The 121,896-nt window shown below is 41.6% G+C and overlaps 4 protein-coding genes across 7 annotated transcripts; 2 read left to right on the top strand and 2 right to left on the bottom strand.

Annotated features, from left to right (window-relative positions):
- The first annotated feature begins 1,378 nt into the window (after positions 1-1,378).
- FFAR4 (free fatty acid receptor 4) lies at positions 1,379-20,308 on the top strand. Its single transcript, XM_070432687.1, has 3 exons — positions 1,379-1,970; positions 9,111-9,239; positions 18,708-20,308. Exons 1-3 carry the CDS (start codon positions 1,404-1,406, stop codon positions 19,095-19,097), a joined length of 1,086 nt encoding a protein of 361 aa, XP_070288788.1. The 5' UTR covers positions 1,379-1,403; the 3' UTR covers positions 19,098-20,308.
- Positions 20,309-21,435: 1,127 nt separating this feature from the next.
- RBP4 (retinol binding protein 4) lies at positions 21,436-28,789 on the bottom strand. 2 transcript variants are annotated; one of them, XM_070432689.1, is made up of 6 exons: positions 28,771-28,789; positions 28,295-28,422; positions 28,041-28,177; positions 27,810-27,916; positions 23,077-23,289; positions 21,436-21,736 (listed from the first exon to the last, which is right to left on the bottom strand). In XM_070432689.1, exons 2-6 carry the CDS (start codon positions 28,403-28,405, stop codon positions 21,699-21,701), a joined length of 606 nt encoding a protein of 201 aa, XP_070288790.1. In that variant the 5' UTR covers positions 28,406-28,422; positions 28,771-28,789; the 3' UTR covers positions 21,436-21,698. The 2 variants fall into 2 exon arrangements, with proteins under 2 accessions (XP_070288790.1, XP_070288789.1); XM_070432688.1 differs by lacking the exon at positions 28,771-28,789 and adding an exon at positions 28,540-28,584.
- A 6,547-nt stretch (positions 28,790-35,336) lies between these two features.
- Positions 35,337-80,906, top strand: PDE6C (phosphodiesterase 6C). The gene is made up of 22 exons (XM_070431880.1): positions 35,337-35,816; positions 41,702-41,854; positions 41,961-42,050; positions 42,885-43,025; positions 44,312-44,386; positions 45,323-45,387; positions 45,487-45,553; positions 47,108-47,155; positions 48,483-48,632; positions 49,181-49,324; positions 50,590-50,658; positions 55,628-55,774; positions 56,004-56,111; positions 56,971-57,080; positions 59,594-59,681; positions 66,710-66,810; positions 68,267-68,374; positions 68,464-68,527; positions 69,822-69,896; positions 70,013-70,096; positions 70,464-70,620; positions 80,684-80,906. The coding sequence occupies exons 1-22, from the start codon at positions 35,337-35,339 to the stop codon at positions 80,743-80,745; spliced, it is 2,586 nt and encodes an 861-aa protein (XP_070287981.1). The 3' UTR covers positions 80,746-80,906.
- Positions 80,907-84,107: 3,201 nt separating this feature from the next.
- On the bottom strand, positions 84,108-112,358 carry LOC139021879 (protein FRA10AC1). Of its 3 annotated transcripts, none has more exons than XM_070432684.1 (15): positions 112,169-112,357; positions 112,004-112,073; positions 109,837-109,913; positions 108,647-108,742; positions 108,474-108,519; positions 106,339-106,415; positions 105,188-105,271; positions 104,320-104,404; positions 100,709-100,754; positions 98,148-98,261; positions 97,025-97,067; positions 94,728-94,846; positions 90,323-90,361; positions 86,803-86,881; positions 84,108-84,771 (listed from the first exon to the last, which is right to left on the bottom strand). In XM_070432684.1, exons 3-15 carry the CDS (start codon positions 109,911-109,913, stop codon positions 84,729-84,731), a joined length of 948 nt encoding a protein of 315 aa, XP_070288785.1. In that variant the 5' UTR covers positions 112,004-112,073; positions 112,169-112,357; the 3' UTR covers positions 84,108-84,728. The 3 variants fall into 3 exon arrangements, with proteins under 3 accessions (XP_070288785.1, XP_070288786.1, XP_070288787.1); XM_070432685.1 differs by having other exon boundaries at positions 112,173-112,357; XM_070432686.1 differs by lacking the exons at positions 84,108-84,771; positions 97,025-97,067 and having other exon boundaries at positions 86,798-86,881; positions 112,169-112,358.
- Between the last annotated feature and the right edge of the window lie 9,538 nt (positions 112,359-121,896).

Genomic DNA, 121,896 nt, shown 5'->3' with positions numbered 1-121,896 from the left:
AAACTGGTTATTTTACAACTTGAAGTTAGTCAAGCTTCAAGTGGAACATCTCCCACTGACATGCAAACTGCCCCTCAGGTCAGAGGTCACACTGTCAACTCAGACCCATGTGACACAGTAATAAGCAGACCCACAAACGCACCCCTCCCCTCAGAAAGCACTGAGACTGCCACACTGGACCCTTCGTAAATACACAGAGACACTCACAAGACAGAAGGGCAAGTGGGAGAGGCCTGGCAGTGTGGCAAAGGGGAGAGGGGGTGATGGGGTGGGTGGTGAGGGAGTTGGCACTGTTAGGGCCACAAGTGCACTTTACACTCTCTAACTGCCTGACTTGCTATAACAGAACTAGATGGCATGGGCGTGGTGGGAATGTGTGGGGCAGAGGAGGGGACACGGCTTTTTATTACTAACCAGGGGCCTCCTTGGACAAGGCACCGCTTTCTGTGCCATAGTTTCCTCATCTCTGAGGGGGTTTGATTTCTCCTTGCTTGTCAAACTGGGGTGCCTGCGGCACGTTCACAGCCTGTGTGTGCACCTGAGAGCACTGGGATGTCCTTCTGGGGTGTCAAGTTTATTCAAGGTCACTCTTTTTCCTCGAAGGCATTTTATACCATTGCTCAGAATGCAAAATTTACGTGCATTTTCATTCCAGTAGCTAATAATTGATGACACTTCCCAGGCAATTACTGTGTGGTGAGTGCTGTGTTAATCTCTCTATATGATCCTCATAATTACCCAATCAGATGTCTTATTCTTCCCATTTTGTGGATTAAAAAACTGGGGCACAGAGAGATGAAACACCCCCCTCAGTCACACGTTATTAAGCAATGATAAAACAAACAATTCTCCCCCTATCACTTCCCTCCAAATCTGAATCCATTGCAGGGTGCTTTGGAATTTACCCCCTCAAACCCCTGCGGCTCCTTTGGTGAAGCCTGAACAGCGCAGGCCGAAATGACTTCCAAAGTCCTGCTCCAACCGACCAACCGACACTCCTGGATCAATTTTAGCTAAATCGGTGGATGAAAGGCTTCAGCGCACCAGGTGCCACTGGAGTATGGGAGAGGCTGGAGAGGCCTCGGGGGTTCTGAGGGTTCCCTAGGTGGGGTTTCTCAGCCCGTGGGGCGCTCCCAAACCTGCCGGTGGACGTGAAATCCCTTTCTAGACGACCACCTTCCGGCCCAGCGGGACGTTCCAGCCGCGGTGTGTTCCCAGCCCGGCACTTCCTCGTTCCCGTGCGCCCGGGCTCGGCTGCTACGCCCAGCGCCGCGCTCCTCGGTCGGGAGGGGGTCAGAGGGGAGGTGTCACAACCGCCGCCCTCCCTCTCTCCCAGCCTTGGCGCGCAGTCACCTCCCAGATGAGCGCGCTCGCAGACAGCTGCGGGCCGCCGGCCGCCGGGCATGTCCCTTGATTGCGCGCTGGCGGCGGGCACTGGGCCCCCGCGCATCCTGGAGCCGGACAACCGAACACGCTTCTCCTTCTTCTCCGAAGTCAAGGGCGACCACCGGCTGGTGCTGAGCGCCGTGGAGACCGTCGTGCTGGCGCTCATCTTTGCGGTGTCGCTGCTGGGCAACGTGGGTGCCTTGGTGCTGGTGGCGCGCCGACGGCGCCGAGGCACCACCGCCTGCCTGGTGCTCAACCTCTTCTGCGCCGACCTTCTCTTCACCAGCGCCATCCCGCTCGTGCTGGCCGTGCGCTGGACCGAGGCCTGGATGCTGGGCCCGGTCGCCTGCCATCTGCTCCTCTACGTGATGAGCCTGAGCGGCAGCGTCACCATCCTCACGCTGGCGGCCGTCAGCCTGGAGCGCGTGGTGTGCATCGTGCGCCTGCAGCGCGGGGTGCGGGGCCCCGGCCCGAGGGCTCGGGCGGCGCTGCTCGCGCTCATCTGGGGCTACTCGGCGCTCGCCGCGCTGCCGCTCTGCGTCTTCTTCCACGTCCTCCCACAGCGGCTTCCGGGCTCCGAGCAGGTGAGCCGGGCAGCTGTCGGGGCGGGCGGGCGGGCGGGGATCCGACGGGAACGGTCGCCTGGGACGAAGGTGAACAGCAGCGAGAAGAGGCCTTTGGCTGCGCTGAACCACTGTGTCCGACACCGTGCCCGGCGCCATGGAGTTTATTCCTTAAATTTCACTGCAACCGCGCGATGTGGGTCCCGTAAACGCCCACCAAAATGCTGCAAGTGGGGCCCCCCAAATGCCTGTAACATGCACCGACTGTTCATTGCAAAATTAATGAAATAACGGGGGCTTAACGGCCAGCAGACGGAACGTGGGGGATTCGGAGTGGTTAATCGCATCCTCCTAAATTCTGCTCGCTCGCCGGGCGCGACAGTGCTCATCACACCTCCTCCACGGACGAGCTTGCTGGGGCACCTGCCCTCGGCGCGAGGAGGAGCTGGGGTCGCGCTCCGCAGGTTCCGTGCGAGCCGGGCACGGGCCCTGCTTGGAGGTGGGCAGGTGCGTGTGGATGGGCCGGGGAGAAAGGGACTTAGAGACCTAGAGACCCCAGAACCAATACGGCCTCTAGGGGGCGGGTTGTGGTTTCTCCTCCCGGAGCCTCAGTTTTTCCAATTGCAGGACGGAAGGATGAGACTAGCCCGCGGGAGCTTACCCTGGGAACCCCGGGTGATGGGTGGTTTCAGAATATCGTGGGCGCCCAGAATGTCCCGCAGGTCCCAGAGGCTGGGCCCATGAGCTTTATTGGGGCGCCACGACCCCCAGTTGTCATGGGGATCGTGGGGGTGGGGTGGGTCCACTATCTAAAAACAGTTCTGCGGACCGCTCATTTCATTGGCTCTGTCCGCTCCAGTCCGCGCTCCAGAATCGCGGGCGCGGGTCTGTTTGCGTCGCTAGCCTGCGGGGCCCCGCGGGGTATGCGAGCCGCGATTCACTCTGGGACCCTGGACTTGAGCGCGGGCTGGGGAGGACAGTGGCCGGCGGTTCCGGCTGCCGTCCCCTGTGTGTGAGTCTTCCTGCGCCTTGCGAGGCCGGGCAGGGGAAGGACTCAGGCCTGTGCGCCTTACCAAAAGGCGGCTCAGCCTCCCCAGGCTGCTGCGGCTGGGTTCTTCCCCCTCCTTCTTCCTCCAGAGGTCGCTTCCCACGAAAGCTCAGCCCTGGCCCGAGGAGGGAGGGAGGGCACCCTAGCCAGCCTGACACAAACCACAGCCCCAAAGAGAGGCGCATGCAGTGGCCAGAGGGGTGGGAAGGCAGGGAGGCTGGGTTGGGGAGGGGAGGGTGTGTGAGGAGAAGGCTTTGAGCCTTGGACCAATGCCTCCCTGGGTGTCTCTTCCTGAGCCTGGACACAGTTGGGCTTCTCTGGGGGTTCCCCTGACCTGTCTGTCACCCAGGCCTTTTGCTGGGGTGGGGGAGAAGTCTGCATCCTGTGTAAGCAGTGTCTTTTTAACACAACCCTAAAAGTCCCTTTCCTAATAGTTGATGTCTTGCGTGGAATTCATTGTGGGGGTTTTGCTTGTTTGGTTTGTTTTGTGACCAACAGGAAGGAACTGTCTCAGGCCTGTGGTACTTGATGGAAGAATATGTGAGCCTGTGGCATGTCTCTTTAAGTGGGGCCAGAAAAGCTGGGATTAGCTGAGCTGGTGGGTGCCATTGGCATGGGGAGACCAAGGGCCCTAGCTTCATGGGCAGCTGGTCCTCCTCTGCCCAGATACACTAAGAATCCAGGTGGCCACACAGTTGCTCTCAAGTAAGTGGAAGACCAGGCCTCACCCCAGGCCAATTGGATCAGCTTGGAGCTGGGGTTCCACCATCAGTCTTTTGATATTTTTTTTAAGTAATTCTCTCACTGAGTTAGTGCTTCTGTATTTTTAACAGAACTTGAGGGATTTCTCCCCATTTTTTTTTTTTTTTTTTTTTTTTTTTTTACAGAAACAAATGGCAAATCAGGGAATTAAGGATAGAGCTTAAGGGGATCTTATGTTTCTAGATGTGTATCTTGTGCCTCTCTCTTCACAATTGTTTTAGGTATACGCCTACTTAACTGTCAAATAAAAAAATGAGGCTCTTGTCGCCTCTAGGCCAAAAGCCCAGACTACAACTGCTTGCCGATATGGACACCGCAGTTGTCTTCTGTATCTTTCCACTCTGTATTTTACCCCTGGGTGGGGGGTGGGGGGGGCATCTGGATGTGGTCAAAGCCCTCTGCATTCCGCTTCCAGAATGACTAGAATTCCGTGCAAGGCGCTCCCATGGAGATCTGTGTGGTGGTGGCCTTCCCTCTGTTCCCCTTGGGCAGGGCACACAGACCCCTCTGATTTTAATTCGAAAACACCTCCTTGGTCTTCAGAACCTTAGGAGAGGGATTTGGGCAAAGCCACAGGGAAAGAATGGGTTCTCACAGCACTGCAAGAGATTGGAGGACAGGTGAGTTGGCTACAGGAGCCCTGTTCCCGGAAATTAGTAGAGGTGGGGGGAGGGAGCATGTAATGAGAATTCCACAGTCCTTTCCAGCTCTCCATCCTCTTTGTCTTTTCCCCTTTGTGTTATGCCTCCCTCCCCAACCCCCCATCCTTGCACCTGCCAGTAAGCCAACAAACAGAAAAAACCCTCGTTCCTCCAAGGCTGTGCCCTGAGCATGCAGGAAACATCTCTTTTTATAGGTGAGCAAACAGGCCCAGTGGTTTAAGAAGCAAGTTAAAAAGAATGAGAAATGGGGGGACAAAAGGGAGTGTGGCCATTAAAAAAAGAGAGACAGAGAAGGATCTGGTCTAGACTGAACTAAGTCTCATATTAAAATCAGCAAAGGCTTGTTTTCTCAGTCCCCTACTGCCCATTCCTGGCTGTAGGTTTGGCCTGCCGCCTCCCACTTGGACATGAAATATGGAGGTTGTGGATGGGGAACATTTCCTACCCAAACCACAGGCGCAGAGAATGAACTAACTGACCCTGAGCACAAGCTGGCGCTCTGCCCTCAAGGAGCACTGGCCAGGGGCGCTTTCTGCTTACCTGGACCCCTGACCCCCAGCCCCACCAAATCAGAAACATGATTCCCTTTGTCCATCTGGGCAGTGGGTGCCCAGCAGTCAAGGGTAACCCAGCAGTTCAGGGTGACTTCCCTGAAGGGAGCATGAAATAATGGACATTTCAGAAAATGCTGCACAATTTGGTGTGACAAATGTGGGCTTTGGAGTCAGATGTTGTGAATTTGAATCCTATCTCTGCCATTTAGGAGCTGTGTGACAGGGGCAAGCGAGTGGTCCTGACCTCTATACCTCAGCTTCCTCATTTGCAAAATGGGCCTGATAACAGATTCTCACTTTTTAGGATTGTCATGGGAACTGATATTCAGTAAGTGGGCCAACATCTGGCACAGACACGGTTAAGCGCTCAAAAATTACCAGCTATTCTTAGTTTCCTTATCTGTGGTTAGAAATATTTTAAACAGTCTCTAAACAGTGTAATTCTTCTGATTGCTGTAAAATAATAGACTGCCATTTTAAGAGGGTGGACACATCCTAGTAACTTAGACATTTCAGCCAGGCCAGCTCAGCCTGTACCAACGGCATTCCTGCCCGTGTATGCCGTGGCCCCGGTGGCGCGATGACCCTCACTGGCAGCTGGGGAGGACTGTCCACCCTGGCCAGAATGTGCGGCCCATTTATTCTTCAAACATTTGCTGAGCACCCCTCCCCCTGCCCTCACCCTGGGTTTCATGCCCAAGACACTTTCAGCCCTCTTCAAGGAAGTGCATTTTTTGAGCATGCAGATGGTCCCAGGCCCTGGCAGAATTCAGTCCCATGAGTAGGTGTTCTTGTGTTTATTTCCTGGAGGAAGAAATGCCTAAAGTCATAAAGCAGGTAAGAGATGGAACTGGAATTTAGCCAGGGTCAATCTGTTCCTCCTGGTGTCATTTTCATGAGTTCATACTTCCTTAGCAGCCTTGGTCCCACTGCCCACCCTGCCCGGATTTAGTACGAGGCCAATAATGCCATCGTGTCTCTACTGAGTGTGGGTTTGGCTCAGGAAACAGTTTGCTTGCCTTTGTTAACATTAGAGGATGCTTTTAAGATAAAAGACAGTAAGTCTATCGTTTGCATTGTTATTTTCTGACTTTTCTGTTGGGAAGCTGATAGGAGAGGAGATGTGCAAGTAGGATTTGAAGTTCCTTAAAATGACCTTGAAGTCTTACATTTTCTGTTTGAAGAGGTGGGACAGGAAGGATGATTTAAGAAGTGATCCTCAGGGTGTTCCAGAAGAGTCTTTAGAGCCCTAGCCAAGTAGCTTAGTTGGTTGAAGCATTGTCCTATATGCCATGGTTGCAGGTTCAATCTTCAGTCAGGGCACATACAAAAATCAACCAATGAATGCATAGATAAGCGGAACAACAAATTGATCTCTCTCTCAAAATCAATTTTAAAATACTTAAAAAAAAACTATCAGAAGAATCATTACAGAAGCTGATAGGAAACAGCTGGAATCAGGTGGCATTTGCCTGTAGGTCAACCAGTGTGGGGAGAAGGCAGGGTTTGAGCAGGGCCTGTGGAAAGATGTCCCTATCCACAGGGGCAAGAGTGATACCCAGCGGAGTGTGAAGATGAGAGGCAGGTAGCCAGACAAGGATGGAACATTGCAGGCACAGGAAATAGCCCATAGTCAGCAAGAGATTGTGCCAGGAAGGTTGGCAGGGGCCAGCTGGAGAAGGGCCAGGTACACCCCTTCGGGGAGAGATGGCCTGGTCTGGGAGGGGTGGCCAGTTAGAATGAGATCTGTGGGTGGGTCGGATAGCTGCGAGGTGGAACTCCGAGGTTCCCTCTGAGCAGGGAGGCGGAAGGCAGAAGGCTAGTACTCAGGTTCCTGGCAGCTTGGGGAATGGCAGCTCCATGCGGAGTCAGTGACTCCAGGAGGTGGAAGCTTTTGGGAGTGGGAGGTGGGAGGCTTGACGTGCCTGTGAGGCATCCTGCAGAGATGCCCTCGGGGTAGTGGGGTGAGTCTGGGGTTCAGAAGAAGACTGGCTGAAAGGACTAGATTTCAGCAGCATCTGCAAAAAGAAGCCATGGAAATGAACGAGTGTGTTAGGGAGGGGTGGAGGTTGGGCTGGGGAGGATGCAAGTCACATGTAACCACATGTGCCTAGTCTCCTGCCTTCATCCCTTCTGGTCCTGACACTGAGCTCCAGCTCCTCCATTCTCCGGAAACCCCATCCTTTCAGACACAGCTGACACAAACGTCCAGGATGCAGCTTTGCCCGGTGACTCCACTCTCCTGTCACCTGTAGATTGCTGGGCGCTTCCAGCTCAATGCCCTGCATTGAAGTTTCCGAGGGCCTCTCCCTCCCTGACTGCAGAGATCAAGCCCACGCTCACTGTGGCCTCACCGTGGCTCAGCCACCGTGGCTTGGGTCAATAAGTGGTTGAACAAACGAATTAAAGGACACTTGTTGACTCAGCCAGCTTTACTTCTGTAGCTCAGTAACAACGCAGGCCTAGCACTTTGGGTTTTCAAATTTCCTTTTTAAAATCAGGAACCATTTCAAACACGCAGAGAATATTATAACACTCCTGCCCCCACCTTTGAGATTTGATTCGCTGCCAAACTCCTGTGAGTCACAGCCGGGGAGAGAATACCTAGAATCAAAACGATTTACGTCAAATAGACTTTCCCATAGAAACACAATTATAACATCGAGTTAGAGCTGTGACTGTGGGCCTGGTGCTTGCTGATTTTTTCTTTTTTAATTTTTTAAATGAAATTAAACACCGCATTTAACCAAGGATGCCCTGGGGTGAGGTTCTTGTTTTCCCAGTTTTGCTAATTGTTAGGCACGTGTGGCTTTCTGCCCTGGTGACTTTCTGTGCCTGGCCCATCGTCCTTGTTTTGCTCATGTCTGACTGTCTACCACAGCTGGTCTTAGCTCTTGAGGGGAAATATATGATTCACCAGGACTACAACATTAGTGTTATATTATTTGAGGAGGATGTTTCTAAGCCTTAGTTTCCTCCTCTGTGTAATTCGAAAAATCTTAGTAATACATCTCCGTAAGGTTGTTGTGAACACCCAATGAGATAATGTATGTAAAGTGTTACCTGGTGCGGACTAAGTGCTTTGTTGATACTGACTAGGAGAAGAAGGGACTATTTGACAGTATTTTGAGCTTGACCACCTAATTATGATACATGTTGAGAAATGATAAAAACTTTGCCTTTGCCTAGTATAGCATTTAGTAAATATTGAATGAATGAATGAATGAATGAATGGTGCTATGGATGATACTATTTCTTCTGGACAGTGGTTAAGATGCCTTGTCCATCAGAAATATATACTACGGTCCTTTTACACAAATGTACTCTTCAAAACCTATGTCATGTGTTTGGAAGAGCAACTTGTTTCCTGAACAGTTTTGTTCCTATAGTGAAGCAGGCACAGGATATTTGTGTTTGGGAGGAGGGATGGATAGATGATAGATAGATAGATAGATAGATAGGACTCTTCATTGGCCTACTTATTCATCAGAGGACACTGTTGCAGCATCTCTTAACTATTCAGTAATGTCCCCGCTGTTTGGGGGTCTGTATTAATGCCACATATTTGAATTCAACACAACACAGTGGCAGCAGCACGGTCACACCTGCAGGTTCTTTAGCCACATTCCAGTGGTCACCACTGTGCTTGCGTCTTGCTCTGGGGCTGCCGTCTGCTCCTCTGGGGAGAGGCCCGCCGGGACAGAACTCCCGAGTCTGGGCACCAACATTGCCCTGGTGTCAGCCATGCCCTTCTCTGATGCAGATGACACTTGGAGACATTTGCACAGCCTTTAAATGAACCCTATGCCTTAATGTGGACCCTGTTGCCTTGAGCACTGGGCTTGGAGTCATGCCTGGGAACTAACTCTGGCTCTTACCAGCCTGTGACCCTGAGGCCCGGTTGCCTCCCCTGGAGAACGGGAATAATAATTATAGTTATTGTGAGGTCAGAGGCAAATGATTTGTAAGTGGGGTTGTGTGGGCCGTGGAAGGGATTCTGGGATTTCTTGTCAGTTGTGTGGTAGTGTAACTAACACAACAGTGTTACAGTGCCAGGTAAACCCCCAACTGGAATGAGCTTAAGGCAAATAAGAAGCCAGCATTTAAATGGCCTTCTCTTCCTTCTTGTGACTAGGAAATTCTGATTTGCACACTGGTTTGGCCCAGCATTGCCGGAGAAATCTCCTGGGATGTGTCCTTCGTCACTCTGAACTTCTTGGTGCCAGGACTGCTCATTGTGATCAGCTACTCCAAAATTTTACAGGTACGTGTGCTTCCGGACCGCAGCTGACCTTCACTCAGGTGGCGTCTTAGCATTTCTGGGTTAGAAGTTACCTTAGCCAGAAGTTACCAATTCTGGCTCACTGCTGAGATCTATGCCTCCTGCAAAAAGAAAAGTTATACCTTTATGATGGTTATTATTTGTCACTAATCACTAAATATAAGTTTATTACAAAAAATTAAAGAAATATGGAAATGTGTAACATACAAACTAAAAATCTATGCTACCCCGGTTGTGAATTCATTGTATGTTTTTCCAAGTTATTTACATATAGACATAGTTTTATTCTATGTATGTGATAAACCATATAAGATGATCAAATATCAACTATTTTTCAGATTTGAGATACTACTATCTGTTTCTTAACTTTCTTTTTTCGCTTAACACTCTATCATAACATCTTCCCATATCAGATCCTTTATCTCTGCCTCATTATTTTTAACGGCTTGATGATCTTCTGTCATACAGCTGTGACATAATTTGTTTTATGGGCTTTAGGACTGTGTCCTTGTTTCCCTACCACACACAGCAATGTAGTGAGAGAACACACGCTTTTAAAATGTTTTATTGACGCATAATCTACATACAGAAAAGCACACCCAGCATACACACCCAGCTCGCAAACTGACCCCACTCCCGGAGCAGCTTCCAGAAACAGCACGACAGACAGCACCTTCCCCAGCTCCCACCACTCTCCTTCCACCCGCTGCCCTAGCCCCCAGCCCCGGAAATGTGCCTTTCCAAAGCCGCTGACACAGGCCATGGCCTCTGCCTTTGGAGCAAGCATGTAGGGATGTAAAAAGACCTGCCAGCCTGTTTACATGTATGTGCTGGCCCAGGCCAATTATGTGTATGTGTGTTAGTGCCTGTTTGAGGTTTACTGCAAAGCCTTTGAGTCATCTCAGAGGTTTACAGTTGTCAGATCTTGGTTTTACAGCATATTATGGGTCAACTGGCATACAGGGATATTGAAGTGGGGCCCTGTAGGTCCTGCTTGCTGTCTGGCCACTTTTTAAAAAATATATTTTATTGATTTTTTACAGAGAGGAAGAGAGAGAGATAGAGAGTTAGAAACATCGATGAGAGAGAAACATCGATCAGCTGCCTCCTGCACATCTCCTACTGGGGATGTGCCCGCAACCAGGTACATGCCTTGACCGGAATCGAACCCGGGACCCTTCAGTCCGCAGGCCGACGCTCTATCCACTGAGCCAAACCGGTTTCGGCCTGTCTGGCCACTTTTATGGCTCTTTCTTTGTAGCTGATATCTGTCACCCGTTTAGATGCTCAAAACCCAAAGCCAGCCGCACCTCCATCCGAGTCTGCTAATCCTGGGTCCCGTGGTATCCCCTAGGCTCCCCCGCATCAGTGGACTTCTGACCCTCCTTCAAGTGACCCCTTCTGGGCTTTTCAAGGGCATGAGGTCAGTTCAGGCCTAGAGTTAAGGTCTGTAAGGTGCCTGCTACAGCGCCTAGCATCTGTAAGTGCTATGTGGTAAGTGGTTGCTGTTACTGTTATGTTAAAAGAAGTGAGGGGAAAAGGAAAAGAAATGTAAAATGTATAGAGATGTAGAAATAATTTTAAATTATTTTTAAAAGTTATTTAACAAATATTTATGTAGTGTTTATAGTGTGTTAGGAACTAACTCATTCAATACTGCTAAGAATGACAGATGAGGAAACCAAGGTACAGAGAGGTTAAGTAACTTGCCCGAGGCCACATAGCTCATAAGCAGCTGTATCAAAATGCAAGGTCGCCTGGCTCAAGAGTTCCTTAGAAGCCAAGAGGACTCTGGTCTTCTCCTTTCACTCATGTCTCCTACTTCTCAGCTGCCAAGAGGGAGGACTGACTTATTCTAAGAAAAGGTTTCCTACTCACCCCTTCATTCCTTCATTGTTTTCTCAGGCAAGGGCCCACCTGGAACATTCTAGGAGACCCCAGGAGCCCTGATGAGTTGGGGGATGTGTAAAGAAAGTGAGGGGATCTAATTATATCTTTGCCCCATCACTCAGGGCACCATTTCACAACTGTGAGTCGTGATAGGTATTCTGTTTCATCCAGGAGCTGTCCTGGGGTCTGTGATAGGAAGGACTGAAGGCTGGCCTTGGGTTTATATGCAGAGTCTCTGAAAACTGATGAATTGGATAGGAGACACCTCCTTAAGGTTCTATGTGATCTGGCCCCTGCCTGCCCCTCTCACCTCATCTTCTCCCCTCTGTTGTGTCCATGTTGGCTTTGGGGCTATTCTTCCCATGTGCCAGCACATTGCTGCTTCAGAGCCATTGCATCTGCCATCTTCGCTCCTAGATCTCTCATCCCCAAATTCCTGCGTGGGCCATTCCTCCCCTTCAGTTAGGTCTCCATTCAAAAGGCTGTCTCCCACAGAGACTCCCCATCGTTCTCCAATTCTCTTTATTTACTTCTTCTCAAAGCACTTACAACCAAAGTCATATTCCATTTATATGTCATCTGTCTTTCCCATTGGAATGCAAGCTCCATGAGGGCAGCCTTTTTTTTTTTTTTTTTCGCTTAAAGTATTACAAAGGGTATTACATAAGTGTCCTTCCCCCCCCCCACCCCCCGCCCTTGACAAGCCCCTGCCCTCCCTTACCCCCCAGTGTCTTATGTCCATTAGTTATGGTTATATGGGTGCATACAAGTCCTTCGGTTGATCTCTTACTCCCCTCCCTCCTGTCCCCCAACCCTCCCTGGCCTTCCCACTGCAGTTTGACAATCAGTTTGAGGCAGCTCTGCCACTGTATTTATTATTATTCAAAAGTTTGTAATGGTCTTAATTATCCATGAAAGAGTGAGATCATGTGGTGTTTTTCCTTCATTGACTGGCTTGTTTCACTTAGCATAATGCTCTCCAGTTCCATCCATGCTGTTGCAAATGGTAGGAGTTCCTTCTTTTTAACAGCAGCATAGTATTCCATCGTGTAGATGTACCACAGTTTTCTAATCCATTCATCTACTGATGGGCACTTAGGCTGCTTCCAGATCTTAGCTATGGTGAATTGTGCTGCTATGAACATCTGGGTACATATATCCTTTCTGATTGGTGTTTCTGGTTTCTTGGGATATATTCCTAGAAGTGGGATCACAGGGTCAAATGGGAGTTCCATTTCCAATTTTTTGAGGAACCTCCATACTGCATGAGGGCAGCCTTTGTTTGCTGTTATAGCCCCATGCTTAGAACAGGGGCCTGGCTCATCCATTGTTAGTGCTCGATAAACACTCACTGAGTGAGTTAAGCACTGACAGGGCCAACAGGACCTTCTCCTCCTGGGCAGTGGGAAAATCACTGGTTGCAGAGTCTGAAGACCCGGGTGCTAGTCCAAGCCTTATTTCTGTGTGACCTTAGGCAAGTCACTCCCTTTTCTCTGGAGCTAAATGGGCCCCAGTGGATTGTTTAGCACAACAAAATGAGAGCAGATAATGATAATGTTTTGAAAATCACAATGTTAATGCAAATATAAGACTTTTAAAAAATTACTTCTCGCTTACTAGCAAAACTGTTGCCCATTTTCCGGGAGGACTATAACATGTGTCCTCACTGTGCACCTGTGGGTTTGCCAGGCTGGTAACTTGGAAGCAGGTGGGTTGCCGCCAGTGGATGGAGGGTCTGGGCAGGATACCTCTGAAGACATCCATACGCAGAGACACCGAATCAGCTCTTCTGCTGAGTTTTTCTGTCAAGAGTATAACTCTGTAAAAGCAATTGAATGTCAGTGTTAATTAGCCACATTCATAGAGACACAATTAGCAAATCACGTGAAGCCATGGGACACAAAGCTACACCACGTACCCCTCTCTCGCCAGCCCTACCTTTCACCTGTCACTACTGACTGTAACTCAGGTTCCATCTCTAGGCCTGAGAAGTGCCCCTTACAGATCACCCTGATCTTTTATTCCTCTAAAGCAGGGTTCCCCCTAATGCACTCTCTAGAACTCCATGGGATGTTAGATATTAGGAAGGGTTCCATGATCAAAAGAGTTTGGGAAATGCTACGCTAATCAAAGTTACGTGGATTTCTTGGCTGCAGGACTTCTCAGAGTCTTTACTATGTGAATGTACTTTGGGAACCAACAGCACAGGGTCAGAGTAGGCAGCATGGCTGAACCTGACAGCAGGACTCTATTCCCCACAGAGCATCTCTCTGGGCTGGTGCTCCACGCGTCTCCTTTGGGAAACTGCTCTAAAGGCCCCACCCTCATTGCTGGTTCTGCCCTGGTCAGGATTGAGAGCAGACGTCACCTGGGCTCTTCCCGTCTTATCTGCCCTTCTGCCTGCCCTGCTTCCTTTTCACTCATGACTCAGCCAGGCTATACATCTTCAGTGGCTTTTTCCAGTCAACAGTTTCCCAGGGAAATAGTCTCCCAGCCACTCCCAAGTACGTTCGATCAGGCTGTCCATGTTAGCTGTTGGGGCTTGGTTTATATTGTCACCCAGCAACCATTGCCATGGCAAGGTGAGATGCTTCTACCCTTTGTTTGTATGTTTCTTGTTCCTCCTCCCCATTCCCTACTACACACTAACGTGGAAGTGCAGGGTAGGCAGGGTGCCCTTGCTTTTTGCTATATATCCAGCACCTATAAGAGTGCTTGGCACATAGAAGGGGCTCAATAAATGTTCATTGCGTGGGAGTGAGTCTGTGGCTTAAAGCTGGAAAACGCTTTTCTATCTCAGAGCTTGCCTGAGAAACAAAACGTTTCAGCTGAACGTGAAGGTGCTGGGAAGTGAACACGCATGACCCTCATTCCCCAGCTCTGAGGCCTGTTTGCTATGGAAAGGGAGATGGGCCTTCTGGAAGGATGGAGGCTATTGTCTGATGATTCTAATTAGGAAATTGCTGATTGACCAAGCAGCCCCCAAAGAGACCCAGCGCTCAGGGACCTGAGCCATGTCGGTGGGGAGCAACCTCTCCCTGCACCCACCTGTCAGCAACCATGGTCTGGGGGAGTGGCTAAGGGTCTGAGGTGGAGAGAAGGGTCCCTCACAGCCTTCAGATGAAGGCGGCGAGTCTCAAACAATTTATCAAGTGACTCCTCAAGCCCTGCCGGTGTGGCTCAGTGGTTGAGCATTGACCTATGAACCAGGAGGTCACGGTTCGATTTCTGGTCAGGGCACATGCTCAGGTTTCAGGCTTGATCCCCAACGGGGGTGGTGCAGGAGACAGCCAATCAATGATTTTCTCTCAGCATTGATGTTTCTCTCTCTCTCTTTTCCTCTCTGAAATCAATAAAAATATATATATATATATATATATATATATATATATATATATATATATATATTTTAAAAGTGACTCCTCAAAGGTCTGGGAGAAAGTTCAAGTCTGTTGTCCCAGATCAGTAGTTCTCATGCTTTAGTGGGGAGACTCATCTGGGGAGCTTATGAAAGTGTAGATTTCTAGGCTTTACTCAGACCCACAGAAGCAGAGTGTGTGAAAGCAGCCCAACCAGGTGCGTTTTATCAAGTGCCAGGTGACTGATGCAGGTGGCTGTGGACCACATTCCCGGCGCTGTCCTCTCTCCCTGCAGCAGTGCCCAGTGAAGAACTCCCCCCCATACCCCTCAGGTACACACTCCCACTTGATCTCCAGGCTTTGTGCAAGTCACTTCACTGCTCAGAGCCTCGTCTCTTGTTCCTAAACGGGGTAATGACAGAACGTACCCCATTGGCTTGTTTTAAGATGAAAGTTAATCCTCAGAAGTGAATTGAGCTTTTAGTTTAAAAGCACATCAAGCATTCTGCCCAATGCCAGGGACACTGAAAGCCCTGGGTAGCAGTTGACTAGTCTTGTCATCTAATGTGGGGAAGAGAGAAGAGGAGGAGCCACGTTTCATTATAATGGGCCCATTTTCCTCCTCACTCCCCAGAAGTTGCAGAAACTGCCCAGAAGGAAATAGTAGCAGCAGTCAGTTCTAAAAAAAGAGGCAACCACGTAGCTACTTGCCCATGAGTCAGTCCAATTTGTCTGTCTGTCTGCTCACAGTCATTGTCAGGCACAGAAGCCACAGGGCAGCCCGGCACCCAGGGAGCTGGGGTTCAGAGGCAAGAATGACGCTCCAGCATCTGTCACTCAGTGTATGTGGCAGGTGCCATGTGACTGCCTGAAACAAAGCACCGCTGGTGCCGAGCAGATGAACCGGGAAGCCTTCCTTCTCAGAGCTCCTGGCGTTGGAGCTTGGAGTTACAGGCTGGGCAGAGGCTTTCCACTGATGGAGACAGTAGAGAGCGGGAAGGAACTAGTTTAAGGGCATGGGCTGGGTTTGAAGCCCAGCTCTGCAAGTGCTGGGTGCTGTTGGGTAAGTTGTTTAACCTGTTTAGCCTTAGTTTCCTCATCTGTAAAATGGGGATCCTCAAAGTACATATGTCACAGAACTGCTGGGAGAATTTAAAGAGATAAACCAAGTGATAGGTTCAGGGCCTGGCACATAAGTGCTCAATAAAGATGAACCTTCATCACCACCATTCATTCCAAAAAATGTCTAAGACAAAGTACCAGGGACTTCATCCTTCTTGGCAGGCAATGTGGGCAGCACGAGCAATGAGGCGGCTTTTGAATCATTCCTTATGTGTCCACCAGGCTGCACTTAGGACTAGAGTGACACCCCTACTCAGAGGTGGTGGCATTTCCCCTGCAGCCCTCCCACCTGCCAACCTGCCCAGCGGTTACTCTCCTAGGTCTGTTGGCCCAGGTAGTCTCAGCGTAAGCAGCTTTTACCTGCACACACATTCTAACTTGACTCTACGCAGCAGCTTCCAGACCTGGGTGTGCCAATGTGACCTCAGGCATGCGAGCCTGAGATGGTGGGTTATGTCTCCTGAGCAGCCCCACCCTGCGGAACAGGCAGAGGCGGGGAGGGCTGAAGAGGATGGCAGCCCCTTTGGAGCCTTTTATGATGTGGCTCGTCTTTATCTCAACTAAGCTGGGTTTGCACAGATGGGAACTTTGACCGGGTATCCACAGTGGAGTAACCCTCAACAAGTTACTCGAATTGCCTGGGGTTCATTATCCTCATCTCTGCCGCTGAAATAATGATAGTACCAATCTACAGAGCAGGTGTAAAGATGAAACTCGACAATTTATAAATATAAATGCACAGTACAGTGCCTGGCACACAGGGAGCCCCCCCGAGGCCCAGCGAGCCTGATTCCCACTGTTCTTGAGGTTGGGATGTGGGTGGGGAAGAGAGTGCTCTGTTCACTCAGCATCTGCTGCCCTGGTCTCCGTCACCAAGAGGTGGACCTAAGCTACTGCACAGAAGCCACAAGCAATTGCATTTAATCATAAAATACACAGCTACTCTTTAATGAGCTAGTAACAGGTATTCTAAGGAGACTATTTTAAGCCATTGTGACCTTTTAGTTAAACTTGCCCAAACTGTGAATTACGCTAATTGCTTTCAAATTGCTTCCCCTCTTGAGATTCCAGAATCTTAGTGGAATGGGCCTAGGCAGACCTGCTAATGAGATTTGTGGCCGTTAAGGTCTCCAGTCATGTAAGCACCCACTGTGTGGCTACAGCAGGACACAGGGCCAGACTAAGCAAATGGGAGTTAGCAAGGACCATGCATGTGACCAACACGTTCTAAATTTGATCCCTTCCTTGAGGACAGAGGTCACAGGCTGGAACAAAGCATGTCAAGCTAACATATACAGTGCCCCATCGCATCCTGTGCTAGCTATGCGCCAGTTTGTCCCCTGTTCACCATCACAAACCTTTGTCCCTCTCACCCCCAAAACTCTGGGTACCATTAAAGCTGAGCAAGTGATAGGGGACAGCGGGCCTTCTGCCCTCTGGCTGTGCTTAAAGGACAATTGGAATTAGGCATCAAGGCAGGGTGCTGTATGTATCTCCAGGGCGGCCTGCACCTGAGCACTGTACTCTTCCCAGCCACCAGGGAGGCCAGACTTCTCCGCCCCCAACCCCCCACCCCGAGCCTGCCCACCACCCCGGGCCTGGGAGACACACTTCACTACTCAAAGTGTGGCCCTCGGACCAGCAGCAGCAGCAGCAGCAGCAGCTGCACAGGAGCTCATGAGAAACGCCGAAGCTCAGCCCCACCCCAGACTCCTTCGGCATCGTCCTGTTTAAGTTTGTATCTTCAGCACATGTTGCTTTTGTGCAAACAATACTTAGCTCTTTCAAAAAAAGAGACAATAGGGAAGTTGTGTGTCTCAGTCTCTTTGGACTGTCATCATAAAATACCGCAGACTGCGTGGCTTATAAACAATAGAAATTGATTTCTCACCGCTCTGGAGCCTGGAAGTGGGAAATCAGGGCGCCAGCATGGGGTCCTGGTGAGAGCCTCCCTCAGGCTGCAGACTGCCCACCTCGCACCGTGTCTTCCCACAGCAGCAGTGTCCAGGGAGCGCTCTCGGGCCTCTTTTCTAATGTTTTAATTCAAAATATTTTAAATTACAGTTGATATTATTAATTAATTTTTCAGGTGTGCAGCATAGTGGTTAGATATTTATATGACTTACCTAATGATCCCTCAGATAATCTTCCACCCACCTGGCACCTCCATGGTTATTACAATAACACTGTATTGACTACATCCCCATGACTATTCTATAACTGCCAATGAATGAAGATTAATCCCTTCATATCTCTCTCTCTCTCTCTCTCTCTCTCTCTCTCTCTCTCTCTCTCAGTAGAATATTTCTAAGGAGTGCTCTCAGTTTATCAGAAGAGGAGAATTGATTCTTTATTTTATTTTATTTTTTTATTGATTTCAGAGAGGAAGGGGGAGATAGAAACATCAATGATGAGAATCATTGATCAGCTGCCTCCTGCACGCCCCCTACTGGGGATCGAGCCCACAACTCTGGCATGTGCCCTTGACCAGAATTGAACCTGGGACTCATCAGTCTGCAGGCAGATGCTCTATCCACGGAGCCAAACCGGCTAGGGCCCTTCATCTCTTCCTTAAGGGCACTAATCCCACTCAGCAGGGCTTCCTCCCTATGACCTAATCACCTCGCAAAGGCCCCACCTCCTGGTAGCATCACCTTGGAGGTTAGGTTTTAACAAATACATCTGGGGGAAGGACACACCCAGCCCAAAGCCCTGTGCTTCTGTTCTCACCTCCCTCTTCTACTCCATCCAATGCAGGCCTTTCACTTCCCCTCGTCCACTCTATCTACAAGTGGATGATTTCCTGCCTTTTTTCTCAGGGGGCCACCCAGGCACCCCATTTCTTCAACGCACCTAAGGGTGGACCAACCTCACCTCAGGGTGGACCAACCTCTCCTAAGGGTGGACCAACCTCTCCTAAGGGAGGACCAACCTCTCCTAAGGGTGCGCTCTCCGCACAAAATAGTTCCAGTGCAGCAGGGGCAGCAGATTCCAACTCTGGCGCCCTGTGCTCCTCGTGACCCAGATCTCCCTGCTGTCACCTGCGGTGACTGTGGCTCCGCTGCTTGTGTCCCCGCAGATCACCAAGGCGTCGCGCCGGAGGCTGACGGTGAGCCTGGCGTACTCGGAGAGCCACCAGATCCGCGTGTCGCAGCAGGACTTCCGTCTATTCCGCACCCTCTTCCTGCTCATGATCTCCTTCTTCATCATGTGGAGCCCCATCATCATCACCATCCTGCTCATCCTGATCCAGAACTTCAAGCAGGACCTGGTCATCTGGCCGTCACTCTTCTTCTGGGTGGTGGCCTTCACGTTCGCCAACGCGGCCCTGAACCCCATCCTCTACAACATGTCCCTGTTCAGGAACGAATGGAGGAAAATTTTCCGGGGCATCTTCTTCCCAGACAAGGGAGCCATGTTTACAGACACATCTCTCAGGAGAAATGACCTGTCTATCATTTCCACATAATTAATTTCTCTCTAGAGGCAGAGTAGGTCACTCTGGTGAGCCACTGGTGTGTCTTCAAAGGGAGTGCATCTCCAGGACCCTCACACCAGGGTGCCCTGCTTTAGGAAGATGTAACCTATGCAAATACGTTCAGGGCACCAGTAAATTAAGGGGTGATCCTTCAGCGAAAGCATTGTATCCTTTATAAAAGGATTTGTTATGGGTTTCTTGAAATATGAACTTTTTCAGTGTGTTTGTCGTATGATTGAATGTAATAAATTTTTATTTATACCTGTTCAACAATCACATCTCCTGCATATAAAGCCACACCTTGCTGGCTTCTGAAGTGAATCTTGCCACTGGTCCCGGACTCAGATTTCTCTGAAGGGCCACAGCCGCTCTAGGTCCCTTCCCTGGACTCGGAAGGCCTCGGGATCATTCATTAATGTCGATAATGCTTGAGGAATTTCCCATGAACAACCAAAGGTGATCTTTTAATTTATTTATAAGAAATGTTATGGACCCCTTTAGGAGATTCAGTGTCATGAAATCAGATATAGGATAACACCAATATTTCGAGGCCGGGGAGCGCGGGGGGAGGGGACGGCGCAGAATCATCGTAGGACATACTTTGGGAAGATGGAGCAAGCACGATTTATTGATGGACGGGATGTACAATGTGAGGGAAAGAGAGGATGCAAGGGTGACTTCTAGATTTGTAGCCTGACACTGGTTGGATAGTGGGCCAACCAACATCAAGGGGGGAAGCCTGGGGGTGGGAGAGCCCAGAATTTTATCTAAGGCTTGTGTAAGTGTGAAATCCAGTGAGATCCAAATGGAGAGTAGGTCGTTGGATGCAAGGTTGTGGAGTGTGGGCCTGAAGATGCAATGTGGCGAGTCATCAGATCGTGTTTACAGGCCGAAGGTTTTAGGAATTATCCCTGGGAGAGAAGGGAAAGAAGAAACCAGAGCCAAACAGAACCATGGGACATGCCATCACATGGAAGTTGGGCCTGCGCCTGGAATGCGCAGTAGCTTGGGGCCTGGTACATAGTAGGTGCTCAACACGGCTTTGTTGTCAAGTACATCAGCAGCAGTAGTTCCATTGCTTGTGGAGTTTCTTGAATAGCTTCTTCTGAAGTAGGACTTACGGTGCTCGAGGACAAGAGGACAGGGATTTTCTGTTCATCTTTAGCTAATAGATTTGATGAATTAAAACTATTTTGAAGTGATGTGTGGCTATCTTATGGGTCTCTGGGTTGTCAAACTGAGGCTGAAGGGCCTGGCTCTGACAATCTGCTGCTGTGTGTGATGACAGGTAGGCCTTTCCCATACATGGTCACCTGTTTCCTCCTTCCTTGATGGGAGGACAAGCACACTGGGGTGGGAGACCCACAAGCCTCCCAGGGGCCCTTGATAGACCAGCACCCAGGCAGAGATCTCTGCACACAGGGGCAAGAGGTGTCCTTCCCCACCTGACACATTTCATTGCTGTCAGCCGGGCCTGGCCAGTGTTTGCACAGCTCCCACGTGCTCTAATTGAATCCTCACTGCATCCCATCAGGCAGATACTGTTTCCCCATATTTCACAAGAGAAAAGCGAGGCTCAGAAAAGCCATGTAACCAGCTCAAATCACACAGCGACTATGTCAGAACTGGACTTGGACTTAAAGACTCTGGCACCAAAGCCTCCTGGGAGCTCCTGGGAAACTGGGGCAAATGGCTTTGCAGCAATTGAACAGTGATGTTCACAAGTACTGCTGATGGTGTGGGGTCCTGGTGCTCACCGCCACCCACCATGCCCTTTCCTGCTGCTCCAAGTCCAGGTAGGGAGCACTGGGAGCTTCCCCCAGACCTGGCTTCCGAGGGCCCCATGTTCCAATTCCCTCAGGGAAGCCCAGGGCCTCTTCTCCTCAACATTTTGGCCACATCTGAAATAAGAAGTGAATTAAGTGCTAGAAACAGGGGAGGGCTGGGATGTTTGCCAGAGCTGACCCAGACCCATGCCTCTCACACACACTCAGGTGAGCCGGCCATGCTGCCCCTTCCTTGGCCCTGGGCTGCCCGGGGCTTTGGGCTCATGGGCCTGGCCTGGCCCACACTCACTCACCTGCTGATTTAGCCTCGGTGTCTTGGCCAGGCTGGCAGCTAGGGCCTTCCTAGGTGAATGGAGAACACCCTTTGCAGGAAGTTGGGAGAAGCCACTGTCACTAATGGAGATCAGGCACAAGAATAGGCCAAGATCATAAAGAACCAGGGAGGCAAGAACACCTCCAGGGGTATAGAAGCGCATCCTACCCAACCATCTGCAGGACTTCTCACTTTGACAACACGTGGACACAAATGAACACCCACATCATAGGAAACAGGAGACTACGTTTTAATAATTCAAAGTCTGGAATCCTAAGCCTCAAACGATTCCCTAGAAAACCCCAGAAAAAAACATACACCTGACTGCAAATGGATTCACTTGTTCCCACGTGTATTTTTATGTGTCCTGAAGGTTTTATGTTTCCTGAGGAAGAGGGGAGGAGAGAGGGCCAGACTAAACTACGATAAATAGAGTTGAAGGCTGAGCGAAAGTGGGAAGTTTTCAAACAAAACTTGACCTCCTTGATGTTGCTACAAAAGGTTTCTTTCTGATTTGCCATCACAGTAACCTGAAATATAGAAAACAAAGTCATCAGCCACAGAAAGATGGACCCAGTGCGTAAGGCAGATTACGAATTCTGGACCCATTCTTGTAAGGTTACAGCAGGATGGGCCTGTAATTCATAATCAGCTTCAAGAATTTTTCTGCAACCCTTTGAATTTATCTGGGGCAATGGGATCTGCTGTATGAAATACTGTTCTTTTTATTTGTCTTAAATTTGCCTCACTGCATTTCAAAGGGTTGGGGGGGGGGGTGCATCCTCCTTTTCAGAAAGTGTGCCTGATCGCAGCCACCCCACCAGTAATTTTATAGAAAGTTCCCCATGTCCTGTGCCATGTATCACCAGGTAGTGCCACAAGGGGCTTCAGTGCCAAAACAAAACAAAAACACAACATTTTGGTTTGCATCCAACTCAGCTACTTACTATACAGATCTTGGGCAACTTTTGTAATCTTTCTCAGCCTCTATTTTCTCATCAGATAGATGAGATATAGGCAAAGGGTTTGGCCTGGAGTCTGCCCATGCTGAAATCCTTGCCTGACCACCCCAGGGTGAAACATCAAAATCTTACTGATTTATGTTTTTGGTCTGGGTTCATATTGTTTTGGTGTAGTTTTGCTCAGCTAGTTAGGAGACCAACCGAAAAGTTCAGTTTTGTTCTCTTTTTCCTACATTTTAACATTGCCATAGTTTCCCAGGGGAGTGAGTGTAAAATTCAAGTAGACAGCACTCTTTCCTCTAGAATGTTCCTGGTTTTCAGATCAATATCATATGAGGATAGAATCTATATAAAGACCCAATTGTCATTCCAGGGAATATCCAAAAATAGAAGTGAGGAAGATCAGCTAGTCAATTTGGTTTCATGGTAGAGAAAGCATTTGTTGAAATCATTTTGAACTTGCTGTGATCATGTTTCTAAGTTTTTATACCAATGGCCACATTTGCAGCCCAACTCTTCACTGGGGCCCCTGAGTCCCCAAATAATACTAATTCAGTCAAAATGGGTTTTGGGGGCAGAGCATCCGGGGCAAAATCCTGTGACTACCGACTGGGCTAAACTGGCAGAAAAAAAGGAAGAGTCCCCTGCAGTTTTACTTAAGTGAAAGTGCCAGGTTTTTGAAAAAAGGCGTTTGTCCACTCCTTCCGCATCAGCCCCATGATGAGGCCACTGAAACATCTGATCGAGAAGAGCCAAGACTTGGGCTCCCAGGGGCTCCTAAGGCTCCCTGTTTTCTCGTGCAGGCAGATGAAACACATCCCACCGGCAGGTGGGCACAAACTCCCTGCCCACCGACCCCTCAGGGAGAGCTGGCTGCTGCCCGGGCTCCTGCCCACCAGTCCACTCACCATTGTGCATAATCAGCCTATATTGCCTGCCCAGGCACAGCTCCTCCTGCCTCCGCCTCACGACCTTCTGCACTTCTGGAGGTAGGCCGTAGGGGTTGCGGGCAAACACGAAGGAGTAGCTGTCAGCACAAGTTCCGTCCAAGTTCAGGAGGCGGCAGGAGTACTGCACGGCATAGGTGTCGTAGTCCGTGTCGATGATCCAATGGTCATCGTCTGCAAGCCAGAAACAGAGCCAATGCCTCGTGCTCCACCGGCTCAGCCCGCAAGGAAACTCCCCAAACTGAGAAGCCAGCGACTTCCTGAAACTGGTTTCATTGTGTTAGGAGCAGAAGACCCCAGAGAATCCCAACAGCTTTTGTAAGTCTGGGGATGTTGTTCTTGTTTACAAATAAAAAGTTTGAGTTGGGGGAACCTCATTCACTTCAATGATTATCTCTCACCCTGATGACAAATGTGATAGCATCTTTTTAAAGAACAACTGAGCATGTGGGCCCATCAAAACCATGGAATAGATCCTCCTCCTGTGTCTTCTCCATCAATCCCCCAACAGCTATGCCTTAGGGCTGATGTCTGATGGCCACCAACTTATGTTATCTCAACATCTGGATATCTCTCTTGAGATGGTCTCTATCAGCTAGCTCCCAGTCATTTCAGTAACCACGCTGCCCTCCTGCCTCTCAATCACGGGAGGAGGCCACTCTGATGGCCTGGTTCATGGCTTTTCTGGTTCCATCCTAATTCCTGTCTAGTAACCCTGCCCACTTTCCCTAGCAGGCAAAGGAGTAGTCTTTGCTTTGGGGGTGGGTGGGTGGGGAAGGGGCACATGATACCTACCATCTATCATCAAGTATTCTTTTTAGAGCTTGTACTTGTCAGAACTCCTCTGATAGAGGGAGAGTTAAGTCAATGAAAAATTTAGATATTTATTCCTAAGACTGGGGTATAAGCCATGAATAAGTGTACATGAAGGTGGGGAAAATGCCAATGCCAATGAAAGCAGGATGGGAAATAAGGATGTATGGGAAGGATCTGCCATGGAGAAACAATACTCAGGTTTATCCAAATACCTTATATATGGTTAAAAAAAAAAAAGGTGCCACATCTCTACTTAATTTAACATTCTCATTGACATCTAACCATGAATAGGGCTTTCTGAGCACTTATTCATGTCAGTCATTGTGTAGACACTTTCCCTTTTTCCCTCAGTTACTTTTTACATGAACCAAAAAGTGCACACTATCACCCCCATTTTATAGATGAGGAAAGTGAGGCACGGAGAAACTAAATAATTCACCCAGGATCCCAAAGAGCAGGGCAGAACTGGGTTTCAATCGGATTCTGGGGCCCCCTTGCATAAACTCTACACCACGTTGTCTCCAGGCAACAAGTAAATTAGGGGCAGAGGAAACAAGAAACAAAAAGGCTTTGCATCTCTGTCTCACGTGGGTCATGAAACAAGTGATCATCTCTGCCCGTGTCATGCTCCACACTGGAGGCTGCAGCGGGTCTTGGATTCCCCAGCATTCGAGGCTGTGAGGGAGACGGCTAACACTGCCCTACGTCACCTCCGGCTGTGCCTCTTGGCTCGGAGAATGCCAGCCAGTAGGAGTTCAGCCCCAGCCCAGGCCCTGCAGGAGGCCTGCAGAGCAGGAGGTGGTGGAGGCCCCTCTTCAGCTCACTCCAGGTCCCCCAGGAAGAAAGAGCCACCCCTGCATCTCCCAGGTTTAACCGTGGAGAGAGTGTCAGAGGCCAGGTGGGGGTGCGCAGACACATGACTGCTCAGGGGTGGCCTTGCAGTTATTCAGCAGGTGGGCCAGGAACAGAAGCCAAGGGGCCGCCTGCTGGGCCCCACCCTAACCACCAGCTCCCCTCACAGGCTCTGGGCAGAGTCGGCCTTCTCTCCGAATGAAATCATTTCTTCCCTGGTTATGGGCCTCCCTGTGTCTCTCAGTCACAGGCAGCCCAGCAGCCTACCCCTCAGACACAAAAGTACTGTGTGCTTTGAAATATGACCCGGATTCATGATCCAGGCAACTATTAGCTCAGCAAATCTGCAGCTTAATTTTTCCCCAGAGTTGTTGCCAGAATGGGAATTCTAACATAGGAACTAAGTAACTTTCAGAGCTCAGCTTTAGGAAAATTGGCTACCTTCTTGACTTCTATAAAAGGCCTAAGCTGGCTAGGTGTTATATCCAGGCTCTTTTTTGGCTAATTAGTGCAGAGATGAAGAATTTAAACTCTAACAATCTTTACTCGACTCTCCCTCCTAAAACAAGAGATGAACTGTCTGCGCCATCCTAGAAAGAGTGAGCTCACGTCTCCCACCTCTTCACTGCCAGCTGCTCGGGTGGGTCCCTCTGAAGAGCCAGACGCCCCAGACATTTCTGGATGGCAGCTATCCGCACACAGCGGAGCCAGGGAGAGTAGAGACAGCGGCCATATGGAAGCCTCTGTGTCTACAGATGGGTTCAGAGGTTTTGATTACCAGTCCCAAATCCAAAACAAAAAACCCGCTCAGTTAGAGGGAACCAGCTCTGGCTTCCTGTGGTGGGCCTAGAATGTGTCCCTCCAGCTCCCTACGCCTGTGTCTTGCAATTTCCTAAAGTGATGAGAAGGTCCCTGCAGTTCTCAGGTCTAACTGTGCAGGTGGGCCAGCCGGACGGTGGTGTGATGCTAGTTCTGACTCATCACCTGAAAAACCCAGCAGGCCTTGTCAAAGAGGAGTCTGAGGCCTGGGGACCCGAGTGATTAGCTGTGTGGCCCTAGGCTAGCCACCTCTCTAACGTGGGCTTTCTCTAATTTGTTCATTGGAAAATGAGAGTCTTGAACCCGATGCTCTTTGTGGATCCTATCATCCCGGACCCAGACTATCAAGCTATTATTTCATGACTGGGGAGAGCTAAGCAGTAATAATATACACGGAGAGAGAACGCATGTCTGAGGCACTGTTCTAAGTGCTCTCTGCACAGTTAACTCATGTCCTCCCCATAACACAACTCCATGAGGCAGGTGCTATGATCACTTCCTTGTACAGGTGAGGAAACCGAGGCACAGAGAAGATAAGGAACATATCTAAGGTCCCACAAAGTAGGATTTGAACTCGGGCAATCTAACTTTAACTGCACGCTTAACCACTACACTGCACAGCTTCTTTTCTGAAAAATCCCTGAGAAGGAATTTATCCTTACACCTTCCATAGTTATCTCAATATCATAGCAATCACTTTCAAGATTTCAATACTTTTTCTCTAAATGAAATCATAGATAGAACCGCAATCTACAAGAGGTAAGGGCAGAACTAATCTGGTTAGTTCTTAAGGGGGAGGAGGAGGCAAGAGATAAAACCCTACTCGCTCATGGTGTCTTCTCTACCCTGACCAAATGCAATACCAATAGGATCCTAGTCCTTCAAAGAGTGCATCTCAAAATGCCAGAGAATTATGTGTTTATGCTTTTTAGAAAGTAATCTTGTACCCCTGGTATTGACTTTTGTAATGCATCATCAGAAAAGTATATATTTCATGCTATGTGATTCACTTTTGAAAGTTTTGCTTCATTGTTTGTAATAATTATGATTACTTCTAAGGATAAGAGCTTTTTACCCCTTGTAAGATAACAACGCCATCTGTACAGTGTAAATCAGAGCTGAAGCTACATTAGATAAAACATGCGCTTTCATCTAATATACAACTTTAGAGGAAGTCAAGGTGTATGCACTGTGTGTAGAGTGATGGGCCACGTAAAGAATGCTTCTGCCCTGGACGACCAGCTAAGAGATTCCCCCCGAACAGCCCCCTGTGGCCTATCCCACAGGAGAGACCGATGCTTTGTAAAAGCTGGTCTGTAAATTAGGAGTCCCTGCTGTTCAGGGCCACCTAATCCTGGCCCAGGAGCTGGAACCCCCGGCTCTGACACTGACTCTCACAAACTTGTATGACCGTGAGCAAAGTACTTCATTCTCTTGGCCTTGGTTTATTCATCTGTTTATTGAAACCTTTGTAGGGTTAACTATCTCTAAGATCCCATGACACCCCCCCTTCCCCTCCGGCTTGCACAATTCCCTAAGTACCAAGTAGATTACAGATTTGAAATTTAGAAGAAAAGGGGGGTGAGAGGGGGGAGGTAGATAGAGCCTACAGATGTTGTGTTCTCATGATCCGGCCAAGTTTTAGGATGCTCTTCTGAGAGTCCTCAATACTCTCCCTCCCCCCATCTGAGTTTTGGTGCTTGGGAGAAAGGGAAGAGGGCATTGCCACCAAGAGCACTGTGCCTGGCTCAGAATCTCTGCATCATGAGACAGGGCATAGGGCGGGCAGTGGCCAACCCTATGCACCATGCTCCCTACATCCTTGGATGGGGGTCTACCAGCCTCTGCTATCCCAGGGATTCAACCCAAAGAGATAGAGGAAATGCAACGCCAGGTTGAGCGGTGATGTGGGCTGGGTGGTAAACTTGGAGAAGGCTACACACCCTGGAATAGTGGCTGGACAGGAAAATGGCAGGAGGAGGCCTCACAAGCCCAAAGGTCCTTTGAGCTTGGGCCAGGTTTTATGAGCTGGGGGCATGGGGGGAGGTGGGCCAATCTCATGCCCCTAACCTCAGGCGGTGCCCAGGGTTCCTGCCACTTAGAGACCATGTTTTTCCCAAGGGCGCCACTGGGAAAGAAACCCAGAGATTTGGCCAGGTTGTGGCCTTCCTACCCCCCAAGACAGTCCCACTGAGCTGATTACTCACTTCCTCTCTGGAGAAAGGAAGCTACACCCCAGTACTTCATCTTGAACTTGGCAGGGTCCTCAGTGTCTGTGAAGGTGCCCACCATGTCTGCGCACACGTCCCAGTTGCTGCAAAGGCCAAGGGGATCCTGAGCCAGGCCGGGCAAAAGGCTTCCTCCCTCCATCCTCCATCCCACCACCCCGGGTGCTCCCTTCCCTCCCGGTCAGGGTTTGGCGCCCAGAGCCCACTAACTTCAACAGACGGACTCGGCCCTTGGCGGTGGCGCTCATCTGGCCGTTCTCGTCCACGGAGAACTCGGCGATGATGTTGTCCTGCAGAAAGAGGCCCTCGGGGTCCTTCTTGGCCATGGCATACCAGATCCCGGCGAACTGCAAAGGAGAGGAGAGCGGGCTTGGCGATGAGAGCGGGTTTGGTGATGAGCGCACGGTGAGGCTGGCCGCGGGGCTGGGGGACGCGGGCACCGGGGCCCCCGGGCCGGTACCTACCCGAGCCTTGTCGAAGTTCTCCTTGACTCGGAAGCTGCTCACCCGGCAGTCGCGCTCCGCCCGAGCGCTGCCCAGCGCAGCCAGCAGCACGAGTGCCCACACCCACTCCATCGCGCCCAGGAATCGCCCTGCGGGAGACGCGCGCCGTCGGTGAGCGCTGGCCCGCGGAGCCCCCCGGCCCGCGCCGGCCCCCCGCGCCCTCCCCATCGTGCCGTCCCCGCCGGCCCCGCCCGGGCGCCGCTCACCACCGGGAGACGCGCGCAGACCTGACCGGGAGTCCGGGCGCGCAGGGAGCCAGGGAAGCGAGCGCGCCGCGGGGCCACCGGCAGCTTTATAGCGCCGGGGGGAGGGGGTCGCGCTGTCGCAACCGCGCCGAGGGGGAGGGGGAGGCGCGGGCCGGCGGGCCAGCACTTGCACAACGCGCCCTGACTCACAGGCGCCGCACGCTGGGAGGGTCCCGTTGGCCCGAGCCTCACCTCCAGCGCGGCCCGGGTTTGGCCGAGCCGCCTCGCAGGGTGGCCTCGACGGAGCCCAAACTCTGCAGCGGTGACGAGCCGCGGGAACAAGCCTGGCCTGCTCACCTCGCACTCGTGCCAGCGGCCTCCAGCGGCGGCCTGGGGTGGCCTCGCGGCCCAGTGGCTCTGGCGGGGGCCCAGGTCGGCCTGGCGGGAAAACCGTGGCCTCCCAGCGCGAGAGGCCCTACGATGATGCCGCCTGGTGCGTCAGTGCCCGCGCCTGGCTGTGCCAACTTGGCCCCTCCGCCCTCTTAGGGCCAATTGTGAAGGGGTTGGGGAATATTTCGGCCAAGTCGTTTTTCATTTTATAAAGGATGTATTTTACTCCCTTTCAGGAGAGTTGTGGTGCCCTGTGGGTCAATATTTGTTCTTTAGTTTCAACATCTTTAGAAGCATTAAAACCTCCCCTGTTAAATATTCTCCAGAAACGCAACCCTGGTCAGGACAGGAAATATTTTAGCAACCTCGGTGGTCGCCTACTTTGTGGCATTTTGCTCAAACCACTTTGAAACACACCTACCAATTGTGTATGATATGATTTTATTTCAAAGCTGTAGTAGGACTTCGTTTTGTTTTCAAAACAGCAAAAACAGTTGTCTTGAGTGGTGGACAAGAGGGGGGAGGTAAACTCTATGACAAACATCTAATGGTCAATTAAGTTACACCGGTGTGACACATGATGCTATTTTTGTCTGCGTGATGGCACAATTTACCCACCTTATTTTTCTCTTTCCATTCAGACTTAACCAGTTCCTCTAATATAATCAAAGTAGCCCGAAGATTTGGCTTTTGGCTGAATGAGAATTAGTGATCTGACTAAGAAATACCCTTTTGTAACATTCCCTCCATACAATGCCAGTTGTGTCTCCATGACCCAAATTGGAAAGAACTGAGATGAATTTGTACCATTTTGCTGACACAAACTAAGAGAGGGCTGGGGAAGAGAAGGTTGGCTGCCAGACATAGAAATGAGTTGATGGTCCTGCGGGGGAAAGCATTGAGGTTCCTGTTGAGGCCCCTGAGAAGGCTCCTGGGTTTTTCATCACCTTCCTGTTGAAGGAGACTAAATTTTGCCACCGGAAGTTGCCTTTTGGAATACTGGCCTTTAACTGGTTACTAAGAGACAAAGACTCAGAAAAGAACCTTTGACTCTCCTCCTTTCATGCCCAAGAGACTGAGAGAGAAACACCTGCTTCAGGAAGGGAACCTTAGGACCTCGGATGTCTGTCACCTTAGCCTAATGTGAATTAAGCGTGGCAAGTAGGAGTGCGTCAGGCAGGGGCCTGCTAGCCAGATACTCCCTGTGTCCCACTGTTTCCTAGTTGCTTCGGGGGATTTTCATACCACCTGTGTTCCCTCTTCTTTAACTCCCTATAAATTGCCCATTCTCACTTTTGAAATCTTAGACCCCTAACCCCCCCCCCCCCCCACACACTTAACCCTCAACCTTTTTCCTTTGTCCAAAATGTCATATATACCCAATGTTCCCTCACTGCCTTTGGAATTTTCATGCTTATTTGAATTCCTTGCATGTATTAACATTTTTATTTTCTCTTGTTAATCTGTCTCTGCTAATGTGATTATTAGCTGAACTAGAAGAATTTAGAAGGTGGGAGGGAAACTTTGTGGGTTTTTTAGCCCCCACACTGTAACTCTTTGGACATCTACCCGCCTGTTCTGCTTCTACTTTGCACCTTCCCCTCCACTCCTGTTCCCATTTGAGTCTCTGGTGCCTCTGGAGAGCCAATGATGATGCTTTTACTCCTTACTGCCCCAGAGCTAGGAAAGCCCTGTTTCTGGCCTATGGGCTAACTAGAAGATCTTCTGATTAGGCCGGTTTTATCACAGGATATCACGGTATAATCCCAACAGCTCAGATAACTTCTGCTCCAGAGCCACTCCTGTAGGCCACACAGGTGGTAGTATCTATGCACTGTAGGTGGGAAAGGACTTGAGGGCATCTCTCAATCTCTTGTGCAATGCTTGGATCCCCTCTGCCATTCCAGAGTAGAGATCTTCCAGGTTCTCCTCCAACACCTCTAGTATGGAGAGCTCCCCACTTTGGACAGCTATTATGCTAGAAAAGCTCACCTAATACCTCAGCCCTTTCAATCATTTCTCCTAGATCAGTGGTCGGCAAGCTCATTAGTCAACAGAGCCAAAAATCAACAGTACAACAATTGAAATTTCTTTTGAGAGCCAAATTTTTTAAACTTAAACTATATAGGTAGGTACATTGTTATTAACTTAATTAGGGTACTCCTAAGGCTTAGGAAGAGCCACACTCAAGGGGCCAAAGAGCCGCATGAGGCTCGCGAGCCGCAGTTTGCCGACCATGGTCCTAGATCATATTCTGGTGGTCCTTACACGCACCGTATACTGAATAAATGTAGGGTATTTCAATGCATTTTCATAGTGATTGTTTTTATAGCAACACGTTTTCATTTATTTGTTAGATGCTTAAAGGTCAGTGTGTGTAAATGTTCCTCCTCCTACTCAAGCTCTCTCTTAATGCTAAATCAATGAATCTGTTGTCCCAGACACCAGCAAAGGAAACAGTTTATTTTGGCATCCTCTCTCGAATTTCTTCATGATCACGGTACATGAATACAGGTCAACAGGTCAACTGATGTTTTTAACTTTAGTGCTTTGAAATGTATCTACATAAAATACAATTTCAAATATGCATATATAGATAAAATATCAATGGGAAAAATGTTCACAGCAATTACCTCTGTGTGACAGGATTAGGGGCTGTAAAGGTGGGTTTGTTTGTTTGTTTTTTTATTTGGCTCCAAATTTTCCTCCAGTGAAAATGTTTAATCAGAATGTAAAACAGATGTTCTCTTTGATAAGAGTTTTTTTCTAGATGTAAAATTATGTTGCATATAATATACACAAAGGTTCATTTTCTTTCCTGTCCTGGAGTGACAGACCATGTTTCATTCACCTTGGTATCCACCCCCACCAGCTATTCCATGGGATTCAGCCAAAGACTTGCACATAGCCCTGTCTGGTTTGGCTCAGTGGATAGAGCATTGGCCTGTGGACTGAGGGGTCGCAGGTTCGATTCCTGTCAAGGGCACATGCCCAGGTTGGGGGCTCGATCCCAGTAGGAGGCTTGCAGGAGACAGCCGATCAATGATTCTTATCATTGATGTTTCTCTCTATCTCCCTCTCCCTTCCTCTCTGAAATCAATAAAAATATATTTTAAAAAAAGACTTGCACATAGTAGGTGTTCAATAAATAGATATTGATTTAATTTGTTGTATTGAAATTAGTCACTTTAGGTAAGCTTCAATAAAACATTTATTTAAAAAAACCTGGTCAGCGGTCATTCTTTCTAAAATATAATTTCTCAGGATTTAGTCCTTGTAGCAGAGGGGGCTAACCATCCTTCTATCAAAAAAAATTGTACTCTCCTTCCATGATGTACACTTTTGGGGAAGAGGGATTGGCCAAAAGGAACCTCCCCACTTCCTGCATCTCTATACGGCCATAGGCCTAAGTTTTGGTCAATAGAAGGTGGACTAAAGTGCTGCGTGCTGTGTGCATGCAGACAGGGCTCATGAAAGCTGCCCATCCAATTTTCCTGGCTCTCTCTCCTTCCTCACCTGGCCACTGGTAGAGCCTCCATCAACCTAGGACCCCCAGCAATGATTAATTTTATGTGAATGAGAAATAAACTCTCATTGGATTAAGCTGCTGAAATTTGGGGTTACCTGTAGTAACAGATTTAGTGTTACCTTAATGAATGCATCAGCAAACAAGCCACTAACGCCTAGGAAATATTGAAAAATGTTTTACCATAATTGAAAGAAGATCTGATGCAATAAATGTATGCCCTTACCATTATAAAAATTAAGCATTTCCAACCAGCTCCCTTTTGTACAAACTGACATTTACATCCATATCCTGACAGATAAAGAAAAATAAAAACAGAAAAAATGGGTAGCATTTATCTTCTTACTGCATTCAAAAGATGACAAAATAATTAGTGAGAAAATGAAGATTATTCAGCCAACATGTCCAGGTACAAAAAGTCAAACTAATTTTTTTCAATATGGTTTTTTCAGTGGGGACAAAGCTGTCATTAAATTTAATCAATTTAGTTACTTGATTAATAATCTCTGAGATGCCTGGTCATATCCATCAATTAGGTGCAAAAGGGCAAGGTGAAAGGGCCCTTTGCAGTTAGCTGCCAGGATGTGCCTGACAGGCCTGCTGTTATCAGAGAATAAAGACCATGTGGATGGTCTTTCTCCATTGCTAGTGGGATTTGAAGTATTTACAATATCTTGAGAGACTTTTCTGAGACTCACACGGGAGGGTGAGTGATTTTTATCTACATGGAATTACATCCCTGGGTTTCCAAAGTCCCATTTCCTTTAATCCAGTCCTGGAAAATGTGTAGCTGGGGATTCAGCAGAGCTAAAAGCAAAGCCAGCATCCAAAGTTTCCTTTCTGTGATGGAGTTGGGTCCAGTATAGCATTAGCTAGTTGCAGTCCATCAGTCCATTGTGTGGGGTCCACATGGCTTACAGCAAATACAGGGGAGCCAGGAGGGCACAGCCCTTGCAATAAGAGTCCCACGGACACAAGTGTGCAAGAGAGTGGACCTCTTTGTTTGGGAGATTAAATATCTTAAATTTCCCTGCGTTGGCAGTGGCCATGACTACTCTGGCCAAAGACCTGTTCTCAGGTCTGACAGGCAAATATCTTCCCGATTTCACCCACTTTACTGTAGCTTCCTGGCAAAGGTGCACAAATGGCATGCCCATAATATTCAGCCTTCCCTTTGCTTCTTTCCAGTGATTAAAATAACTAAGTTTATTAAAATTTTGGCTATTCTATAAGCATTACTTCCTATAGAAATAGTTAACCACAGTGGAAAATGTTAGCAGTTTTTGGAATTAAATATTATGTGTGTTTATTAATAAAGTATACTACTGAGAAGCATAATCTTATTAAGCAGAAAGTTTAAGGAAGTTAAGCCATTCTTTGGTATATCTGTAGGCTTTTAAAAAGAGTTTCTGGGATTTTTATTTAACTCTTGTGTTGGTGTTTGACATTTTATGATCTCTGTCTAGATTTTAAATTCCTTAGAGGGAAGGTCTTTGTATATTCCCCTGTAAGCAGCTAGTATGATGTGCTATACAGCTCTTTAATTTAATCCTATTTAAACTGGTAGTTTTGGGGCAGGTCACTATCACTTACTAGCTGTGAGACCTTGAGCAAGTTAATTAATTTCTCTGTGCTTCGGTTTCTCACAAGTAAAAGTTGTATTTCCGTTCAAGAGAATGTGTAATACAAAGATTGTGGCTTTATTGAAATACTTAAAAGATCTTGAGTAAGGTTGAAATCAGCATTTAAATATTTAAGGAAAGTTGGTTCATGAAACGGGTAGTTTGACTTATGAGTTGCATAATAGTGTTTAAATATTTGGGAAAATGTGCTTAATCAATGTAAAAGCTTAATAAATTGAACATTAAACAAAGCTAAGTAGTGGTAAGTGTACTTTCCAGGCCAGAAGTCCCTGAGACATTAAAGATCTTAGCAACAGACAAGACAAATTTTGTCCAGTACATTTAACAGGTTGTACCTTAGAGCAAAAATGTATGAGGTCTGGCTATTACTATTGAAAACAAAATCCAGCTAATACGCTTAGCAGGAAAACCCAGTTAGCAGCTGCATGGGTTGCTTTTTGTGCTTATGTCTCTTGATATGGATTATTTACGTTGTGGCTTGATGCGGCTTGGGTCACAGACTAATGTTTTGCCACATTCACCTCTCTAGTAATAAGCCCAAGATTAGTTCCTTTAAAACACTTCCTAGGTCCAGCTTTCTCAAGTGAGGGCAACTGAGAGGTGAGGGTTTTAGAGAAAAAAATAGGCCATGCAACCTGGATAATCAAAGAATTTTTAGGAAGAGGAAAAATTAATATTCCATTTTATCTTGGGTTGATGTTAAACCCTTCCACCTCCCCCAGTGTTCATTAAAGTTGCTATATAAACAGACACACCCAAGGTTGTTCTCACTTCATATCGCTGTCTTGAAAGAATGATTCAAGTTGTCAATTTATGCTAATGGATATGTTCATGGATATGTTGATGATGCTTCCGAGCTGCATGATGATTCCACTAAATGCAGAATCAGCATGTGTAGCTGTATTTCTGAAATGGTTACTTCAACGTGCTGCTTGCCTGGCTGATCTAAGATGCTCTGAAGATTCTCCGAGGACTTACACGCTAATGATGCTTAGGGATTTGTGTCCTGAAGAACTCTGTAATCCTGTGCTTCCTGAATCCCACTCTAAGCCAGGACCTTCTGTCACACCCCAAGAGTTACAGGCAGTTGGAAAGCTCTGCTAAGCAACCATTTTGCTTGGCCTTTGGGGTTCAGTGAGGTGCCACTTAGGATCTATGCAGGAGCCTTGATCAGGATGTAGTTCCTTCTTGGCCCTCGGCCCCAGGTGGTGCTCTGAGGGTCTTCCTTCCTGAACAGCAGCAGTAAAGCCAGCCTTGCCATGGGTGAGGTCAGCCAAGAGGCTGTGGAGAGCTACCTGGAGGACCACCCTGGGTTTGCCGAGGAGTACTTCCACAAGAAGCTGCGGACAGGGGCGCTGGGAGAAGCCTCCGAGCACAGCGAGGTGCAGGGCCAGGCCAGCGGGTCCTCCCCGGGGCTGTCCACAGAGGAGGAGGCAGCCCTGTGCTTGGAGCTGTTCCAGGCCATGCAGGAGGAAGCCGGCAGCGCCGAACCTGCGGCGCACTTGGTCCTGCAGAGGCTGGCGCGGCTGCTGCGGGCGGACCGCTGCAGCCTGTTCCTGTGCCGGGCCCGCAACGGCTCGCCCGAGGTGGCCTCCAGGCTGCTGGACGTCACCCCCACATCCAAGTTTGAGGACAACCTGGTGGTCCCTGACAGAGAAGTGGTGTTTCCATTGGACATCGGGATAGTGGGTTGGGTTGCTCACTCAAAGAAAGCCCTTAACGTCCCAGATGTAACAAAGGTAGGTAGCCTGAGGGCAGTGGGGTGGAGATGGGGACTTGGCAGGGTCCTGGAGGGACAACGGGAAAGAGAGCTGAGGTGGGGGTCGGGGGGTTGGCCATCCTTGTGCCATGGGTTTGGCTCTAACCTGGGGAGTGGGGGCAGCAGAGGAGTACCCAGCTCCAGGGCTGCCAGATTTAGCAAATAAAAAATTCCAGAGGCCTAGTTCAATCTGAATTGCAGATAAAGAATAAATAATTTCATAGTGTAAATTTGGCATTTTGTCAGGTAACTTACCTGGGCCAGGTACAGTTCACACCTTCGCTAACACCTCCATGCTCTGGGCACATCCTTCTAAAAACACCACACAGCAGGCTGCCCCTGAGGAGCTCAGCCAACAGTCAGATGCCAAGATGCCTGCACCGCTCCCCATGCCTCTCATCCACAACACACACGTCTTTGGGATGGATTGGCTCCCAAATGGATTCTTTCACCTATAGACCAAATGTGCAGAAAGAAAAAAATAATACCATCAGAAAGTTCAGGTTTAGATCATTAAAAATGTGAATGTTGGTGATGATTAAGAGCCATTGGCCATCCCAACCCCCCTGCACCCCCCTGCACCCTCATAACGCAGATCTATCAAGAATGAATTCCAATCTGGTAAATGGAACGTTTGGACCTCCCTGAGACCACTATTGCACAAATGGTTATCTCCTTTTAAAACATAACATTTAACTACTCCTTACCATCGCAATGCTGGTTTCTTTTAGGAAGATTCTAAAATACAAATAAAAAGGAGGAAATGCAAGTCACCCATAATCCCTCCACTCTGCAAGAGCCATAGGCAACAGCCTGGAGTCGGAGAAACTTTTTCTACACGTGTCCCATTATTTTGATTTGCTATTAACGAAAGGGGAGAGGAGGATTATGCTGTCAGGGAGTCCACCGGCCTCCGAAAGGCTTTCCGGGTGGAGGCCTGTGAAGGGGGCAGCTGCAGGCAGGAGGATAAATCTCCCTCCTGCCTCCCAAAGCTGATTACGGGGAGGGGAGGAGGGGCCCACCGATCCAGAAGTCGTGAGTTGTCAAATATTAGCAACACTCAGCAAACAACCACAGGACAGCTCTCAGGTGCAAGGGTTGCTGCAAGCTGGACACATTAGTCCTCAGTCCTTCCCCACCCCTCCCTTCAGGAACTGAGGCTGCTTCAAGAGGCCCACTGCAGCTGCTTTGAGTGACTGAACCGAGCTGTGTCCTATGGCGAAGTTCCCGGGACACCGGTTAGAAGGCTGTCCCCACACACCTGAGTTTTTCTCATGGAAATGTGCTTTTGGCCAGTCTCCAGCTGAGCCCATCTCCTAAATTACTAGGACATCAAACTGAAGAAAGTGACAAGCAAGATTTTTTTTCTTTCTAAGGAGAGATGGATAAGATGACTTCTGCGGTCATGCTTTACTAATGAGTCCAGTTCTCCTTGTTGAGGGGAAAAAGGTAGAATGGAGCTGCTGAAAAGGTCAGTTGGCCTTGGTCTGTTGCTGTCCGTGGTGAGCGCCCTGCGTGGACAGGGCAGGTGATGTGGGGTGGGCTCTCTGTCCTCCCTTTTCCTGAGGACCTCTGGCTGTTACGGGTGGGACAGAGGTGAGTATGTTGAAGACAGACACCCTCCTGAGCTCAGAAGAGAGACAAAGGCCTCATTTCATCTCCATTTTTACTTTTTTTCCCAAGAGTGGTGCTTTTCAGCTTTCGATGCACATTAAATCAAATTGGGAGTTCAAAAATACTGGTGTCTGAGACTCTCGGTAGATCAATTACATAGACTCTGAGGGGTTGGCATACAGGCAGTAGTATTTTTAAAAAGCTCCTCAGATGATTCCACTATACGGCCAATGTTGAAAACCATTCCTCGCTGGGTGTGCAGATGTGAGAGGAGGAAGTGAATTTCAAGTCAACTGTGGGATAGGAGATGGAAAGGGCTCCTGGAGTCCTTAGTCCAACTCTTCCCTGGGGCAGTTGGGAAATTAGGGTCACGGGAGCTGTATCTCTCCCAGAGTGCATGGTCTGGTCAGTGAATGAAAAGGGCTGGAAGAGAATCGAGGCCTCACCCTCACCAAACCCCATATCTCTGCCGTTTCTTTCTAATGTGTTCTTTAATTATTTTTTTAAAATTTTAATTTTTCAATTACAGTTGACATTCACTATTATTCTGTATTAGTTTCAGGTGTACAGCAGAGTGGTTAGACAATTATATACTTTACAGAGCAATTCCCCCAATGTTTCCAGCACCCACCTGGCACTCATGACTGATCTATAACTATCAATCTGTACTTGTAATCCCTTCATTTTTTTCACCTAGTCCCCGACCCCTGGTAGCCAGCAGTCCATGCTCTGCAAGTTCACCACCTTTCCGTCGCTGTGGCAAAATCTGCAAAGAGAAAGGTGAAAGAAACTGATGTTTTAAACGAAATTTCTATTAATTCTTCACCTTTTCCTTGCACTTGGCATGTTATAAAGATTTTCTCATTCTCAATCTCACTTGATTCTGGCAAAGACCCTGTGGGGAAGGCATATCTATTTTTCCATCTTGTCTATATGAGACTCTTCTCAAGGTCAATGAGGCAGGATGTGGTGGGCCTGGGACCGTAACCCAGGCCTTTAGGGGCCTCCATCTTTTACTACACCGCTGACCACACACAACTTCTTTAGGCCAGCAGTGTGTGCACAGGTGAGGGAAGGTCTTCTCACACCCAGACAAAGGCAGACCTGGATGCTCTCAAAACTGGGGGTCCACAAAGGTTGTAACAGGGAAGCCACAAGGTGTAGGGCAGTGGTTGGCAAACTGCGGCTCACAAGCCACATGCGGCTCTTTGGCCCCTTGAGTGTGGCCCTTCCACAAAATACCACATGCGGGCGCGCACATACAGTGCAATTGAAACTTCGTGGCCCATGCGCAGAAGTCGGTATTTTGTGGAAGAGCCACACTCAAGGGGCCAAAGAGCCACATGTGGCTCGCGAGCCGCACTTTGCCGACCACTGGAGGGTGACAGCTTTTATATCAGACAGACCTGGGGTGCACATCCAGGCCTGAGATGAGGAATGGTGTGATGGATTGTTTCTGCACCTGAGAAATGGAGGTAACCAAATATACAGATTAAATGGACATGAAGTGCCTGATTCTTTTTTAAATGTTTTATCTTTATTGTTGAGAGTATTACAGATGCTCCCCATTTTCCCCCAATGCCTCCCACCCACCTGGTTCCCACTCCACCCCAGGCCTTCACTGTACTATTGTTTGTGTCCGTGAGCTATGCATATAAGTGCCTGCTTCTTGGTAGGTGGATAAATGATCGCTTTGACAGTATCATATTTATGCCAAGGAGGTTTGGGGGATGCGTGTGGGTGGACAGAACTGGGTCAAGGGTTATTGCCTGTTTTTAAAATAGGATAAAGGCAGGAAAACTTTGAATAACAGGAAACTGAGAGATATACTTTCAAGTTAATAATTTATTTTTCTACTGGGAAAGCTGTTGATTAATTCTATGGATAGGCGATTCTCATTCTGACTGTGGTTAAAAGAAAGCCATGGAGAAGCCCTAAATTTTCAATGATTAACACGGCGCTTACAATCTCCTTTCCTCCCTCCTCTCTCTTCCTCCTCTTTTCTCTTTCTGACTCCTAATCTCAAGGGATAATGGCATTTAATCAGAATTTAATAATGCTATGATCCAGGTGGGCTGCTGTTCTACACAATGTTCTCTCCAAGGCTTTTAGTGGCTGCTTTGAAGAAGGACCATCGAAGGGAGTTTGTGATTTGGAGAAATACAGAAATTACCCAAACAAACGTCAATAAGGATGGTTTGAGCTGGTGAAAATTAAAAAGGAGAAAGCCCCATTTCTCCTTTCCTGTGTTTGGATGGGTGATTTCATCCAGGACTTTCAGATACAATAATAAGCAAGCATTCTATTTTCAAACGTATAAGCCATTTTCTCAAAACAGCCAATTGAACTTGAGAGCATCTCCTTGTGTATAGAATCTAGAGCGAACTAGCATCAAGCATTGAAGTTGCAGAGTGGAGTGTCTACCAGGAGATGCTGACTGGACTCCATGGTGCATGTTTCTGGCATTTTGGCATGGTCGAATTTCTAGGGATTCTCCACAGGAGTGATTCACCCACTAAAAGTAGATTTCTGGGGAAGACAGTCCCTACTTTAGGAGATTAGGGTTGATGGGTCTGCTGTGAGGTCTGCAAATCTGCGTTTACCTGCAGGGGATTCTGAGGCACAGGCAGGGACTCCTGCTCTGAACTGAGCCTGAGCGCTGTTGACCAAGCAGCCCATGTTCCCTGGTGGAAATTCCAGTCCAGAAGTCACACCAGTGGACTCTCACCTTTTTACTTTGGGAAACTGATCAGAGTCCAGCCTCCAAGGTTTGTGCTGCTCTTAGAAGCACCATCAACATTAGGAAATGGAAACAATACAACTTGTGAGAGCAACACCACGTTAATTTTGGCCAAGGATTCTCAGAGCTAGGCTGTAAGTTCAGTTCTAATCGAAGAAGCCTCAGGTCCAAAGAGAAGCTAGTCAGGACCAGGGAAGGCTGAGTCTATTCCCACGCAGAGTCGTATTCCTCTGACTTGCAGCCAATAAGACAACCACCATCCTTGACCTTCTTCTCAAGCCTTTCGTTTGCACACCTCTCCACACTCACCTCTCTGCTCTTTCCATGGTGAGTGTATTAGAATCATCTCTTGCATCTATCACGTGAGGCTTGTATCTGGGAAGATCTACTTCCTCTCTGCTAAAGAGAGAAAAAAAAAGTATATGAATGTAAGCATTAGCCTGGTAGAACAATAACAACTGATAAGGATCTGGTGCTGATAAAAGGGTGGTCCTCTCACACATGACCATCAGTGGAAGTAAGAATTCCAACCTTTTGTAAAAGTAATCTGTGTAAATAAAAACTGCATACACCTGGTGACCCAAGAGGGATTTCCACTTTGGGAAACCCATCACATAAACATAAAAGCAAGAATGATCAGTGCAGCATTGTTTTGCAGTGGAGAAAACTACAAACAGAATGAACCAGTACAGGCTGGTTGAGTGGATCATGGAGCTTCCACACTGTCAAGTAATGTGCAAGAATATATCACGGGTTCGATTCAAGGTCAAGGGCACATTCCTGGGTTGCAGATTCGATCTGGCCCCCAGTTGTGGCATGTGTGGGAGGCAACCAACCGATGTGTCTCTCTCACATCGATGTTTCTCTCTCTCTCTTCTCTCTCTCTCCCCATTCCACTCTCACTAAAAATCAATGGGGAAAATATCCTCACTCCTTGGGTGAGGATTAAAAACACACAGAAAACAGAATAGAAAAGTCTTTGTCAAAGCATAGAGCAAGGCATAGAAGGAGACATACCAAGCAGTTAACACTGATTTCCTGGCAGGCAAGATTAGAAGTTTGGGGGAATACTAAGTTTTCTTTAGGTTATGGTTTACTGGTTCTCTGGTTTCAACTGCACATTTTACTTTTGTGAGCTCTGTGAAACACACCTGTAACCCCAGCTGTGCTCTCCTTCCCGCCACACGCTTTCTGTTCACTGTAACCCTCAGTCTTTCCCTCCCTTCCTCTTAGCATCTTCTTTCCACTTGGCCGTGACATCACCTCTTTTCTCCTGGCCCAACCTCAGCCTAACCTGGATAGGCCACAGCTCAACTGGAAAATGCTCCCTCTGAAACGGGCAATTTCGTTCAATGCAATCATAGGATGGGGGGGTGTTTGCTCAGGACCACTGTGCTTACCTGTGGTTACCTGTTGATAGAATTTGAACTAGATGGAAGGGCCTGCTGCCATTTCTAGATCCACACTCCATCGTTCTGTGCTGCTTGGCAAACGTGTGTACATTTTTTCAGAACAGCCATTTTTCTGACTTCATGGACAAACAAACCGGGTATGTCACTCGGAACCTGCTGGCAACCCCGATCGTGATGGGCAAGGAGGTTCTGGCTGTGGTCATGGCAGTTAACAAAGTAAATGCATCTGAATTCTCCAAGCAGGATGAAGAGGTAATGCTAACCCTGGGCATCCAGTCGGAGGCTTAGGAAATGTATTTGTTATAGATCCAAGAGAAAGATGTCACACCTAATTTGCTTTTTTCTCTGCTATCTGTAGGTCTTTTCCAAATACCTCACCTTTGTTTCCATCATCCTAAAGCTTCATCATACCCACTACTTGTACAGTGTTGAATCTCGAAGAAGCCAGGTAAAGGGGAGGTGACACTAGTCACTCATGCTAACTTGTTCTGACAAAGGGGCCTGGAGGCAACAAGCCCAGACCCCCTCCTCTCCCCTGTGAGGGTTTAGCCCACATGGAGCAGATCCCCAAACTTCAGTCCCAGATGTCTTCTCAAGGTCTGCCCTGGCTTTCCATTCCCACCTGCCTGCCATTCATCTGTATGTGCACTGGGTTCCTTTTTTCAGACTTCATCCAAGGTAGCCATGATTTCTTCATCTATGAGATGGCAATGATAATTATAGTACCTATCCCGCATGGGTACTGTGATTCTTAAATGGCCATTAGGTAAATTAGTTTACATAAAGCTCTTCGTAGCGCCCGGTACATAAAGCTATTAATTTTAGGAGCAAATCATTCCTCTGAAGTCTGTTTCCTCCTTGAGCCAGCAAAATAAAGAACAACATTGGGCGCTAGCTGGTTTTGCTCAGTGGATAGAGTGTCGGCCCTCGGACTGAAGGGTTCTGATGAGGGTCAACAGGAGCCAGTGGGCCACCAATACTGCACTCTGCCTAGGGACTGTCTCTGCATCCAATTTTAGATGACCTGCCCTTCGAAGCCAAAACACTTGGATATAGGGACCAATCATAGCTCATCCTGTTTCATAAGCCCACAGCCTTGCAAAGGGCTACTCATTCTCCCACACAGAGAATCAGTATTTTGTCGGACGTGGACATGTTCAAAAATGGAATTGCATTGTCTAGTGATATGGATTCATTTTATTTGATGCAGCTCATGGCTAAAGCTCTATATTTTCATAGTGTATGTTGTCCTAACTGTTTTCTTTTTAATATCTACTTTCAGATCCTTATGTGGTCAGCCAATAAAGTATTTGAAGAGCTCACAGACGTTGAGCGACAGTTTCACAAAGTGCTCTACACAGTTCGAACATACCTGAACTGTGAGCGGTACTCCATTGGACTGCTGGACATGACCAAGGAGAAGGTCCTCACTGCTCCACACATTTCTGTCTTGCTTAAAATCACCTGTAAAACACGTATCACACAAAATGTGGTTCATTTAAAAATGGATACGCTATGTGAATAATCAGTCATGATAGTTCACAAGAACCAGAGCCAAGAAAGTAAGGTACAGAGGTAAAAAGTGAGCATTTTGGAGCAAAAAAGATCTGGGCTTGAATCTTGGCCTTTCTATTTTCTAGTTGTCTGTGTCTTCAATGAGTCTTTTATAAAAAATAAATATTAATTAAAAGACTTTCTTTTTAAGAGAAATTTTAGGTTTATAGAAAAAACGAGCAGAAAGTTCAGCTAGTTCCCATATTATCTGTCTCTCCTATTATAACATCTTGCATTCATGTGGTGCGTTTGTTACAGTTGATGAATCAATTTTGATAAGTTATTATTAACTAAAGTCCACAGTTTATATTCAGATTCACTCTTTGTGTTGTATAGTCTATGGATTTGGACAAATGCATAATGTCATATATCTGCCATTACAGTATCATACAGAATAGTGTACCTAAAAATCCTGTGTTCCTCCTATTTATCTCTCCCTCTCCATACCCCAAGTCTCTGGCAACCTCTGATTTTTTTTTTTACTGCCTTTATAGTTTTGCCTTTCCCATAATGCATATAGTTGGAATTATACAGTATGTAGCTTTTCCAGATTGGGTTATTTTCCTTAGTAATAAACATAAGTTTCCTCCATGTCTTTTCAGGGCTCGATAGCTCCTTTTTTTTTAATGCTGAATAATATTCCATTGTCTGGATGCAGTTTATTCATTCACCTACTGAAGGACATCTTGGTTGCTTCCAAATGTTGGCTATTATAAATAAAATACAGATCTTTTTGTAGACATACATTTTCCATTCCTTTGGGTAAATACCAAGGAGGGTTATTGCTAGATCACATGATAAGACTATATTTAGCTTTGTGAGAAACTGCTAGATTTAATATTCTATAAAAGAGTTGCTCTTTATTGAGTACTTTTAACTAGGTATCAGAGTAGGTGCTTTGTATGTATTACTCACTTAATCCTCACAATGACTCTGTAGTATGAATTCTATTATTGTCCCCATTTGCTGATGAAAAAGGTTAAGTGACTTGTTCACACATGTTCCTATAAGCAGTATTGCTGGGAACTACAGACGTTTTTCAGTGCTAAAATTCCAGAATTATAAATTAACATAAAATATGCAAACATGAAATTCATATAAGATATGGTAGGTCATGGAACAGTTTAATAATGTTTAATATATATCTGTCTCCAGGAATTCTACGATGAATGGCCAGTCAAGCTTGGAGAAGTCGAGCCTTATAAAGGTCCAAAGACACCAGATGGCAGAGTAAGTGCCAATTGCCTTGGTGATATCCATACATGGTGCAAGGTGCTAAAACCAGAGGCAGCCACGCATAGAGGAAGGAGCATGAGCCCCAGAAGGCCTGGGTTCTAGTCCTGTAACTTTCTGCGGGACCTTGGAGTAGTAGAAAGAGTACTACACAAGGGTTTGAGATTCCAGTCCCAGCTCTGCCCCAAGCCAGTGGGGTGGCCGGGCCTTAACGCATTGTTTAACTTCTCCTTTTCTGTAAATCCAAGGCTTGGGACCAATGGTTCTCAACAGGGAGGGACACATCAGAGCTACTTGCACAGCTTTTGAAACATACTGTTCCCAGGTCCTTCTTCTGACATTGAATCTCTAGGGAAGGGTTGGGTTAGATTTATTCCCCACCTTCAACTGCAAGCTTCAAAGGGCAGGAATTGTGGTTTGCCACTGTATCCCCAGCACACAGGAAAGGCAAGGTGATGGGACACAACGTTTCCAGGCCTCAGGTTCTTCTCTGTCCAAAGAACTAGTGAGCTAGTTCTCAACATAGCCACCAGATCTTGTTTCCAAGGCACTTGTCCAGATGAGCCAGTGCCCAGCTGGGAAGGGAAAACATTGACTGAGGTTGAGAAATGACAGGATTTGTTCTGATGAAGTTATCAGTCCGATCTTTCTGGACAATAGAAAGGGATTAAAGGAAAAATAAGTTTCCCCTAAAAATTGTTCAGGTGAATTCAACTTTGTAAATTTAATTAAATAGGATTGCTCATGTAGATAAATGGCCAACGATGTTTCTAGTTTTATTACAAGCTTATCATCAGGACACGAGCAGTTTTCTAATTTATATTATGCCAAGAAATGTGGTTGCGAAATAAGGTACTATTCATATAAGTTCATCAGCGAAAAGCGCTTTTTGGGAAATAAGATTTTTCTCATAATCTCTCTCTTTCCTCTTAGGAAATCATCTTTTATAAAATCATTGACTACATTTTGCATGGGAAGGAAGAGATCAAAGTGATTCCGTGAGTATCATAAAGCAGCTGTAGGAGTTGCCATTTATTTTTGTACCTAGTGCACTTCTCAGTGTAGCAGTGATTTTCTTTCTTCTAATCTTCCTCAAGGACACCTCCCGCAGACCACTGGACTCTCGTTAGTGGATTACCAACATATGTTGCTGAAAATGGATTTGTAAGTTATTGAACAAAATTAAATAATATTGAATGGAACTCTTATTAGCTAAGAGTTGCAAACAAATGTGAAAGCCAGAATGTATCAGGGAAAGGTGAGGGGCCACTTCCTTTGGCACAGGACGTCAGTGAGAGCAACCTTGGCAAACTCTACAAGAAAATATTTTGTCAGCAGGAGAAAAATGGATCCATTCTCCAGCCTTTATTTTTTCATTTTTATATATGTTTATTCATATTTACCTTGTCACAAAAAGGATTCAAGTTTCAACAACCAAATAAAGCAATATAACACAAAATAGAAATAGGTGAAAATGCAAAAGAGAAAAAAAATATCAAGGGCAGGATGTAAATTAGAGCCAGAACTAAAGATAACGATGATTTGTTGCATAATGCCCTCCACATTAATAAAATTAGGCTGCACATTTACTCTTAGCTTTCCAGTTAAATAGGAAAGCTGATCAGGTACAGACTTTACAGTATTCCTATGATAGAATCATATTGTTTAGAATAAAACACATTATATTCTGATACAAAGACTAGAAAAACATGTTCCCCTTGCTGTCTCCATGAAGTAAATACCATGTAATACTGTAAATAAGAGCATCACCTATGTAATACACGTAGTGGACCCCAACTTTTTAAACTGTAGCCACACAAATTTCAGAGTCCTTTGGAAGCCCATGACCATAATTCCTGCTGGTTTTAATTTTATCTCAAGTACAGTTCCCTTGGTCAAGACTTTAAAAGCATAGAAGATTACTGACAAAAGAGAAAAATACATAAAGAGAGAATTTTGCCACTGATTGCGATGCAAGATGTAGTGAGCTGGTAAAGGAAGTGAAGATTGTTGCCCTGGTCTGTTGGGTGGGCCCGGTGGACAGTAGGCTAGTTCTGGCTGTGAGAGGTCAGGTGCAGGAAGACAACAAGCAGAAGATCTCTGGTAGGTCCCAGAAGTCTCAAGGCCAGAGGATGGGGCCACCATAGCTTTCCCACTTGGCCTCAAAAACACTCTCCCTCCTTCACAGCTGACTTCTTTCTCCCGAGTTGGGCTTCTCCACCATCTGTGTCTTTTTTTTTTTTTTTTTTTTTTTTGACATCAAAATTCCTCCCTGCAAGAATGTTCGATGCTTTCAACATTTCTTTATGTTGGCATTTTTCTTTCCTCCCCCTTCAGATCCAAGTTCCTGAAATATATGTGCAGCATTTGTTTGCATATTTGTTTTTTCTTCAGTGTTGTCCTTGTATTTTTTGCAGTGTTCATTCATCTAGTTGCTTTGAATTTGGAAGAATCCTTAGAGGCTGGGAGAGTAGGAAGGTGCAGAGATGGTGCTACTAGTAAATGTCATCCAGTGACTTAATTAAAAGAGAAGCTAACTTCAATATGTTGTTAGCAAATTTGGCCTAGCCAAGGTCCAGTGCCAATAATTTGCTTGTGAGCTATCAAGACCTATGGAAGAAATACTCACACCTGGTGTGTTCTTTCTTATTCTGCATTGTGGGTTTAATGGCTTCAGCACATGATGTTTCAGGACTTCTGTCTCCTCTTGCTTTACAGATATGTAATATGCTGAATGCCCCCGCAGATGAATACTTCACATTTCAGGTAACCTTGCCCTCTTCCAGGCCGCACCTCTCAGTGCTGAGGAAGAGGGGAGCAGCACTGCCTCCCTCCCCCCACACCATTTCTCTCCTCTCCAGAGTCGGCTCTAGACTCAGAGACAAAAAAAAAACACACCAACAATTCTGAAGCATTTGGAAAATATCTTTAAATGCTAAATTTATGGTCCAGATTATAACTGCTTTTGGAATTCTGAAAAAGAAAATTTCCATATGAGTGAAAAAAGTTAGAGAAGGCTTCATGCGAGAGGTGAGGTTTACCTGGGGCCTCAAAGGATGACTAAGCTAACACAAGGTTGAAGAATGAATAATGTGGTGTTGAGTGCTTGACTACCTTTGCTTTGCTGCCTACTGTGTAGGTGCCACATCATGGTTCCATGATTCTCAGACTTGATCCATGAGGGCATCAGAAGTACCCAATAATTTACTCAAGATGCATGCCCAGAGGTTATGAAACAAGCTAAAAAAAAACAACACATATTCATATGGCCCTGGGGCCACACTTTGAAAAACATTCCTAAATATCTATGTCTGCATCCCCCATTAGATTGTGGTCATTTTGAGGTTAGGGCCTGTGATGTATTCATTTTTGTATCCAGCAACTAGGTCCTGATACATCATAGGGGCTTGACAGATGTTTACCAGATTGAACTACATCACAGTACAACAGATTACCTTGATAGATCAGTCAGGAAAACAGAAACCACACTAAGTATTTCAACAGAAATAATTTAATATAAAGAATTAACTAAACAGGTGTTGGAGGGCAGACAAAGTGAAACAGGGAACACAGAGATAAGTGCTTCTCATCCCTAGGGCTGGGGAGACAAAGACAGGAGGACAGACACCTGGTTCTAGTACACTTAATTGAATGTACCAGAATACTTTTATGGCCATATAATCCTAGACATGTTCTGACACAACATAGGAATTGTGCATCTAACACCCAAAGATTATTTTTCTTTAAATTAAAAATAACCCCAGTGGGGAGTGATGGGGTGGTAGCTATTATGGTGCTGGGTTAGTTTTGTATCTCTATTCTAGTGCAGGTTACACACATCTGCTCATGTGATGAATTTGCATAAAGCCATACACACATGCGCACACACAAATAAATACATATAAATATGGTGAACTTTGAATAAGCTTCACAGATTAGGTCTATTCCTGGTTTATAAGATGGTCCATTGAGAAAACTGGGTCAACAGTACCTGGGACCTCTCTGTACATTTCTTTTGCAACATTCGGTAAATCTATAATTATTTCAAAATTAAAAATTAAAAAAATAATCTGAGTGCCTTTATTGTTTTTAGAAAGGACCTGTAGATGACACTGGCTGGGTCATTAAAAATGTCTTGTCCCTGCCTATTGTCAATAAGAAAGAAGACATTGTGGGAGTAGCTACATTTTACAACAGGAAAGATGGAAAACCTTTTGATGAATATGATGAACACATTACCGAGGCAAGTGCAATTATAAAATAATGGAGGTAAATGAAATAATAGAGGATGCATAATTATTTGTTATTTTGGAATGATATTTTTGAAGGGCAATTAAACATGAGTCACACAAGATTGTAGCCAATATGTCATTGTGTCATTTCTCTTTCCTGACTTCTGTAAACTGCAACATTTTTTTACTAAAGAATGAACTTTTGGCTTAATCAAAATTCTTTACAATACTAGGAAACTGGGAAAGAAGGTTTCTGTATCCTTTCTCCCCAACCCCCTTCTATTCCCTCTTATTCTTGCTCTTACCCCCAGCCCTCTCTCTGATTTTCAGGTCATTCTTATTCTACTGGATTTTTGTAATTTCTCTCCTTTAATAAAGTATTCAGGAGGCACAGTGCACTTTGGAAATCAGGGCTTAGCCAACTTTATTGTCTGGGGCATTGTTAATATGTTTTGTTCTTAGATTAAAAGGGAGATTGATAGGGAAGCATGTGGTTTGCTGCCTTCAAATCAATTTTCCTTTCATTTTAGAGAATTGAATCATATTTTATGTATTTCAGACTCTCACACAATTTCTTGGATGGTCTCTTTTAAATACTGATACATATGAGAAAATGAATAAGCTAGAAAACAGAAAGGAGATAGCTCAGGAAATGCTCATGAACCAGACCAAAGCCACTACTGATGAAATTGAGTCTATTTTGGTAAGTGGGGAATTCGGTAAGTGTGGATATTAGGTGGTATCTAACCAGGGCTTCTGGAATTCACCTCATTACCCAGAGGTCTGACTAATGAGAATAGGTTTAGTCTTGAGCTAAGGAGGGGAGGTAAAGAAGGAGGGACTAAGGGGGGACCTGGTGGCCCAGTGTATCTGGACCCTGACTGGACTTTCAGGCTGCTTGGTTGGAATAGCACTTTGTTAAAAATAGTGTATGGGCCTATAGGAGCTCAAGTAGTGATACCTGGATTCAAGTATGTTAGTAGGAAAAAAAAATATTTCCAGGAAGAGAAATATACCAGTCAGCTATTGCCATGTAATGCAGTATAACAACCATAACATCTCAGTGCTTTCCAACAATAAACATTTAATTCTCACTCAGGCATTTGTGGGTTGACCAGGCTTTAATTGATCTTAGTTGGGCTTGGCTCCAAGCTGTGCATTTGGTTTGTTCTATGTATTACCCTCATTTTTCTTGATCAGGTGCTCCATAATAGGTGTTCTTCTCATGAACATGACATAGAGCAACAGAGCAAGCCCACTGTGCAAGCACATTTCAAGTCTTTACTCATATCACATTCACTTAAATTCTCACTGGCCAAACATGACCAAGATTAACATCATGGATGGTGGGAGAGAAAGTAGATATTTGCTAGGAGTGCTTTAATTACCACCAAATGAAGGAATATATCACACTATTTTTATTCCTCTGTTCCTTTTATTTATCCAGCTTTTAGAGTGTGTGTATAGGTATAGTTTTGATGGGTGGTTTTTAGTTGTGTGTCTTTTTGTTGTTGTTTGATTGGTTGGTTTTGCTGGGTAATTTGAGAGTTCAGAGAATTTGACTTGAGAATTTGAGATGTTGAAGATGAGAAGGTCTGGGGAGAATAAAGGGAAATTGCTATAAACTAAAAAACCAATAAACAAACAAAATAACAAAAAATGTAAGCCACTTATTTTTCTTTCTTACCTACATACATTCTCTCTCTCTCTCTCTCTCTCTCTCTCTCCTCACTCAGACAGCTTATGCTACCTTTTGGGGGCACAGAGAAATCAATTAGATTATTTCTTGGAGAAAACGCTTCATAATCAGATGCATTAGATTTTTTTTTTTTGTATCCAGAATGTATCTTTGTCATGAAACTCATTACAGCATATTTAAAATATATTTTAACTGATTTTGAGAGCAGAAGAATCAAATAGAAATCTCCTTTATAGGAATTTCACATCTCAATTGCTTTTACATTTTAGAAATTTAAAGAGAAGTTAAGTATAGATGTAATTGAAGATTGTGAAGAAAAACAACTTGTCACAATTTTGGTAAGTGTTTTACTTCTATCCTTAATGCCTTTTTAATAAAATATATTAGGACATGCTTTCTCATTTTTCAAATAAATGTTGAGTTTTTTCTTCCCTGACAACTTTTAAAGCTAAAAAGAAATGATATTTCTTCTAAAGAGTCATCTTCTGGCTTCCTGATTTCCTTTCCTTTGTCCCCTACAGTCCGATCCACACAGATAATTTAGAATCACAGCTAAACTAGACTATGGCATAAGGAACTTGAGGCGCAGATTCTAGAGATGTCCTGGTCTGATTTATTTTAATAGTTTTGGATCTCACCATGGCCACCCCAGAAGACATGATGGGATCACAGAACATATGAACCTTCTAGGAACAATATATCAGGCACAATTATTATCACCATCGCTAGCTTCTCTTTTGGAGCCTGGAGGAACTTAGTTCTTTTTTTTTTAATTATAGATAAACATTGATTTATTTTATATATATATATATATATATTTTATTGATTTTTTTACAGAGAGGAAGGGAGAGGGATAGAGAGTTAGAAACATCGATGAGAGAGAAACATCGATCAGCCGCCTCCTGCACACCTCCTACTGGGGAGGTGCCTGCAACCAAGGTACATGCCCTTGACCGGAATTGAACCCGGGACCCTTCAGTCCACAGGCCAACGCTCTATCCACTGAGCCAAACCAGTCAGGGCTCAGTTCTTTTTTCATTGTCATTAGACCATTTCTATTATTTCTGGTTGAAATTAATTCCTTTTCTAGTTAATTCATCCTGTATTTTGTTGCATCCTATTAAACATACCTAAACTCATTTTCCACAATTTACAGTTGGATTCATCCAATAATTTTTTAATTCCAGAGTTAATCTTTTTCAGTTCTAGAATGTACATTTAATTTTTTTAAAGATTCCAACTCTTCGTTAAAACTTTTCATCATTTTATCTACTTTGTGTATCTTTCCCTCTATTTTCTTAAATTTATTGACCACGTTTATTTTAAAATTTCCATCTCAATACCTGAATCACCTATAGGTCTGATTCTACTGTCTAGTTTTGCTCTTGGGTTTCAGTCATTTGATTATTTTAAAACATGCTTCATAGTTCTTTTTCATTGAAAACTAGACATTGTGAATGAAAACTTGTAGGGCCTCTGGGTGGCATTATATTTCTGTAGCACTAGATTTTCTTCTGACAGGTAAATAAAGTTGATTTTAGATTTTGTTATAGATGATTTATTTCAGTTTTGCCCTTACTATGAGGGTAGAGGCCTTATTTCTAGAGTGAGGCCCTTCTGGGATCCCAACTGAAAGCCAAGCCCCTAGGCCTGGAACTTTAAAAATTTGAATGAAATTGAAATAGTATCATATCTATTTCCTAACTAACTACCTCATCCTGTTTTCCTCTGTCCTTCTGCAATCCATGATGTAAGTGTTCTGCTTTCTAAACTGAGACATACTGACTATCTCACCTTCCCCCTTGCCATCTCTTATAAGGTGTGTCTTCCTGTCCTCTGCCACCACAGAGCCAGTGGCCTTTGACCTCTGTTTGAGGGCTCCATTCCCACCCTGCATAATTTTGTGTCACCTGAGGATCCCACTCTTCTTGGTTTGACTTCTAAACACTTTCTTCTCACACTTGGCCCAGAAGATAACCCTTCCTTCTCTTTGCTTGCCCTCAACAACATGCATCTTCTTGTAAAATAAAATTCTGATGGACATCATGACACTTTAGAAATTCTCTAGTTGTCTATTTAGAGGAGGGAGGAACTTATGTTGGAGAAGCAATAAAATGGATAAAGAACCAGTAGCTTTACCAACACACACCCTGTTTTAATGGAAATCTGCTCTTAGTTTGGCCCAAATCATTGCTGTGTAAAACTTAGGAACTCAAGAAACAAACAAGTATTTCAGAGGAATTCTTCAAAATTATCTTGGCATAATTTCTTAGCTACATAATTATTCATGTATCTGTCCTCACCACGATTCTTTCTCCAGGTGTGCACTTTAATTCTAGGTTCAGGGAAGGCCAGGTCTATTTTATAGGTGTAGCAGCAGGTGCATGTCACTGTGCTGGGAAGGACTGAGGCAGCTGTGCACTGACTCAGACAAAGGAAGTGAGGGAAGTCCTCCTCCCACCTTTGTCTTGCTTCCAGAACATTTCAGATCACCCATAGATACACCATCTGGAGAGAAGGCCCCAGAGAAATACCTCACCCATTCATCTTTTATTCAAATTTTCCCCCATTCATTCAGTAATCATTGAGATGCACTGTAGCACAAAGAACTCTGTAAGGTCCTGAGAGCAGAAAATAGTATGGTCTGGTTCTTATCTGGTTAATAGGGAGACCAAAATATAAGCAATGACACTGACCTTGCCCTGTGTGGACAAGTTCACAGAGTGGAAGTACCAAAGGCCCTCAGAAGCCACGGGCCTGCTTCTACTCACAGAAGGTGGTAGAATAGGAGATGACAGCCATGGCCCTGAGGTGTGAAGAGAAAGCAGTTGTGGGCTGGGCAGCGATTGATGATGGGGGCTTGGAGATGGCTGGCGATGAAAAGGGGAAGCAGGGCATACAGACCAGGGCCTGGAGACACAGGATAGCTTGCTATCTTGAGGGAAACCGAAGAGAGCTGCTGTGGCCAGCGCCTCAGTGAGCAGAGGGGAGGAGCAGCCCAGGAGGCCTGGCAGGACGCACCTCAGCTGTGTGATTCCTGCAAACAGCAGAACATCAGCCTTGGGCGCCAGGCTTCCTACTTCTCAGACCAATCAAAAACCTTTATTTTCATCAACCTCTCGGTATCACAGACTTACAAATGGTTGTTCTTCAAAACCTGTGATTTCTGCATTAAAGTGTTATTTTACTGGTTCTTCTTCAACTGCACCTGGGAATCATAATTCTGAGAACTTACTTTGTTTCCTGCTAAAATACACATTCACATTTAAGTATCACTGACCCTGAAATGCATGAAAAAACAATTTCACATTTTCCCTTTACGTAACACTCTGGGAACTGTATAGGAGCAACGACCTCCAGCAAGAGGCTCTGTGGCACAGGGCGCTCCTACCACTGCCCAGAACTCTCTCCCATAACTCTTCTCTTGCTCTGATTTTTTTTAAATCCTCACTTGAGTATATATTTTTATTGATTTTTAGAGGAAAAGGAAGGGAGAGAAGAGAGAGAGAGAGAGAGAGAAACAGTGATGTGAGAAACATTGATCGGTTCCCTTCTGTATGTGCCCCAACCAGGGTTCCAACCCGCAACCTAGATATGTGCCCTGACTGGGAATCGAACCCGAAACCTTTTGTTGTATGGGATGACACTCCAACCAACCAGATTCATCTGGCTGGGGGTCTCTTACTCTGATTTTTATAAGCTGTGCTAATGTTCTGCTCATGAGAACATGTTTCAGGGGCAATGACAACATTTTTATTCATTGCTTTCTCCATAATGCCTAGAAAACAGAAACCAACAAATGTTTGTTGAATGAATAATAGATGAATAAATGAAAAAGAAGAGCCTCTTTGGGCAAGGAATCTGGGAGCATTTGGAGAGAGAAAGAAAGTGATGAGAATGAGTAACAAAGGGTATCAGAGGGCCCTATGAGAAATGGAGAAAGGAATTTTGTAAAGTGTTACTATGAGTTGTGAATTGAATCCCCTCAAATTTTCTTGGACTCATGCAAATAGAATTGCTTTTTAATCAAAATTACTTTTTAATTAAAAAAACAAAGACAAAAAGATTATTAGTATCCTTCCCATTTTACAGATGAGAACATTGAGGCTAGATCCATTTGGGAGACATGCTAATCCAAACCCAGAAATGAACATTAATCTCCTGGCCCAAGCCATTGCTTTGCAGGAAAAAGTCTCTGCCTAAAGTGATGGTCTGAGAGTGGCATTGGTGAGGAGGGAGCCCCAGGGAGAGGAGAGAAGGGCAAGGGTGTGAGGGACGAGCCCAGATCAGGGACTAGAGGACCAAAACCCATAATTTTACCTAAAATATCTGTGTACCATTATTGAGAGAAGGGACCTCAACACAGTAGTAAGCTCAGTGAACTCAGTAGATGCCCACTGAACTGAATTGCTCCCCTGCATCTATCTGGTAGACCCTAATAGCCTTTTCTAACTCCTGCCTCCTGGCGCTTCCTCTCCTACCAAACCAGCTGAATACTCCTCCAGAATATCTCCTCCTTTAATTCCCTCCCCCTCCCGTCCTCAGGCAATCAATTTCTCCTGCAGTCCCAGGCACTTGAAGCTATGCTCTGTGCGTTTTCTAAGCTCTCACCTTTCCCTGGTCTGCATTCTATAACCATTTCAATAAGTTAAGTTCTTTAAGGGTAAGGTCCTTTTTTAAATTTCCCAAGCCAAGTCAATACTCTTGTGCTTCATTCATAGTCCTATGAATAAGATATCTGCAAGTGTACCAATATACTACAGGGCCCTCATTCATTCACTCAATAAACATTTACCAAACCCCTTCATGGGACAGGCACTGCAGGTCTGAGACACCACACAAACAGAAGGGACATGATCCCACTCTGGTGCAGCTCACAGTCTGATGGGAAAGCGTCACTGAGCATGTAAAGAAAATGTGATAGAATTGAGTTCAACAATCACTTACTGAATATTTCTTGAAAAGGAAAAAAAGAGAAGCTGAGTATTGAAGATGGGTGAAGCTGCTGCAACCCAGCATTTCATTTTGCATCATAGAAAGAAAATAGCCACTGGAACATGATTGGAAGTGAATCCCCCCTCCCCTTAGAAAGTTTCTTGATATCGCTGAGTCTCAGTTTCACCATCTGTAAACTGGGTGAAATTGTGCAGGTTTGTTGTGAGGATAACACATGCAAACTGCATCACCCAGCGCCAGGCACGTAAAGGCTCAGCAAATTGTGGCTGGTGTCTTTTTATTGTAATTTGTTTCACACCCAATGTTGGATGTGTGAATGCAAACTGACACAGTTTGTCCTTATTTCAACAGGAAGAGGACTTGCCAGACCTGAAGGCAGTAGACCTGTGTGAATTCCACTTCAGTGACTTCCCCATTACAGAGCACGGGCTGATTAAGTGTGGACTACGACTATTTTTTGAAATAAATGTGGTGGAGAAATTCAAAGTACCCGTAGAGGTAGATGGTCTTTAATGTAAAATACTGGGCAATTCTGTTGCTGTACTTCACTAATGTTTCCTGTGGTTTAAAAGATTAACTTCAGTTTGAATTTTAAATTATTATTAACTTTGTAAATATATCAGCTTAACCTCTGTAAACAAGACCAATCAATAAGATTGTCACAGACCTTCCAACCTTTAGCATTCTGTTCCAAAGTCTGAATGGTGTTATCTTCTGTGGGTGACAGGTTCTTACCAGATGGATGTACACCGTGAGAAAAGGGTACCGTTCCGTCACTTACCACAACTGGCGGCACGGATTCAATGTGGGGCAGACCATGTTCACTTTGCTGATGGTAGGTCCAGAGCACTGTCAATCATAAACCTGCACATTTCCCTGTTGAGCATGGCGAGCAAGAACCGGAGACAGTCCATCAGTCTAGATCAGTAATTCTGGAATTCATAGGCACAATCCCATAAGCCCCAAACTCCAAACTCCCCTGTAGATGATGCCAGACAATATGGGGATGCCTGGGCACTTGGCTGGATTGTCACTCTTAAGAGAAACCTTAAACTTATTGAGGACAATCACGTACCTCCTCAAAGGAAATTTCAGTTACCTGCTGGCTGGTTGGATTTTTTGTTTTATTTTTTTAAATTTATTGTCTAAAGTTTTACATATGTCTTATTTTTCCCTGCTTGACACCCTCCCACCCCCCACCAGCCATTCCTACCCCGGGCAAGCCACCACTGCCCCAGTGTCTGTGTCCATTGGTTATGCTAATATGCATGCATACAAGTCCTTTGGTTGTGGTTGTTTTTTAAATTTTGTTTTAATTACAGTTAACATATAGTATTATGTTAGTTTTAGGTGCACACATTACACCTGAAACGAATATAGACATGTATGTGCCTCACAGAGTGATTGCAATATTGACTACATTCCCTATGCTGTACCTTACATCCCCGCGACTGGTTTGTATCTGGCAATTTGTACGTCTTCATCCCTTTATCTTTTTCACTCATCGCTCCAACCCCTTCCCATCCTTCTGGGGTTTGTAATTGCCCAGAATTGGCTACAATACTGAGTAAGAAATAAAAACAACTTGCTCTAAAAGTACAGCATATCTCCTTCATTGCAGGCAGGCCTCACAGCACATGCTATAGAGGTGTATTAATCCAAGTAAATATATATATATGTATATATTTTTTTAGACAGGAAGGCTAAAGAAATACTATACAGACCTCGAAGCTTTTGCCATGCTCGCTGCTGCTTTCTGCCATGACATTGACCACAGAGGCACCAATAATCTGTATCAGATGAAGTAAGTGAACACATGTGCAGTGTCGACAGGTACTTGTGACGTTTGAGGTTGTCTAAGGGGAGAAGAAATGAAAATCACCTGATAGCAGGTTTAGTTGTCATATCTTTAATCTCCTTTAATCTGGAGTCATTCCTCAACCTTGCGTGTCTTTCAGGACGTTGATGTTTTTGAAGAGTCTAGGCCAGTTGTTTTGCAGAATATGCCTCTATTTGGCTTTGTCTGATTGTTTCCAGGTTACTAGATTCAGGGGAAACGTTTTGGGTAGGAATTCTACATAGACATTGTGTACTTCTCAGTGCCTTGCACCAAGAGACCTATGATATTAATTTGTCCCATTATCTGTTTATGAATAATGTCTAGCTGATCTCTTTATGCAAAGGTACATTTTCTCCTTTGTATTAATAAATAATCTGAGGTGTTACTTTGAGACTGGGTGAATATTTAGTTCCTCTGTAACCTTTTTTGACTGATGTTTTTAAACCCAAAGGAATTAAAGATAATCACTCTTTCCCACTGGAATTGAGCTTTACTCATCTTTGTAAAATCTCCAGTGCTGACACAGAGTAGGCATTTGAATGTGAGTTAAAATTCTGATCCCTGCCCAGCCAGTGTGGCTCAGTGTTTGAGCATTGACCCATGAATCAAGGGGTCACCGGTTCGATTACCAGTCAAGTCAAATGCCCCGGTTGGGGGCTCAATCCTCAGTGGGGGGCATGCAGGAGACAGCTGGTCAATGTTTCTCTCTCATTGATGTTTCCATCTCTCTCTTCCTCTCTCTTCCTCTCTAAAAATTCAATGAAAATATATTTTAAAAAATTCTGACCCCTAACTAGGATATTTGGTTTACCAAACCTGTTCATGACCCCTCTCCTCCCAAAAGTTCTGTTCTTTCTGAAACAAAATGAAACTTCTCTACAAAGGCTGCCGCCCATATTACTGATGTCTTCCTTTCTTAAAATTATTTATTCCATATTTCCATCACAACATTTCCACATTATCAAGGTACACTTGTGACTTCAGCCTGTCTCCATCTTTTCTTTTTTCATCTTTTTATTTTTGATGTCACTTTCCCTCCCTCCAACAGGAAGAACTGAAGAAAGACAGGGTACCGAAGACTGAGGTCCCCACTTACATAAAGCACGATCCAAGTATCAGCAAATGGGAAATTTGAGTTTAAATTTATCTCACTGTCATGGAGAAGAAGTGTTACTTGATAGTGATTTTCATTTTAGTTCCTATACATTCTTTTTCTTCCTCTTTCTTAAAAAATGTTTAAGCCCTAACCAGTTTGGCTCAGCGGATAGAGCAGTGATGGCAAACCTATGACACGTGTGTCAGAGGTGACACGCGAACTCATTTTTTTGGTTGATTTTTCTTTGTTAAATGGCATTTAAATATATAAAATAAATATCAAAAATATAAGTCTTTGTTTTACTATGGTTGCAAATATCAAAAAATTTCTATATGTGACATGGCACCAGAGTTAAGTTAGGGTTTTTCAAAATGCTGACATGCCGAGCTCAAAAGGTTTGCCATCACTGGGATAGAGCATCAGCCTGCTGACTCAAGGGTCCCAGGTTCGATTCCGGTCAAGGGCATGTACCTTGGTTGCGGCACATCCCCAGTGGGGAGTGTGCAGGAGGCAGCTAATCGATGTTTCTCTCTCATCGATGTTTCTAACGTTCTATCCCTCTCCCTTCCTCTCTGTAAAATATCAATCAAAATATTTTAAAAATGTTTAAATTTTTAAATTTCCAGTTGATGTACAATATTATAATAGCTTCAGGTGTACAACAAAGTGATTAGACATTTATATTACTTGGGAAGTGGTCACCCTGAAAAGTCTAGTACCTATCTGAAACCATACACACTTATCACAACACTAATGGCCTGGTGCACTGATTCGTGCACATTGAAAGGAAATTAATTAGAAGAAATACTTTAATATCACTATTTGCCCTTTCTCTATAATAGAGGTATCAACCAAATTCACAATCAACAATGACAGATCGAAACACATGCGTGCGATTGGCACCAGCAAGAGCTTTATATGTATCGTACATGTATAGATTATTGACCATATTCTCAATGCTGTATTTATAAGAATACTCAATTCCTAATGAACACTTTCTCCATAAATGAGCTACAGGCTTTATCAGATTTGCTACATGCTCTATAAGTCATATTCAACCACCATAAACTCTGGGGACAAAGATTTTAGATGCAGAGGAAGGATCAGACTTCTGAGTTTAAACAGTTCAATCATTTCATGCATTCAATAAATCAGGGTGTTGTTTTTTTTTTTTTAGAGAAATTGTTTTAAAGAGCATATTCTCATCTTCTAAATCTAAAACATCCTTTTCAATATGTAACTTTTGACCATTTCACGGGCATTAGGGGAGAGGAAGAGAGAGGAAATGAAAAAAATCCTCAGATAGTAAAGATTCTATATTGTATGGACATATGCATAATCTTTAAACAGCTAAAATCATGGCATATCCCTCTCCTTCTAGATCCACGTCTCCATTGGCAAAGCTTCATGGATCTTCTATTTTGGAGAGGCACCATCTGGAGTACAGTAAGACTCTCCTGCAGGATGAGGTACCTGAGCCTCTCTCCAGGGCAGCTCACAAGCTCTGGGTCAAAACACTAACCTACAGAAAATGCTTGGAAAGAGGTGGCCTTGAGGGGTGGAGGCTGACAGTGTTTACCTCATAAAAGTCAATGACAGAAATGGCTAAATCGCAACAGTTTTTGAACAACCAAATTCGAAGTAGCTGGAATAGAGGACAAAAGAGCCATGAAACCTCACAGAATCTCTGTGGGTCTGTTGAAAAAGAAGGAAAGGCTTATAGGGGATGTGTAGATCAGGCACTGGCTTTCTTTTTCATTCCTGGGCACTCCCTTTCATTCAAGGGCATGGTCTGTACTTTCAGAAAGTCAAGCTTTCGTAGCGGAGAGAGGCATGAAACTGGGATATAAGGCAGAATCGGACAACTGCCATCAGAGTGGCACTGAGAGTTCCAGAGGGAGATATCACACTCAGGAGTGGGCAGGGCACAGGGGAGGACAGATTGCATCAGGGACAGCTTTGTGCAGGAAGTGTCTTTGAACTTGGTCTTGAATTCACTTTGATTTGCATGTATCACTACTACTAGCATTCCATGGGAGGTAGTCAATCTTCTCTTTATCAATTTTATTTAAGGGTACATAGGCTTGTGGAAAAGTTGTGGATATAGTCTAGTTATACTTCCTTTTTAAAAAATCAGTTGAGAAAGTTCCAAACCAAACAATTAAAAGGAGCCATTGATTAGACAGAGGGGAACACTTGTGTCTCGCCAGAGGACGTGTTTAGAACTGCAGATGGTCATTAGGATGCACCAGCCCTCTCCAGGGTGGAGCTTTTCTGTTTCCATCACAATCATTATTACAGGCTCAGGGGAAGGAAAGCACAGAAATGTGTCCCAAGTTTCGAGATAACACTCCAGTCTTTTAGGTAATGAAAAGCCAAGTGGAAAAACTTATAAGGCAGAGTGACCAGGAAGAAAAGTGTATGTGTAGTGAAGTGCCTTGAGTGTTTTTAGAGCCTATGACTGATACAGCGCCCAGACATGGGGACCCAGAGCAGCTGCGTCAGAATCATTGATTTCACAGGGCGGGGTGGGTGGGCAGGTTGTTAAGGACAGATTCTGGCCCTAGCTGATTTGGCTCAGTGGATAGAGCATCAGCCTGCGGACCAAAGGGTTCCGGGTTTGACTCCGGGCAAAGGCATGTACCTTGGTTGCAAGGTCCTCCCCAGCCAGGGCCCTGGCCAGGGCGCATGCAGGAAAAAACCAATTGATGTGTTTCTCTCACATCGATGGTTCCCTCTCTCTTCCACTCTCCCTAAAAAAATCAATGGAAAAATATCCTCGGGTGAGGATTAACAAAACAAAACACACAAAAAACAGATCCTGGGCTGCTTTTCATACTTACTGACTGGGCTCTCAGGGGTGGGGGCCCAGAAACCTGCACTTCCACCAAGAACTGTAATAGTTCTGATGCATGGCCAGAACTTCTCCCTGCAGTAGCATTTATGCCATAAAAATGATAATATCTGTTCTGGGAGAATTCAAAGGAGAATCGGAAAGTAATTCAGAGAGATAAGACTAAATTGTTAATTATCCAATTTGTTATGAGTCTTTGTTTTACTGGCTGAGACTATCTTATATTTTTTAGTAAGAATTTTCTAATTCCTAGTGATTATGTGATACCAAAGGCAGATCGTGTCAAATATATTTTTAATTTTGTTATTTAATTGTATTTACTAAAGGAAAATATGTTTAAAAACTACAGCCAAATATCTAAATGCTTACCATTGGAAGGCTCCTCATATCTCATAAGTTTTTTCTTTCTGGGACTGGGGAGTTTATAATAAGGTTGTGGTTTTCCATATTAAATTTTTTAATGTTATTTATTCTGCAGCCTGAACTGGGTTTGATGGCTATATAAAGGTTTATTATTCATTCTAAAAAGGAATATTGCATCTCAGTAATCTTTACCATCTTGGCGAGGACCTGCCTACAATGCTATTCAATCTGCTAATTGCAGACTTTTAAGGCCTGTAAATAGAGTCGCTAGGCAATGCAATCACAGAGCTTTTTATAAGCACGCAAATTGAATGCTGGGGGAAAAAAGAAATTTTTAGCCATCCTACGTAGACAATGTGACTCTTTTATTTACTTATTTTTGTATAAAAATGTTTACTTTTAAAATCTTTAATTTTTAAAACAAGGAAGATCCTTAGAATTTATCTAGCAACTTCAGCATTTCATGGGCATGACTCAGACATTTTGTTTTGCATAAGGTTTTGACCTAAAATGGCCTTATATCCCCATAGAGTGGGATTCACTGCTTTGAGAATTAGAACCACTTATATTCTAACCAGACAGAAACCTACCCTTTAACCTGAGTGAATGGCTGGAAATACCTGTTAGTCAGATTTGTGAGAGTATACATTGTAATATTATAATTATAATGTACTATAAAAATGACAAAATAAATTGCTCAGCATAAATAACAGAACCCTTTTGTTACTCAAAAACACTTCGTTACAAAGTGCATAATAATTCTATTCATACCAACCCCATCTCATACAAAGAAGGCATGAGAAACTAAATATCTTTTGTAGGTCACCAGTAAGCCTGAACAGGTGGGCACTCTCCTCCAACATGAAGACTAAAACTGCCTGTACTTTCTGTGGCTTCTCCTCTCCTGGGAGCCCTAATCAGAATGAATTAGAGCCACTTCCACCTATTTTGATGTGCTATGCAGAATTTATATTTTTATTGCCATTTTAATAGTAGAGGGAGAATAAAAATATACTCTTTCTTTGAGTAAGTGGGCCTTTGCTCCAATGAATGCATCTTTGCTTACTTTAAAAAAATTGCATGCATGAATATGTGTTTAATCCTCAATTTTTGTCCAAAATGATTTGGTGGAGCTTCCAAAAATACATATAACATTAGAGAGGGCTAATGGAAAAATAAGACAAAGTATGGTAAAGTCTCAAAATGTTCCCAAAATGTGTACAGTGAGGTATAAACATTTATTAGACATGGGCCACAAATTTGATCAAGAGCTTTCCAGCAACTAATACAAAACAGAAGCAGGATACTTCGTATGAATCTATGTCCACAGCTTAAAAAGAAACCACTTAGAAGCTTTTCTTTTAAAGGCCTTAGCTGTGAAAGGAATAAAAGAGAAAATATGAAAGAATATAGAATTAAGAAATGGTTTTTCAATTAGTAGACTTGCACAGTTTTTTAGATAAAAGTGAAATGAATGAGAAAAAAATGATGAGTGAAATTTAGGTATATTGTGCTATCTATTAAAAAAGCAGTACTGAAAAATTGAATGTACACTCATTTTCCTTAATTATACCAATTTTAAAAGTATGCCATGTTCATCTTTTTAAAAAATCCAAAAATAATTTACTTTGTAATCTGAAAGACCTTTTGATAACCTGTCAGCTTTAATACAGCTGTTTTATTATTTTGGATTGGAAAAAGGTATGACTTAAATGGGGTACAACAGAATTAGTCATATTTATTTTTATATTTCTCTTTATATGTAGCTTTTCCTCTCATACAGATATACTTAGCAAATAGTAACAGGTATCCAGGTTTACAAATATAAACAATATACATTAAAATAATTGGTGCATAAAAATATTGATTTATTTGGTCGATGGCTATAGATTATGCGCCCTGTACAATCTGACACTTGGTAGAGACAGGAAGTTATAGCCTAAGGGATTATTTAAATTCATCAGCTTATTTTGCTTTCCTGCCCCCCTCTCCCATTTTGTTTTAATTTGGCTCTTCTTCCTAAATTTTTGTTCATTTTATTTTTTAAGATTACATATATTACAAGGTGTACAACATGTTTCAATATACATATACATAGTGACATGATTACTACAACCAGCTAATTAACATATCCATCTCCTCACATATTTACCTTTCTGTGAATGTGTGGTGAGAACTCCTGAGACCTATTCTCTTAGCAAATTTTCAGTATACAGTAAAATTAAAATGTCTTCATGTGCTTTTAATATTAATTAGTCTAAAAGTTTAAGGCATTTCTACACATGCCCTCACTTTTCCCCCCCAGTACAGCAATCAAGGATGAATTTAAGTGTCACTGGAGCTACAAAGTATATGTCACATTACATCTGGAACATAAAAATGTGTATCAATGAACAAATAAAGACAGTAAGTGACTCAATGACATAAATATGCCATTGGGTCACCACCAGTCCAAAGGCCACCATGGTGCCAAAATCAAGGGCAGGAAGTGAGATTAAAATTGTAAATGCTCCCTTTGCTCTTCCTTCTTCCTGGCCAATCCAGGCCAGGTTGAAAATGCCCTGTATCCAGATTTGGTTCAGAGTATGGACTGGGATGCCCTAGGGGCTGCTGAGAACTGTGTCAAATAAGAAACTGATTTTGATTTAGACAGGTTTTCTTTTGTTTATTGTACTTCTTGGAGTGTTCAACAGCCATTTTTTCATTCTATCAATTTAAATAGACTATAGTTGCCATTATGAACTCATTATTTTAACAAAAAATATCACAGCTTTCCTTTCTACTACTTATAACTGTTGTGTAAAATACTATTTTTGGTCCTAGAATTTGTTTTATAAAAAGATTACTTAAGTGAAGGCTTATATAACATATGATATAAAAAACTTGAGTTCTTGTTCATTTCTTGCTTTCTAGTATTTCAATCTCCTGGAATGACAGAGAGCCATAGTTGGTCTTGGGTCTGCAAGTCTCTTTTAACCTGAAGCTAGCCTCAAAACTTTACATAACAAGAATAATGATATGGCCTTTGTAGCAATTTGTGGTTTTAAAATGCATTCTCAGTTATCTCATTTGAGTTAACATTCCACAAATATTTATTGAGCATAGACTAAGTGCTAGGCAGTTAGGCAGGGCAGCTGTTATTATCCCCATTTGAGAAAGCAAATACAGATGCTAAATGACGTGTCCGAGATTATACAACTACCAAGTGGTGAATATGGGAACCGAACCTGGGCTCCTTGTTGAGAGCCAGTGTAATGCCATGCTGCACTGGTTTAGATTCCAGCTCTGCCGTGTACTCACTGTTTAACCGTGAGCAAGTTACTTAACCTCTCTGTACTGTGGTTTGTTTTAAGATTAAGAGTATTCCTAAAGCATTTAGAATAGTGCCTGGTAAGCAGTAAGTATTATGTGAGTTGCTGCTATCATTATATGGTGGTTAGCCTAGTAAATTTGTTATAAAAAATGACTTAAGTGAAGGTTTATATAACATATACTAGAGGCCCGGTGCATGAAATTCATGCATAGGTAGGGTCCCTAGGCCTGGCCAGTGATCAGGGCCGATCTGTAGGGTGACCGGTGGGGCGATTGGGGCCCCCACTCACAACCGCTTTGGCCTGGCTCCACCTGCTCACCTGCTCCACCATCCCGCCGAGGTTCCACTCTCGTTGGGGCCCATTGGAGCCAGCAGCGCCTCCATTGCCGCCCGCTGCCAGCGCCACATCGCCAATGCCCGCCATGTTCCACGCCGCCCCCTGGTGGCCAGTGCATGTCTAACTCCCGGTCCATTGAACTCCTGCCTGTGGGGACAATTTGCATATTAACATTTTATTACATAGGACTAGTGGCCCGGTGCACGAAATTCGTGCAGGGGGGTGTGTGTCCCTCAGCCCAGTCTGCACCCTCTCCAATCTGGGACCCGTTGGGGGATGTCTGACTGCCAGTTGAGGCCCGATCCCTATGTCTGATCGGGCCTAAATCGGCAGTTGGACATCCCTCTCACAATCCGGGACCGCTGGCTCCTAACCACTCACCTGCCTGCCTCCTTAATCACCCTTAAACACTCTGCCTGCCAGTCTGCTTGCCCTGAACTGTCCTCCCCTTCCTGGCCTGATAGCTCCTAACTGCCCCCCCCCCCCTCCGCCAGCCAGCTCGCCCCCAACTGTGCCCCCCTGCTGGTCTGCTCACCCCCAACTGCCCCCTCTGCTGGCCTGATCACCCCCAACTGCCCTCCCCTCCTGGCCTGATTGCCCCTGACCGCCTCTGCCTCAGCCCTGCCACCATGGCTTTGTCCAGAAGGACGTCCAGAAGGTCTCCAGGAAGGTCTCCCAGTCTAATTACCATATTACCCTTTTATTTGTATAGATAATATAGAAAACTTGAGTTCTTTGTTCATTTCTTGCTTTCTAGTTTTTCAGTCTCTTGGAATAACAGAGAGCCATAGGTGGTCTTGGGTTTGCAATCTATTTTATGCTGCCTCTATCTCTACATAAGTTGATATACTATTTCCTCTTTTCTTTCCAATGGAACTTTTCCCGTATTTCATAACAGTCAATTCCATTTGGCAAAACCACTATACATCTGTCCTTTAGCCTGTATGCCTATAAAGGTCTATTTGGAATATCAGATCTTTTAAAAACCACTCCCAACTTTATACTCTAGTTTTCTAGAACACTAAGAAAGGAAGCCAATCCATATGTGAAGAGATCATTAGTGGGAAACTCTTTCAAGAAAGGTCTAGTTAAGTCTTTGTAAAATATTATTGTAAGGATACATTTTGAGAACAGCTTGGGAGAATTTCATTATTTTTCATACACACACATGAGTACTAGTGTAATTCACAGTTCCTGAAAATTTTCCTGTGATCACTCTGAAATTACATGGTAGGTAATTCAACATGGATATCTAACAGTTGGACATCTACCAGATATTCTTTATTAAAGCTCTTTGATTAATACAAGCAGATATTTAAACCTATTAGTATTGTTTAAATGGTCCTGGAAGAAAACACTTTTATTTACTTCAAAATCTTATACTGATTACATGAACATTTGCTAATATCTATTTTTATGGGTAAATTACTTACTCAAAGTAGAGAGGTTTTCTTAATCCAAGATGCAAAAATTGAAAGCAAACAGTGAAAGCAAAAATTGAAAGCAAAACAGTGGAAGACCTAGTTTTCTTCTCTCTGTAAATAATCTTTATTTTAGGCATAGTTTGGTTTGTTTGTTGAATCACAGGCAAATTAATGATTGCACTTTATTGTGAATGTTCATCTTACAGAGTTTAAACATCTTCCAGAACCTAAATAAACGCCAGTTTGAAACAGTTATTCATTTGTTTGAAGTTGCAATAATAGCAACTGACCTGGCTTTATACTTCAAGTAAGTACAGAACTTCCTTATACCTGTGTGGTTCTGCCTTCCATAAATGGTCCATTGCAATAAGCTTGAAGGACATTTATTCACACACACATTTATTATTCTCCTTTTGGGTTATCAATAAAACACCTTCAAGATGCATGACAGTGAATTTCTAGACATCTGGAAACTTTTAAAAGCTAAGCCCCTAATATTAAATAGTTTATCTGAAGAAGGTTGAGTTGAGGAATATTCAGCAAGATTGTCCCATTGCCAGAAGGGTGCTACCACACAACCTCATGAGGTGGCTTTTGTCCTAAATTTACCATGGTCCGGAGTCTGGGAGATGAACAATCTTGGTGATACTGATGCAAATTAACCAAACTCCCAGAATTCTGAGTTATATACAGCAGAGTGCCAGCTTATTTATTATAATAATAGTTACCAAGGACCAGATACTTCAAGCTTCTGCACATTTTCTTGTCAGTGAACCATAAAGCTGCTTGGTGAAAATGGATTAGAACAAAGTGAACAAGTTATAGGATCCAAATATTTAATGACTTTGATGGGAAGTATCAAATTGTGCCTCTCTGATCCTTCTTAATTAAAAATTTAATTATTAGATAGTTCAAACATGAAGACAGATACTTAGGATAATATAACTCAGATTCAACAAATGCTAAGATTTTGCCACACCTGTCTTATTTTTTTTTTAAAGGAGAAAAAAAAGTGATAGAAATGAGATATTCCCCCCCCCCCCCCCCACACACACACTCCACCATGAAAGACCCCTCCTCCCTCCCTCAAAGACATGACCATTCAGAGGGTGATGTGTATTTGTGTATTTGTGTATTCCTTTCCATCCATGTTTTTATATGGTATTGTGAAGTAGATTTAAAAATTTCCCATAAATGGTATCATACTGTATATACCTTTCCGCAACTTGCTTTTTACATGCAATATTTTCTTTTAAAGATTTGCCTTCGCGGTAAATGGAGATCCAGTTAATTCGTTTGAACTGTATATTCAACTGTATGCATATACCATAATTATAATTTATTTAGCCATCCTTCTATTCATGGAAATTTAGATTATTTCAAATTTTTCATAATTGCCCACAATACTAAATTGTATGTCCTTGTATATATATGTTTCCTAAAAACTCTCCCTAGAAATGAAATTGCTGTAGGGTTTGCATATCTTCAATTTTACACCTCATTGTGAAAGGTGACCCAACAGAGCTTATGTGCAGTAAGACAATTTAACTGAATAGTACAGTGTGCGTAGAGCTTGTCTCAGATATAGTCATGCAAATATGGCTATACTTTATGCACATATATATTATAAAATGTAACTTCTTACCTTGGGGTCCATACCCACAAGAGTCATTGGATGTGCTTCAGATCTGAAAAGCTCATGTTAAAGATACCTTTTTACCCTCTGGTCTTATATGCTATTGCACAGCTGTATCTCTTTTTAGGAAGAGAACCATGTTTCAAAAAATTGTTGATGCCTGTGAAAAAATGGAAACTGAAGAAGAGGCCATCAAATACATAACCATTGATCCAACCAAAAAAGAGATCATCATGTGAGTAGTCAGAATTTTATTCCTATTTTGGCAAAAATCACTTATTTTGTATTTCTTTCTATATTAACAATTTTTTGTTTCTTCTAAAGGGCAATGATGATGACTGCATGTGACTTGTCAGCTATAACCAAGCCCTGGGAGGTTCAAAGTCAGGTGAATAAAATTATGTTTCCTTTTCTGTCACACTCGTAGGTCCCACGTAAAAGGGAACGTGAGTATATCAGGTAACCTCAGACATTTATTCACACACACATTTATTATTCTCCTTCTGGGTTATCAATAGAGTTATCAAGTGATATTATAGCTATCACTTATTTGAAATAATCTAAATGTCCATGAATAGAAGGATGGCTAATTAATTATGATATATCGCTTATATGAAGCTATTATCTTCCATTACCCTGGACTTGTCCTCTCAAATAATCAGTTTATAATTTAAAAAGATGGAAAGAGGAACTTGAGAAGTTAAGACAAAGATAAAATGTTGCCTGTTGGGTATGAAAAAAGGCAAATTGCTTTCATGAGCTCACAGATGTAAGACAATAGGTCTTTTTGATCAGGCCCCAGAACAAGACAAGTAGAGGGAATATTGAAAGAAAATGCTTTCCTGAAAGTATTCCTTATCACTGAACAGGCAATAAAAAGTTTACGTACAGTTATTCAGGGATTGTGTGATAAATCAGCACGAGGATGAATCATTAGTGCTTTTCTCTTTCCAGCAATCCTTTCTTCAGTGCACAACCTCCCCCCTTTATTAAACTTAAATTTACTCCATTCTCCTTGTTCCATAACATTCGTACTATTACTGTTATAGCACTTACCACACTGTATACTAGCACATGACTGCCTTCACTAGACTGTGAGCATCTTAAAGAAAAATGTCACATCTCATTCCTCTTGGCAAGCCTGGCTCATGCCAATGTAAGGCAGCTAGTAGGTGTTCAATAAATTTGATATTGGGTTTTTAAAAAGGATATAAATAAACCCTCAAGTATCTGCACACTGTAATCAAGTAAAGCTGTGTTCTAGCCTTTGTGTGCATATGTGTGAGTGCGGTGTGCATCACACATGCAGATAGATGCTAGATGCTAATAGAAGCAGGACAGAAGGAGTTGGGAGGTTCCAGAGCTTGAAGCATAATATAATGGAACTAAATATCTTCCCATTTCCCTTTTTTACTGTTGAGAGATGGTGGCAATAGCAACTAGGAGGTAGGCACTCCCAGAATGAGTTTGGAACACTGATAAGAAGAGAAATTCTCCTTTCCCATTTCCATACGATCTGTAAATGTCATCTTTTTAAAATCAAAGAGTATGCGGTATGACAATATGCTCAGAGGTACTTTAACAGTAACTATAAACCCTGTCTTAAATGTCATTCATACTAATACAGTGAAGATTCTCTATTAATAAGTTGCTTTCATGAACCAAGTCTTTCTTATTTGCAGGTAGCACTTCTAGTTGCGAGTGAATTTTGGGAACAAGGAGATCTGGAGAGAACAGTGCTGCAGCAACAACCTATTGTAAAGACCTTGACATAAAAAACACACTATTTATTTAAAAATATTGATACAAATTAGTCTATTTTGTTTGCTGAACCTTAGAAAACTATCTTTAAAGGGTTTATTTTTCTTTCTAGCCTATGATGGACAGAAACAAAAAAGATGAACTGCCTAAACTTCAAGTTGGATTTATTGATTTTGTTTGTACTTTTGTATATAAGGTAAGTAAAGACATTATTTGGGTGAAATACATAATCATCTGGATGAGAATTTTGCTTTCAAACTGTTAACCAAATTCAAAAAGACCCCACATGAAAAGCCATTAGTGGTGTCCTTATTTCTCCAAGGTAGTTTGCGGTATTATCCTAATATCTCATTCAGGAGTGGAAGGAGAAAGAACTCAGATGAGAGCAAGTTGACTTAGGCAGGCAGGAAAGGAAGCCCCTGTCTCCGTTCCCAAGGCACTGAGTTAAATTCGACCTAGCAGCGCTGAACACCGGAACATTTTCTTACAGCTCTTCTGCATATGGAAAGTACTGAATATTAACCACACAATTTAAGTAGTTTTTGACCTGAAATTCTCTATAGGAGTTCTCCCGGTTTCACCAAGAAGTCACCCCCATGCTGAATGGCCTTCAGAATAACAGAATGGAGTGGAAATCTCTGGCTGATGAATATGATGCAAAGGTGAAGGTAATGGAAGAGGAGGTGAAAAAGCAGGAAGAAGGAAACATGACTGAAAAAGGTTAGATGGAATTTGATTTTTCTTCTTGCAAGTAGCCAGAAGTCACATGACAAAAGCATAAAAAGTAAACACAAATATTAAACTTGCTTTACTGTACAGTCTGATAATTTTAAGATGTTAGTGATTTTCAGATTACCTCCCCTCCCTCCAACCCCCCCACTCCCACCCTCCCAACACACACACAGACCTTCCTTAGAATTCCAGATGGAATTGGCTGGTCCCATTGAGCTAGGGGTGGGCCTAGGCTTCCTCATCCACTCTAGAAGTTGGCTCCTGAGGCACCTCTGCAGATACTGAGTTTTTAGAAATAACATGAAAACCATGAAATCAAAGGGATCAACAATTTTAGTCCCAACATTATGCATTCGCTGTGAGACTTTGAGCGACTTGCGGAACCTCTCTGAGCTTAATATTCTTCTCTATATAATGAGAAGGTTTTACAGATCTCCAGGTAGCCCTACATGTAAAGCAAAGCTGGCCAGCTGAGTGAGGTGTCAACAGGTACTCCAAGACTTAGCCTGCCTGCGCCTCAAATGTCTCCACACACGGCTATTTTTCCTAATCAAATCTCTACTCTTAAAATCACTTTGTTAGACTTTCTTCAGAAAACCTCTGTAAGACACTCAGGATCAATTATTAGCTCATCAGATGTCTCAAAATGTCATCTTTAAAGTGGAATGTGAATATGATGACATTTTTTTCTTGAGAGTTCAGCACTCAAAAAGTTTTGTAAGAAATTCTTATTGTTTAACAAAGAATTCATCTCTATCTGGAAAGGCCTTGCAAAACAGAAGATACAACAGTCCTTTTAGAGCGTTCTATTGTGTTTAAGAGTATTTTAAAGACTTCAAAGAGGGAGAAAGTCTTTTGCTGAAGAGGCTAAGGAGATCCTTCAACAGAATAAAAATAGGATTTCTGACTCCTTGATATCCATTCACTTATGTACTTATTCAGTACAAGGCCCTGTGTTAGGCAGGCCCTGGGGAGAGACTGGGCCCTTACCTCACAGATGGGGGAGCTAGATGTTAAAATAAATGAGTGCTTGGTTATCTAACTATCAGAGGAAGCATGAAGAGTGTACCTGAGGAAGGATGCTTATGCTAAACTCTGAACTCTGGCTAAGCAAAGAGAGGTGGGCCCACGTTCAGAAAGGAGAGAAAGAAGAGAACATGTACAAAGGCTGTGAAGTGGCAATAAGCTTGGTGCAACTGGAGAACTTAAGGAGACTAGACAGTAACCAGGGCAAAGTATCAGAGGCTGGTAATGCAGGCAGCTCTGTCAGGTTGTGTTGCCTTGAAGGCCTTACTAAGAATGTGTCCTCCAGAAGAGCTAGGGGAAGTCATTAAAGGGATTTAAATAGGAAAGCCATTAATATCTAATTTGCACTTCAAAAAGATAACAAAAGTGGTAATCTTACTGAGCAAGTGATATTTCTTTTTTTTTTTTTTTTTTTTTTTTATTTTCCTCTTAAAGTATTACAAAGGGTATTACATAAGTATCCTTCCCCCCCCCCCCCCCCGCCCTTGACAAACCACTACCCTCCCTTACCCCCCAGTGTCTTATGTCCATTAGTTATGCTTATATGCATGCATACAAGTCCTTCGGTTGATCTCTTACTCCCCTCCCTCCTGCCCCCCAACTCTCTCTGGCCTTCCCACTGCAGTTTGACAATCAGTTTGAGGCAGCTCTGCCTCTGTATCTATTATTGTTCAAAAGTTTGTAATGGTCTTTATTATCCATGAATGAGTGAGATCATGTGGTATTTTTCCTTCATTGACTGGCTTGTTTCACTTAGCATAATGCTCTCCAGTTCCATCCATGATGTTGCAAATGGTAGGAGTTCCTTCTTTTTAACAGCAGCATAGTATTCCATCGTGTAGATGTACCACAGTTTTCTAATCCATTCATCTACTGATGGGCACTTAGGCTGTTTCCAGATCTTAGCTATGGTGAATTGTGCTGCTATGAACATCTGGGTGCATATATCCTTTCTGATTGGTGTTTCTGGTTTCTTGGGATATATTCCTAGTAGTGGGATCACAGGGTCAAATGGGAGTTCCATTTCCAATTTTTTGAGGAACCTCCATACTGCCTTCCATAGTGGCTGCACCAGTCTGCATTCCCACCAGCAGTGCACAAGTGTTCCTTTTTCTCCACATCCTCTCCAGCACTTGTCATTTGTTGATTTGTTGATGATGGCCATTCTGACAGGTGTGAGATGGTACCTCATTGTTGTTTTGATTTGCATCTCTCGGATGATTAGTGACTTTGAGCATGTTTTCATATGTCTCTTGGCTTTCTGAATGTCCTCTTTTGAAAGGTGTCTATTTAGATCCTTTGCCCATTTTTTGATTGGATTGTTTATCTTCTTTTTGTTAAGTTGTATGAGTTCCCTATAAATTTTGGAGATTAAGCCCTTATCAGATATGACGTTGGCAAATATGTTTTCCCACGAGGTGGGTTTTCTTGTTGTTTTGTTGATGGTTTCTTTTGCTGTGCAGAAGCTTTTTATTTTGATGTAGTCCCATTTGTTCAGTTTCTCTTTAGTTTCAACTGCCCTAGGAGCTGTATCAGTGAAGAAATTGTTTTGGCATATGTCTGAGATTTTGTTGCCTTTGTATTCTTCTAGAATTTTTATGGTTTCCTGTCGTACATTTAAGTCCTTTATCCATTTTGAGTTTATTCTTGTGTATGGTGTAAGTTGGTGGTCTAGTTTCATTTTCTTGCATATGTCTGTCCAATTTTCCCAACACCATTTATTGAAGAGACTATCTTGGCTCCATTGTATGTTCATGCCTCCTTTGTCAAAAATTAATTGAGCATATTGGTTCGGGCTAATTTCTGGACTCTCTATTCTATTCCACTGATCTATATGTCTGTTCTTGTGCCAGTACCAGGCAGTTTTGAGAACAGTGGCTTTGTAATACAGCTTGATATCTGGCATTGAGATCCCACCTACTTTGTTCTTTCTCAGGATCGTTGCAGCTATTCGGGGTCTTTTTTTATTCCAGATGAATTTTTGGAGAGTTCGTTCTAGATCTTTGAAGAAGGCCATTGGTATTTTAATGGGAAGTGCGTTGAATGTATAGATTGCTTTGGGTAGTATGGACATTTTAATGATGTTGATTCTACCAATCCAAGAACATGGTATGTTCTTCCATCTGTTTATGTCTTCCTCTATCTCTTTTTTCAACGTCCTGTAGTTTTCTGAGTAGAGGTCTTTAACCTCTTTAGTTAAGTTTATTCCTAGGTATCTTAATTTTTTTGGTGCGATGGTAAATGGGATTGTTTTTCTGATCTCCCTTTCTGAAAGTTCACTGTTGGTGTATAGAAATGCCTCAGATTTCTTGGGGTTAATTTTGTATCCTGCTACATTGCCAAATTCATGTATTAAGTCTAGTAGCTTTTTGATGGAGTCTCTAGGGTTTTGTATGTATAATATCATGTCATCTGCAAATAAGGACAGTTTTACTTCCTCTTTTCCAATTTGGATGCCTTTTATTCCTTCTTCTTGCCTAATTGCAATGGCTAATACTTCCAGTACTATGTTGAACAGGAGTGGTGAGAGTGGGCATCCCTGTCTTGTTCCTGTTCTTAGGGGAAATGGTGTTAGTTTTTGTCCATTGAGTATGATGTTGGCTGTGGGCCTGTCATATATGGCTTTTATTATGTTGAGGTATGATCCTTCTATTCCCACCTTTCTGAGAGTTTTTATCAAAAATGGGTGTTGGATTTTGTCGAATGCTTTTTCTGCATCAATTGATATGACCATGTGGTTTTTTTCTTTCAATTTGTTTATGTGATGTATCACATTTATTGATTTACGGATGTTGTACCATCCTTGCATCTCTGGGATGAATCCTACTTGGTCATGGTGTATGATCCTTCTGATGTACTGCTGGATCCGATTTGCTAAGATTTTGTTGAGGATTTTGGCATCTATGTTCATGAGGGATATTGGCCTGTAATTCTCTTTCATTGTGATGTCTTTACCTGGTTTTGGTATTAGGGTGATGCTGGCTTCATAGAATGAGCTTGGAAGCGTTCCTTCCTCTTGAATTTTTTGTAGTAGTCTGAGGAGGGTAGGTTTTAGTTCTTCCTTGAATGTTTGGTAGAACTCCCCTGTGAAGCCGTCTGGCCCTGGGCTTTTGTTTGCTGGAAGCTTTCTGATGACTGCTTCAATTTCTTCCATAGTTATTGGCCTATTGAGGTTTTTAGATTCTTCCTGATTGAGTTTTGGAATGTTGTATTTTTCTAGGCATTTGTCCATTTCCTCCAGGTTGTCCAGTTTGTTGGAGTAGAGTTGCTCGTAGTATTGTTTAACAATCATTTGTATTTCTGTGGGGTCTGTTGTTATTTCGCCTCTATCATTTCTGATTTGGTTTATTTGGGACCTCTCTCTTTGCTTCTTGGTGAGCCTGGCTAGGGGTTTGTCAATCTTGTTTATCCTTTCAAAGAACCAGCTCTTGGTTTCATTGATTTTCTGTATTGTTTTTTTGGTCTCTATTTCATTGATTTCTGCTCTAATCTTTATTATCTCCTTCCTTCTGCTCACTCTGGGGTTTTCTTGTTGCTCTCTTTCTAATTCTTTGAGTTGTAGAGTTAGATGATTGACTACCATTTTTTCTTGTTTTTTGAGATAGGCCTGTAGAGCTATAAACTTCCCTCTCAGGACTGCTTTCATTGTGTCCCAGAGGTTTTGGATTGTTGTGTTTTCATTGTCATTAGTGTCCAGGATGTTTTTAATTTCTTCTTTGATGTCATCGGTAACCCAATCAATATTTAATAACATGCTATTCAGCTTCCAAGTGTTTGAGTATTTTGGGTTGTTTTTATTGTAGTTTATTTCTAACATTATGCCATCGTGGTCTGTGAAGAAGCTTTTTATGATTTCAATCTTCTTGAATTTGTGGAGACTTTGCTTGTGACCCAATATGTGGTCTATTTTTGAATATGTCCCATGAGCACCTGAGAGGAATGTATATTCCGCAGCTGTGGGGTGAAGTGTTCTGAAGATGTCAATTAAGTCCATCTGATCTAGTGAGTCATTTAGGATTGCTGTTTCTTTGCTGAGTTTTTGTCTAGCGGATTTATCCAGTGATGTCAGTGGTGTATTAAAGTCCCCTACTATGATTGTATTGTTGTCGATCTCTCCCCTGATTTCTTCCAGAAGTTTTCTTATGTATGTGGGTGCTCCTGCATTGGGTGCATATATGTTTACCAGGGTTATATCTTCTTGTTGTATTGATCCCTTTAGTATTATGAAGTGGCCTTCCTTATCTCTGGTTATGGCCTTCACTTTGAGATGTACTTTGTCAGATATAAGTATTGCTACCCCAGCTTTCTTTTCCTTTCCATTTGCGTGAAAGATATTTTTCCATCCCTTCACTTTCAGTCTGTGTGAGTCCCTTCTAATGAGGTGGGTCTCTTGTAGACAGCAGATGTATGGGTCATGTTTTTTTATCCATTCAGCCACTCGATGTCTTTTGGTTGGAGCATTTAGTCCATTTACATTTAAAGTTATTATTGAAAGGTATTTGTTTGTAGCCATTTCTTTTTGTGTGTGTGTGTGTGGCTGTTTTCTTTCTGAGCTTGATATTTCTTCTTTTTACACCAGTCCCTTTAGCATTTCTTGCATGGCTGGCTTGGTGGTGATAAACTCCCTTAGCCCTTTTTTGTCTGTGAAGCTTCTTATTTCCCCTTCAATTTTGAATGATAGCCTTGCTGGATAGAGTATTCTTGGATTCAGTCCTTTGCTTTGCATCACTTTGTAGATTTCCGTCCATTCTTTTCTGGCCTGATATGTTTCTGTTGAGAAATCATTTGATAATCTAATGGGAGATCCCTTGTATGTTACTTTCCGTCTCTCTCTTGCAGCCTGTAAGATTCTCTCTTTATCCTGAACATTTGCCATGGTAATTATGATGTGTCTTGGTGTGGGTCTTTTCGGGTTCACCTTGTTTGGGACTCTCTGGGCTTGTGTGACTTTTTTCTTCCCCACCTCAGGGAAGTTTTCTGATATTATTTCTTCGAATAGGTTTTCTAATCCATGTTCATCTTTCTGTTGTTCTGGCACCCCTATTATTCGTATGTTGTTTCGTTTCATGTTGTCCCAAAGCTCCCTTAGGCTCTCCTCCTGTCTTTTGATTTTTTTCTCCATTTGCCGTACAGTTTGAGTGTGTTTTGCTTCCTTGTCTTCTAATTCACTAATTCGGTCCTCTGCTTCTCCCAGTCTACTGTTGATACTTTCAATGGAGTTTTTTATTGAAGCTATGTCACTCTTCATTTCTTCTTGGGACTTACTTAAGTTGTTGATTTTTTCATCTGTTTCTTCTAGCTTCTTGCATAAGTAGTTGAGTTTTTCATCTGTTTCTTCTTGCTTCTTGAACATGTGGTGCATGTACTCTAGGAACCTTATTCTGAATTCTTTTTCCGTCATGTTGCATATCTCTGTCTCACTTAGCTGCTTTTCTGGCGAGTCCTCCTTTTCTTTCCTTTGGGGGTTTCTTTGCCTACCCATGTTTGATCTCGCTGACATATGTAGATGTTGAGGTGTTCAGTGGCTGCTCCCTGGGTGGCAGGGGCTCCTTGGGTTGTGGTTGCTGCTCAGACGGTTGCGGTAGCAGCTGCTTTCCAGTTGGCAGCAGCTCCTCTGGTGGGTGTTGTTCACAGCTGTGTTGGCTCTTCTGGCTGGTGGGGGGAGGCTTCACGTACAGTTGCTGTTCCACAGACAGAGGGTGTGGTGATCAGGAGGCTGTGGTGATCAGGAGGCTGCGGTGATCAGGGGGCTGCTGTTGCTTGGATCTGCTGCGTTGATTTAAAGGCACAAAATACAACAGAGCAAGGCACAACGTACCAGGCACTGAACACAAGTATATTCACAATATTAATAACTCCAAATAAAGGTGACCACCCGAATTAAGAGAATTAGGGGATAAGGGAGAAAGAAGAGAAGAAGATAAAAGAGAGAACAGAAAAGAAAAATAAGAAAAAAACAAACAAAAAAGGAGTGCAAAAATAGAATTGGGAAAAAAGAGGGGGGAAAAAAAGAGAGCGAAAAAAGAGAATGAAGTAGAAGTGGGGAAGAGACTCCCCGTATGAGGAGCAAACTCCAATAGAACTGCCACTAATCTCAACAAATTCCAGCAACAGATCCCTGGAGATGAATGCAAACTACAAACCACCAATAATATCCAGAGGGGTAAGGGAAAACAGAAGCACAAAAATAACTGGGGTGGGGTGGGGGAGGGAAGGGAAAAACCAGCAGAAAAAAAAAAGAAAAAGAAAAAGAAAAAGAAAAACAACCTCACAACCAGTCCTAAAAAAGAAGAAAAAACACAAAACAAAACAAACAAACAAATTAAAAAAAAAAAAAAAAAAAAAGCCCAATATATTCGACAATCAAGAAAACAATAGAAAGATAAGAGAGAAAAAAAAATGGTTGGAAAGTGAAGAAGGATAAAGAATAGGTGTATAAGGATTTAGAGCAGTAGATTGGAAGTAGGATATATAAGTAGGGTGGAATTAGACAGGGGGTAAAAAGAGGGAATTGGGAAAGTCTGGACCAAAGTCTTACCCTTAAATAGGGTAAGAGAAACAGGACACCAAAAGGGGAAAAGTAAGGAAGAGGGTTTTAGCAAAGAGGTGGAATTGAGATAGGGAAAATTAATGCTAAAGGAACGATGAAAATAGAATGGAGAACACTAATCCCAAAAGAAAATAAAGAGAAAATAAAATGGCACTTCAAAAAATGGCAAAATGGTAGGAGCAACAATACTGGTCAAAAACAAAAATGTGGTAATTGAAAGGGTAAAATCAGGTGATGGAAAAAGAAGAAAAAGAGAAAAAAAAAATTGGTTTCTTAGTAAAAAGGTGAAAAAATTAAAAAGAAAAAGAAAAAGAAAAAATTTGCAGTAGTGATGGTCCTTCGGCTCTTCCACTCTTCAGCCTGGTTCGCCTTAGTCCTGCCAGGTATTTAGGAGAGTGTTGAATCTGCCTGCATTACACTGTTCCTCCGTGTTGCAAATCACAGTCCCGATTTTAAAGCAGGCCGTATTTGTGATCCAGTCTGCCTTAATTTGTATTCCCCTAAGAGTCAGTTTGTGGCTCAACCTCTGGGTGGCAGTGTTTTTGGGTTGGCCTCTGAGGCTATACAGCTTCTCTATCCTTTTTTAATCCTTACCCTGCTCTGTGTTGTTGGTGGGACTGAAAATCCCTCTATAGGCCAGACCCTGGTAACTCCCAGGGACTAATCAGCTTGTTTTAGTCCTTTATCTCATACAGGGTGGAATCTGGGTGTGGCTGTGCTCCTTGCCTGGGGGGCTGGAGGGAGGAATTCCACCCTCTGGAGGAATGGCTGCCCCAGTCCTGGGCCCAGGGGGGTCTCAGCACTCAATTCGCTGCCACCTCCTCCGGCTCCCCCTCTTTCCTCAGCCTCTCCCCAGATTCCCCTCGTCTGCACCTTCACCCTCTCTTCAGCACAGGTGAGTGTCTGTATCCGAACTGTCCTATGAGCAGGGTTCAGTGAAAACAAAGAAACAGACAAACGCCGGCCGGCCGCGGAAACGCTCCTCTTACCGGTCTGGGAAACGCTCCTCTTACCAGCACTGCATGGTCTGGGAAACGCTCCTCTCTTATGGGCACTGCATGGTCTGATCAGTTCCTCAGGATGCCCCCTTTAGTCTCAGTTCTCCGCAATCACAAAATCCAAATCTCAAATCTCCTGGCGCCAGCAAACCCGCGGAACTCCTTACCCTGGTCAGGGTCTGTGTCTGTCCCAAGAGACGCGGCTGTCTGCCATGCGGTCTCCCTCCGACCCTCTGGGCTCAGGTCTGGCAAACTTTCCTGCCCAGATCCCTGGTTTTTAACCTTTCCAGGGGAGGTCTGCCCTTCCAGGCTGCAAGCCGTCTCACCAGCTGAGTAAATTTGCCAATTCGGGGTGGGTGTTATTAGTTTCAGCTGCTTACTCCGTTTGCTCCGGGACAAGACCTGGGACGCGTCTGCCTATATCGCCGCCATCTTTCCATTCTCAAGTGATATTTCTTAGTACAATGAAATTTAATCTTTCGCTCAATTTTATGATAAACAGGGTAATAGGGTATCAGGTCCTTTAAGTGGCTCGTGGCATTTTTATTTATTTATTTATCTATCTGTATTCAGTATATTGAACTAGAGGCCCGGTACACAAAAATTTGTGCACTGGGGGCGGGGGGGGGGAGGGGGGGAAGGGGGGGAGGAGTCCCTCAGCCCAGCCTCTGCCTTCTCGCAGTCTGGGACCCCTCGGGGGATGACCACCTGCTGGCTTAGGCCCGCTCCTCAGGGAATTGGGCTTAAGCTGGCAGTCAGACATCCCTCAGGCAGCCCAGGAGCACTCGGGGGGGGGGGGGGGGATGTCCACTTGCCAGTGGGGAGCAGGCCTAGCTGCAGTCGGACAGCCTTAGCACTGCGGAGGAGGCAGGAGAAGCTCCCACTACCACCGCTGTACTGGCAGCCATCAGCCTGGCTTGTGGCTGAGCATAGCTCCCCCTGTGGGAGCACACTGACCACCAGGGGGCAGCTCCTGCATTAAGCATCTGTCCCCTGGTGGTCAGTGTGTGTCATAGTGACCAGTCATTCCCAGTCGCTCTGCTGTTAGGGTCAATTTGCATATTACCCTTTTACTATATAGGATGTGGATCTTCTCTACTTTATGTGCCTAAAAATCACTGCTGAACCTTTTTCCTATTACAGTGACAAGTTTCTGTGAACTAGGAACATTATTTTGTATTTCCAGCCAACAAGCTTTGTGCCTAGCCCAAAGCAACAACTCAGATTCCCAGATTGTGTACTTCAGTGGTTCTCTTGAGAAACAGATGTTATAATTGGCTAATTCTTTATTAGATTCTACTTTTAAGTGGACTAATTCTGAATATGTATTTAAGTTTTTAAATAGTCAAGCCTTTAGTATTTGCTATAAGCTAAAACTAATTAAGCCATAAAGTTAATACTAACATCATTCGAGTGTTAGAATAAAAACACTACGTAGCCAGACTCCTAATAATACTGCTTTTCTCCTTTTTACTAGCTACAGAAGATTCAGGAGATGGTGTTGATGACAAAAAGTCCAAAACATGCCTAATGTTGTAGTATGATCCCTTGTTCTACATTTCAAATATTGTTTCTACTCTTGAAGAAAAAGAGAAAACATTCAAAAGAACTTCAGCAAATTTCATTCAGCAAACCATCAAGTAACACAGTAGGAGGGGCTTCAGAAAAGCTCCTCTTGTGACTATCAGGGGAAAACACACTGAGGATAAAATAAAGTTCTACAAAAGTGCAAAATAAGATGAGAATGAGTGCTTTTTAAAAGTTATTAATTGTACGCATCTGCTAAGGCTACCATAACAAAATATCACAGACTAGGTGACTTAAACAATAGGAATTTATTTTCTCACAGTTCTGGAGGCTAGAGGTCCAAGTTCAAGAAGTTGGCAGGGTTGGTTTCTCCTAGGTTTGTAGATGGCCAGCCTCTCCCTGTGTCTTTACGTGGTCTTCCTCCTGTGTATCTGTGTCCTAATCTCTCATAAGCACACAATTGCATTGGATTAGGGCTCACTTATATGACCTCATATTACCTTAATTACCTCTTTACACACCCTATCTCCAAATACAGTACATTGAGGTACTGGGCATTTCTATTTCAACATGCCTTTGTGGTGGGGGGAGGAGGGGAAAGATACAATTCAGCGCATAGCATTAATAATCGTGATTTATACTCAAATCCCTTCCTGAACTAAAAATACCTAATCAACATATCTTATTGTAAGAGTATATGCAGCATAAAATGTATAATGTATATAAATACTATATAGAAAACAAAATGAGTCAAAGGTTATTTAATCTGAGCTGCTTATCATCTCTTTCCTCTACATTTTACCCTTGATAATGGAATGGTAAAGCCCACTCCACTTTTGGCCGCTTATAAACTATGTCTTATCCTATGCCCATCCCTCTCCACAAGTCTGAAATTTTTTATTTTATGTGTAACTAAGAATATTTTATGTTCTAATCTAGTCTTCTCATTGAAAGAATTATCTATTTATAAGACATTACCTGGATAATCCTAATGCAAATCAAACCAGCTGATAAATATTATGCATTATTCAGAAGAATGTAATTTGATTATGTGACACTTTTACTATCAAAGCCATTGGGAAGGACGTCGAGAGAGGTTACTTTTAAAAATGATTATTAGAACTATATATTGATTCTATGTACTTGTCCAGAGATGGTAAGGACAATCCACTACTTCTAGTACATGGTGCATGTCAGGACATTAGAAAAACTTAGCATTTCTTCCTTTACTTATCTATAACCATAGACTGAATTAAAAAACAGACCAAATAATAATAATTACACCATAGATTTTTAATCAAAAGATATCTAAATTATAATGAAATGAATTGATGATCGAGCCTCTAATATTTTGTTAAACAGGAGATATTAGTTTTAAGCAGCCAAGAAATAACTCACCATTTGTTATATTTTTATAAGATAGGTACTTAGAATTCTGACTGCTACTCTCACATAAGAATGTAAGGTTGGCCGAAACCGGTTTGGCTCAGTGGATAGAGCGTCGGCCTGGGGACTGAAGGGTCCCAGGTTCGATTCCGGTCAAGGGCATGTACCTTGGTTGCGGGCACATCCCCAGTAGGAGATGTGCAGGAGGCGGCTGATCGATGTTTCTCTCTCATCGATGTTTCTAACTCTCTATCTCTCTCCCTTCCTCTCTGTAAAAAATCAATAAAATATATTAAAAAAAAAAAAAAAAAAAAAGAATGTAAGGTCCATGAGATGAAAGTTTTGTCCATTTTAGGCTGTTTTGTTCATAATGCTATCCAGGCACCTAGGGAAGTGCCCAGTGTTAAGGTAGGTGTTCAGTAAATACGAGTATTTTTAATAAATCTCATCACTCAGGTTTATAAATGAGGAGTGCCTGTAAGTTAATATTTTGAGGAAGAAAAAACTCAATATCTACAACCAAATAAGTATTTTCTATTTAAGTGGGTAAATGGTACTATACATCTTATTTCTATTGCTTAAAATAATTTTGAAATTTCACTTCTAGGGTTATTTTAGAGGCTGCATTAAAAAAATTATTCTTTAGTTTTATGTAATTTTAGACCCAAAAATATCAGTCAGCTCAAACAACTTCCCTTCCTCATTCACTAGAAAGTGAATTGTGGGGAAGAAATGTGCCACCTCTTAAGGTCTGCAAAAGTAGGAACTTCACTTAAGAGTAAGTATAAGTAAGTACATTTCATATCCCAAACCAATGACTGCACACCACTGACTGCACTATAGTCAAATTTGAAATAGGTCTATGGGAAAATCAGTATTTAAACTCATCATCTTGAGGCCTTTTCAAAGATTTCTTAAAAATATGACTCCCATGATTTACCATCCTATATAATAAAAGCCTAATATGCTAAGTGTCCAGTCGTCCAGTGACACATCAACTGTTCAACCAATCAAAGCATAATATGCTAATGGTATGCTAAGGCCACTCAACCACTTGCTATGATGTGCACTGACCACCAGGAGTAGACGCTCCAACCAGTAGTTAGCTTGCTGCTGGGGTCCGGCCAATCAGGGCTGAGCAAGAAGGGCTGGACACACCCTGGAGCCCTCCCGTGGTCCCTCCCCAGTCCCAATTGTGCACTGGTGGTGTCCCTCAGCCTAGCCTGCTCCATCTCGCAATCCAGGACCCCTTGGGGGATGTCGGAGAGCTGGTTTCAGCCCAGTCCTGCAGGCCACTCCCCTTAGGAGGACACCAGACACAGGGTTCATGGCTGGCAAGTGCTGCTGCGACGGTGCGAGCCTCTCCCAATCGGGACTGACTGGGCAGGAACCCACAGCAGGCACAGTGGGGCTGGCATGAGCGGGAGCGACAGGTAGGAGCTGCTGGCAGCATTGGACTGTGGGTTTTGGCCCGATCCCCGCAGGCCACCCAGAGGGACACCACCCATGCACGAATTCATGCACTGGGCCTCTAGTTATGTATAAATGGATTAGATGTGATTATATATAATGATCTAAATTTACAAATGAAGTTGTCCATTGACCATACTTGCAATACCAAATGTCCTCACTCTTATTAATCAAATCATGCATCTTCTCCTCTCTATCCACCCCTTTGCTCTTTATAAAAGTTGGGTCTTTATTTTTTTTTAATCAATAAATACTTTTGAAAATTTGATGAAAACTATGGAGCCTTCCTTCCAAAAACACATAGACACTGAAGTTTACAGATTCTAGGAGTGCCTAGCTTTCTTGCAACACAACCAATTACTCTTGCAGGTGTGGACCCCCAGTTAAGAAGTTACATTTTAGAATATGTCTGTGCATAAAGTATATCCATACTTGCATGACTATATCTAAGACAAGCCCTATTTTATGCACACTGTATTATTTAGTTAAATTATTTTATTGTGTAAGCTCTGTTGGAGTCAACTTTTGTGAACACATCCTCTGTATCAGACTACTGGGACATTATTTGGTTCTCTATGGTATTTGCTTTATAATAAATTACACACACTGAAAAATCAAATTTGATTATAACTAACTCCCTTCAGTGGTAGAGGTGAGAAGGAAGCAACAGAAAGGTAAGGGGGAAAAAAGAGGCAGCTAGAAATAGGTAGTAATGTTAAACAGGTGCTCAAAAGAGGGATGCCAGTGTATCAAATGAAAGTAAAGAAGATGAAGATATACTTAATCTACTTAATGATTTTTGTGAGATTCTAATAATGAGGCAAGGAAAGATAAACATGAATAAGTAAAAGAAAACCCCCCAAAACCAAGGAACAGTGGAATCTGTACAGTGTACTAGCCCCATCCTCTAGGAGCTTATGATGAAAGAGTTGTAGATAAGCAACTTAAGAGATATTCAAAGGATGGGGAAAGGGTCTCCAATAACACTAACGAACTTCCAAAGCATCTGACGTCTTGAGAGAGGCTGAATTTTTATTTCCAAAGACAAATCACTCAAACTGCAACTTGTAGATAAAACATTTCAGAAAAGTCTCAAAGTATATTTTTACATTAAGGAATGTAGGCTTCTTTCTTCCATTTCACAGAAATAAATCTTGAAAATACTCATCAAATTCTTCTTCCCTATTTTAAAAAAAGGATACAAATTGATTAAAATAAACAAAAAATATTACTAGGTGACATAGATTAATAAAAATATTTTAATTCAACATACTTGCTGATTTTTCTACATGCCAATATATTTCATGATTCACCCATTAAATAATTCTTAGCTTCTAGAACAACCCAAACTATACCCAGATTGACTGAAATTAAAATATTTTATATGTTAGCACCTCTCCTTCAATGTATTTATTGCCTAAGATTTTACTTTGAAATACTTATGTCATTTCTTCTCTTTACTTTTTTGGTTCACTTTATAACTTCTCTGTTCATTCTCATATTAAATTATATTGTGATCAAGAAATGAATGATGTATACATAACCCATGGACACAGACAATAGTGCAGTGAAGGCCTGGGGAAGGAGTGGGTGCAGGGAGGAGGGAGTCAATAGGGGGGAAAAGGGTAATGTCTATAATACTTTCAACAATAAAGATACATTTAAAAAAAATAAATGAATGAAAAATAAACTATTTTAAAGAAATACTTAAGTCTTACTCCTAGCATTAGGGAAAATATATTTAAACTTCAAGTTTTTCTTACTAAAAAAAGAGTAAAATAGTAAATGTAGCAGATTATGTCTAAAACAAAGAATAGAACTCTGAGATATTAATTATATTTTAATGTGTTTAAATACTATAAAAATTATAAAGTACTAAATAAATATTAATGCTAGGAGCCAGAGTAGTACTGTGGAAATTGTACAGGTTTTCAAGTCAGACAGTGTTTAAGCCATAACTCTGTCACTTATTAGCTGCGGGAGCAAGTTAGTTAACTTCTCTGAGCTCAGTTTACTTTTCTGTAAGATAAAGAACATTACATTTCCTCATAGAGTTGCTGTAAGGATTAAATGTATACAAAGTTGCTTTTCTTCCTTCTGGGAATGGGGTATCAAGCTGAATAGTCAAATTTGGTGTACCAGTCTCTTTAGAAAATGTTCTTTTTTAGATCAGAGATTCACAATAAGACTCTATCATTTGGTTTTAAAAAACTGTGACTTCATAAAGCCCTCACAACTATGTCAAAATTGAAAAAAAGTTACAGAATCAGATAAAGTTGATTTAAGAATTATCTGCAACTTGGTATTCCCCATGCTACTGTCCTTTTCCCCTAGCATGGCAGAAAAATGCAGTAGAATTTTAAAAATTATAGTAAGAACTTAAATAAGTAAAATTAGCTAAATCTCTGGGTGTACTCAGATGTTCAGTACTTGATCAATGTCAAGTTTTATAAAGTCACAAAGAGTTCTGGATTATAAAAGCCTTCTTAGGATTTAATCAAGTGTCTTTATTGTCTAAAAAGGTGAGTTAACTCTAAAACCTATTCTGTTATTTTCAGCTGTAAAGCTATTCAAGGGGAAGTTATACAGTTGAAAGTTTAGCCAATAATTTAACATAGCAATATTTTATTTATAGCAACAACTTTTTAATAATGTGATGTATAATGACCACACACGAGACTAAAATTTATTGAGCAGTTACTATATTTGTAGGTATTGTACCAGCTTTACATTCTTTATTTCATCAACCTTTAATAATAAACTCTATGCAATATATATCATTTTATCCTCTTTTAACAGATAAAGTTCAAGTGGTGAACATCCCAGTAGATGAAAAGAATTGATATCATTCTATCCCATATACAGACAGCTCCTGTCTTTGGGGCAAAGGTTGTTGGCAAGTAAACATTACACTTGTATATGTCTTCAAGTACAAGTTTACGATAATCAAAACATCATTGGCAGACTGCTCTAGAAGCTAGAAAACAACCCTTCTCTGAAGGAATCTAAGCAGAAACCAGAAGGTCATCATCTATTAGAGCTGAGGAAAGACTTACCAAGAGGAAGCTGAACAAGTTGGTTCACGGCTGCAAACAACGGCTGGGTATAAACTCTGATCTTACCAGGCTAAGTGGTCCTTGGCATTAAACAGACATTCATGAGCTTCCTAAACTGATGTAAAGGTGTGCATATTCTATTAATATTAGAACTTACTGTGATTTTTCATCGGTCTCTGGTAGTGGGCCCTTCCAAAGTTCAGATTCTGAGGTACTTTCTTCCTCATCAGAGTTTCCTGTTCATTTAAAAGAGATTTTTTAAAAATATAAGTATTATATTTAAAACACATTTTGAAATACCCACCAATGCAATTAAATTAACTTCAGATTTAACTGCAGTTTAGCTTCAATTTTAATGGCTCTCTGGAAATATACTTCACTCTTCCAGACCAATAAATTCTTTCTAAAAATAAATAAATAACCTGAGATATACCAAAGAGTCTTGGCAAAAAGACCAAGGATTTAAAGTCTCATGGAAAACTTTTCTGTTAGACTGAGTTAAAGTAGTAATTACAATATTAACTCTTATAAGGGAACTATCCCTTGCACTATACGTGGTTGTCTTTAATTTAGTTTCATTTTTTTTTTTTTTGGTCATACATAAGACATGTAAATTAAGATTTTTGTAGAAAGTACACTAAGGAGAAGAGGCCTATTTCAGTGAAGAAACAGGAATTCTCATACGTTATTTATTAGGAGTAAAAATTCTGTAAACTTTCTCTTAAGGAAAATCTGGTAATACAGATTAGTTTAGAATATACATAACCTTTTGACCAGCAATGATGCTTTTAGGAATTTATTTACTTAAAATAAGCACCTTAAATATATGTACAAAGATGTTCATGACATGATAACAACAAAAGTGAACAACCTAAATCCCCACCAATTAGGGATTAAAGATTGGTTTAATAAATACTATACAGCTGCTAAAAAGACCTTACCATATCTATATGTATTACCATGGGAAAATGTCTATTATATCAAATTTTTAAATACATTTTTATTGATTTTTTTCTTTCTTTCTTTTTTTTTTTCTTAGAGAGAGAGGAAGGGAAAGGGATAAAGAGATAGAAACATCGGTGAGAGAGGAACATGATCAATCGTCTGCCTCCTGCACATCCCCTACTAGCTATCGAGCCTGATTCAAGTGGGAATCAAACCGGTGACCTCTTGTCTGGTATCAGAAAACTGGTGTAGGAAATCTGGAATCTGGGAAATACTCTTTAGAAGGAATATGAGAGCAAGTGGTTGTTAAGGCCTTTTAAATTACTAGTAGTTGTCCACTTTCAAAGGCATTGTAGAATTTGTTCTCTTACATCATTAACAGGGTTACATCGTAGTAATAACTTGATTCAGCCTAATTAGTTTTCCTGTATTTTTGTGTGTGTTTGGTTGTTGTTTTTTCTTTTTTCCCCCCCATAAAACTAAGACTTGATTCTTCTCGCATATTCAGTTTGGGACACTGGTTGTTACTGAGTGGCAATCTTGCTCCAGAGGCTTTATAATGTTATCACCTTTGTATGTAGATCGTTAGAAATGTACCCACCCCCCTTTTTGATCCATTTTTTGTTAGGATGTGTGCCAGAACAGATTCAGTTAGGAACAAAGTTCAGATACACATGTTGATTCAAGAATCAAAGTTCAACAGGTAAAAGGCTAGAACCACCGTGGCAAATCAGTAGTTTTATTTTTGTGGTGTTTAACTAAAGGACATTCTGTATTTACATTCTATACTGACAGGCCAAATTTGTGTCAATTCTTTTTTTAAACTAATGGTGATATTTAGAGAAGAATTAATTATTACTGTAGTTACTTTGTGGCATATAATTTTATTGCCTTATAATACATTTTTTAATATTTGATCATTTTTAGTTGACTAGTATAGGGTGATTGATTTTGAAAAATGTCTATTTTGTCATAATTTTAAAATAGAATTATATTTATTATTTTTAATTAAACTGATTCCTATGATAACTGCTACAACCTACCAGAGATGGGAAGAGTGTTGCTAAAGAAATAACAATTTTTACAACGGGCAATACAAAATGAAACTCTTTTTAAAAAAATATATATTTTATTGATATTTTACAGAGAGGAAGGGAGAGGGATAGAGAGTTAGAAACATTTATGAGAGAGAAACATCAATCAGCTGCCTCCTGCACACCCCCTACTGGGGATGTGCCCACAACCAAGATACATGCCCTTGACCGGAATTGAACCTGGGACCCTTCAGTCTGTAGGCCCACGCTCTATCCACTGAGCCAAACTGGTTAGGGCCAAAATGAAACTCTTGCATCAGTGTGAAATCGATGCAAAGCTAATGGCAAGTGGAGATCAGAATTTAAGTCATTGACTCTCCGTGTTGGAAGTAGATCATGGAGGTCTTTAATCCAACCCTTACCCATGGAATGAGTCTCTTACTGCAACAGTGGCTGTCCAATTTACACTTGAACACCTCACTACTTCCTGAAGCAGCACAATCCTCCATTCTTGTCTTCAGATGGTTCTAATTGACAATTTCTCCCTTAAATTAAGGCTAAACTCTGTCCTAGGACAATTTTTATCCATGGGCTCTAGTTCTGCCAACCAGTCATCCATTAGCATCCAAGGCAGGCCGCCCCAAGATATCTTACAAGGCCATATTGATTACTTTGAGTTAAAGTTACTTCGGAAACTGCAGTGAAAGAACACTGAGCCGGGAAGAGTAAATGTTGTGGCACATATACACAGTGGAATACTATGCCGTTATAAAAAAGAAGGACCTCCTACCCTTTGAGACAAAATGGATGGACCTGGAGAGTATTATGCTAAGCAAAATAAGCCAGTCAAAGACAAATATCACAGGAACTCCGTTATATGTGGAATCTAATGAACAAAATAAACTGACAAACAAAACAGACCCAGACACATGGAAGCAAGCAACAGAGTGAAGTTTCTCAGAGGGAAGAGAAGCAGGGGGTGAGAAGAGATCAACTTATATACATATATGCATAACCCATGGACACAGACAATAGTGTGGTGAAGGCCTGGGGAGGGGATGAAAGCTGGGGGGAGAGGGTCAATGGGGGAAAAAATGGGAACATCTAACACTTTCAACAATAAAGATAAATTTTTTAAAATCCTATTGTATATATTTTTGTAAGTCATTGTGAATACTTTTTGGAATGTTGCAGGGAAAAAAATAATAAAACTTGTAGCAAATATTCAATAAATTTGGTTTGATCCAATCTTGTGAAAACCATAGGACTTACTAAAAAACTAACAACCATTTGCTTTCCATGCACAAATCACAAACTTCATTTGATCAATCAAAATTACCAAACGACAGAGATAACTCAGTCCCGTGCAACATAAGCAACATTTCGTAAATCTTAATCCACCTCCAACCCCATCCCTCCATTTCTCTTCCTTCATAATTCATAATGTAAAATTGAAATGTGTATCTACTGTATTCATAGAAAATAAATTAATGCTCTCCTAATACTTAAATTAAGAAACTTAAGTGTTCTAAATTGGGGAAGAAATCATACACATATGGTCTTTTCTATGATTTTCTCACATAATACAAAAACAAAAACTAATTTACATTAGAGCAGGTCATAATTCATGGGAAACCCAAATTGCAAATAACTTGAATCTACATATTTTTATTAAATAAATAAATACTTAATACTTACGGTTTACAGAATCTTCTGATTTCTTTGAGGATGAATGTCCTGAAAATGAAACAGCATTGTTTTGTTAAGAATCCTCTTGCAGTAGTGCAACAGTCATAGCTGTAACCAGAATTCTTCCCAACAGTTTTTACATTATAGTCTTACAGAAAAGAGGCTCATGGTCTTCCAATCTTTCATGTTCCTTATTCCTTAGACTTATCTCCCTAATTAAAATGTTAGGTTCTTTGCAGGGACAGTTTATGCCTTCATATGGACTGGAATATCTAGCACAAAGCTTAAAAAATAATGAATACCTATAAAAACAATCTCATGTTACTAAAAAAAACAAACAAAAAAAACACCCCATAGATTCACTACAATAGAACCACTACTTTATACATATGTTGAACATCTGAAAGCTGTTTACAAATAAATACTCATTTTTCAAAATACTTTTCCAAAGATCCTATACAGGTGAGAATTCTCAGTAATTGAAAATCACATGTACAATTATGTCATAAAACTAAAATATTCAGTTCTACAATGGTTATCCAGTGAGTTCTTCCAAAGGAGCGCTACTGAAATGTGTAATAGGGACTTAACCTTACCTGAAGAGTGGGGTGAAGGGTGTCAGGAAAGGCCTTTCAAAGGAACTGAGCTTGGGAATGGGGTGGTGGTGGGAGGGGTAAGGTCCTGAAGTTCCTGTCAACTCAGTCTACCTAAGTTCTGCTCATACCTGCCAAAGCAGACTGGTCCTCAAAGTCAAGCTATTGATCTGTCTTTCTTACACATCCTTTCCATTCACCCAGCCACCTAGCCATCCAATTATCCATCCATCAATTGATCCAAACATCCACTTATGTAACATTTTATGTAACAGTAACCTGAGCTATGGGAATAGATGGGATCGTACAGAAGGAACAGAGAAAGAAGGAAGTTCTATAATAGCCTGAGCAATTCCAACATCTAAGGATAAGAACAAGGAGGAACTGTAGTCAAAAAAGATGAGGAGAGGCCAGGAAGACAGTAAGGAAATCAAAAAAGTAGATTGTTTTGAGAAGGAGTATCAACAGTCTAAATGCAGCTGTGATATTAAGCATTTATTAATTGCTATTCAAGTTTGGGCCATATTAAGGTGGTCTAGCAAGAGAGTATCACATCAAGATCAATCTAGTTCCAGAGCGTTCCAATAAGAAGATAGTAAAGAGTACCACCTGGTTTTCCTATTAAGTTTGTTAAAAAGTCATTTTCTACTTTATATCACCTAAGCTGTAAAAAAAAAGAACTATATCCTATACTCTCTGCTATCAAAGACACTCTGAATAAATAAGAAAAAGATAATTCAATTCCACTCTGTTTGGTTTTCTTTTCCTGAACTTGCTTGAAACAATGTTCAAAGTCTTTCATTTTCTCATTCCTTATGCCAGTGATGGCGAACCTTTTGAGCTCGGCGTGTCAGCATTTTGAAAAACCCTAACTTAACTCTGGTGCCGTGTCACATATAGAAATTTTTTGATATTTGCAACCATAGTAAAACAAAGACTTATATTTTTGATATTTATTTTATATATTTAAATGCCATTTAACAAAGAAAAATTAACCAAAAAAATGAGGAAGTGATATTTAAGCTTAGACCTGAAGGATGAGTTAGGATGGGACTGGGAGTTTTAGGAAGAGAGGAAATAGTGTTTATGTAGTCCCTAAATTTTAAAAAGTTTGGAATTTCCAGAAACGAAATGGCTCTATGGGTAAAGTATGAAAGTGAGGTGGAGAGTGGTGAGAAACAAGCCTTGTATATAAGCCTAGAGGCCCGGCGCATGAATTCGTACACTAGTGGGGTCCCTCAGACTGGCCTGTGGGATCGGGTCGAAATTGGCTCTCCGACATCTCCTGAGGGGTTCTGGATTGTGAGAGGGCACAGGCCAGGCCAAGGGACCCCACCAGTGCACAATCGGGGCTGGGGAGGGACGTGGGAGGTTGGCCAGCCAGGGATGGACAGCAGGAGGGCACCAGGGCATGTCCAGCCCTTCTCACTCAGTCCTGATCGGCCAGGCCCCAGCAACAAGCTAACCTACCAATCGGAGCATCTGTCCCCCGGTGGTCAGTGCACATCATAGCGACTGGTTGACCGGTCAATTGTCTGCCCCCTGGTGGTCAGTGCACATTATAGTGAGCAGTTGAGCGGCCTTAGCATATTACGCTTTGATTGGTTAAACGGATGACCGGACGACTGGACACTTAGCATATTAGGCTTTTATTATATAGGATTATTTAGAGCCTTTGGGCTTTGTCTAGAATTTTGGTTGTTATCCTAAGAACAAGAGGATATCATTGCATTATGGCAAACAGATTGGAGAGAAGGTGGGAAGTCAAGACAGTAAAGAAACCAGTAATGAGAATAGAACAGAAGTCTAGATGAGAAAACATGGTAGTTTAAACGAGGGTAGAGAGAACTTGAGAAATATATACCCAGGTAAAGCTGATAGAATTTGGTGACAAGTTAAACTTAAATAATGAAAGGGGGGGGGGGGGGAAGACGGCATCAAGGATAATGCCTAGGTTTCTGATATTATTAATTGGGTTAACAGAAATGTCTGCCATCTACTGAAATATGGAACACTGAAGAAAAAATATTTATAAGGAAGATCACATGCATGGTGCAACCCATCTTGATCCCAAGTATCCAGTTACCTAATTACCTGTTTTGAAGGTAATGAATAAATTTTTACAAGGGATTAGTTCTTCTTTAATTTGGAATATGCAGTGATTAACATGGTATCATACTATGATATGAATGCAACAATATTATATAATACAGTAACAAATGCAACAAAATTTTCAAATATTTTACTAGCACATAAGAGTATATAAAATTTTTTTAAAGCTCAAATGATATTTTCACATTTATTAATTAAATTTATTTTGGAGTTAATGATTAAGATAGAGACAAAAAGGCATTCTGGTTTAATACCATTTCTCAATAAACAATAGAATAATAGTATTTTCCTTTCAATCTATCAATTTTACCAAGTCTAAAACTGGGTAATACCATATGCTTACATATAGCATAGTATGCAAGCAGAAGAAGAAAAAAATACATGTAAGAATGTAACCTAGCTAAAGATCTTCACAGCTGAAGCAAGGGAGCCCTCTCCTGTTCAAGTATTTATTAACATTAGACTGAATCTAACTCAATCTACCATTATCTACCTAATTTAAGTCTGAATACTCTAAGTTATAGCCAATCTGATTCTATTAGGGACTGAAAAAGCAATTGGCAGTAACCTTCATAATAGCTAATTATGTGGAAAGTACCAAGCAAACTGCTTACGTGTATTATCTCATTTCAACTTCTGAACAATTCTATGAGCTAGGTACTATTATCATGACCATTTTACACATGAAGAAATGAAGGCTTAGAAAGCCTAAGGCAATGATGGCGAACCTATGACACGTGTGTCAGAGGTGACACGCGAACTCATTGTTTTGGTTGATTTTTCTTTGTTAAATGGCATTTAAATATATAAAATAAATATCAAAAATATAAGTCTTTGTTTTACTATGATTGCAAATATCAAAAAATTTCTATATGTGACACGGCACCAGAGTTAAGTTAGGGTTTTTCAAAATGCTGACACACCGAGCTCAAAAGGTTCACCATCAATGGCCTAAGGACTGCAGAGGAAGAAGTGACAGATTGATGAATTTGAATTTAATAATTATTTACTCAGTGTATGTGCACAGCACCATGCTAGATTCTGATGACACATATCAATCTCTATCATTTCAAGGTCATAAGCTAGTGAGAAAATCAGACCATAATTGAAATCATAGTGTTATAATTTTATACTGACTTATAGATTATGTGTTATTTTAAAGCAGCAGTAGCCAACCGGTAGTCCGCGGACCACTGGTGGTCCGTGAGGTCCAAAAGGTTGGCGACCGCTGGTTAAAGGAAACCTTTGGAGCAGCGGTCGCCAACTGGTGGTTCGCAGACCCAAAAGGTTGGCGACTGCTGTTTTAAAGTGTTAAAAGTGCCTTTCAGATTACTTGATTCTCCACAATAAGCTCAAGCTGTACAGAGGCTAGATATTAACAACACCCCTACTTACATAAGGAAAGTAAAACTCAAGAAGTTCAGTAACTTGCTCAAGGTAACAAGCGTTTTAAGTGACAAATCCAGAAATTAGGCTTTTTGCAAAATATTATACCATCTGCCAAAAATGAATCAAAACCAATCTTATTCCTGAAACTCCTGTAAGTTACTATAAATTCATATCTAAATTCTCCAATCAGATTCCTTTCAACAACTATAAAACAGAATTCTAAACATATTCACCAATTACATTCTACATGTGAAACATATGGAAGATCACACTTCATTTTCAGAAATATGAGTAGATATCATATCCTAATTCCCCTTTACCTTTGTCCTTTTTCTTAGAGGTCCCTTCTTCAGAAGATAATCTGGATTTTTTATGTGGTGACTCTTCACAATCTTTTTTGATTCTGTCCTTCCTTTTTTTGGACTTAACTTCTTTTCTCCTTTATGTTGAACAATATAAAATTAAAGTTAACTTTTTCAACTGACCTTTACAAAAATTAAAACCAATGAGAGAAAAAAAATAAGTTAAAGTACTTCCTTAAATGAGAGTGTAAGTATTTTAGGTTAGTATATTATTTAGGACAATTCAGTAAGATAATAATGCCTGAAAATTCTGGAACAAAAATTATTGTTTATAAGTTCTATATACAAACCTAGTAAATATAAATCATAGTTTTACTGATTTCCTTATTTTTATATTCTAGTTAGCTATTTAAAAGAAAATTACAAATCTCATTTCTCTTCAAATAATTCAAATCTACCTACACTTTGAAAAACAAATACAACAAAAAGAATCCACTGGTGATAGTTCTACACCACCAATAAACACAAAATTCTCTTAAAAATTAAAGAATATACAGAGTGGGGCAAAGGTAGGTTTACAGTTGTTTGTATGGAAAACAATGCAACAATAAATATACAAGAATAAACTCTGTTTCATGTACTCACAACTGTAAACCTACTTTTGCCACACCATTTAGTAAAACAATTATAGAATGAGGGTGGAAGGACGTATTGTTAACTCATATGTCTACTTTAGACCATTTATCTTTTTACTGCTGTAGCTTTATTTCTTCGAGACCAGGTTTACAAGGTTATCGGTGCCATGGTTGTCAAGCAATTGATTTTAATTGGTGAAAAAAAGCAGTATTTAATAGGAAAAGGTGAAAATGCTGAAACTTAGAGAAAGGAAGATGAAGAGACAACAGAGATCATTACTTTTAAGAAACTTATTAGACTTTCCAAAAATTAAGGTTCTTATGCCAAACATTATATAATACTATTTAAGACAGTAATAATTTTTTACTTCTCATAAGAATCATTGCAAGTTTAAAACAAAGTTTGAAAGTTAAGGTCAAATAAAAGTCTTTGATATTGTTCAGTATCATTGATACTGAGGGAAAATAATGGTTTAGCCTATTCAAGTAATCTAAAAATTCTGCTAATTTTAAAAATTAAAAAAAAATTAATTATGTAGCCCTTGCCGGTTTGGCTCAGTGAATAGAGCGCTGGTCTATGGACTGAAGGGTCCGGGTTCAATTCTGGTCTAGGGCACATGCCCAGGTTGCGGGCTCAATCCTCAGTAGGGGGCATGCAGGAGGCAGATATTCAGTGATTCTCTCTCATCATTGATGTTTCTATCTCTCTCTCCCTCTCTCCCTTCCTTTCTGAAATCAATAAAAATCTATTTTTAAAAAAATATTAATTATGTAATATTTATTTTTAATATTTAATTGCTAAAATATTAGGTAGGGCACATTTATAATAGAGCTGATTTTAAAATTAATATACTAACTTTGATATTTTATAAAATTGTAGAATATTACTCTTAGACTTTCAATTGTTATTCAGAACATGAGGCCTGACCACCACAATCCTGAGAGGTCACACTGATTTTGTCTGAACATCTTCAATGCCAGGGACTCCACTATGTTTAACTTACCATATGCCAGGCACTGTGTCAAGCACTTTACATGCACTTTCATGTAATCCCCATAATAACCTTAGTATCCTAATTTTTAGAGGTGATAAAATTGAGTCTTGCAGACGTTAAGTAGCGTGCTCGTGAAGATGACTAGAAAGTGGAGTAGCTGAGAGGAATACACAGGGGACTGATTTCAAAGCCCATGATCTTACATCGACTGCACATTGCAGAATACTGATAGCCCTCCCCTACTCAATATGCAGACACATTCTAGTTCATTCGGTAGAAACCTGATTTTAACATAGAGGTTTATAATCCTTTGCTATGAATGACAAACTCCAATTAAAACACAGTTTAAATGAGACATAAGAATCACATTATGAAGATCTGCTTTATAATACAGTTTCTAAGAATATCATGGTATCTGAACATTGAATCCAAACTAAAAATTCTAGGATCTATCTACCATCCTGCACAAGCCTTCACATTTAAAACTGGTTGGCTAGATTAAGGCACCACGAATTTCCATTCCAGTTCTCTCGTTTATGTGGCCATAAAGTGATGCCGACATTCTATGTAATCAACTAATTAAACCATCACCCCTTCAAATCTACATTTAAACATTCAGTGCAGATAAGTGACTATGTCCAAAACTACTAAACCTTAAAAATAGTATTTTAAAAGATCATATTACCTGTGATGAAAATTTAATTTAAAGGAACATTCTTGGCATAATCCTAAAAAAGGGAAAAAAGTCACACTGCTGAATGTGAATAACTGCACTGCTACTCTACCTTGAGTATCATAAATTCTCATTTTCCCTTATATTGTTTACGATGAGAGGAAACAAATAATCTGAAAAAGCAATACAATTCTTTCCATATTATATATATAATAAAAATAATATTAGAATGCTTGAGGAATTGAAATTCTAACATTACTTCAGAAAAATGCACCCTCAATTTATTCTAAAAGCAATAGGCAGCATTAATGTGTATCTCACATCAAAGATATCTGATAACAATAGTGAAATGCTCTAGGAGTTTTCAAATGGAAGAGGGCTGTTCAAAAAGTTCTACAATTGTGGCCTCCTGTTTTGTCTTCACCTCAGTTCAGACTAGTTGACTTTTCCTCATGAGCAAGCACTTTTAGGAGGAACTCAGAAACCAGTCTGTACTGGTGCGCATTCGGTAGCATACGGGGAAATTTATGACTTCTTTCTGGAGTACGCAGAACACTCTGAAGGCACATTATTTAGGTCCTAGAGAAGGCTGCTGATATGATGAAGAGAAGCTGACATAATACCAGCTTAGGGGGGAAAAAAGAATGAATAATAGATTCTAAAACATGCATATTAAGAGAAACTACTATATTCTGGGGGTAACCCTAAGCTTTTAAGACTGATATAAAGAACAATTATGCCTTCCTAAAGCTTTTTCTTTATTGACACAAAGAGTGTATTTATTATTACCCGCACCACAACAATAGCTATCAGCTAATGTGAGATTGTACACTGCCTTTTCTGATACTATGCATGGCACTCTGCATTGGTGACATTCTCAAGTTAATGGGAAGAGGTCTTCACTTTACCAATGGCATTACATTTAACATTAGAACTGTTTCACCCAAATGCCACCAGATTGCTGAGAATACAAAACTGTTTGGCTCAAACACTGACTTTGGGAAGCTCTGAGAAAAAGGGCACTTACAGGAAGAAACATTAAAATTTTGAATTGAGTCTTAAATTAGTCCATATATTTTAAAATCTAAATTATTAGATAAACTTTGAAGAAATGAATCCTCTAGAGTCAACTTACTTAATTTAACAAGTGCATTTCTCTTTTCACCATGCTCGTTATAACCAAAATTAACTTCCCAACTCTTTAAGTTGTCTTTTTTATCACAGTATTTATTTCCACAGAAAAACTGGCCTGCAAAAAAGGAAGGAATTATTAACTATGATAGTTGTGACAATATTCTATCTAATCTGGTATCATTGCTGAAATTTACTCTTAACATACATAAATTCTTAGTTCTACAAAGCAGCATTAATAAGCAACTGACCACAATAATTATAGTATGTTCAACAAATGTGTATACAAGTATAAATTTAAAAAGCTGAAAGAACTGTTTTTAAAAAAATCAGTCCTAGCTGGTTTGGCTCAGTGGATAGAGCACTGGCCTGGGGACTGACGGGTCCCAGGTTCGATTCCAGTCAAAGGCACATGCCCGGGTTGCGGGCTCGATCCCCAGTAGGGGACATGCAGGAGGCAGTAAGTATTCACCAGTTGATATTTAACTTTATAGTTAAACCTTTAACTCTAAACATTTTAACTCTCTCTTCCTCTCCCTTCCTCTCTGAAATCAGTAAAATATATATATTTTTTAAAATTAGTCACAGCCATGGGCAGTGTGGCTCAGCTGGTTGGAGTGTCTTCCCATGCACCAAAAGGTTGTGGGTTTAATTCCCAGTCAGGGCACATACCGAGGTTGTGGGTCCAATCACCAGTTGGGGTGCGTGTGGCAGGCAACAGATCAATATTTCTCTCTCCAAAATCAATTTTTAAAAATTGATTTAAAAAAATCAGTCACAGAATTTTTGCTCAATAGATAGACTGTTTATATTTACAGAGAGAGTTTTAGTGTCCCTGTTAGGGAATCTTATACTTTGGAAAATGGTAATACTGAAAGAGTATATATACTCACTAATACCCTAAAAGAATAAATATATTTTCCAAAGTACATGCACATACATCTGGGTGAATCCTTTTCAATATTTAATAATATCATTACAATTGATATTTTTAAGTATTAACATAATGGCATTTATTTTAGGTATCAGCATAAAATGGCATTAAAAGCATATTTAAAAATCCTAGCACTTTGAAATGAAGTAGACAGAATAAGTAATCAAATCCAATGCTCTAAATTTTAGAATCACTTGACACTAAAATCAATACCACATTATCATATCCATTGTACATTAAAACCTTCTGCAAAAAAGAACTAATACTGATGATCCAAGAGAGGGAAGGCAGAAACTCAAGAAATATTAACTTAGACAGAAAAAAAAAAACCAAGATCAAACTTTTATTTGTACAAACAAATAAAAACTTGTATCTTAATAATTGGCACCAGCAGGAACCTGAACTTTTCATAAAAATTAAATTACCAAAATGAATTTTGAAAATTATCAATCCAAAAGGCTGATAACTTTTCTAAATTGGCATTTTTACTTATTTCAAAAGAATACTTTATTCTGTACATGTTCAGTAATGGTTCTATTGTTAAAACAGCAACAAAAATTGTACCTTTATAAATCATAGCAAAAGCATTCTCTCCCCTTCCCAACTAATCTTTTCTTCAGTTAATTTAATTTCAAGAATGTCCATCAGGTTTTAAAAAGCAGCATTATGTACCATCATCTGAAAATTCTATTCAATGAAAGTACAAACATTTTTAAATGTGATAGACATTTCAATATATCTCATTGTTTTAGGTGAAAACAAACTAAAATGTGGTATCAAGAAAAGCTTAAAAAGCTTTAAACTTAATTCCTACTGCTTAATTGCGTGTCCAATTTCACACCTGTCATAGACATTCAAATTTATAGAAGATGTATATAAACCACTTTGATGGCATAAACGTTTACTCACTTAAAATGTAACCTTTATGTTCAGTTATAAATTTTTTAAGTCATTAACTTAAAATTATTTCCTAAATGCTCCTCTGAAGTTTTCAGAGCATTAACATTAATTTTTATTGGAATTAAAAATGCAATTATCGATAAAGAGAGAATTTTATAGCATGACAGTGTAGCGATATTAAGTATTCAGAAAAATTTTGTGAATAGATTACAACAATGCATGAAAAAAGCATTTACTGACTGTCTACCAAATGTCTGTTCTTTTGTTGTAAGAGTAAATATTTGGGCTCAATCTTAGTGACTCCCCAAAAGAATAACTAGCCTGTCCAAAAATTTTATTAGGCTCAAAGTGATATTTAATTTCTACTTTCAAAATGTTGATTTGATTGGAATACAGTAATACCAACTCATTATTCCAAAAATTGACAAAGAGAAAAAGTCAAGTATTCACCAGTTGATATTTAACTTTAGAGTTAAATCTTTAACTCTAAACATTTTCTACTTATCCTCAATTGAATATTCTAAAAGCAAAAATTCTAAAGGTAAAAATCTAAAGCATTAATTATTTTGACCTCTGCTAGTAATACATGAGTATACCTTCTTTAATTTTATTTTTGTGGGTAATTATTCACTGTATACATTAGGAATAATCTTACCCAATGACTTCAACTCAATAATATAACAAAATAACCTTATCGTATTAAAATATACAATTTTAAAGAAAAGAATTACCTTTTCCTGAAATTACTTCTTTTTCTACTCTCCACCTAAATCCAAACTGACAAGAAAAAACATTACATTTATGCCAGAGTAAATTGAAACATTATTTAAATTGTATATAAATCTAAACCCAGAGCCAACAATTGACATAATGACATTTATTAACCTAAAAATAAAACTAATTCCCATTATCATAGCTTTTTCTCTCCTTATAAGATTCCAGGTACTTAAAAATACATTTGAACAATTACCAATTTATCTATTTAGGAACAATCTTCTTTACTTTTAAAAGTTACAGATGCCAGGCCAAAAGATATCTAAATTAATTATATCTGTGTGTATAGATAGATAGATAGGTATCTCCTATGACCGACAGAAAACAGAAAAAGAGGTTATGGTACAGTAAAGAAGCAGTATACTGCAGTGCAAACGTGTGCAGCTTTTGGAGTCACACTGTTTAGGTTTACTTCTTAGCTCTACCACTTAACAGCTATTTAATCTACTTGTTCCTGTTTCCTCATTTGTAAAGTAGAAGTAATAAAAGTGTCTACCTCTTTGGGTTAAGAGGTTTAAATAATACATATAAAGTAGTTAGAATTGTACCTGGTATATATTATACCACTGGTTAGCTCACTATGGCCCAAAGGCCTGCTGCCTATTGTTATAAAGTTTTACTGAAACACAACCACACCATTCATTCATATGGCTCTTTTCCCACTACAACAGTATAGTCATAAACAGGAAAGAGTAATGGTACCAGTCTGGAGCCCTAAAGCAGAAAGATGTTAAACTTTCCTCCAGGTTCCTAAACACAACTTTGTTTTTTGACTAAAAATGGATTTTTCTCCACTGCCTTTTAAGATCTTTCACATTCATAAGCTAATTTACCATGACCTTGGGAAAGTAACTTAACTTCTCAGCCTCGTCTATTTCCTTATCATAAAAATCCTAATCTCACAGGTTGTTGTATTATTTTTTTAAATCATCTATTATTTGAATTAGGCAATTTTGTTGTTGTTGTTTGTTAATCCTCACCTGAGGATATTTTCTCCATTGATTTCCAGAGAGAGTGGAAGGAAGGGGGAGAGATAGAGAAACATCGATGTGAGAGACACACATCAATTGGTTGCCTGCCCTGACCCAGGGATGCAGCCTGCAACCCAGGTACATGCCCTTGACCAGAATGAAATCCGAGACCCTTCAGTCAGTGGGCCAATGCTCCAACCACTGAGCCAAACCGGCTAAGGCAGGCAATTTTGTATTTCAAGTAAAAATGAGGGCACAACATCTTTCAAAATATTCTGATTAAAACCCAAAGAAAATAGTATCTTCCCAGTCCAAGAAAAGAGAAATAAAAAGTTCGAAATAACTTTATTTTTAAACCCACACATGTATGTGAGGATTGCTTTCCATCCAACATATATTGGGATGTCTACTGAAGCACAAATGTGTAATGTATTAGTTTCCAAACTTTTTCTTTCATTCATTAATCTATTCAACAAGTAATTATTAAGCAACTACTTATTGGGCTTAGCACTCTACTGAGGATAGAGAATGATTATTAAAAGTGTCTATCACCATGAAGGTGACAATTGCAAATTTCCTCATATGAAAGATTTAGAGGTTTTGTCTCGATATGTTTTTACATTCTTTCCTGAAGATATAAATTTTCCTGCTGATACATTGGATTAAACACTGGAGTTACTCAGGGCTTGGTGCTGAGCCTCTTCTTCTCACTCTACCTTCTAGCACAAAGTGCTCACACATGCAAGCAATAAGAGAAAAGGATCCTAACTTCCTGACAACTCAAGGTTCGATGCCATCTGCTTGGACTGAATTTCTAGTTCATTTATGCCAATGTTCTTTGGGAATGCTTGTTGTTCTCAGCTAAATCTAATCCTCACTGATGCAATGATCTAACCAAATTCTCAATGATGAAAGGAAAGAAGCAACAAAGAAGGAAATGGAGGTGTGGGACAAAGGTTGGAATTCACTAAAAATACCCTAACTACTATATATGGTAGGCACTGAGCTAGGAGCTGGTTAATTAAAAAACGAATAAAACACTGTCTTTGGGTAAATAAAACTGTGAGGAAATGCATTCTAGCAAAGAAATCAAAAGTACTACTCTGTCTCCAACACCTCAAACATGGTATGCCAAAACAGTCATTATCCTCCCCCCAAAAAAGATACCTTCCTATGTGTGGGGCAAAGGGTAGATGGGAAATCTCTGTATCTTCCCCTCATTTTGGCTAACTTAAAACTGCTCTAAAAAAAAATAAAGTCTTATTTTTTTAAAAAGATCCCTCTCCCTCCATATTTCCTATTTCTCTAGTATTCACACTCAAAACATGCGAGTCCTATCTGATTTCTTTTTGCACTAACCCTTGTTCTTACTATTCATCATGTTCTAATAGGAAAATATAATTTGTTTTAAGATTATCCTCTCTAAAATATGATTTCCAGTAATATACTGTGGAGAATACAAATATTTAATTATTTACTAAGTATACATTCTTCCCTTAACTGGACTATAGGTTTGGTATTTTATTTTATTTTTTTGAAGGGCAGACACCATGTGTTAATCCACAATACCCAGCCTAGTCCTCAATAATAAATGCTGAAAAACAATCAACAAATGAGTCACGGTCGAAAACGCTGCTTCATTATGTGCTGTTAGAAAGACCTATGTTTCACATTCAACTTGAAGTGTAGAAACTTTCAAGAAACTCCAACTGCTGTGGTGCTTTTGGATTCGATATGGCAATAACTAGTACAGAAATGAGAGTAATTCACATGAAACTGAGGAAGTCTTTGGGACACACCAAGTGCATAGGTTATAAAATAGACACTGCTATTATCTATAAGAATATTGTGAAGCAACCGACATGTTAAAGGCGCTACTGAAAAATTAACCAACCACGGTTCTGAGATCTAACTATTTAAATGAAACCAAAATCCTTATAATAAATTTAAGACAGCTTTTTAAACAGGTTGTCTTTCTTTATATAAATGTATACAATCCAAACATATAGATTTATGCAACATTCCCTCCCCTGCCATTTCAAATTGAGATCATATGTCCTTGGGTCACCTTCTCTAGCTACAAATGTGAAATATGAGATAGGAATAAAAATCCCTTTAATATTAACTAAAATAAGATGTAAAGTGAGAATGAAAATCTGCCATTACTAATTAGCTGATTAATTTTACTGGAATAGACATTTCTGTAACAAAAGATGAGCATCTGCCTCTTTATAAATGCTAATCAATTTGGAAAAAACAGTCAATTTCATCTGTGAAACAAGACATCATTCTGCAGTGTCAAATTATTCATTATAATCACGAGAGGCTCTAGAGTCAATATGAAAACAGGATCCAGTAGCCACACGTGTTTAATTTTAGACTTGTTTGCCTCAGCTCACAAAGAAGCACCCTTGACTAAGAGACCCTTTGTAAGTTCCACAGCTGCAGAGTTAAATGGTCCAAATGATACTTTGTAGGTACAGGGCACTTTAGACTAGAATCTCATCTTTAAAAGAATGAGGGGGTAAGACAGTATAATAAAAAGTAACGCTCTACTTTTATAAGAACCTTCTTATAGAAATATTTGGAAGGCATACCTTATTGTCTTTGTATCTACTGAGATCTGCTATGCAGTATTCCTTGAATAATTTATCATAGTATTTCTTTGCAAGTCTTTTCTCCCTAGATTCATAAAAATATATAAATCTTCTTTTAGAAATTTAACCATAGTGTGCTACTTGGAAGCAATGTCAAATAAATAATGCATATAATATAAATATTAATGTTATAAAAGAGGCCTATTACTTACACGTGCATAGAATTCTGAATATGAACTATTATAACTGCTCTTTCAGGAAGGGAATCTAGAAGACTGACAGTCAGACATGAGAAAGAGCCTTACTTAACTTCACTTTTTAGCCTTTGTAATGTTTGGATTTTTAGGACCATTTTCAGGTATTACTTTTTTTCCAAAATATTTTAAAATTTTAAAAAGAAGCATTTTACAGGGCAACAAAATCATTTCTTAAATGTTTTTCTTTGCCGAACCGGTTTGGCTCAGTGGATAGAGCGTCAGCCTGCGGACTCAAGGGTCCCAGGTTCGATTCCGGTCAAGGGCATGTACCTTGGTTGCAGGCACATCCCAGTACGGAGTGTGCAGGAGGCAGCTGATCGATGTTTCTCTCTCATCGATGTTTCTAACTCTCTATCTCTCTCCCTTCCTCTCTGTAAAAAATCAATAAAATATATTTAAAAAAAAAAAAAAGTTTTTCTTTTTTTTTTTTTTTAAGACAAACTCAAGCAATGAGAAGTCATTTAAAATTGGTAAAAGTTACCAAAAGAACCAAACTAGATTCAGTAACCTGAAGCATGGTTTTATGTCCTCAATTCATATTTGTTCTATGCAGGGTAAGAGAGACAGAACAAAAGCATTTGATGCATTATGTGTGAGATGACTAAAATTACCAATTCATGTCCACTTCGTCCTCCTCATTCCAGAGGAATCTATGATTTTCTCGTATAACATCCATGTCGGTCTTGTCATTTTCCCTGGAAAATAAAACTATTTCAATCTAATATAAACACTGAATTAGTCAAATTTAGGAGATTAAACAGTTTGTGAGGCTTTTGAAGACCTAAATAAAAATAAAACAAAGATAAAGACAGTTTTATGTGTATGCATATATGTACATATATTTGTAAAAATTATTTCAGTACTTTTCAAATGCACTATAAAGGGTGCTACTACAGAAGCAATTTAAATGGATAAGAAACTCATGCATCTCTGGCACTGATTGCAATTATACACATGGTGCTAAATAACCAAAGCTAGAATGAGAAATCTGAGTAAACATTAAGTGGACAAGGGAAAATGTATGAAAAGAACTTTCAGAAAATAAAAAAATGTCAACAACACTACCCTACTGAGATCTAGTTTTAAAATTATATGAAGAGTTTTCCATTCCTCATTTTACTATAGCTTCCTAGGAAGACAGTAAGGAAGAGAGTTGAAGGGTATAATTTTTCCGGATGCTAACAGTATAGGTTTGTAAAACAAGGGATTGTAGGGGAGTACAGGCCAAACTGAGAGGGAGGTAAGTTTGGGATAGATGATATGGTATAAAGTGTTTTAGGGGTCTCCCAATTCAGAAAATTAAGTCAGAGGGAAAAACCCATACAAAACCAAGAGGCTCTCAAGTGAAGAGCCCCAAATATAGGAAGCAATTTCACGTGTGGGAAATATTAGAGTGAGGTTTCTTGTTTTCCCTACCTTTAACAAAGCAATCCTAAACATTGAGGTTTAAAAAGTTCAAAGATCCTCAAAAAAACCAAAAACCTGCATAATCAGGTACATGTGTATTCCTCACAATCTGTTATTGCCAGGGGCAGATCTAGCTCTGCAGGCTACCTGTTACTAGAAAAATGGGGTTCATGAGAAGCTACTTAGCTAGATGCTATGGATGGTCTCTCCACTTTATGATACAACAGAGGAAAGCAGAGGAAAATTATAGAATGGAAACAGAGGAAACCTATAGAACCAGTAGACATAGTAGCTATGGGACTTTAAAAGATCCCCACTCTCCCCTCTAATTCTATGTAAACTTCATGACACTTACCCCAATCGCCTGAAATCTTCTTTTTTGCCACCATAATATAAAATATAGTCATTTACAAACTTTGCATGCCTTTGATACTGAAATGCAAAAAATTAAGGATTTTATTTAAGAGTTGTTTTTTGTCCATGACATATTAGTGAGTAGAAATAAAAAGCATAGTATGCTTTTTTAATATGTAAATATATACTATACAATGCTTATAAACTCAGATAGAAAAAGGTAAATATTAGACTATTACATATGAACATTATAGAAAACAGGGACTTTCACTTTCTACTGAATACTGTTTATATTGTTTTAAACTTTTCTCCAGCACATACTACTCATGATAAAACATATCTCTACTGGTGAGAAAGTTTCCTCTTCTATTGCTAAACTACATATAGCCTCACACCACCACTCATTTTACTCATCACAATATGAAAAATTGTAGTTAAGGAGTACAAAAATTAAAGGTAAGGAGAATTTACCTTTCACTATTATAAAATATAATTTAGCTATTTTAGTAATAATAAAACTTCTAAAAATAGAAGATGCAACTTCTATAATATTAGACCCTAACATTAGGCTTTCGAAAAACAGTAAATATAATAAATAAGATGTTATTTTTTATACCTTTTTTTAAAATATATATTTTTATTGATTTTTTACAGAGAGGAAGGGAGGGGGATAGAGAGTTAGAAACGCCGATGAGAGAGAAACATCGATCAGCTGCCTCCTGCACATCCCCTACTGGGGATGTGCCCGTAACCCAGGGACATGCCCTTGACCAGAATCAAACCCGGGACCCTTCAGTCCGCAGGCCAACGCTCTATCCACTGAGCAAAACCGGTCAGGGCTTTTATACCCTTTTTTAATATTCAAAGAACCCAGAGTTATGTTTATTTTTAGTGCAGTATAACAAGATATATGAGGTTAAAGCTTAATGGTACTCTCTAGAAGTGAACATACACATACAGATCTTACCGCATCTATAATACTATCTGTGACTACATCCTATTATATTAAAGACTAGAGGCCCAGTGCACAAAAATCTTGTGTGTGTGTGTGTGTGTGAATCCCTCTACGCCTGGCCTGCACCCTCTCACAGTTTAGGAGCCCTTGGGGGATGTCCCTGCAGGGAGCGGGCCTAAACTGTCAATTGGACATCCTTAGCATTGCTGCGGAGGGGGTAGAGGCTCCCACCACTGCCTCTGCATTGTGAGCCCAGCTTCTGGCTGAGGAGTACTCCCCCTGTGGACCACCAGGGGGCAGCTCCTGCATTAAGCGTCTCCCTCCTGGTGGTCAGTGCATGTCATAGCGACTGGTTGTTCTGCTGTTCAGTTGATTTGCATATTAGCCTTTTATTATATAGGATAGTGACTTAATTGATCAGAATGTGTTCTAATAGAGTATCAAATCAGAATATACTTCCAAAACTGGAAACAAAACAGTTAACATGTCAGAAAAGAAAAAAGAGAAGAGTAAAATATCTGGAGATATGGGTTCTAGCTCTTGGTCTCTCACTCATGGATCATGTGACCTTAGCAAGTCATTTAAATCTTTTAGAGCTAGGATCAGCAAACATTTTTTGTAAATATGTGGGCCATATGGTCTCTGTTGCAACTGCACAGTTCTGCCATTTTAGTATGAAAGAAGGCACAGATAACATCTAAATGAATGACCATAGCTATGGTTCTAAAAATCTATTTCCAAAACAGGTGGCAGGCAGAGCTTTTCTTCCAGGAAGATGGAGTAGACAAAGATATACTTTTAAATACTATTTTACAAAGACCTTAACTACCCAAGAAGGGGTAAGAACAGAATGAATTAAAATGAGACAGAAGACAAGCATAGTATAAAAATGAGAAATGTTGTGAGCATGGCAAAACAGGTTAGAAAAAATATTTGCAAGTTCATTAACTTTGTAAACATATTTTTGGAACATTGGGAATATGTTTTATTATTTTTGTCTCTCAATCTTTTTTATATACAATATTAGAAAAAAAAAGAACTGTACTCAAAAGGAGAAATGACAAAATTCAATAAGCACTTTAAAAGTAAAATATTTATCTGGCTTTATAAAATTTTATAAAATAAAAAAGATTTTAAAATATTCTATTTGTTCTAAAAACCTAGAAATATAAAAAGGATACGGCATCCATAGCTATGAGATGAAACCTTCTATTTCTTGCTTCTTCCCTGTTAAGACAAATTTTATTTTAAGCAAATTCCAATGTCTATATTCTAATTAATACATTTAAATCTTCAAGTCCCCGAGCTTACAAAAACATCTTAAAACAAAGTAATTTATGTTGAAATACTATACCTATCCAGCAATTCTTCTGCAACCTGTTTATGGACCACCTTCCCATGTTTTTCTTTCTGAAAGGGCTTTTGGAGCAGTAAATCATCTTCAGCGGTCCTGGTTTATTAAGAAAAATTATCAAGAGTTTATTTTTCTCAAAGGGTTTCTTGTTTCTTTTTAACTTCATTTGGAACATGTTTTAAAGAATTTAAGTCTTAACTTAAAAAGACTCACTGATCTTTAATGATACATTTTATGTTTCCTTACATGTCCTAATTAATATCTTAACTTTCTTTTATACCTATAAAATGGAGATGAAACTAACAAATGTATGAGTCCTGGTGTCTGACCCACAAGGTTCCTGGGTTCAAATTCTGGCTCTGTCATTCACTATCTTAATCTTAAATAAAACTAAGTTACTTAAGTTTTTTGTCCCACAATTTCCCTGTTTGTAAAGTAGAGATATCGAAGTTGTGGGGAACGGATAATATGAAAAAAAGGAGAAGATTATCTAACTAGATTTGCTCAAATTCTATTCTTACAAAGTAATATTTTTGAATGAAAAATCTCAAAAATGGAAAGCACCATAAAATGTAATTTGTTATCATTCTTTCTATTTTTTTGGTTATCCATGAAGACTTGAATACCCAACAAAAATATTCAGTCTCAATTAGTATGTCTAATATATTGCTCTCAGTATAAAATAATAAACCAATTTTTATAAGTTTGACTAATCAATCAGTCAACCACTCCTAAGTTACTAGATAAAATCAAGTTTCTAAGCACTAGAATCTGAAAACCACACCCCTAATAGCAATCCCACCAAGATGTACTAGCTTCCTTATAAGGCCCAGGCTTTATCTGCTGACAGAACTTGTCCCTTCCAAGTCAATAGAACTCCCATGAACGCCCCGACACTAAGCTTATTCTGAAGTAAAGCACTAGCAAAGGGACCACCAACCACGCCCCGTCTTAGCTATGACATCTGCAAGTAAAAAGTCCTTCCTCCCCTTCCACTTCCATAAATCCCTTCACAGCATAAACATTTTCTAATTTTTCACATAATTGTTCTCAAATCTTTAAACAAAAATTCATTCAGTAGAACATCGTTGTCTTCACCTACAAGCACAATTCAAAAACTTTCAATATTATTTCTTTATACTTCATCTCAATCTAGAAAGGATCCAAAACACAGCTCAATACAAAATTACCTTTTTTTCCTTTTGCTAGGTTCTCCACAGTGTTCATCATCACTAAAATCAGAGTCGTAGCCTCCATGACCATGCATCTGTAAAGCATAAAGTCAGTTACTAAGAACCTAAGTTGCTCACTATTCATGAAACAGAATAGTTCAAAAATAAATTATCTTTAAAAAAAACATGTTATCTTTAAAAGCCAAAATAGTTTAAAAGATTGTGGTGGATATATCACTGTCCCTGGGCTATCTGCACATCTAAAACTTCCATTCATTTTGAAATAACAGACTTACCCTTCAGAAAATGAATAAAAATTTTTCACCATTAGGCCAACGAAAGGCTAGTCTTTGACCCTTTTATTGAATACCAGGTCTAGAAGCTGCCATGTGACTGCATACAAGATTCAGCAATGCTTCACTTTCATTTAACTTGGAGTAATAACAGTTGCTGTGTATTTATCATCAACTTTGTTCCAGACATTATGCTAAGTACTTACTTACAAATACTGCTTCTAATTGCAAGTTAGGAACTAATATCTCCATTTTATAAAGAAATCAAGGACAAGTGACGTAAAGTATATCAATTATACAGAGCAAATAGGTGGCTAAGCTTACCTATTTGACTCTTAAGACCATGATTTCCACTACTCCAAATTGCATCTCTGGAATATGCTAATATTTTGATTATTATATTCCATTAGACTTACTGCATTTGTGAACAGTACATTATTTTTTTCCTTCCTTTCCTTAATCATCACTTGAGGACATGTTTATTGATTTAAGAGAAAAGTTGATGTGAGAGAGAAACATCAACCGGTTTGCCTTATGTATGGCTCAGTTGGGGAATCATCCTGTGCACTGAAGGGCTGCAGGTTCAATTCCTGCAGGCACATACCCAGGTTGGGGGTTCAATCCCTAGTCAGTGTGCATACCGGAGGCAACCCATTAATGTTTCTCTCTTCCTTCCTTTCTCTCTAAAAAGAACAACAAAAACACATATCCTCAGGTGATGGTTTAGGAAAATAAAAAAAGAGGAAAGAACTCTCTCTAAATTTCATTGCACTGGACCTAAGACAAAGTATGTTTCTAGTCCTGGGTCCCTTGAATAAATTACTTCATCTCTTTGGGCTTCATCTGCTAAATAAGGTGGCTGTATCACGTAATCCTTAAAGCCTATGATCTATTACAGTAGAGCCTTGGTTCTGGAACGTAATTCGTCCTGGAAGGCTGTTTGAAACCAAATCATTTTTCCCATTAGAAAAAATGTAAATTGAATTAATCCATTCCAGATTCCCAAAAGCCAAAAACCAAACAAAACGAAAATATTCACAGCACAATTTCCTGAGATGTAAACGTGAGGTTTAGCAGTAAACTGACTCACACTGGCACATTCTCTCCTTTGCTGCCTGAGAGACAGTGACTGATCATACAGGTATCAGCATGACTGAGAACCAACGTCTTGTTGGACAACAGAGAATTCTGGGTGAACAACCTGGTTGAGAACCTAACTGTTCGAGATGGAAGACGTTTCAGAACCGAGGTTTGACTATCTCCTATATTTCCACTTTCAAGTGTGGGTGTGTGGCTGAATACCTCTCTTCCGTCCCACCGAATCCTAGAGAGGAAGGCCCGAGCCAGGATGGAGAAGGTTATAAGGCAGCAGTTCCAGCTCTACCCTCACATCTGTCTTCACCTGGAGCACACCCTCTCTGTTATGTCAATTCCTTGCTCCACCTATCACATCTGTTCACGACATACCAGCCGCTCACTCCTTAAGTCCTCACTTCCTTCACATCTTGATGGGGAACAATGACTGGGTGCTGCATGTTCTGGGATCAGCCCACCAGCATTCAAATCCTGGCTCCGCACGTCTCATTTGTCTTCCTTCGAGCAGGTTCTGCACCCTGTGAGCCTCAGGGCCCCCATCTCTCAGTGAGGTTAGTGAAGAGGACCGGTTTCAGGGGACTGGAAATCGCATGACCACATGCAAAGGCTTCTAGAACAGTGTCTGGCACAGTAAAACCCGGTCCATGCTAACTATCAGTACCATCGTCATCGAGTTCCCACACCCCAGGACACCACCTCCGACCCGGTCCCCTCTCCCATTTCTTTTTCTCTCTGGCCGCTTCATCCATCCCATACCCATCTCCACTCAGCGGTTGCACTAAAATGCTGTCACTCACTTCAGGCAACGAATAAACGGTCAAGGGCCGACAGAAGTTCGAGAAAGGAGACGCCGGCTCTCTCCAGAATCTATCAAAAGGAAAAACAATAATCAACTTTTGCATGGGAGGTGCAAGTTCGAGGTCCTTCTCCCCAACGCCCAATGCACTCGCGGCCCTTCTTACACACTCCTTCCCCGCCTCCCAGCGCTGCCGAGTTCGCCCGCAGAGTCGTCGTTTTCTGCTTCCTGGGCGGCTGCAGCGACGACCCACGGCCTGAACGAGCTGCTGCAGGGCCACTGCCGTCCGGCTCAGCCGCGCAGCTCCGCCGCCGCCGCCGCCGCCGCCGCCGCCGCCACCCGCTCCCCTCCTCTCCCTACGGGTCCCGAGAGGGCGGTGCTTCCGGCCCGGCTCGGACGCGTGTCACACCTAAATGGCACCGTCCCCGGGAGGAGCCGAACTTGTGCTACAGCCAGAAGCGTCCCGGGAAACAAAGGCGGCGGAAGAACAGGGCTGGAAGGGGAGGCAGAGGCTCCCTGCGGTCTCGAAGTCGCAGCCCTCGGGTGGTGGTGGTCGGTTTTTTTTGTGCTTCTTTCCCTTCCCCCCTCGAGAATACTGTGTGGCACTGCTCTCACTAAGTCCACACGCCTCATTTGAAAATATGTTTTGTTTTAGAAAAAATCCTGCCTAAATATCACCTGCTGTCCGCTTTCTAGTAACCTTAGTAACGCCTCCTCGGAGCATCCTTGCTGAGCTGCTCAGTCTCTGATCTGCTTTCTTCCTTCTCCCCTACCCGCCCCCTCCAACCCCCGCGCCCAATAAAACCGTTCTCATAATTAGAACAAAAATAGCTGTCCATCGTTTTACCACCCACACAATAGATACCATTCCAAATGCAGTGCTGGTGGCAGGGGAGCTCATAAAAATGTGAGGAAAGGATGAATAGGGAATAGGGGAGATTTTAGAGGATTGCAGCTTCTCTGCAGACAAGGACCTCAGATAAGCGATCTGGCACATGTGAAAAGAGGTCCAAAATAGGAGAGATAGAGAGAGAGAGAATATGAAGGAAAGGGAGGAGTGAGGGAGGAAGGAAAAGAAATTATTTTAGGCTCCACCAGGTCCTCGCTGTGTTTTACCTCTTCTACTTTATGATTCTTCATTCTGCTTTGTAGCCTAGTCACTGGATTAATGTGTCTCCCTCTGGCTGGTGCTATTCATCTTTGCTTCCTCCTCAGTACCCAACACGGGTCCTTGGAAAACACAAGCAGTAATTAAATATTTGTTGAATTGAACTGGCACACTACTGAGTTTAGAGAAAATTTTGGCACTTAATACACACTCATTATTTTATATCTTTTACACTACACAATAGATAATATGCTTATTGGTTCAAGGCCCCCTTTTATCACTAAATTAAGAAATACCCTGCCTTGCCAATGCATTGACTATGATCTTAAAAATTTGTTAAGTTAAATTACTGTAAATTCAGTTACTTCAAAATGTAATCTGATTATAGATCAATTAAAATGTTTATTCAAAAACTTTAAAGCAATAGAAAGTTTCGAAATTTACCATTATACCATATTGAATTATTTTGTCAAGCAGTTCCATTTTTAGTAAATATCTAAAAATATATATTTTGTTCTTTTACTTATTATCAATAAAATCAAACAATTTACTTTCTACCAATATTTGACATTAAATAGCATTTTCCTCCAGTTCTTAGAATATTTTTGTCTGTTGCTTCATTTTATCTTACAACAAGCCTGTGCTGTTTTGTTATTAGTCCTGTTTTGCATATGAGAAATAGAAGCACAGAACTTAAAGCCACAGACCCTAAGAGGGTCTAGAGCAAGACCCAGTTTGCTCTCTGTCTCTCTCTGTGTCAATTTCAGGCTCTCTTTTCTGTCTTTCTTTTTAACTCCTCAATTGTGTGGGAATCAGCTCCTGATTATACATTTAAAAAATTTCAGATCTGTTGCTACCAGACCATTGAGCCACAGATCTGCATTTTCCCCTTTGAGGCAGCAGTTATTGAAAGAGAAAAAATAGAAAATATATATGTTAGGAATTGGTCACATGATCTAAACTAAAAACAATACAGGATAGAAAACCTACTTGATCAGGAAATTTCAAGTTCTCAAGTTAGCAATTACAGCTCAACAACTATAAAAAACAAACAAACACACCAATATTTATTAAGTCCCTGCTCTGGGCAGAGCAGTGTCCTTAGTCATCAGAGTTACAAATATGAAAAAGCCACTCCTTACTCTTAAAAGTTGGCTAGTAAGAAAGAAAGAATATATAGAATAATAACAACAATATATTCTATCACATGCCAAGTGCTTAGTAAATGGCATGAACCTATGGTTCCCAATCTTTAAAATGCATTCTTTCAATTAATATGAAAATTTAAATGTGCACCAAGGCTGTGTAACTCAAATAAAGTAACAAAATATTCTGATAGATAGATGATGGAGGTGAGGGAAGTTGGTCCCCAAACTCCATCACACATCTTTATTGCCCCCCCCACAAATAAAGCTGCTCTAAACAGTATAATAAAGAGACACACTGCAAAGTCAGCCAGACCTACATTCAAATCAGATTTCTGATACTTACTAGCTAGGAAATCTTGAGCAAGTTATTTTATTCTCTGAGTATTATTATCCTTACCTATAAAATGGAGATAATGGTAGTAGTAGTGCCTATCTAACTGGGGGGTTGATAAGGTTTAACATGAAATGAGACAGCTAATTAGCATGATGCCTAGTTCATAATAAACATATAATAAATGCTATTTGAGGGAAGAATCAGATTACAGGCATTCTTTCTTGAGAATAAGTTTAACAATTAACTGTTTCTTGGAAATGGTCCAAAAATGGATCCATACATATATAATCCCATGATTAATGGTATAGGTTTAAGTATGAATTTTTCAATAAATAGTTCCGGATCAACAGAATAATATGGTAAAAAAAATAATCTTGATTCCTACCTCACACCATACACAAAAGTTAATTTCAAAGAAAACATCTTCATGATATTTCATGATAGCTTCTTTAGAGTGGGAAAACTTTTCTTAGATATGAAACACAAACAGCTAGCACAAAGGACTCATTTAAAAGACTATTAAGAAAAAGAGGCATTAAGTTCACAAGATGGGAGAAAATATTGCAATATGCATATTCAACACATTATCAGAATATAAAAAGAACTTTAAAAATTATTGCCCAGCCAGTGTGGATGAGGGTCGACCTATGAACCAGAAGGTCATTGTTTGATTCCGGTCAGGGCACATGCCCAAGTTGTAGGCTTCATCCCTGGTGGGGGGTGGGGGGTTGGGTGCAGGAGGCAGCCAATCAATGATTCTCTCTCATCATTGATGTTTCTGTCTCTCTCTTATTCTCCCTCTATGAAATCAATAAAAGTATTTTTTAAAATTATTAAGTAAACGGTATAAACCCCTGCCCCCCAAATTAGCAAAAGACTTAAACAGACAATTCACAAAAAAGATATTCAGCCCTAGCTGGTTTGGCCAGCGGACTGAAGGATCCCAGTTTCGATTCTGGTCAAGGGGCACCTGCTGGGGTTGCAGGTTCCATCCCCAGTAGGGGACATGCAGGAGGCAGCCAATCAATGATTCTCTCTCATCATTGATATCTCTCTCTCTCTCTCTTTCTCTCTCTCTCTCCCTTCCTCTCTGAAATTAATAAAGAAATATATTTTTTTAAAAGATATTCAAGTGGCCAATGCACATAGAGTGAAGTGCTCATCGCTACTAGTTATCAGAGAAATGCAAATTAAGAACACAATGCACATTTTTTACACACCCACCAGAATATCTAAATGGAAAAGACAGATCTAATGCTGATGAAGATGTGTCATGACTATAACTCTTATATGCTGCTGGTGGGAGTGTAAATGGGTAGCCACCATGGAAAAGGTGTTCAATAGTACCTACTAATGCTGAATGTATGTATACTATATCTCATATATTCCATTCCCCAGCGTATTTTCAACAGAAAGTGTACCTATGTTCACCATAAGACCTATACTAGAAAGCACTAGTGATAATGACAGCAATGTTTAAAACTCAGATCTGCAAGCAATCCATATGTCCATCAGCATTAGAATCATTAAACAAATAGCAGTTTATTCACACAATGGAATGCTATACAGCAATAAAAATGAACAAAGTACAACTATATGGAAGAGCATGGATAAATCTCATCAATATAATGCCGAGCCAAAGAAGCATTTGTATATGCAAAAGAATACATATAACATGATCCCATTTATATAAAGGACAAAAGCAAAAGTTATCTGTTACCAGCCAGTATAGTAGTTTTCCTGGTGTGTGTAGGGGAGGAGACTGGAAGTGGGCACAAGGCAGTGGTGGGAGTGGGGGCGGGGGGCGTGGTGAAGGGAGGGGAGGGTGCTTCTAGCGACATGGTTCTATTTCTTGATCCTGGCATTCATTACGTGAGTGGTCCATTTATACCTATGATTTGTGCATTTTTATATATGTATGTAATATTTCAATAAAAAGTTTACATTTTAAAATGTAACTGTTCCTTTTGGTTTTTAAAACTTTGAGTCCAATTGGCAAATGGAAGGAACAGAATAGATTGGGGAGTGCATAGGTGGGATTTCCTGAGGCTTCAGAAATGATGTTATTTAAATGCTTGCACAAAGACAAATTTCCTGTAGGCGCTGAGATGGAAGCAGACAGGTGGCTCTATAAGTGTTTAAAAGGATGCTAGTCAGCACCCAAAGGACTGCAAGCGCCCAGGCCTTGAGCACTTGGCAAGGTCAGCCTGCACTTCCTGTACATTTATAAGCCAGAATCTGGCAGAAGGCAGCTCCACGACCTCCGAAGTAAAGCTCGGTGCATGAAGAGACGCGGTCTAATAGCTATCTTTTGCAAGCTGGTCAAAGGTCAGTCCCTTGCTTGTGTAAGTGCCAGGTGGAGGCTGCCAGAGCGTGAATGAACACCGTGAAGCAACGTGGAAAGACAGCAATATACCAATTAGCCAAGTGAATTAATTGTCATTGGTAGGCTTGTTCCCAGGAGGCAAAAGCAGAGACAGGATGTCTATAGAACCCCTCTCTGAGGCAGTCATGGATAAAGAGCCTTGTGATTAAGAGATAGGGAGATACTAAGCAGGTCAGATGAGATGAGAAACAGAGACTGGGAACACTAAACATCACCGGAAAACGGATGCACTTATTTTTTTGTCATCTAATATCCTTGGGTATAAAGGTTTCCCTCCTCACTCAGAAATGTGCAAGTGGAGAGACTCACAATATTAATGAAGGTTATAGGTATTGTACCTCTGGACCCTTCCTTAAGGGTTGGCTAGATCTGAGCCTGTAATCATAGAAAAGATATAATTCCCCTCATCAAGTTCAAATTCTAGGTGGGACACCGGCACAGAAATAGGTCCTTGTAGTTCAGTGCTGTGGGCAGTAGGAATAGTCCCAGAAGCCTGTGGGAACACCAGGGTGGGACCCCTAGCCATGAGAGAAGGAAGACAGGAAATGCTTCGGAGACAGAGGACTTCATGCTCATGTTCAAAATGCTTCAACCACAGGTTTAATTATGTGCCACAAACTGCACTGACTTTGCATCCAAAGGAAAGGGAGTTATATCCTCCAGGCCAGACCTGCCATGTTCACCAGTGGCACCAAGAGCTTCTTTTATAAGATATAAGCAAGCACTAAGTAAGAGTTGACCATATCCCATGATTTTAAAATTTATGAACACAGGTTGACCATGTAGAGAGTGTGTGGTATAATGAAGTGAAATGTCCAGTGCAGTGGGTCTGCCACATGTCTAAGGATGCATGTCATCATTATTATGTGGTCAGGCAGTTAGGTGTAAAAGTAAGCAATTACATGTGTCTAAATCAGTGGTTCTCAACCTTCCTAATGCCGAAACCCTTTAATACAGTTCCTCATGTTGTGGTGACCCCCAACCATAAAATTATTTTCATTGCTACTTCATAACTGTAATTTTGCTACTGTTATGAATCATAATGTAAATATCTGATATGCAGGATGTATTTTCATTGTTACAAATTGAACATAATTAAAGCATAGTGATTAATCACAAAAACAATATGTAATTATATATGTGTTTTCCGATGGTCTTAGGCGACCCCTGTGAAAGGGTCGTTCGACTCTCAAAGGCGTTGCGACCCACAGGTTGAGAACCGCTGGTCTAAATGATGCCTTAATTAACATATTCTCTGAAAGTAAAACCTCTTTGATTAATTGTCTTGGTACTGAAGGTGATAATTGTTGGTAAGAAATGGACATACATAAACACACACAGATAATAGAAATGACCGGATAGGTTTAAAGGAACAGTGGTAACAGGAGATGGAGAGTTCATGCTTTTCCTTGCTTTGGCTATGTAAAAGCAACAGCACCCAATGTAATACTTGGATTCATAGAAGAACTTTTCCAGTGACACACTTTATTGCTACCCCCCTCCCCCATTTTTGTATTCTGGAAAACAGCTTGCTGCAAACCGCCACTCTTTCCACATGACTGACATAAGACTATTTAACCTGGGAAAAAGCTAGACATGGACCCTCTAAATTCCCATTCTTTGCCTCATAAATGATGAACTGCACCACTCATCCCCATTGATCAATTGGAACAAAATGTTTGTTAGCCAAACTTTGGCTAAGCTTCTTTCCTTCCTCCAAGCCCCTGAACTTTGGCCTACCCTCAGCCTGAGCCAGCATACAGCCCCTCCTGTGAACAGACTGGCCTCCGCATAAACTATTCTTTGATCTACCATCTGATCACACCACCCTTTCATTCCATTTCCCCACATTCAGTTCTCTCAAGCCTGTTCACACCTCTCTATAAAAGAAGACCTTAATTTGCCTGTGCTTGAGATACTTGCAGGTTCTCCCTGTTGCAATAGTGCTCTTCCCCTATTACAATAGTTCCTTTCCCCCTTGCAATAACCTTGTTGAATAAAAGTTGCTCCTAACTAAATCCGGATTTGTTTTTTGACGTTGTACTTCTATATACTATACTATTTAGCACAGTTCCTGACAATACTATGTTCTGTTTATGAAGTATTACTCTATTGGACGGTGCCATCTCCCAGGGCAAGCAGCAGCTGAAGTGACCCCAAGTCACTGGACAATGAGTTGCCAGACGTCAGGAATAAGGTCTGTCTTGGCTTCTATGACACCACACTCAGTTTTCTCTCTTCCACAGAGTCTTTGCCATCTCAGGCTCCCGGTGTTCTGCAAGGCTGGGGTGAATGTTCCCTACCTACACTCCCAGTCATCCCCAGGGCTCAGAAGACCATCTACATGCTGATTTGTCCCTGCTTATACCCTTTTAATGGCTGAATAATATTCATTGCATATAAGACCACATTTTGTTTATCCTTTCATATGTGGATAGACACTTGGGTTGTTTTTACCTTTTGGCTATTGTGAATAATGCTATGGACACTGGTGTACAAATATCATTGGCATCCCTGCTTTTAATTCTTTTGATACATACATAAGAGTAAAATTGCTGGGTCATATGAGAGTGTTATGCTTAATCTTTTGACAAACTACCAAACTATTTTTCACAATAGCTACCATTTTATATTCCTACCTTCTCCATCTCCTCATCAATACTTGTTATTTTCTGTTCTTTATTGTTTTTTAAAATATATTTTTTTATTAATTTCAGAGAGAAAGAGAGAGGAGAGAGGGTTCATAGGTCGACACTCAACCACTGAGCCACATCAGCTGGGCTGTTCTTTGTTGATATTATTATTATAGCCATTCTAGTAGATATGAAGCAGTATCTCAATGTAGTTTTTTTTAAAGGTTTATTTTTTAATATATTTTTATTGATTTCAGAGAGGAGGGAGAGGGAGAGAGAGATAGAAACATCAATGATGAGAGAGAATCATTGATCGGCTGTCTCCTGCACACCCCCTACTGGGGATCAAGCCTGCAACCAGGGGATGTGCCCTTGACAGGAATCGAACCTGGGACCCTTCAGTCCGAAGGCCAGTGCTCTATCCACTGAGCCAAACAGGGCTCAATGTAGTTTTGATTGGATTTCCCTAATGACTAATGTATTGAGTGTCTCGTCATGTGCTTATTGACCATTTTTATATCCTCTTTGGAGAATTGTCTACTCTAGTCCTTTGCCTATTTTTGAATTGGGTTCTTTATTTTTTGTTGTTGAATTTTGGTTCTTTGTAAACTCTAGATATATGATTTGCAAATATTTTCTCCCATTCCATAGGCTGTCTTTTCACTTTCTTGATTGTATCCTTTGATGCACAAAAGTTCTTGATTTGATCAAAAGTCCAATTGAAAAAGATAAATTTTAAAGGCTAAAATTGTGACTTTTGTACAAATATAAAATTAACACACATATGAGATTTTATTTAACTAATTCATGAGGGAACCAGCAAGATGTTACCACCAGTTCAAAGAAGAACTCAAAGAATACACCTATGTAGGCACTCAGGAAGGCTAAAATGAATGTACAAATAGATTCAAAATTGGTCAATAGCCTCAGGGCAATAATCAATTGCTCCTCCACCAGACAACGTTCATTTTCATCTTCATTGACAAGAATCATTTGTATTGTTCTCAGTTTTATATAACTTAAAAAGTTGTAAAATAGCTCAAAGACAATGACATTTTTGATTGCTCAGCAGGGTGCTAAAACGGACTCCTAGTAATGTTTGCCTATTTCAAAGTCACCATTTTTTCTGATTCCCCACCCCCACCCCTACCACAGCAGTGAGGTGAACCAGCTGCTCTCAAGTCTTTCAGCACTGGGATAGCTACTGAGGACAGTTAGTTCAGCTCAAGGACTATTCATTAAGTGCTCGGTGATGAAGGGACAGCTATTTAGTTATTCCTGCTACAAATACTTAATATCTACTAGGTGCAGACATTATGCTATGAGCACAGTGGGGATTAATGCAGACTGGTTTCTGTCCTCTTAAGCCTTATTGGTCCAAATGGGGACAAGAAGGATAAGTAAATAAACAAAGAAAATAATCACAAACTGTGAAAAATGCAATGAAGGAAAACAGCTGCCAACACAGAGAATCACCAAGAGGAACCTCTCTAAATAGGGTTGTCAGGATGGTCTGCTCCAAGAGAACATTTAAGTTGAGACTTAAAAGATGAAGAGGAGCCAACCATTCTGAGTGTGGGGGGTGGCAGGAAGCCAGCGAGCAGTCAACTCCACAGTCTGTCCTCACCCTCTAGCTTCTGGGGACAGGTCTGCAGCAGCTGCAGTTATTGCTTACCCAGCCCAGGGTGTGCAGGAGGCAAGTTCAGCCACGTCTTGCCCTCCCATTGGTGTTGCGGTTGCTTTTGAGTCTACGCTTCAAAAAATTTCCAGGGGAAGACAAGGGCCTCCTAAACCAACTCATCCTCCTTCCTTCCCCCTTTGGTCCCAGTTTCCCTCTAAATTCCCCCATCTGTTAAGTGAAGCCTGAAATGTCTTCAACACATGAACATCAGTTGAACCCACAAAAAGAGAAAAAAGGCTTTAAAATGCAAATGAATGGCAGAATTAACATATTAGTGTGACTGTGTAAAATGACCAGCTCTTTTCCTGAACTGGTTTGATTGGAAAGCTGCAAAGCACAGCGATCTGATGGGTGGTGTGAGGCGATGGAGCTCCAGGATCAATGTCACCTGCCTCAGGGCTTTGTCCAAGACCTAGGCTGCAGCTCATCACTGTTCCAAAATCATTTCATGCTGCTCTGTGGCTCTCCCCAGGAAGCTGGCACCAGAAGGGCAAGATTGAGAACCATCTGCCCGAATTGGAGTACTGGAAGTGGATGGGCTTATGGGGACAGGCAGCAGCAGGAGAAGGTGAAGGGCAGAGTCTGGGGGGCATTGATATGGGCA

The sequence above is a fragment of the Myotis yumanensis genome, unplaced genomic scaffold (assembly GCF_028538775.1).
Source record: "Myotis yumanensis isolate MYYU_CA2020_CCGP unplaced genomic scaffold, mMyoYum1.0.hap1 SCAF_13, whole genome shotgun sequence".
Classification (NCBI taxonomy): domain Eukaryota; kingdom Metazoa; phylum Chordata; class Mammalia; order Chiroptera; family Vespertilionidae; genus Myotis; species Myotis yumanensis.
Note: the sequence above shows the minus strand (reverse complement) of the source record. Positions and strands in the feature narration are given on the sequence as shown.

Excerpts from the sequence above, each read along its gene's own strand:
- FFAR4 (XM_070432687.1), top strand. The coding sequence starts at position 1,404 with ATGTCCCTTGATTGCGCGCTGGCGGCGGGCACTGGGCCCCCGCGCATC. Across the intron at positions 1,971-9,110 it reads GGCTTCCGGGCTCCGAGCAG|GAAATTCTGATTTGCACACT; the intron begins GTGAGCCGGGCA and ends TCTTGTGACTAG. Across the intron at positions 9,240-18,707 it reads GCTACTCCAAAATTTTACAG|ATCACCAAGGCGTCGCGCCG; the intron begins GTACGTGTGCTT and ends GTGTCCCCGCAG.
- RBP4 (XM_070432689.1), bottom strand. The coding sequence starts at position 28,405 with ATGGAGTGGGTGTGGGCACTCGTGCTGCTGGCTGCGCTGGGCAGCGCT. Across the intron at positions 27,917-28,040 it reads GGCCGAGTCCGTCTGTTGAA|CAACTGGGACGTGTGCGCAG; the intron begins GTTAGTGGGCTC and ends TGGCCTTTGCAG. Across the intron at positions 23,290-27,809 it reads TTCCTTTCTCCAGAGAGGAA|ACGATGACCATTGGATCATC; the intron begins GTGAGTAATCAG and ends TCTGGCTTGCAG.
- PDE6C (XM_070431880.1), top strand. The coding sequence starts at position 35,337 with ATGGGTGAGGTCAGCCAAGAGGCTGTGGAGAGCTACCTGGAGGACCAC. Across the intron at positions 35,817-41,701 it reads ACGTCCCAGATGTAACAAAG|AACAGCCATTTTTCTGACTT; the intron begins GTAGGTAGCCTG and ends ACATTTTTTCAG. Across the intron at positions 47,156-48,482 it reads ATGAATACTTCACATTTCAG|AAAGGACCTGTAGATGACAC; the intron begins GTAACCTTGCCC and ends TATTGTTTTTAG.
- LOC139021879 (XM_070432684.1), bottom strand. The coding sequence starts at position 109,913 with ATGCATGGTCATGGAGGCTACGACTCTGATTTTAGTGATGATGAACAC. Across the intron at positions 108,743-109,836 it reads CCTAGCAAAAGGAAAAAAAG|GACCGCTGAAGATGATTTAC; the intron begins GTAATTTTGTAT and ends TTAATAAACCAG. Across the intron at positions 84,772-86,802 it reads GAGACCGATGAAAAATCACA|GGAAGAAGAATTTGATGAGT; the intron begins GTAAGTTCTAAT and ends TTTTTAAAATAG.